The sequence below is a fragment of the Medicago sativa genome, chromosome 6, assembly GCF_051527215.1.
Source record: "Medicago sativa cultivar Bolivia chromosome 6, Bolivia_mono, whole genome shotgun sequence".
NCBI lineage: Eukaryota > Viridiplantae > Streptophyta > Magnoliopsida > Fabales > Fabaceae > Medicago > Medicago sativa.
The window spans coordinates 96,960,974-97,102,604 of record NC_140754.1 but is presented as its reverse complement, the minus strand read 5'-3'; the positions used below and the strand labels follow the sequence as shown (position 1 = coordinate 97,102,604).

General features: G+C 32.5%; 7 protein-coding genes, 6 long non-coding RNA genes and 2 pseudogenes across 24 annotated transcripts; 6 read left to right on the top strand and 9 right to left on the bottom strand.

The window, feature by feature from the left end:
* Positions 1-4,643: 4,643 nt before the first annotated feature.
* Positions 4,644-6,620, top strand: LOC146918658 (F-box/kelch-repeat protein At3g23880-like). Its single transcript, XM_085720277.1, has 2 exons — positions 4,644-5,997; positions 6,247-6,620. Exon 1 carries the CDS (start codon positions 4,787-4,789, stop codon positions 5,993-5,995), a length of 1,209 nt encoding a protein of 402 aa, XP_085576403.1. The 5' UTR covers positions 4,644-4,786; the 3' UTR covers positions 5,996-5,997; positions 6,247-6,620.
* Positions 6,621-17,095: 10,475 nt separating this feature from the next.
* LOC146918657 (uncharacterized) lies at positions 17,096-20,742 on the bottom strand. Of its 5 annotated transcripts, XM_085720276.1 has the most exons (7): positions 20,453-20,742; positions 20,176-20,311; positions 20,029-20,056; positions 19,842-19,924; positions 18,729-18,814; positions 17,976-18,142; positions 17,096-17,411 (listed from the first exon to the last, which is right to left on the bottom strand). In XM_085720276.1, the coding sequence occupies exons 2-6, from the start codon at positions 20,223-20,225 to the stop codon at positions 18,087-18,089; spliced, it is 303 nt and encodes a 100-aa protein (XP_085576402.1). In that variant the 5' UTR covers positions 20,226-20,311; positions 20,453-20,742; the 3' UTR covers positions 17,096-17,411; positions 17,976-18,086. The 5 variants fall into 5 exon arrangements, 2 of the variants coding, with proteins under 2 accessions (XP_085576402.1, XP_085576401.1); XR_015016329.1 differs by lacking the exon at positions 17,976-18,142 and having other exon boundaries at positions 19,853-19,924; positions 20,029-20,051; XM_085720275.1 differs by lacking the exon at positions 17,976-18,142.
* Positions 20,743-25,007: 4,265 nt separating this feature from the next.
* On the top strand, positions 25,008-25,552 carry LOC146918656 (uncharacterized). The gene is made up of 2 exons (XR_015016328.1): positions 25,008-25,196; positions 25,302-25,552. It is a non-coding gene; the product is annotated as an uncharacterized LOC146918656 (long non-coding RNA).
* Positions 25,553-29,824: 4,272 nt separating this feature from the next.
* On the bottom strand, positions 29,825-31,892 carry LOC146918655 (uncharacterized). Its single transcript, XR_015016327.1, has 2 exons — positions 31,761-31,892; positions 29,825-30,128 (listed from the first exon to the last, which is right to left on the bottom strand). It is a non-coding gene; the product is annotated as an uncharacterized LOC146918655 (long non-coding RNA).
* A 3,030-nt stretch (positions 31,893-34,922) lies between these two features.
* Positions 34,923-39,621, top strand: SNF7.1 (SNF7 family protein). Its single transcript, XM_085720273.1, has 7 exons — positions 34,923-35,205; positions 37,515-37,614; positions 37,721-37,806; positions 37,898-37,989; positions 38,099-38,213; positions 38,718-38,913; positions 39,342-39,621. Exons 1-6 carry the CDS (start codon positions 35,128-35,130, stop codon positions 38,907-38,909), a joined length of 663 nt encoding a protein of 220 aa, XP_085576399.1. The 5' UTR covers positions 34,923-35,127; the 3' UTR covers positions 38,910-38,913; positions 39,342-39,621.
* A 15,786-nt stretch (positions 39,622-55,407) lies between these two features.
* On the bottom strand, positions 55,408-56,817 carry LOC146918653 (hydroxycinnamoyl-CoA:piscidic acid hydroxycinnamoyltransferase pseudogene; annotated as a pseudogene).
* Positions 56,818-57,953: 1,136 nt separating this feature from the next.
* Positions 57,954-59,412, bottom strand: LOC146918652 (arabinogalactan protein 41-like). The gene is made up of 2 exons (XM_085720272.1): positions 59,226-59,412; positions 57,954-58,160 (listed from the first exon to the last, which is right to left on the bottom strand). Exons 1-2 carry the CDS (start codon positions 59,341-59,343, stop codon positions 58,087-58,089), a joined length of 192 nt encoding a protein of 63 aa, XP_085576398.1. The 5' UTR covers positions 59,344-59,412; the 3' UTR covers positions 57,954-58,086.
* A 1,970-nt stretch (positions 59,413-61,382) lies between these two features.
* On the bottom strand, positions 61,383-67,765 carry LOC146918651 (uncharacterized). 4 transcript variants are annotated; one of them, XR_015016326.1, is made up of 14 exons: positions 67,625-67,765; positions 67,334-67,414; positions 66,693-66,778; positions 66,549-66,607; positions 66,217-66,318; positions 66,080-66,122; positions 65,952-65,996; positions 65,509-65,800; positions 64,575-64,712; positions 64,108-64,192; positions 62,424-62,490; positions 62,229-62,318; positions 61,927-62,038; positions 61,383-61,820 (listed from the first exon to the last, which is right to left on the bottom strand). It is a non-coding gene; the product is annotated as an uncharacterized LOC146918651 (long non-coding RNA). The 4 variants fall into 4 exon arrangements; XR_015016324.1 differs by lacking the exon at positions 62,424-62,490 and having other exon boundaries at positions 66,693-66,833; XR_015016323.1 differs by lacking the exon at positions 62,424-62,490.
* A 9,333-nt stretch (positions 67,766-77,098) lies between these two features.
* LOC146918649 (uncharacterized) lies at positions 77,099-82,278 on the bottom strand. The gene is made up of 2 exons (XR_015016322.1): positions 82,229-82,278; positions 77,099-77,362 (listed from the first exon to the last, which is right to left on the bottom strand). It is a non-coding gene; the product is annotated as an uncharacterized LOC146918649 (long non-coding RNA).
* LOC146918650 (uncharacterized) lies at positions 77,400-80,992 on the top strand. The gene is made up of 4 exons (XR_015016321.1): positions 77,400-77,657; positions 77,908-77,951; positions 78,068-78,140; positions 80,589-80,992. It is a non-coding gene; the product is annotated as an uncharacterized LOC146918650 (long non-coding RNA).
* Positions 82,279-82,692: 414 nt separating the features above from the next.
* LOC146918648 (uncharacterized) lies at positions 82,693-85,587 on the bottom strand. 2 transcript variants are annotated; one of them, XR_015016317.1, is made up of 3 exons: positions 84,978-85,587; positions 83,732-83,818; positions 82,693-83,052 (listed from the first exon to the last, which is right to left on the bottom strand). It is a non-coding gene; the product is annotated as an uncharacterized LOC146918648 (long non-coding RNA). The 2 variants fall into 2 exon arrangements; XR_015016318.1 differs by lacking the exon at positions 84,978-85,587 and adding an exon at positions 83,917-84,014.
* Positions 85,588-106,857: 21,270 nt separating this feature from the next.
* Positions 106,858-110,703, top strand: LOC146918647 (NAP1-related protein 1-like). 2 transcript variants are annotated; one of them, XM_085720271.1, is made up of 10 exons: positions 106,858-107,111; positions 107,331-107,453; positions 107,539-107,589; positions 107,814-107,885; positions 107,979-108,092; positions 108,181-108,209; positions 108,283-108,343; positions 108,435-108,491; positions 109,223-109,348; positions 110,298-110,416. In XM_085720271.1, exons 1-10 carry the CDS (start codon positions 106,992-106,994, stop codon positions 110,301-110,303), a joined length of 759 nt encoding a protein of 252 aa, XP_085576397.1. In that variant the 5' UTR covers positions 106,858-106,991; the 3' UTR covers positions 110,304-110,416. The 2 variants fall into 2 exon arrangements, with proteins under 2 accessions (XP_085576397.1, XP_085576396.1); XM_085720270.1 differs by having other exon boundaries at positions 106,864-107,111; positions 109,985-110,703.
* A 6,480-nt stretch (positions 110,704-117,183) lies between these two features.
* Positions 117,184-121,819, bottom strand: ATMND1 (Mnd1 family protein). The gene is made up of 10 exons (XM_085720269.1): positions 121,679-121,819; positions 121,359-121,439; positions 119,675-119,791; positions 119,164-119,202; positions 118,918-119,025; positions 118,747-118,809; positions 118,606-118,657; positions 118,442-118,486; positions 118,211-118,290; positions 117,184-117,553 (listed from the first exon to the last, which is right to left on the bottom strand). Exons 1-10 carry the CDS (start codon positions 121,679-121,681, stop codon positions 117,485-117,487), a joined length of 657 nt encoding a protein of 218 aa, XP_085576395.1. The 5' UTR covers positions 121,682-121,819; the 3' UTR covers positions 117,184-117,484.
* A 3,440-nt stretch (positions 121,820-125,259) lies between these two features.
* LOC146918645 (putative LRR receptor-like serine/threonine-protein kinase At4g29180) lies at positions 125,260-139,153 on the top strand. Of its 3 annotated transcripts, XM_085720266.1 has the most exons (13): positions 132,439-132,476; positions 132,653-132,736; positions 133,684-134,715; positions 134,993-135,131; positions 135,240-135,311; positions 135,449-135,520; positions 135,613-135,693; positions 136,012-136,151; positions 136,272-136,495; positions 136,941-137,067; positions 137,184-137,246; positions 137,841-138,066; positions 138,607-139,153. In XM_085720266.1, exons 1-13 carry the CDS (start codon positions 132,455-132,457, stop codon positions 139,043-139,045), a joined length of 2,721 nt encoding a protein of 906 aa, XP_085576392.1. In that variant the 5' UTR covers positions 132,439-132,454; the 3' UTR covers positions 139,046-139,153. The 3 variants fall into 3 exon arrangements, with proteins under 3 accessions (XP_085576394.1, XP_085576392.1, XP_085576393.1); XM_085720268.1 differs by lacking the exons at positions 132,439-132,476; positions 132,653-132,736; positions 133,684-134,715 and adding exons at positions 125,260-125,430; positions 126,393-127,424; XM_085720267.1 differs by lacking the exon at positions 132,439-132,476 and having other exon boundaries at positions 132,523-132,736.
* A 46-nt stretch (positions 139,154-139,199) lies between these two features.
* On the bottom strand, positions 139,200-140,460 carry LOC146918644 (NAP1-related protein 1-like; annotated as a pseudogene).
* Between the last annotated feature and the right edge of the window lie 1,171 nt (positions 140,461-141,631).

The window sequence follows — 141,631 nt, the reverse complement described above, 5'->3', positions numbered from 1 at the left end:
GTTAAACTTTAAAGCCATGGAATTATTCAACATAGCATGTGGACACTGGATGAACTTTTGATTGTTATTTGCTATCATTCTTGGTTCTTCTTTTGATACATCATTCTAGGTTTTCTTTTGTTGATTTCTTCTGCAATCATGTTGCCTTAGCATTTCTGTTATCGGTTCTGCCGATTGGAAGTAGCTTTTGTACATCATTGTCCTTTGTTTTTTAGCATCAACAGTTTTGTATCGGATGTGCTGCTAGTGGCAGGATCAATTGTATTGGTATTGCTCTTAGTTGGTTGTCGTGGTATATATAGATAATAGATTGGCTTGCTTTTAGACTTCTGTATTTGTTCGCTTTATCATAGCCTTTACACTCCTTGCGACCCTCTTAAGAAATTTACCTTTTTTGACTCAACTAAATGTTTGAGAACATAAATTCTATGCAAGCTTTTTGAGATGGAGCTTTATAGTTTAAGTAGATGGAATTGCACTACTGGCCTTGTTTATTAAACAATAATGGTTTTGAAAAATAAAATAAAAGAATCTTGTAATAATGACTTAGAAGTTAACTTCTGCATTTCCATTTTGTCTCTCATCTAACTTTTTCCTAAGCATCAATAAACTAACGCTTACTTTTTTTATTATTGAAAAACCAATAACTTTGTTTGATTGAGAAGCTCATATAGGTTAGAAGTTAATTAAACTAGACCATGATAAATGAGGTTTTGATTTCTTACCTACCTTGAAAGTTGAAAGTGGTGCTACTCTACGTTGATAGGAAATAGTTTTTCTTCATAACCAGCAGTCTAGCACTAGCACAACAAATTAACGTGGACAAACTTTTTTTTTCCCCAGGTTTATGAAGAAAAAATTTGAGGAATCATATTTCCAGAATACTGCTTCGGATAGCGTAAACATAGTCTTTAAGATCTATAGGACTACTGCTCTTGATCATAAGGTTGTGAAGAAGGCATTCAAGCTTTGTTGACGAGACTGAGACGGAGGAATCTCTCTGAGGCTGGCTTGTTATAACCAATGAGTGGACCATATATGTTATATAAGAGGGATAAAATATTTTTACAATGGAAGAGGCGAGATCAGATTTTGGGTACTAGAAGTAAGGTATACTAAACATTAAATCGATTTGTTGATTTTATTTCATGTATAAATCTTGTTGGACTGAGTCGATGGAGAAAGGTCTTTCTATATAGTGATCTCCACATTCATCTTTAAAGGGAAAATTTGTTGCTATGAAGTTTCAAGATTTGATATCATGATTTGTGATTATGTTTTTATAGATTGAAAACCAGCAATGATGTGAAGTATTTCATATTTATTTGTGATTATTAGTAGTAAATTAGTAATGCTACTTTGCACATGAGTGTGCTCTTATTTGGTAAATTTACATTTCTCGTGAATTAGAGATAATCTTCTTCGAGAAGCATGTTCACCACCACATTGTGGACATTGGATTAATTCGTAAACATTTAAAAGCCAAACATTCAAAGCAGGACATGATTGAATAGTTTTTTTATTTTTTTTTTATAACTATTCTCTATATATTTGATTGTATTAATTTCAATGTATTTAGAATTGGGAAAACAACAAATATGTTGATAACTTTTTAATGTAATAGTCTAATAGAAGTAGATGCTAAAGAGCAACAATATCGGTAATGGAGGGTGTTTGGTGACAATGGTAGAGTCAAGAGTGTAAGAGTGCATGTTTGGATCCATAGTCAGTTGAAATAATCAAGGTGAGCTATAGTGGTTTTACAAATACTACACTTTAAGCTTCAACTTCAGTAAAATCACAATAAACATGCATATAATGTAATAGAAGAAGTAGATGGCTTCGAGGAGGAATAGTGATGGTGGAGGGTGCTAGATTATTATGTATAAAGCAACAATAACAACAATGATATATGATATTTTTGAAACGTGAAAGTTGCATACAAACTGTGATGTTTAGTCAGAATGACTTGCGAAAAACGACTTCTAGTTGCGTACAAATCCAATGAGAATGAGACGTGAACAAACCTGATGAGAGTGAAACCTGAACGTTTGATTTTTCGTGTTACCTGTGGCTGTGTTATGCTTATAGAGTTTGGTTTGAAAAATGACAAGGCTAGGTAGCAATCATACAAGATCATATGAAAGAAACATGGTCTTCCTACCTAAACTTTTGACGAGCAAGATAACCTCTGGAGATAAAAAATTGGAAATAATTTTTCTCAATGACTTTAAAATCTAAATAGGTAAATTTGTTTTTAAAATTTATGGCGGATGAGGTTATTAGTATGGGAGGAGGAACAATTGGAGGAGTGTAGTGTTTTGTTGTCTAACATTTTTTTGCAAGAAGGAGTGGAGGATAATTGAGATTGGAATTTAGATCTGGGTAAAGTTTACAAAGTAAGTAGAGTTTATCATATGTTGTCTTTTGTGGAGCAGGTTGAAGGTCCGGACATATATGGCATTGCTTGGAACAAAGCGACTCTTTTGAAGGTCTCTTTATTTGTTTGGCGGCTGTTACGAAACCACATACCAATGAAAGATGATTCACTTCTGCATGGTATTATACCATCTAATGTTATTCTTTGTTTGAGTGGTTGTGAGAATGAGGAAAACATTGATCATCGTTTGCGGGTTGTGTGTTTTATGGTATCATCTGGTCTGTCATTTACCATTGGTTAAATATTCATTCCGCATACAGGATCCATATATATGGTCATCTAATTCAATTTGGAAGCTTAGGAGGTGGTTATAGAAAAAAATTCGGCCTTCAATTTACTTGATTTGGATGACCGGTGTTTGGGTCATTTAGAAAGAAAGGAATCTTCGTATTTTTCACCAAAAAGAGTTGTTGTTGTTGTTACAACAAATACTCAATGAAGTAAAAAAAAAAAAACTTCTTTCTTTCTAATGGTTGAAATCTAATCACAACAATTTATGTTTTAATTTTCATTACCAGTGGACAAATCCACTTTAGTGTTCGAATCATGTTTTTTTTGAAGACATAAAAATGGAATATATTAACATCGGTAGTGAACCACCTAAGTACAAGATGTACTAAAGTGTCACCCCTGGAAACAGTCAGTCATACAATGAGGAGACAAAAGCAAAGGTCAATCGATACTCAAACATAATAAAGGGTCCGACCACCATCTTTGAGATACGTACATAAAAGTGGCCTTATTAGCTTTAAGCCACCAAAAGGAGTGAAATTTAACTTTTTCTACTAGCTGTTCAATGTTGGTTTGGATATTATTATGAAGTCTGTTGTTACGTTCATTCCAAACCAACCAGGCACAAAGTTTACCCATATAAGTTGAAGAAAGGATTGACGAGCATTCGAGTGAACTGTAGAGTGAGTAAACTGAATGAAATGGTCATCAATATTAAAGGGGTCAACACCTGACATTCCGATCCACGACCTACTATGATGCCACAATATACTGATCCAAGACCTGATATGATGCCACAATGTACCGAAAGTGGCACAATGAATAAGTGTTCGAATCATGTTACCTAACTAGTGTGCTAGTTTTATAACCTAACAAGTGTTTGTCCGTGCATTCCTTATGCAGATTGAGACCACCTCTTAATTTAATATATTTTATAAAAAAAAATTGTTTTCAAATTTGTAAGTATAGTTGGTTCATATTTTTTTGAATTTGCAAAACTTACAATCAAAATATTTCATTTGTAAACTTTTATTAATAGACCTATGAAATGATACTTATCAGTATTGTTGATCCAATTGCATTGGTAATTCAAATACATAAATATAGTTATATTTATTATGTTGTGTTTTTTTTTTTTGTGGTCGGGGTTTGAACTCCAGACTTTGCATGTATTATTCATTTTCCTTAACAATCGTGTTTATTCATTAATTCATTTTGTTTGGTAACAGATTTTCATTATATCAACATACTATTGTATTAATTCGAATCACTACCGATATCATCCTATGAAAATTGCTCTTTCATCATATGAAATTGGTCTCAAGCATCTAAATACCTTCAATACCCCCAAACAACATTTAATTGTTGTTCGCTTCTTAACAATTACTCCCTATGTTCTAAAATACATATAACATTTTTGCAATGTGGACTATTCATATGACTTACTTTGAATTAATCCATATTTTTAAATTAATATATAAACACAAATGTTAGTATCTAAGATGATATCTCATTTTGATTTCTTAAAAAAAAATGTTATTTGGGCTGTGTTTGATATCAACGAAAAGCTAGCTTATAGCTTCTTGAATTAGCTTATAAGCTTGTTGGATCAAAATATGTCGTGTTTGGTAACAAGTCTTTCTCACGAACTTATAGCTTTTTTTGAGAAGCTATTTCAAGTTGTTTTTAAACTTATAGCTGATAGCTTTTTATATTCTCTTCCAATTTTAATCTTATTAATTTTGTTTTATTATATTTTAATAAGAAAAAACTACCCATATTCATATGTAACTACCCACTTTTGGTGCAAAGCCACTTGCACGTTCCTACCATATATTTTCTTTGTCCTTTTTCCTTTTTTTAACTTGCTTTCAATTCATATAATATAATATATAGTTTTAAATAAAATCTACGACAAATAGTAAAACAATTTTAGTGAAATAAAAAATATTAATTGAATTCATAAAGAGCTCGACATAAAAACCGCAACACCCTCATTACTTATGGGTTAAATCAAGCGCATAGAGGTTATAAATACAACTCTTGGGAACCAATACAATAAAACCCTGATTACTACTTTTGCAAGTACACAAATCGATCCATAACCATAAGCCTATGATGACTCGGTCGCCGATGGTCCTCTTCGACGATCTCGTCGCCGAGGTACTTTCGTTTCTTCCCGTGAAATCTCTTCTTCAATTCAGGTGTGTGAGTAAATCTTGGAAAACCCTAATTTCCGATCCCTTTTTTGTGAAATTGCACCTCCAGAAATCACAATCACAAAAACGAAACTCTTCACTCTTCACACTATTCACGGGATTCACACTATTCACGGGGAAGGAACACTTAAATGACGATGAACTTGAAGAGGAATACAGTGTCGTTAGATACCCTATTGATCGTATATTCGAAAACCCTTCCTTCACTTGTTTTCACGATTCTCACTCTCATCATCTCAACATCAAAGAATTTCGAATAGGCTCTTTTATAGTTGGTTCCTGTAATGGATTGATTCTTTTGGCTGATGCAGATTTGAAGCACTGGCTTCGTGTTTGGAACCCTGCCACCAGGACTGTATCTGAAAATTTTGGGTATTCTGATGATGTAGATTTCCTCTATGCCTTTGTATGTGATAATTCAACCGGAACTTATAAAGTGGTGGCGTATTGTGATGGAGAGAGAACATCAGAGGTGAGAGTTCTCAATTTAGGTGATGATGTTTGGAGAAATGTAGACAGTTTTCCTTGTGCTTTGGACCTTCGCTCCCATGCGTATTTGAGTGACACTCTGAACTGGTTGGCTATTCACAACATTCACTCCGTTGAACAATTTATTATTGCTTCTCTTGATTTGAAGAACGAGACATACCATGAATACAAGGTGCCTCTTGGTTTTGCTGAAGTGCCGCCTAACACATCAGTTATTGCTGTGTTGAGGGGCTGCCTTTGTTTTTCTTATGCAAATAAGGAAACTGATTTTGTTATATGGCAGATGAAGGAATTTGGGGTTGAAGATTCTTGGACTCAATTGCTTAAAATTAGTTACCATGATCTTCTAATAGATTATGATGACTTTAGTGGTAGTTGTTTTCAATTGGTGCCATTATTTCTTTCTGAGGATGGTGATACCATTATACTTAAGAGCAATCGAGAATCTGAAATGATTCTCTATAATAGGAGAGATAACAGAACTAAGCAAACAAAGATTATTGCAAGTAGAACTATTGGCAATAATAGAACTAGCCGTTATTATGATGATGATGACGACGATATATATTTGGACGATGCCAAAGATTATGTCGAAAGCTTAGTTCCGATTTTTTGAAAGTAAGTTTCTCTAGCATCATTTATGTGTTTGAATCTATGTTCATCTGTATACGTTGTTTTATAATAATCATTTCTTTTGGATATTGTGCAGTAAACCACTGTTTTTTTGGTCATTAACTTTTTGACTTGAATCTGCAACTATTTTATTACATATTGTTTGTTTTTAGATGATTCATTCTGTCGTAGGTGTAAATAATTGGATCTCTTACTAATTTCTGTTTGTTTTTGGTATTTTTTCATGTAAAACAGCACCTTCAGAAGAAGGCACCAAAAGCCATAAAGGAGATCAGAAAGTTTGCTCAAAAAGCCATGGGCACTAACGATGTTAGAGTCGATATCAAGCATTGGGAAGAGTTATACTCTCTTGTCACCGTCGTTGAAATTCCTAAAGAAGAGCTAAACGGTTTGGGCACCAAGGTCATCGATGATGAAGATTGAGTTGTCTTATATATGTTGTGTTGAAGCCTGAAGAAACATATATTAGTTTTTTGCTTTCTTGAATTGAGTCTTGTCCTTAGATTTTTAAACTAGTAAATTTTGTTGAGACATGAGATGGTTTTATCTATCACCTGTTTGTGTTTCCTTTAACATGGTTGGTAAAAGAATTATTCATTTTGGCCTCATTTTGTCTAATCTTCTGCTTTCTTTGTGTTTGTTAGATTTGAATTCAATTATTATAGTCAAAAAACATAAATAATTCACTTGGTAGTAGACACCAATGCACTATAAACAGGACTCTGTTGGATTAAGTGAATCAAATGACAATTTTTTTTTTTTTTGCTTCAACTTAAAAACATTCATAACTACTCTTTAGATCTAATCCAAAACATTCACAACTCTTTAGTTCTAATCATGATGAATAAGATCTCTCCTCCATATGGGAAAGTGTATCTGTGGTTCTTGAACTCATCAACAGAAGCACAATTTCTTTGCATTTGATTGCGTAACAATAGCTTCTTTCTCATTAACAAGAAACCTCTGCATCTTCCTCATATAATTGTTTATAAGCTCTCTAATATATTAATCCACACGCTTTCCATTTCATTATACCACCTAATGTCCTTTGATATAATTGTTTGGGTATGTAACACTTAATATATTTCATTGTTGTATTTCGTATACTTTATTTCAATTGAGCTCGTTGCGGTATACAACTTGTTGAGGACACCCCAATCAATGGTGCATGGCATGCTTCCACACCTGCTTAGAAAATTTTCATTCAGTAAATAGAAGTTCGTATCCTCGGTGCTCAATAGAAAAAATGTATACTTGATCAATATGAATTTCCTTGAAGTAGATCTTGAGAGATTAGGATGTTTATCGAGTAACTTCATCCTAGTTCATAAGCAATTGTGAGTTTTTCATTCAGCAAGGTGATCTCAACAAAGAGAAAGGAATGGGAAACATCCTATCCTACTTGTATAATTTTAATAAGGCTAAACACATCTTTATGGTAAAAGCTGCACGCATTGCACTCCAAAGCAATAGGGTTCACGCATAGGAAGCGGTGAATTGCCATGCACATAAACATGATTGAAATTTTTTATTAGAAGCTTGTTCACTATAGAACTACTCAAGCGTTTCACTTTCATAGGTCTCGTGCTTGGGGGTTGTGTGACGTCATAAAGCTCAATAAACTCCAAACATTTGCTTAAGCAGTTCTTCCTTACATGGTTTGTGCGTGGGGTTGTGGCCCATTATAATTATAATTATTGGGAGCTTCTACGAAGAAGTCAGGCAAAGGATTTCATCAGTGCAGTCATGTGAATGGGCCAATCAGATTTCAAGTGATGACACGTCAGAAACCCTAATCATGTTCCAGTGCAGCGCGGTCTACGGTAAGGAAACTTTTAAATATTGCAATCTAGTCCCTATATATATTTTAATTATTTAATTAATAAAAGTTATTAAATTTATTTTCCTAAAAAAAAGTTATTAAATTTATTATATTGAATAATTAAAATGAATATTTAGTTTTAGAAATTTCCCTCCATCTTGTTTTTTGAATCTACCCTTGTCACAGAAATTAAACTTCATCTTCTTCACATCTTCTTCCTCAGAAATCACCATCTTCTTCATACCACGAAATCCAACGCCTTCATCATCCAGTCCTCTGTAATCATCATTTTCTTCGTCATCCAAAATGATTTAATGTTTTCAAAATCCATCATCTTCTTCGTATGGTTCACCTCCGTGTTTGATTCTTCTGTCGAATCGTTTTCTTCATCTGTGGTTCATTTTTTGTTCGTCGTCGTGGATTAGTTTGTTAGAAGTTGTTGCAGTTCGAAGTTGCTTGCTACCCCAAAAAAAGTCAAGGTGCTTCTTATTAGCAATTTTTTCGTTTTTGAATTTTGAATATTCTCAATTAGGGTTTCGATTTTTCCAATTCTGGAAAGTGAACTAGTGGATTAACGTGTTATGTGTTAATTGAAATTTCGATTATGAAGCAACTCTTGTGTACAAATTTTGATTTTTGGCAATTAGGGTTTCAATTTTCCCAATTCTGGAATGTGTTTTAAGCCTTAACGGTGCCATCACATGGGGTATGAAATTGGAATATTTGGGTTTCAATTTTCCCAATGCTGTTCTGGTACTTGGTGGATTAACGTTTTAAGTTTTAACTGTGGTTTCTATTTTCTAGCAATCCTGATTGGGTTTTTACCTGTTGTATGATGTTTTGTTCTTAAAGCTCATGTTGCTGATACCAAACGGAGAATTACGAAAGAAAGAAATTGTCAAAAGTAAAAGTATGTACTCAACTGGCATAATCTACTTTCATTCATTCACCAAGTAATTAAGAAGTATGCAACACTAAAAACTATGAGAAAAAAATGCATAAAGAAATTCAATATTCAAAATCAATATCAAATTAACAAAATCTATCAAAAAAGTTAACTTCAAGCCCCAAAACTGGTTCGTTTTTCTCCTTGAAATTGGTTGTCTATGGTTATAGTGCTGAACATTTTTCTTGCAACAATGACCTCAGTGAAGTAACTTTGAGTTCATTTAATTACTACATTTTCTATGTTGATTTTCCCTTGTTGTGGGGTTGTGTGGCGTCCAATGTTTGTCTAACAACTTCCTTTTCTCGGCATGATCCGTTGACAAGGTCCAATATGAGTAGCTTTCTTGCTTAACGCTCTGTGTGGTTATTAGTGCTATAAACAAAGAGCGTGAGTTGAGTACCTCATTGTCAAGTTATACTAATCTTTGACCAGTTATGATATCTTCAAGACTCACATGTTCTTCAGTATAATCTTTGAGCGTGAGTTGAGTACCTCATTGTCAAGTTATATTAATCTATGGTCTTTGATTCTTGACTGCTGATTAAAAAAACAACTTGTTGAAAGTCTATAGTTTATACTGGACTCAACTCGAAGTGGTGTTGGATTTAGAAATGAAAATCAACTCGAAGTCTATATTAATCTATAAGTGGTGTTGGATTTTTTTCCGATACTTTTTAATTGAAAATCATCAAGATTACAACTGAGCCTCCAAATTTTTGGTGTCATTAGAAATGATAAGGGCTTATACTGTATTTGCTATATTGTTGGTGTGTCATTGGAAAATATAAATATAGTTTGTTAATTACAAAATTAAAGTGTAAAATATTTATTCCTATAACTTTTATAAAAATCTCAATAATTTTTATCAAAATCAAAGGTTTGGGAACCAAGTTTTCCATTAAGATTGTTTATTTCTTCTACTTTGTGTTTGTGAGATTTTGTTGTATATGCCTCATGAATCACTTGGAGTAGACTACCTGGAGTCATGAAATAGAAACCCACCCTCCAACCTTCTTTGTTTCTTAAATAAATAGAAACTACACGCTTGCATAATCCACAACAAAACCATTCATTCACTCATTCTTTCTTTCTTTCTTATTCTTACATAAAACCACACCTTTCTTTTATTTGTCATCATCATCAATTAATTCACACAAACAAATTCATTAAGCATGAAATATTTCCTATTTTCCCTCTTGCTGTCTTTAGTTTCAACATTCATCATTACTTTCACACATGGTCAAGAAATAATTAATACTATACCACCTCAAGTAGGTTCATTGAATAGGAAAGATTTTCCAGAACGCTTTATCTTTGGCACAGCATCTTCTGCATAACAATATGAAGGTGCAGCAAGTGAAGGTGGAAGAGGACCAAGCATATGGGATACCTTCACTCATAGATATCCTCAAAAAATCACTGATGGAAACACTGGAGACGTTGCGGTTGACTCGTATCATCGATATAAGGAAGATGTTGGTATCATGAAGGATATGAACTTGGATGCATACAGATTTTCCATATCTTGGTCTAGAATACTCCCAAGTAAGTCAATTTTATACCAATGACATTGTTTGAAATTAAACTCGACCATTTGTTTCTCTTGTTAACCATTTTTTATTTTTCACTTCATTAAACTAATGTAGATGGAAAACTAAGTGAGGAATTAATCAAGAAGGAACGACTATTACAATAACCTCATCAATGAATTGGTGGCAAACGGTAAGAATTCAAACTTCATTTTCATTTATGCTTTACATTTTAGCATATTCTAATATAGCCATCTCAAGTCACAGGTTTACAACCATTTGTAACTCTTTTCATTGGGATCTTCCTCAAACTCTAGAAGTTTTCCCTTGTCACAAAGCGAATACAATGATACATGATCTTGCAACCTTCATATACTCCCTTGTCACAATTGTAGAAATTCCTAAGGAAGAAATCTAAGGGTTGGGAACCAAGTTTTCCATTACGATTGTTGGAAAAAGAATTACTCATTTTGGCCTCATTTTGTTTATTTCTTCTTCTTTATGTTTGTGAGATTTTGTTGTATATGTCTTGAAATCATGAGTCTGAAAATATTCAAGTTCTGCCTATCTCACGATGCGGAGGAAAGACTCGCGTAGCGGAGGCACAAACATGACTATTCTTGTGCCACCCTTCAGTGTTGGATTAGAAAGTGAAACTAGGCTTTTGTATATATATACACTCTAAACTAGAATAATCTGCGTATTTTCAATTTTATTATACCACTTAATTTACTTTGATATGCATCTTTTTTGGATGAATGACACTTAATATATCTCAACCAAATAGAATTGGGTCAATAGTGATGAATTTAGATTATTTTTGTTAGCTTATAACCACATTGTTGTACTTCATATACATCATCAAATTTTCACAAATGCATGAAGGTCCATAACCAAATAATCTTTAAATTACATGGGAAAATCTCCAACATTTTTCTATAGGGATGAACCAAAATTCGTCCAAATAGAAGGGGATGAACACCCTATTTTAATTGAACTCATTGCAGTATAAAACAATATTGTTAAGGAAGCACATTGTTGTACAAGCTTTCAAACCTGCTTAGAAAACGTGCATATAGAAACTAGAAGTACATAATCCTCAGGTGCTCAATAACAATAAAAAATATACTTGATCAATAGACAATTACATCTGCTTGGATCTGCCTGAAAGTAGACATGCACCACAATATTGAAGCTACAGGTTGTGTGTGTGTGTGAGTTTATAGTAGTGTTTGTCACTTTGTCTACTGGAAAATATAAAAGGCTGTGGGCTTCCACTTCGAATAATATTTTGGACGTTGTTATCCAAGAAACGCAAGATTACGGCCATTTGAATCTATTTCTAAACAATATCAATTATGTAATTTGAGAGGATCACAACTCATGGGTGGGATGAGAGAACAAAAATCATTTTTTGTGTTTTTACAAGTAAGTAATTGAGTTGTCCTATTTATTGTCAATACCTTTCATCAAATTTGGTGGATGCAGGAAAATTGATATTAATGTCTCTCTCAAAACTAAGTATTTTAATATTTTCATCTTTAATCCCTAATTTTCAACAGCAACATCTCCAACACTGGTTGTAACCTTCTCTGATTTAAAAGAATCAAATTCATTACCCCACTTATCTCGTAGCATCTAAATAAATATGTTTGAAATACCTATATAATTATGTAACCATTCAAGCAATAAATATAAGTAAATTATTCATCATATTATATCTATCTACATATTCATGAGTATTTCCATTGAATAAGGTTTGTGATGTTGATTAATCAAATTAACTAATCCCAACATCATTTTTGTATGATCGAGTGATTACGAATTCCTAAGGTTTTTAAATATTTCTATTGAACTTTTGGAGACTTAAAGGGCGATCAAATCATGGAAACATAGCTTTCTTAGATTGCATCAAGAAAGACATACAAGAAAGATTGCATTAAATTCTAGCTTCATTTCATTAACTATACGCTTTTAATTCATATTCATACAAGGCTATATGAATTTAGTTCATATTCATTTGGCTGAGTTTTCTTAACTTTTACAACTTGCAGCAATTTTTCATATGTTGGTGTTTGCACCACAATTTCAATCCATTTCTTCTATTTGGATTTGTCAATTTCCACCTTTTTTTTTTATAAATGCTCTTTAAATGAAAATGAAAATATCAAGATTACAACCGGGCCTCCTGCAAAATAATAAAAATTTATCGATGGATTAAAATGAGAGTTTAATTAGAAGGAAAAAAAAGCTCAAAAATTGATTATATGCCCTAACGATTCTTGATTGAATGTCACTGTAAGTGGTGTTGAATTTTTTTTTTTTTTTTTTATCAATGCTCTTTAAATGAAAATATCAAGATTACAACCTGACCCCCTCCAAAATAATAAAAATTTATAGATGGATTAAAATGAGAGTATAATTAGAAGGAAAAAAATGGAATAAAGATTGATAAAAAACATTATGTAGCCATGGAATAAAGATTGATAAAAAACATTATGTAGCCAAATGATAAAAAAATGGAATAAAGATTGATAAAAAACATTATGTAGCCAAATGATTCTTGAGAAATTAGTTTTTCCTCCAATCATAAAACATTATGTAGCCAAATGATGAATAAAGATTGATAAAAAAAAACATTATGTAGCCAAATGATAAAAAAAAATGGAATAAAGATTGATAAAAAACATTATGTAGCCAAATGATTCTTGAGAAATTAGTTTTTCCTCCAATGATCAATGATTCTTGAGAAATTAGTTTTCCCTCCAATCATAAAACATTATGTAGCCAAATGATGAATAAAGATTGATAAAAAAAATTATGTAGCCAAATGATAAAAAAATGGAATAAAGATTGATAAAAAAACATTATGTATATGTAGCCAAATCATAAAACGTTATGTAGCCAAATGATTCTTGAGAGATGAGATTCTTGAGAAATTAGTTTTTCCTCCAATCATTCAATAATCGATAAAAAACATTATGTATATGTAGCCAAATCATAAAACGTTATGTAGCCAAATGATTCTTGAGAGATGAGATTCTTGAGAAATTAGTTTTTCCTCCAATCATTCAATGAGCAAGGATGATAACTTGAGAAATTAGTTTTTCCTCCAATCATTCAATAATCGATAAAAAACATTATGTATATGTAGCCAAATCATAAAACGTTATGTAGCCAAATGATCGATAAAAAACATTATGTATATGTAGCCAAATCATAAAACGTTATGTAGCCAAATGATTCTTGAGAGATGAGATTCTTGAGAAATTAGTTTTTCCTCCAATCATTCAATGAGCAACTCATTCAATAATCATGTTAATCAATCCTAAATCATCATGTTAATCAATCCTAAATCCTCATGAATCATTTGGGATATAACATTTCAAACAAATGATGTTAACTAGTTGTATATAAACGCTTAAAACATGGCAGAAGCACTCCATGTGGGACAAAATTAAAGAAGTTTTCCCTTGTCACAACGCAGATACAATGATACATGCTCGCAACCTTTATATACTCCCTTCTCACATTCGTTGAAATTCCTAAGGGAGAACTCAATGGTTTGATAACCAAGGTCATAGATGATGAAGATTGATTTGCCATACATCTGTTTTGTTGAACCCTGGAGAAACATATCTTGCCTTTTGCTTTCTTCAATTGATTCTTGTGTTTAAATTGTTTAACTATTAATTCTGTTAAGACATATATGGGGTGGTTTTATATATCACCTGTTTTTGTGTTTCCATTAAAATTGTTGGAAAAAGAATAACTCATTTTGGCCTCATTTTGTTTATTTCTTCTTCTCTGTGTTTGTGAGATTTTGTTGTGTATGCCTTGAAATCATGAGTCTGAAAATATTCAAGTTCGGCCTATCTCACAATGCGGAGGAAAACCTCGCGATGCGGAGGCCCAAACATGACTATTCTGAGTACCACCCTCTAATGTTGGATTGTAAAGTGAAACTAGGCTTTTGTATACACTCTATACTAGAATAATCTGCGTATTTTCAATTTCATTATTCCACCTAATTTACTTTGATATACATGTTTTTAGGATGAATGACACTTAATATATCTCAGCCAAATAGAATTGGGTCAATAGTGACGAATTTAGATAACTTTCGTGAGCTTATCATCTCATTGAATTTAGAATTGGGTCAATAGGGATAAAAGGTGTTTACGCTCAGTCATTTAGACGAATTATGGTTTAGCTCATGTAAAAATATGAATAAAATTAAGTAGAAAAGGATTAAAAAAAATCAAAGTCAGCGTGCCACCTAATCAATTTTTCACAATCAGATGTATGAAGGTCCATAACTAAATAATCTTTAAATTACAATGGAAAATCTCCAACTTTTTTCTATCGGGATAAACCAAAATTCGTCCAAATAGAAGGGGATAAACACCCTATTTTAATTGAACTCATTGCAGTATAAAACAATATTGTTAAGGAAGCACCAATGTTGTACAAGCAATTTCAAACCTGCTTAGAAAATGTGCATATAGAAACTAGAAGTGCATATATAATCCTCAGGTGCTCAATAACAATATATATATATATATATATATATATATATATATATATATATATATATATATATATATCAATAGGAATTTCCTCGAACCAAGTTCATATAAACAATTACTCCCTCCGTCCCGGAATAACTGACCTATTTTCTAAAAAAAAGTGTCCCAAAATAACTGACCTATTTCAATTTTCAATACAACTTTCATCATTCCCAATACAATATAACACTAAATAATACTACTTTTATCATTCCCAATACAATATATTCCACTTTCCCCTTTATTTATACATTTTTCTTAATATGTGTGAAAAACAAAATTGTGTCAATTAAATTGGGACGGAGGTAGTACGAGTGTTTGGATCTTCCACTTTATGTGTGTGGGTTTGGCCCATTGTAACTATAATTATTAGGTTAGTCTTTATTATGTAAGACTCGTAATGCCACAACGAGGCCACCAATCCCTATTCTGAATAAATGATAATTTTACTTGGAGAAAGGAACAATCAACATGTGTAGAGAAAATGGAACGAATGTTACCATCAAAATTAGCACCTATGAGAATTGAATCTGACACCTTGAGAGAAGAAAAAAAAACGAAAGTTGTACACATAGTAAATAAAACTTGTAGAATCTTGAAAAAGTTGTACACATAGTAAATAAAAAAAATTAGCACCTATGATAATTGAATCTGACACCTTGAGAGAAGAAAAAAAAAACGAAAGTTGTACACATAGTAAATAAAAAAAAAACGAAAGTTGTACACATAGTAAATAAAACTTGAAGAATCTTGAAAAAGTTGTACACATAATAAATAAAAAAAATTAGCACCTATGAGAATTGAATCTGACACCTTGAGAGAAGAAAAAAAAAACGAAAGTTGTACACATAGTAAATAAAACTTGTAGAATCTTGAAAAAGTTGTACACATAGTAAATAAAACTTGTAGAATCTTGAAAAAGTTGTACACATATATAGTAAATAAAACTTGTAGAATCTTGAAAACTAAGACATTGAGTATGGCGAAAAACTTGTAGAATCTTGAAAACTAAGAAAATAAAACTTGTAGAATCTTGAAAACTAAAATAAAACTTGTAGAATCTTGAAAACTAAGACATTGAGTATGGCGAAAACTTGTAGAATCTTGAAAACTAAGACATTGATTATGGCGAATCTTGAAACTAAGACATTGAGTATGGCATAATTTCAATCAACCCCACATTTTTATCTTCCAAGATGCACATCCCTCTCGTTGAGTTTCAGATAAAGCCAAAGAAGTTTTCTCTTCACTCAAACCATGTGAATACAATGAATGATGCCTGCACATAGACTTAATTGCCTCTGGTTAGCCTTTTTTCAATACTCTTGCAACCTTTTTTATAGTTTATTGTCACCTCAATTCACCAATTTTCTATTATTTTTATTTGTATAATAATTACTACTTATCTTTTGTATAGCATTATCATAGTGTATATAGGTTAGGCTATACTTAAATCCAATGTGTATGTTAGGATAAACAATGGGATTGAAAAATTACGACAAGCTAGTGTGATTTTGCGAAGCTACAAGGTGTGACTTTTACCTAAATCACATTAATGTTATAGCTCATCCAATCATACACTATAAATAAAAGACAAAAATTGAAGTTAAAAGTAAATTTGATTTATCAATGCTTTCTCTGGTAATACACCATTCTTATTGAGCATGACGATTAGTTCTTGCATTGAAAAAACTAAATATCAAGGGTGTAAAATAAAAATAAAATAGAATAAGTTTAGGGTATACAGGTGCACAGTCTCACGTATGAGTTGGTTTGCCTACAACTAGTCGCCGTCCCGTGCGACCGTCCCGTGCTATCGCACGGGTAAATGATGAGATTCAGGTAGAGGCAACATATGGACTTTGTTTTAAATGAAATACTCCCTCCGGTCACTATTATAAGCAAAAATTGACTTTTTAGGTTCATTCAGTAAATGATGTATGTGGTCTATATATAGACTACATACATCATTTATTGAATGAATCTAAAAAGTGAACTTTTGCTTATAATAGTGACCGGAGGGAGTACATTCAATAAAAACAGCATTAAATATATATCAATTTCATTACAACATAAGAGTTTGAAACTTTAACCGTTTCAATTTCTACAATAGCATGTGATTACTAATCGGTGTAATACTAATTATTAAAATGTATTTCTACGGCTAACTGTACTATAAGTGGCTTTAGAATATGCTCATGAACTATACCAGACATTTAATAACAAAATATGTAATTACTCAGACTCATGTCCGGCTCTTAATTTTCACTTAAATGTCAATGAACCATTGGGTTAAACATAAACTGTTATGAATTCGGTTTGATTACAGCTAGAGGTTTAAAAAAGAAAATAGACATTGGTGATTAAATCTTTCATTGAAGTTTCCATGGGCATTCCAAACTTTACTCCTAAAAATGTGAATGTGCACTCCATAACATTGTAGCAGCTCAAATCGAAGATATCACTAATATACCTTGAATGGTTGACCTTAAATTTTTCAAGGACTAACAATTTCATGGCCACCAGAATACCTTGAATGAATGCAAAAAATTAGAAAAAGAAATATATGCCAAAATCATAAAACAAAAATTGCAAGCGAAAGAAAATTAGTGGTGTCACTTATAGTAACCAAATTCACCAAGTTAAAGTTGTGACACTTTCATGTGAAAGAATACATATACAACCAACATCTAGAAATTGCTGGAATGAGAGGATCGATGTAGTGATTTTTCTTGGAGGAAGTGAAGTAATCATGTGCAGAGAATTGTTACTGATGGATATTCTACAGTCACACAACTTGGTGTATTGCAAATACAAAATGAGATATTATAGAGTTTCATATCTATCTCTAAATCAAACTAAAGAAATCTAAATAAATTACTTCCAAAATCATAAACATAAGCATAGATTTAGACTTTGTTCTATAAATCAAAATCAATACTAAAGACGACTTTTACAACCTGTCTAAATAAATAAGTTTTAAATTTATAAGCAAGTTAAGAAATTAAAGGTAAAACAATGCTTCATAGTAGTTTGGTGAGGGATTGAATCATATTTTTGAACAGGAAAAATGTAAAACAAAAAACCAAACATACCATATTTAGTGCATAAATTGTAGTAGATATTCACATTGATCAAAATATAAGCAATTATGATACTGCTATATGTGCTTTTCTATCCATCCATTCACATTGGCCAGCCGTAATTTAGACAGCGATACATGAAGTCTGAACTGTTGTTTTACTCAAAATGGTGATTTCACCTAAATTGCGGCAACATAAGCATACATACTCATTGCCAAAAAAAAAAACCACAAACCGAATGATAACAGATTGCGCATAAGGTGTTGAAGTCTCTCTACTGTGTTGACACTATGGAAAGAAACTTGCAATTGAGCATTAGAAATTAAAACAAAACACTCAAGTATAGTAATCTTAAAACAGTTAATTTCGTATTTGGTCCATGTCATAGAGATTCGACAAAGTTTTACGTTGGCTGTCGAGGCCTAACACAACCCTCTCCATTTTACCCGGGCTTGGGACCGGCCTTGGCAGGATTAATCTTAAAACAGTTAAATGCTAATTAAATTGATTCAGAACTTTCCGTGCTCGAAAGCTATGTTCAACACAGTGATTAACACAAACAAAAGACGATAGTTCATAATGCCATACAGGAAAACACCATAAAGCTAAATACAAAACGCAACTCAAAAGTTCAACATAACGATTAAAAATCAGAACAAAACGAAAAGGCGACAGACTTAGACACCAATGATGTGATCTTAGACATAAGGCTGATTCAAATTTTAAAAATAAAACTGATAAAACTAAGAAGCAAACATTGCTTACAGTTGGTAATATCACAAAGTGGCGTTCTGTTACTTCCTTCAGCAGTATCTTCATGTAAACTAATGCACTCATTGCTTGATAATGGCCTACACATACAAAATTAGTTTGTTGATATAAAATCTGTAAATTGAACCCAAAGATGTAATATAGAATATTCTGAAATAGGCGGCATAGGTTCTTAGTTTGTAGATTTTTTTAACAGTAAATAATGAGATTCTTTAGCAGAAGTTTTTAAAGATGATAAAGGTGGCATTCATGCGCTATAAATAAGATATTTTTGTTTCATGGGATAACCTTGAGCCACTCAAAATACGCTCGGCATGCTAGTCTCTATTGTTAAGATAACCTTGAGGCATTCAAAATGATTTTGCAATGTAATCAAGCATCCTAATCATGATTTAGTACAGAACAAACATGGATATTCACTCTTTTACAAACTATCGATACCTGATAAAATCATAAACATTTGAAAGCATCAACAAAATACAAACATGAAATGCAAACTTCGTTATGTGTCCCACAAAGAGTTCATAATAAGATTTTATAGAATAATGGATATGTGTCCCACAAATAGTATAACAGAGTTATAAAAAGGCAGCCATGAGTGCATAAACAGACACAAAACAACTTATTATAAACATAAAGAGATTTACAGTGTGATATAAACATGTATGTTAGAAGGTTATTCCATAAAACAAAAACAAAAAAACAGATGAAACATTTTGTTAATTTTGCAGACCAACTGTATTTAATATTGATAGATTAAGAACAGAACAATGGTTATTTTGTGTATCTTCCAACACTGATGTATCAAAGCATGTAAAATGTTTTGTGTATCATCCAATATTTTTTCTGTCTTCGAGAGAGCGAAAGAGAAAGCATACTCTTTCATACACATTCATCAAGACTCTCAAGAAGCCAATACAAACAATTCAAAACACATCATTTTTCAGGACTTTCTAAATAAATAAATGAAAGTAAGCACAAAGGATAAGAAACTCAATGAAATTTCAAGAAAACAAAAGATAATTCACCAACATAAGGAACATGAAAATTTGATGTAAATCATTCTAGTTGATTTAATAACAATATCTTAAACACAAAATTAAGTACCAAATCATTACTTTGAAGCAAATAACATAGAGTAATAATTTCTTCTCTTTTACACTCAGCACCAAGCAGCAACCAAGAGAAACCTACAAAACAAACACAACAAAAAAAAAACCTTACAATGTTAATAACATAAAGCAAAGTTGCGTTAAAGTTGGAGAGTAATATATAAAAGGTTGGTTTAGAATACCTCAAAAGGAAAGATATGTGGATCTGACCTTGTTGAACCAAAATCATCAAACATGAAAAATTAAAATGAAAAACTCAATAAAATTCAATCCTCAAACAGTGAACAACAATAGCATAGCTGAAGCGAAAGAACAATGATAAAAAATACCCAATCAAAACTCTATTTCCCAAATTGATGGTAGAATTTTTTTGTATCATTCCATAGCCAATCAACGGAGATTGGTTGTTGAGATAAATTGTTGCCTCCCACTGCTTCGTCTTCTCTCGTGGATCTTCCACGTCGGCTTCTCAATCATAAAATGGAAAACGAAAAAGGCATCACAATTGAAACCGGGATTGGAATTGATTTTAGTTTCAGAATTGATTCAGAGTAAGATTAGTGAAGAAGAAGAAGAAGAAGAAGAAGAAGAAGAAGAAGAGCTGACCTGTAATTGCCGACGCGATGACTTGCGATGGAAAAGCATAATTGAGCAGAGTTGATGTTTGAAATTCAGCGAGGGAAGAAGCTTTGTTGATGAAGGGTGGTGAGGAACAGGACGATGGTGATGGTGATGGTGGTGATGGAAGGACGGTGGGCTGGTGGCGGTGGAGGAGAGGGTGGATGGTTTGAGAGGAGACTGAGAAAGAAGATAAAGAACCAGATGGTGAAGGAATGGAGGAGGAGGTTTGGCATGTGGAATTGTGATTTGAAATAGGAGACCCAAGTCACTTGTTTGAAAGTCAAATTGGTTCATCTTTCCTCTGCCAACTTATTGAAGAAAGTGAATCACATGGGGTTGTAATCATGACTCTTGATGTTAACGTGTAAAACCAGGGCTCTCATTTCAAATCTCCGCCATGACTGCCTTTTAAATGTGTATTTGGTTCAAGTTTCCTCTGTTCTGAAACCGTCCCTTTACTCCTATTGGCTAATTGTATTTTGCAGTTTTCAAACCAATTCACATTGCTGACCAAACACACACCAAGGGTTAAACAATCATTACCACAGTCAAAAACCCTAGGATTTTACCGCCAGGCATTAATTCAGTACAAAATGGAAGGAGCTTCATTAGGTTTTGGCTAGGGTTTATGTACAGAACTATTTTCCATTTATATATTAAGGATTACAACTTGATTAATTCAACTTGTACATTTTGTATTAAATATATAACTTTTTAATAAACAATTGTTATTTTTCAATAAAAACTTGCTACTTTTAGTTGCTTTAACATGTGCAATATTGCACATGTTAGACAAATCCTTATAATAATACTGTTTTTTTAAGAAGGATTATAATAACATTGTAAATCGACCTTCTCATAGGATCTATCTATTTGAATGTTGAAGACACTGTTGTTGCTATTAAATATTTTGTCAATTAAGCTGACACATGATATATATATATATATAGATGAAGACGAACAAAAGATAAATAAATTTCTTAATATGCACATTGTTGGTCTTTCAGCAGAGGATGATGAGACTATTGTTGAAATTCAGCAAATCCCTCCTGGATAAATTCGTGACTTTGATGTTGTTGCTCTGGCATTTCTTGGAAAGTCTATAGAGCAATGTTGACTTTCTCCAAAATGAAAAAAAATGAAATGTTTTGAGTGCACATGTGTTCAAAATATATGTTCGCGGTGTTTTCTTATTTAATCAACAAAGTGTTTGAAAGTATCCCTCTACAGAGCTGATGTTCATCGTCCACGACCTTCAGCATTCCAATAAACCTCTCAGGTTGCAAATATTATGCCCGAAAGAATCACATCCTAAAGTCACTTTGTTGTTTTATAGATTTAATTGACTAGCGAAAAAAACACAATTGAGGACTAAAATGACTAGCAAAAACACATTTGAGGACCAAAATGAACTAACTAAAAAGAGACTTGAGAACATGTTTGTAATTTCGATATGTTAAGGACTATAATAACGTCTCACATTCAGACACCAAAATAACTATTTACTCTAAAATATTTATTAAATATTAAATAAATCGGCTCAAAAAATTTAAGGAAAATGTTCATAAATAAAAAAATGTTATTAATAAATTAAAGGCTTATTTGATCCAATGGTCCCTCAAATAATTTCAAGTTTTCATTTTGGTCCCACAATTAATAAAACGTACATTTTGGTCCCTCACTTTTTCCTCCGTTTGCCAAATAAATCCCGTCCGTTAACTTTTAACTCTAAAATGTCTATGGTGGACCAACTTTAAAAGTGGTCTATCGTAGACCTTATTAATTTTGTTAATTTTAGCCGTTTGATCTTTGTTTTTTAAAGTTGACCGTTGGATCATGCAAATCTATTATATCTTACGGTGAATCATCGATACATAATTTTTTCTCATTTCTTTATCTTCTACCTTCATCTTCTTCACAATCTTTAACATCACAATCATCAATATTTATACAAAACCCAGAAAAATAAATTAAAACTTATAATTTTTTTCTACAACTTATTCTTCTCCAAAAATCATAAATATTCAATTTCAAAACCCATGAAAAAAAAAACTTTAATCTTCAACTCAAAACCCATAACAATTTTTGTAAGAGAAGAAGAACCATGCATCTTTCTGGAATTTTTTTTCATTCAAATGGTGGCTAACAAACTCTTTTGAAGCCAAATTGCTTTGTGTGTCACACCCAGCTTGATTGTTGGAAAGCTACGAAGTTGACCTTTCGAAGTCAAATTCCATCTCTCGCCCCTTTACTGAAATCTTGTGTTTTGTATTGATTTTTTACTGAACTATGTTATTCCATCTCTAGCCACCATTTAATTTCATTCATGAAGAACAAAGCCTCCCAGAGAACAAACCCAAGGCTAATCGAATCATAAACTCTTGAATCGAAATGCAGCAATGAACATGTGAAGTGACAATTGATCAAGAAATTGAATTATTTGTTGCATAAGAGGTTAATATTCGAATCAAAGATCTGTTGTTTCTACCATAAATTTGAAATCGCAGCTCCGAACCGACGAAATTGAAGCTCTGTGCTGATGAATGGCTCGGCGGCGGACGAGATCCCGACATGGGATATGCGGCAGAAAATGGACATGGTGGCGGGAGAGATTCCGATAGTGGATGCAAAGGAAAGGGACAAGCTGTTGGGGTATCCCGCGACGGCGACGGTGATGGTTATGGCTTCTTCCTGGGCTTGCGATAAAAGGTTGAAGGAGAAGGTGAGTGGCACAATGGTAATATGAATTATACGGTGAGGGAAATTTTGAATGTTTATTTTCCATGGGTTGATTTGATTATGCAAGGAAGCAACACAAAATCTGGGAGCTGCAAGTGTTTTGTGATGATTTTGGTTCAATTTCAATTTTTGGTTTTTCTGGATTTTTGATGAATGTCAACCATGAAGATGAAAATGATAGGAAGAAGATGAAGTTAGAAATTGAAAAAGATCAAAGGGTCCACTTTCTTTAAAAAAGATCAAACGGTTAAGATTAACAAAATTATAAGGTCTACGATGGACCTCTTTTAAAGTTGATCCACCATAGACATTTAGAGTTAAAAGTTAACAGACGGGATTTATTTGGCAAACGGAGGAAAAAGTGAGGGACCAAAAGGTACGTTTTATTAATTGTGGGACCAAAATGAAAACTTGAAATTATTTGAGGGACCATTAGATCAAATAAGCCTAAATTAAACAAGTCAAGTCCAAAGTTTACTATTTATTAACGAAAATTAAGCTCAAGCTTTTAGTTAGAGTATCACTTAAATATAAGATTCAAGTTTAAATCATTCACTTTTTACAAACTATACTCAAGCTTTAAATGTGATCTGCTCAAATAATCAAGGTTAGTTCATACATTGATGATTAATGCTTAATGTATGAAGCACAATCTCAAGGATTAATTAAGGACTGAAAAGGATGCATTTAGCCTCCCCACACCACTAACTTTATCATACAAAATTTTCTATGTAACATATGGTTCAAAGAGAAGAAAAAAATGCAGTGGAAAAGATAAGTAACAAATTTCAGAGCCTAAAGTTGATGAAGATGACATGTTCTCAACTTTTGAATTTCTTTGGCTATATGGAAGCATCATTTATGAAAATTCCAAAACAAGATGCTTGTTGAATGGAACTGTACCAATGTGGTCATCATCATTTCCCTCTGAAATTTGAAAAAGCAAATAATTTCACATAAAGTTCAGAGAATAAAACCATAGAAACTGATGATGATTTTGTATTGTAATTTAATGTATCAGTTTGAAATATAAATTTCCTTTCAAGTTAGTACGAAAACTAAGCACAAATAATATAGTTATGCTTCCATACAACTGTTGATGCTAATTCTGGATCACCACTTTAGTTCAACTGAATGAGACAAGTAATCATTATGATGTGACTTGTTAAAAAAACACTTAACCACAATCATTTTCAATCTGTCTGGGAGAAAATAACCATTATGATGTGACTTGTTAAATCATCTTCAAACTCACAAAACTAACTTACTTTACAAGGAACTGATTTTCTAAAAATTTAACTCAGATTCTGGAGATTGACAGGCATATATGGTGACATATGCCTTTCCTCCTATTCTAATACGTACACGCCATACAAAAGTCTGTCACGTACAAGTTTATAATATGTTTGTTCAAAAAACGTCACAAAACTCTTAAAAAATGGAAATGATGGAGGAGTTGTAAGCTCTTAAAAAAAGGACAAGGGAAGAAGCTGATGGAAGTGCGGAAAAATACAAAGCAAGGATATTATTATTATGAGCAATGTTCAAGCAGAACTCCCAAACTTGAATGAGAAGTTATCTAGTTGTTTGAAATTAAGGATTTGGATCTACAGAAGTGTTCCGTAAGGATAGAATTCACAAGATCTAAAGAAAGATACACAACAGAAAGTATGTACTAAAGCAGCAGAAGTTCCCATCCGGAGTGCTATATCTCCCATTTTTTTTAATAAAAAGATGCAAGCTAACAAAGGCTGGTAAAGTGATAGAGAAATCAAAAGCTTGAAATCAAAAGCTTCTTTGTATAGGCAATATTCCCAAACCTAAGAAATCAAAAGCTTCTTTGTCTGAAAATCAAGAATTGAGGGATGAACTTAAGAAAATGCGAGAAAGTCAAGAGAGGACAAATGTGTTTATGGCAAATATGATGTCAGCGATACAAAATCAATTATCTCAAGAAGATTTGAATGATATTTTACAAGCTACAAAACAGGTATATTATATAATTGATATTTTACTTTTCGAGTTCAGATTTCGAATATTATGATAACATGAATTAAGTAGAGTTTGTAACATATTTTATTTTTATTTTTAATAGGCCACAGATGGTGCTAGTACTCCAAACCAGATAAATTCTTCAAGTCAATGCAGTGATGAAGACGGAAGAGAGGAAAATTAGAAATTGTTTTTATCTTGGATATGTTTAGGCTTATCTAGTGTTTTTTTGATGTAGTATCTATTTTTGTGTTGGTTATTATATAAAATTGACATTATTTTTTTATTTTGAAATGTTTGTAAGACTTACTACTTTGATCATATAATTGAAATTTTCTTTGATGTTACCTTAAATTTTGTGTAGTGCAATAAAAAAGTATTGCAGAATATATTATTTTTTTGGTCTTTTGAAAATTTTATTATTATTAAAAAATATTTATATTAGGGTGAATTTTATTAAAAAAAAAAAACAGAGAACCTATAGCAACGGACAGATTGGTCCTATACCAACGGTTATGGAGGTTGAGTAAAGCTATTTAATAGGTGTAAAATGCCGTTGCTATAGCTTCGAAATCTATAGCATCAAGCTAATTTTCCGTTGGTATAAGCTATTGGGACGGCATTCTTGCCGTTGGTATAAGTATAGTATCCTAGACGGTAGCAGGTGGGCGTTGGTATAGGTTTTATGACCTATACCAACGGCTTTTGAGACCTTTACCAACGGTTTCTGCCGTTGCTAAATGGCAAGTTTCTTGTAGTGTATCTAATTAAATTCGAAGAAACTGTTGTTGCTATTAATATAGGGTTAATGGTGCTTTACACCCTGTAATATAGGTCATTTCCAGGTTTACCCCTTGTAAAATATTTTTTTTGATTTACCCCCAGTAAAAGTTTTTTTCCAGAATACCCCCCTAATAGGTCATACCAAAACCAAAATTTTTGTAAAAAATAAAAAAATCGTTTTTGTATGGCCTATTAGAGGGTATTCTGAAGAAGAAAAAAATTACAGGAGGTAAATCAAAAAAAATATTTTAATAATACGATTATAAATATTTTAATTAATTAATTTTATTATTTTAATTTTTTAATTAATTTTATAAATATTTTAATTATTAATTATTTTAATAATACGATTATAAATATTTATATATAAATATTTTAATTAATTTTATAAATATTTTATAAAATTTTATTATTTAAATTTTATTAAATATTTTATAATAATATGATGATAATAATTATTTTTATTAAATATTTTATAATAATATGATGATAATAATTATTAAATATTTTATAATAATTTATAATAATACGATGATATTTTATAATTTTATAATAATTTATAATAATACGATGATAATGATAATAATTATAATAATAATAAAATAATACATAATAAAATAATACGATGAATGATAAATCATCCTTAAATTTCATTAGATACAACTATTTTTTCATCTATATGGCTCACCTGTTGTAAATAAACACATAAAAACGAAGGAAGTGGTCGATGTGGGACCAAAATCAAGTGACTTCCATTTCCAAGATGCACATCCCTCTCGTTGAGGTTCAGGTAAAATGCCAAAGAAGATTGTGCCATGCCAATACATTATATATGCTACACATAGATTCAATTAGATACGGTTAGCATTTTTTCAATACTCTTGCAATAATAATTATTACTTATTCTTTTGTATCTTTTCTATACTTAACTTCAAGGTGTGTGTTTGTATAAACAACGGGATTGAAAAAAAAAATATTATGGCAAGCCACTATAATTTTGTGAAGCTACAATGTGTAGCTTTAGACAAAATCACATTAATGTCACCGATCCTGATGAACCAATATGTGTGTTTGGAAAAGTTGATGAAGATGACATGTTCTCAACTCATGTTATTGATCCTGATGAACCAATATCTAAAGAAAATGACAATTTTTGGGAATTGATTCATGTGTGGATGTATTTGCTCAACGACCGTCAGACCCGGAGAAGTTCGACAAATGCAAAATCAATGGTTCTTGTTGGAGCTCCAAGATCATCAGGTGATATCAAACATGTTCTGGATTGTCTTAGCAAGACCCAAAAGTGGCATTCATACCCTAGTGTGTCATGGACTATACTTCATTTTATAGCATTAATGAGAAGATTCAAAATTTACACACAGAAAGTACATGGTTAAAGCATCAAGGGAAAATCCAGAAATCTTGATTGATAAATGACTCAATCCTAGAAGCACTAAATCAAGATTGATGAATATCTGAAACAATATTCTTAATTATGTTGATAGTTTCCTAAAACATTTCATCAATCTTGATTTTGTGCTTCTAGGATTGTGGATATCATCAAATATCAAGATTCCATGGCTTTCCCTTAGTGTTTTAGCCATGTAATTTGTGTGAAAATTTTGTATCTTCCCTTATCTCTCGTTAATACAAAAAAATGAAGTATAGTCCATGACAAAAACACTAAGGTGTGAATGCCACTTTTGGATCTTGCTAAGACCATAGAAAACATGTTTGATACCACTCGAATGTCTTGGAACTCAAGGGAAGAACCATTGATTTTAGAGTAGTTGAGTCGAACCTCGTGTTTAACGGTTGTGGATCAAATACACCCACACAACACAGGAACCTTCCATTTTTTGAACTCTTTTCACCATGTGTAATGATTTTTTGAAATAAGTTCATTTACTTGTAATAAAAGAAATAAAAAGGTTTTTCCATCTCCAGGAGCATGTGATATAACGCATGCTCAGAATCAATTCCCAAATACTGTCATCTTATTTAGATATTGGTTCATCATGATCGGGAGCATGAGTTGAGAACATGCCTTTATCATCATCATCTTCGTCAACTTTTGGCTGAGTTTAGTTCCTCATCTTCTCCAGCGCCTTGTTTCTCCTCTTTGTGCCATTTGGGAAAATTAGCGAAGAAGACGGTATTGCATGATAAATGGGGGAAATCAATAAATGGAGGAAGGCTATAATATCGATGTTAAACTTTCTGAATCACAATACAGTTGGCTTTCATGCTAGAATCTGGCAACAATAAGGCATAAATAAGAGGACCAACAAACCAAGTATTCGTCTGGTGCATACAAAAATCACTTCGTTAACATCATGTTCACAAGAGAAATAGTAATCTAACTTATTTCTAATACTAATAACAATGTTAAGAAAAATTGCCAACCCTAATTCTACTACTCTTTGGCGACAAAGATGCTTTGTTGTTATTGGTCCACATGATTTTGTAACTCATCTATTTACTAAATATTTCCATTTACATATATTAATTCTTATATTTATTATGTAACTCACCATTTGAGCTTTGTAACTTTCCACTATCTATTCTTACATCTTTCAACTACATCTGGCTGTTTTTTTTGTACAATTTATTCATCTACAAGTAGTGCTAACTCATTCATTTAAAAAAATAAAAAAAATAAATAAACGGTCGGTTACATTCCTATTCTTATGTAAATAACAATTAATTATTGTTTGTACCAAAAAAAAACAATTAATTATTGTAACTCCTTTTATTTTTATACCATCAATATAGGATGTGTCCCTTTACATTCCTCCACGTTAAACCTAAAAAAATGTTAGGCTTTAAATCATCTTAATCTCTCATATTCCTTTTTTACTCATTATATGTTCCATTTGATCATTTTCCTCCTGATCTTTTGGCTTTACCACCAGGTTTGTTGTTGATGTCAATGACACAAAGTAAGCTATTTTCTACGTTTTTTTTAACCATGTTATTCAAGTGTTCTAATCTTATTGTATAATCTTTACTTTCACAGGCTGTGAGTAGTTAAAAACAAAGGTACGCATACCTTTCTGGATGATTTCTATAATATGCTAATTGATGAGAAGGTATTGGTTGTTCCTCTTAAATTGACCATATGGTTAGGTTATGTAATTATCTATACTTATCCTCTTTCATTTGTATTGCTCAGTTTATTCTCTTATATGAATATGATGTTGTTTAAGAAATTAAGAAATTAAGTGATGGTGTGACGACAAAAGAAAACAGCGGAATAAAATGACTGAGAATATATTGACTTTTTTTACATTCCTAATTTTAATTATATGACATAGGTAATTGAACAATTGTAGTTTTTTTTTTTTGGGAATTTTCAGGTTGAATCACATATTCTAATATAAAAAAGAAAGATGTCAAACCACATTTGATTATAAGTTAAGTTTTTGAATAACAAAGCCAGTCATAAGCATAGTTCATATGATCCGAGAGAAAGACAGAAAAATTGACTAAGTTGCCTCACGGTGGAGTGGCTGTCCGAGAATACATTAGTCATGCTATTATTGGCCATTGAACAATGCATTCATTATATGCAACTTCTTGCAAGCTTCATTTTTTCTCTATTGATGTTATGGTGTAACAAATTTGTGAAACTAATGTTTTAATTTGTCACAAGTGAATCTAAACTTATTTCACAAGACCGGTCCTAATATTTTTTTTCTTCAAGGGAGACTGGTCCTAATATATGTGACTATCTTTTATGTTTGGTCATGTATGTATTGGTAAAATATTTCTGAAACAACTATTATCGCAAAACTCAAACTAATTTTTTTTCTTGCAAGCTTCATTTTTTCTCTATTGATGTTAATAGGTAACTCCATGAAGTCCATCACATTTATTTTCATATATTATTTTTCAATGTAAATGACCCGTGCGGTAGCACGGGTAAACGGTCTAGTTAAATTTAATAGAGGTAAACCAGCCTTCTTGTTGAATGGAACAACTGTACCAATGTGCTCGTCATCATTTCCCTCTAAAATTTGAAAAAGCAATTAATTTCACATAAATTTTGGAGAACAAAACCATAGAAACTGATGAAAATGCAATTTGAATTTTACGTACGTGTTCATTATTAAAGTTACGTTGTCTCCTTTAAGAAGGATCCTCCCTGATCAAAACAATAACATCGAGTAAATAGTCAAAGACCCTCCCTCCCGGAAATTGCAAGGTTCATCAATTACCCCCCTGTAATTAACGAAACATCAATTACCCCCCCGAAATTGTTAAACATTAGTCAATTACCCCCCTCCGTTAATTTCCTCCATCCAACATGTTGATGTGGCAGTTAACTGCCCACGTGGCACTGCCACATGGTCAGAAAAGGCATGCCACGTCAAAGGAGGGTAATTGACTATATTTTTTAATTTGTTTTTTAAAAAAAATTAATTTTTTTTTTGAAAAAAATCTGATTTTTTTTTTCAAAACCAACATTTGTGCCACCCACGAACCTTGCAAATATCCCCCTGAAATTTAACATTAATGTGCAAATACCCCCTCAAATTTAAAATTTATGTAGCAAATACCCCATAAAATTTATAACTTATATGCTTATATCCTCTCCAAACTTAAAACTTATATGCAAATCACACCTTGAATCATAAAACTTTGATGGTAAATTAAAACTTATTCATAATCTATAATTTACTATATCTCTAATATAAAAAAAAAAATCACAACTTTAAAATAAAACTGACATGTGGATCATAACAGATCACCTATTAGGACTCTGGAGGCCAAGCACAACGTTTACTGTGCAATCTTTGGGGAGAAAGTGTGCATGAAGATTGAAGATGGTTCATGGAGCCCAATTGGGAGGGAATGGACACTCAACAAGTGGCCATAACTATGTTGTGGACACTCAACATGCTGATGAGGAATTATGTGTTGCTTAATAGTATGCTTTTAATTATAATTCTAAACTCTAATACATGATGAAAATGCAGCTCCTTTTATTTTGGCGGCTAGTAGGCTTTGTGGAAACAATAGCTGCTTGTTTCTCTAATGTGTAACAATAAAACAAACATGTTTGTTTTATTTTAAAGTTGTGATTTTTTTCTTTTTTATTGTAATTAGAGATATAGTAAATTATATATTATGAATAAGTTTTACTTTACCATCAAAGTTTTATGATTCAAGGTGTAACTTACATATAAGTTTTAACTTTGGAGAGAATATTTGCATATAAGTTATAAATTTCATGGGGTATTTGCTACATAAATTTTAAATTTAAGGGGATATTTGCACATTAATGTTAAATTTCAGGGGGATATTTGCAAGGTCCGTGTGGGTGGCAAAAATGTTGATTTTGAAAAGAAAAAAAATTAGATTTTTTTCAAAAAAAAATCAGTTTTTTTCAAAAAAAATCAGATTTTTTCAAAAAAAATAAAAAATCAGATTTTTTAAAAAAAAAAATCACATTTTTTTCAAAAAATTAAATTAAATTAAAAAATATAGTCAATTACCCCCCTCTGACGTGGCATGCCTTTTCTGACCATGTGGCAGTGCCACGTGGGTAGTTAACTGCCACATCAGCATGTTGGATGGAGGAAATTAACGGAGGGGGGTAATTGACTAACGTTTAACAATTCCAGGGGGGTAATTGATGTTTCGTTAACAACAGGGGGTAATTGATGAACCTTGCAATTTCGGGGGGTCTTTGGCTATTTACTCCAATAACATCATTCAGAAAATGCATTAATGGCAAAGAAAAATCAAATAAAATTTGAGAAATTTATCTTACCTAACGTCTTTTTGCTCTTTTTCTTCACGTGTACTTCTTCAGCGTCATCCAAAATCAAATTAATGTACTCATCAAAGCCCTGTTTAAAAAAATAACATAAATCACAAGATCCTTAATCATCTACGCATATATCAAAATTTCTAGCGAGGATGTATTGTCTACACTCTACACAAAAGCTCTAGATGGTCTGAATTGGAAATCGGCATTGATGGAGGATTTGCAAGCTCTTCAAAAAGGATCTTGGGAAGCAGCCGAATTACCAATAAAAAAGAAGTTGCAAATACTTGTTTACTATCAAATGCTCAGTTGATGTTAGTGCAGATAAATACAAAGCAAGGCTAGTAGCCAAGGGTTTTACACAAACCTGTGGAGAATTAATTGTCAAGAGAGAGATTTGCCTAAATTACATTTAAAAATAACTTAATTTGAGCCTGCTAACTTCAATAGTGAATTTTAACTAGCCTTTACATCAAACAGTAACAAAAAATTGCATTTCTTAATTTCTTAATGGGGACTAGGAAGGAAAGGGTTTTATGAACAATCAGCCAAAGCTAGCCAGATCATATTTTATAAACAATCAGCCAAATGAGAAAACGACAATACTAATTGTCTATGTGAATGATATTATTCTGAGCAATAATAACTAAGTTGAACTCCCAAGCTTGAATGAGAAGTAATTACGATGTTTGAAATTAAGGGTTGTATCTACTGAAATGTTGTCTAAGGATAGAATTCACAAGATCGAAAAAAACTATATATATAATCGATATCATAAACAAAAGAAAGTATGTACTAAAGCAGCAGAAATTATCATTAATTAAACCTAATAAAAAATGCAACCTCAAAGGTAATCAAGTGATAGATAGAGAAAGATATCAAAGACTGCAATACCTTAGTTGTTTACAGATTTTGATATATCGACGTGGGTCACCAAGAAGATGATTAATCTAGAGGGTTTATCGAGAAGTCAATACTAAAACAGATTGGCACGTGAAACTTGTGAGAAACGGAATGTGGTGGCTAGGAGCAGTGCTCGAGTAGAACTACCGTTTGAAGCATCATAAGACTTCTTCAGCCAATGTAGCGCTTCCATCCAACCAGTATTGTGCATTAAGAAAATATTCACACACTCTTGATCAATGTCATTAGTGGACGCATGGAACCAGACTCTAATACCATGTTAGAAATCAAAAGGTATCATGGTTACAACTTCCAAACCTCATTCACTATAGAGATATTGATACTCACTAGCTACGCTTCATATTAAACAACATAACGAATTGATTGAAAAGGATTGTAAGTATCTTTTTGACAAGAAAATGATGAAGTTGTAATCTACTTTGGTTAAATTTGGTGGATGCAGATAAATTGACACAACAGTGTATTTTTAAGATTTTCATTATTTAATGCCAAATTTCCAACAACGTCTTCTTTCAATTTTGGTAGCTGACGGAAAAAATCCAATTTTCAAGAAGAGGATAATTAATAAGACAACTATATTGACAAAAATGATGTAAATGTTTTATAAAAGTTTTCTTGAAAATATTGACAATTATATAAAAGTTTTATTTAACTTTTTTCTTTGCTAAGTTTTATTTAAGTAAAAAATAATAGTTTGGTTGCCAATTCCAAGTTGCAAAAGTCATTATTTGGTTGCCAATTTCACTTCTACTGATCCATGTTTCTTCTAATGCATTTAAGGGCCCGTTTGATGGTCAGGATAAGATAGAGGCAGAATATGATATAAAGCTGGATAGAGATAAGATATGATAAGAACATGATAAACATTAATCATATCATGTGTTTGATGCGCACATGATAACAAACATGATATCATTATAATTAAATGAAAAAATTGCTCTCATAATTAATTAAATATTATAAAAATGGAATGTTATTAATTATAATAGAAAATACATGCTATCATTATTTTAAAAATGACAATATTTTAAAAATGGCAGAATATCAGAATAATAAATAAGGAATGATCTTCTAATCCCATCAAGATAATTTCTAATTCAGCCTATACTCAGGATAGAAATTACAAAGGAAAGTCAGGATATGATAGAAAAATGGTTTATTTTATCATATCCCTTTGGTGCATCAAACATGAGATTTAAGCAGGATATGATTATTGTATCATATCTTGTCTCCCTATCCTGACCATCAAACGCGACCCTTAATACATTTAATCAATCATTTGTTTTGTTATTCTTGTTATGTTTCTCATTCCATTTTAAATTGAAGATAAAAAGAAGCGGCCATATAAGATGAACTAAGAGGATGAACCAGAAGATGAACTAAGAAGATGAACTAATACATTTTAAATCAATCATCTGTTTTGTTAATCAAATAAACCAGAAGTTGCAACAATTCATAAGAGAGAGAGTCAAAGACAAAATGACAACTAAGACGATGAAGATGAAGATGTTTTTGACTTGAGATAAATTTGCAAATAGTTTTGATGACATTTCACTCTATCCTCCAGATTTTGAATAATATCTCTCGTAGTGTTGAAGTTCTCTTTCACATATCTAACAACCACCAAAAGATGATTGAACTGAGCAATTCGTTTCATCATCACGTGTTTCTTTTCTTCTTCAAAAAGCTTCTCCACGTTCTTCCAAAGTCTTTCAACCTCATCAACTGCATTTACTAATACACATTTTCACTAATGCATTTGATTAGGTTAAATTAGACCAAATGTTATTTAAGTTATTTAATTATAATAAATTGGTCTTTTAAGTTTTTTTCGTATCACTTATGTCCTTTAAGTTAATTAATTGTAACAAGCTAGTTCTTTAAGAAATTTTCGTAACACTTATGTTCTTTAATTGAAACATTTAAGCCATGAAAATTTCATTTTTAAGATCTGAAATCCCCTAAACCATTAAAAAAAACTTAAAAACCAACTTATTACAATTAATTAATTTAAATGATACGAAAAAAATTTAAAACCAATTTATTACAATAAAATAACTTAAAAATTGAACATATGTTTTTTTAGCCGAATTTAGCATATTTGTATAACTAGTAATATTATTACAAAGACGGTTCGTTTTATTATTGATTTTTGTGATTGATCTTGAAGAAAATAAATGAAATGTAATAATGCGTGCCACGTGGAAATAAAGGCAGCACTTGCAACTTCCTTCAATCTTCGTCAATCTTCGCCTTGGAATCTTGTCCTAACCCAAACATCCATCATCGTCATCATCGGTTTTTCTACAACCTACCCAATCCAGATCGCCAGATCCCAACTTCTAATCTAATCTTTCTTTCACGATCCAAACCGATTCAATTTTCACCAACAACGATCCAAACAAAAAAAATATTCATTTCAATCGATCACAAATATTAATTAATCATGTTTACGAGAGTTTTCGGTAAACCTAAACAAGACACATCCAGCAATGCTCTTGCCACTTTAGACAAATTAAACGAGGTATTCTATTCTATTCTATATCTACTTTTTCTTCTTATTCTTCTTATCAATATGAATATCAATATGAATATTCATACCCCCCCTTTTTCTTATTTTATTTTAATTTTTTCTTTTTTATTACTTTCATATGCTATGTTGTTTGTGTCTATGCATATCTAAAATCAATCAATTCAATTATTTTACTTGATTTAGTTATAATTTTCTGTTTTGCAATTACTCCATGTTTGTTTGGATAAACTTAATTAAGTACTTATAAGTTAAAGAATAATCCTAGATCATATAAGGTTTTGTTTGGATAAACAACCAAGGGCCCGTTTCGATTGGCTTATTTTTGAGCTTGTGCAAATAAATCAGTTTTTATGTATTAATCATAAGCTTGTCAAGTTAGTTTATGAAGATATAATTTTCGTTAATGAGGACTTATGAATTAGCATAAAAGCCTATTTATTTGCATAAGCTTATGAATTAGCATAAAAGCCTATTTATTTGCATAAGCTAAAAAATGAGCCAATCTAAACGGGCCCTAATTATCTTTACTTGAATTAATTAAGTACTTATAGCATAATCCTTTACTCGCTCTAGTCTCAATTATAAGCAAAAATTCACTTTTTAGATTCATTTAATATCTAATGTATTTAGTTATAATTGAGACCAGAGGAAGTATCATATAAGGATTGGTTTGATGGCATAGACTTGGGACGTGAGAGTACACTCCTCTCTAGGTCTCAAGTTCAAATCCGCTTCAATTGAGCCCTCTATTAGTGGGTGGTGAGATTGGTCCCCTGGATTAGTCAGTCCTTAGGTCAGATACCGAGTTTTAAGAAGAAAAAAATTTCTAATGTATAAATTATTTCTATAACAAAAAGAAAAAAATAATCAAACTGATTTTATAAATTGTCCCGAAGAGTTATGGAAATGAGCTGAAGAGAGTTTAGGGACATGTCATAAATTTTTTTATAAGCTCTTGCAAACAGTCTCATAAGTCATACTCTCATATAAGTCGACCCAAACAGGCCAAGTATTTATGGATAAATGGTAAACTGTTTTTCATAAGGTACATGTAGAGTTTATGGAAATAAGTTGAACACAATTGATAGACATGTCATAAACTGTTTTCGTAGTTCTCTTTAATAAGGTATGTTTGGATTGACTTATTTGAGCTTATCAACTAACATAAGTTTTGTGAGACTGTTTGAGATAATTTATGAAAACAACTTATGACATGCTTATCATATAATGCCCTGTTTAGATAAACAATTTAATCAAGTGCTTATGTTTAAGTTATTTGTATAACTAGAGATAAAATAAAGTCAAACTGTTTCATAAGGTATTGCGTAGAGCTTATGGAAATGAGGTGCAATTGCAAATAGTTTAGGGACATGTTATAAGTTGTTTCTATAAACTCTTGCAAATGGTCTCATTAGTTGATAAGCTCGAATAAGTCAATCCAAGCAGGCCAAGGGTTTACTTATTTGTGTTTATCAACTGACATAAGTTTCGTGTGTGTTAGGGAGAACTTGTGAAAATATCTTATGACATGTACTTAGCTGTTTTCAGCATATTTTCATAAATTCTTTAAGCTGGAAATAAGCTCTTTATCCAAACAGGACTTATCACAAGTGTTTATTGCAGTAGATAAACTCAAATGAGTCAATCCAAAAGATCATTAATTGTTATTTTGCTGCATGATTATTGCTGAATAACTTCATGCCAACTTTAATTCCTATTATTACACTAAGCCTATGAACTGTGTATGAGTGCTGAATAATAATAAATAATAAGTAGATACATCAATTGCCCTATATCCCATTTAAGGCCATTTTGGATAAATAGCTTAATTAAGGACTTGTGATATAAAGATTTATCTATAAGCTATTTCTATAACAAAAGTTAAAATAAATTCAAATTGTTTTCATATAATATAACCTTAAATTGTTTTCATAAGCTATCCTGAAAAGTTTATGGGAATAAGCTGAAAACATAGCTTATGGACATGGCATGAGTTGTTTCGTAAGTTCTCCCAAACAGCCTCATGTGTGCTTATGCCAGTAGATAAGCTCAAACAAGACAATCCAGATAGACCCTTGAACTTTTTTCTTAATTCACACAAAATTACAGTAAAATACTCTTTAGTATCTATCTCTATATTATCAATTTATTAGAACATATTGGCAGAAAATATTTTTGTAATTCTTCTCACAGTCATAGCCTTGAACTGTTTATCTATTCGTTTTGAGCATTAATTTACAGATTGAGACTGAGAGAGTGTATTTCACAATTTGAATATTTTTCCCTTTGAAATTATACAGACACTAGAAATGCTTGAGAAAAAGGAAAATGTACTCCTTAAAAAGGCCACGGCAGAAGTTGAAAAAGCCAAAGAATACACCAAAAGAAAGAACAAAAAGGGTAGGTTGCTAGCTTAACTGAACTCCTCTACTTGTTCTTCAGAGTTTTCTGTAATTCTAATTTCACTTAATCCATGGAACGTGACTTGATTTTTTGTTTTACGCAGCGGCAATTCAATGTTTGAAGAGGAAGAGGTTATATGAACAACAAGTTGAGCAGCTTGGTAATTTCCAGTTGCGTATTCATGACCAGGTGTGAACACAGTTGTATTTAGTATTAGTTTAGACAATGGTTTAGAATATTAATCTTCTTTTGCGTCTTCTGGTGGTGGTTTTTGTAATAGATGATAATGTTAGAAGGTGCTAAAGCCACCACGGAAACGGTAGATGCGTTAAGAACAGGAGCAGCTACTATGAAGGCTATGCAGAAAGCAACGTATGTATTGCTATTATATACGATATATGATTCTAAGTCTTCAACAATCGAGCTGTTGATTATGATTTATGATTTATTTAATTGAGTTTGGTTCTGTTTCTTTCTACAGGAATATTGATGACGTCGACAAGACCATGGACGAGATAAATGAACAGACCGAGAACATGAAGCAGATTCAAGAAGCATTGTCGGCTCCAATTGGTGCAGCTGCTGATTTTGACGAGGTTATTCTCTCAAATGCTTATTTATTTATGTTGGTTGAAAACACAATGTTTGATTATTTGTACCTTTTGGTTGTGTATAGTGCTGTACAATACTCTCTCGGGACTCAATTATAAAGCAAAAAAAAAATATAATAAAAAATAATAAAAAAATACTAATTTCAGACAGATTACGAAAAATGGTTAACCTCATTTTTTTTACGTAATCAAAAAAAATACTCTCTTTTCTAAATACTCTCTTTTCACTTAATTTTGTTTTGGAACATAATTAATTGAATTAGTTAGATTTTGCCTATATTTTAAGTCCAGAGTAGTACTTATATACAAAACACTAATGCATGGACACCAATCATATTTTAAGAAAATGAAGTGATTGAATGTAACCACATGTATCGGCACTGTATTGCGTGTCGGACTCCGAACATGTGTTCAATCTGAAGTGTTGGTGGTGCTACATTGGTGGTAATGTATTTCCGTGTAGCATTCTGAATTTATTGTTCTTTACAGGACGAATTGGAAGCAGAACTTGAAGAATTGGAGAGTGCTGAGTTGGAAGAACAGCTTCTTCAGCCAGCAACTACAGCTCCTGCTCCCACAGTGCATGTCCCAGCTGGGAGGCAACCTGCACGCCCTGTTCCTGCAAAGCCGACTCCTGAGGAAGATGAATTGGCAGCTTTGCAGGCTGAGATGGCACTTTGAGCGGGTAACTTTTCTCGCCCGTGACACAACCAACAGATTTGTGTTATTTATCTATGCATTAGTTTCTTGCATTTGAACTGATGTTGCATTTGTATGTAAGTTAAATTATATGTTGATGTCAAATTTTCATGTTTTGTCGAAAAGCCAGAATTGTTTTAGATTGTTGTTCGGTTTTGCCACGACTGGCTTAGCTTTAGCCAGAATTTCGCTGGCCTTGTTATCTGTGACGATAAGTGTCTTTCACGACATATTGTAATTTGTAACCAATGACTGTGATGTGGAGAATTTTGCTTCTCTCATTCTGGCTTTGTATGTGTGAAATTATTGAACAGACGTGAAGATGTATATAAAAGCTGAAAAAGAAGTTGAACATATAAGTCCCCTTCAACACTTTCTACTTTCTCATTGATGTGTTGAACCGTTTTTTTCCAGGTGTGCGTATCGAATGTGGATTTATTTGGCTATCTGATACTTGTGTGGATATCTCAAGCATATGTTGATTTATAGGACATGCACTGCGCCTTAAAAAGTTATCTTTTGATAACAAGTATGTAAATGAAAAGTATGTTTCCTAAATCATTTTGAGTTAAATACTCATAACTCACAGTATATGACTACCACAGCAATACCAAATATGTGTGGACTACAAATTCATAAAACCATATGCATTACTTCATATTGGACCAATCCAATCAGAAAACTTCATTTTTCATGTTTTGGTGTTAAGTAAGAGAGAAAGACAAATGTGATGAGTGGAATTTATAATTTGGTATGATGATAACTATTAAACAGAAATAGCTTGTTACAAAGAAAACCGCCATTGTCGCTGCCTGAGGTTTGACCCGGAGCCACTAGGTTCTGATGTGCTGCTACTGGCAGATTTAACAGCAATTGATGTGAACTTAAATTTGCTTTCAATGTCATTATTAGAGTTTACTATGGCAAATGAAATTGGTAATGTTTTAGCTTCCTCAACTCTAACAAATTCTGAACATGTTTCATTTGGCCTCCTTTTTTTAACATTCTTTCCATGTAGTTTAGTTATACTACAAATAAGTAACGAACGTTGACATGCGGTAAGGATTTGGTTTGATGAGCTAATAACGTTTTCAACTGAGACCAAATCTTATCATCTTCAATCCTATATGCACTCTCTCGAGTCAGTTAATTCTCTGTTCAAGTTCCATTATGTTTATTTCAGATAAATAGATATCAGATAAATAGATATAGCTTTCATCTTGATTATCGGTTTCGCGGATTCTGTCACTTGGCTGCCTTGCTTCTTTGCTTTCATCTGCATCTTAAAATTCGTCTTTTGACGAAGCTGGAAAAAATTGGTTGAACAATTGCTTGCATTCATGGATTATGCCACCATACTACTTGTACTCTTCCAAGACAGACTTAAAAACTTCAACTGACAAAAAAAATCACTATTTCCTCAAAAAAAGAAAACTTATTTTATAAATATGAGATGATTAATATAATAAATAGTATTTTTTTTCAGACACGATAATAAACTATGATGATAATAACCGTACAGACTCAATAATCGGTGTCATATTCAGCACAAAACACATCAATGAAGTTAGAAATTTGGTAATTTATTTTCGGTTTGAATAAATTTTTGGTCCACAAAAATATTTCAAATTTTGCTTTTAGTTCCCCCAAAATAATTTAGTCGGTTATGGTCCCTAAATATTTTCCGTCACAAAAGAATGACAGTGTTTGAGGAGTTTCCATAAGGATGCATAGTTGTAATACTCTCTCGCACAATAAGTTTCCAAAAGAATGATCTTAAGAGCGTAACCCGTTTGACAATTTATGTCCTTTCCAAATAAAAAGTATTTTTAGTCTTTTTTGAGGTATATTGTCCCTTAGAAATTAAGAATGATCTTAAAATATTTCCCTTCAATATTTTGGAGAAGCAATATGTTAGAATGATGGTAGCACCATATTTGAGTGGTCACAATATCATAGAAGAGTGTTCACAATAACATAGTAAAGTAGTCAGTTGAGTGTTCATAATATTTTTTTTGATACAAGTTTAGCACCATATTTGAGGGTCATGGTACCAAAATATAGGTGTAATTCTAGAATGGATCCTACAATGCAAAACGACGTAGTTGTAGTTGAGTCACTTTATCTTGGAGGTGGTGTCATTGATAGTCTCCATGCATAATTTTTGGACAATGCGACAAAAAGACTTAAATAGAGCAACCTGACCGTGATTCTACCCAGTAATAACTTTGAAGGTGAGAAAAACACAAGAAGGGGGGTTGAATTGTGTTTTGAAAAATTCTTCGTTTCTCCTAAAAACTGAACACACTGATCAGAAGCTAAGTGAGACAGCTTCTGAAGTGATAATCAGAATCTAAATGCAGCGGAATAAAACAGAGAGAAAGAAGAAGAACGACACAAAGCAATTATACTGGTTCCTTCCACAATCCGGAAGTAGTCCAGTCCCCCTTGCACTTCCAAGGAGATTTCACTATGAGTAATATCTGATTACAAATGCTCAAGCACACAAGCAAGAGACTTCCTTTGCTCAAGCACACAAGCTAGAGACTTCATTTGCTCAAGAACACAATCAAGAGACTTCCTGCTCAAGCACAACTGCAAGAGACTTCCTAACTAAACAAAATTACACAGAAAATTGTTTAAGGTTGAACACTTGATATACAATCAGAGGTGCTCTCAATACAAATCAGATACAGACTCAATGGACTTAAGAATTTCTAAGATATGACTTTGAGACACAGAAATTCTAAGTGAATGCAGAACAATTTCAGCAGAGGTTTAGTACTTGTGAAAATCTTGTGAGTCTTTCGTTCAGCGTTCTTGCATTACCAAATCTTTAGGTCTTCACTCCTTTATATAGAGGTGTGAAAGAGACGTTGTGAAATTGCCAGCACACCAAAGAGTCGTTGTTGAAGCTTGATCTTTCACCAATGATCTTTTGCCTGATTTGGTTGTTGTCCTATGAAGAACCAATTTGAAATCCATTCCTTATCCAAAGGAACATATATGCAGGCGAGACCGTATTCTGGAGCTGTTTTCTTGTCTTGAAGCGTGGACACAAAACAGAGTAGTGGAGAACGTGGCTGTACAATTCGTACAATAGTACAATGTCAACGCTTTCGTCCAAATTGCAAGCACATGCCTTCAAACACCTTTGAAATGACCGTTGCAAAATTCCACTAATCCTTTGTTTGTGTTTTCGAATCCAATAGACAGCTTTTGCATTGATAATTCTTCAATTCTTGAATCTTTTGCAAATCCAGTTGAGATTCAGCTTCTGGTGAAATAGCTTCTGATGAGGCAGCTTCTGATGATGCAGCTTCTGATGATATGACTTCTGCAGCTTCTGATGATGCAGCTTCTGATGATATGACTTCTGGACTTCTTGTCTTCAGGAGCACTATTCTTACTTCAGAAGCGTCTTAACTTCAGGAGCACTATTTCTCTTCAGTAACAAGTTGCCTTCAGGAGCGTCCAAGCTTCAAATTTTTGTTGTTTCCTTTGCTCTTTATTTGCTCATTCAGAACCAATGATGATGTAACTTTATAATTATGGTCCTGTACACTTGAACAAATATTAGCTAGTCCAATTTACAATTTTTAATACCTTGTTATCATCAAAACTCTTTAAGGATCATTGTTAAACACATTTTGTTCCAACAATCTCCCCCTTTTTGATGATGACAAACAAAAGTATTTAAAATTGATCAATTGTTGTTAATCTAATTAACAAGTTGACTTTGGGGTTCTGAGGTTTGTAAGCTCAGAGTCTAAGGTTTGTAAGCTCAAACTCCCCCTGAGTCTGATAGTCTTTAAGGTGAGGTTTGTAAGCTCCCCCTAAGTTCTATCCAGGTTAATTAAATTCATTTTTCGCACAATAAAAATATCAGAGCTTTAAAAAAAAATTGAATCATTGAAAGAATTAACTTATAGATAAGAAGAATGGTTCAATTAATTTTACTTGAATTTTGATACTACTTCGTTCGTTCATAGCTTATACCAATAAGGTAAAAAAAATGATAGAAGTTTTTCAAAAAATTTCAAATGCCATTAATGTTAATGGGGCTCAGAGCCTTTAAATACTTGTCACATATACTCCCCCTTTTGTCATTATCAAAAAAAATGAGATAAAAATAAGCATAAAAGACAAAAAGATTTGAGAAAAACTCAAACATGAGAGAGTATACTAAGAAATTAACTAAATAAATCAGACCAAAGTATATGAACATGAATATCCAATTATCAGAAGCAGCTAAGCAGTCAGAATCATTTAAGCATTCAGAAGCATAGAAAAATAAAACAAGATGGTTTCAGAAGCAAGGACTAAGAATTTAAAATAAACAACAAACAAAAGATAACACTAAGGTGTGCAACTAAGGGTTGGTTTGTTGTTGTTTCTTCATCTTCTCCATTTCTTCAGTTTTTGTCTTCAACAGTTCTTCAAGGTATTGTTGCCTCTGGAGAAGAGCTTGTTCCCTTTCCTTAGCCTCTTGCTGCTGCTGTGCCATCTGTTTCTTCAGAAGCTTACACAACCTTGCTTCTCTGGTCAAGTAGTCCTTTTCTGAGAAGAAAGGCTGGTTTGCCAGGAGCAGTGTAGAACTTCTTACTCTGAGATTCTGCTTCAGACGCTCCATTAAATTCCTGACAGAAGCTTCCTTGCTTCTGATGCACTTAGCCTTTACATTTTCAATAAGCTCAGCTGCCCGGTTCTGAAGAGATGCCCAGGAGTCTTCATATGCGTTGGTGAGATCAATTGACCTTCTTTGATCCACCAGATTATGCATTTGACTAAGGATTGTGAGAAGCTCAGCATTAATATATCCAGATTCCAGGATGTTTGTGGGTGGTTGTTCAAGGGTTTCAAGATCAGAATCACTGATTTCCAGGTCTTGAACAGGGTTAGGAACTGGAATGGTAAAGTGTGTTTGTGTGTTTGAAGATGAGGGCTGGTCAGAAGCAATGTGTGCGATAGAGGTTGAGGCTTGAACATTGACTTGAGAGTTGTCAACATCCATGGGAGTTGGTTATGGGGAGTGTTCAATTTCAGTTGGTGGTTGTTGTGGTGAAGTTGATGTTTGAGTGTTGAGTTGGGGGTCAATGGTAGCTATTGGTGATTTTGGGGGTGTTGTGGGTTTATGTGATTCAGGTGTTTGTTGATGGGGGTTTTCTGAAACAACATTTTCAGAAGCAGCTGCTTCTGGAGTTGTTTCAGAGGCTTTTTATGAGGTAGACTCAACATTTTCTGGAGGAATCATGTTGAGAGGTTGAATGTTAAGGGGTTGAGGGTTAAGGCGAAAGATAGTATCAATGACTCTTTCTCTCTGCTCAGCCATTTCAGCCAACTTCTCATTAATTATGTGACCAACTGGTTCATAAGTAGTTGACTGAGAGGGCTTTTTGTTGGTTTTGGTTGATGTTGACTGGCTTTTTAATGGTTTTTGAAAAAGTTGGGCTAAGGGTATATCATCATCAGAGTCATCAAAATCTGATAATGGTGTGGATGCGGAATCTGATGATATATTAATTACCTTCTCTGGTTCAGGATCAGAATCCTCTTTAGCAGACTCACTGGTCATCAGCATCAGTTGCTTGGCTTCTGAAACTACAGACTCTTGTAGGTCAGCAGCAATTTCCAAGACTTTTTCAGCTGCTGCCTTCTTCCCTTGTAAGTCCTTTAACTCCAAATCAGAAACAGCTTGAGCTGTCATGGTGATATGAGGAAAATCCTTGGTCCTCCTCAAAGCTGGCTTCCTCTTCCTCTTTGGTATAGCTGGTTGTACAGGGGCAATACCAGAACTTAGGACTACACAAGAGTTGTTGTCTTCAGCTACTTCTTCAATTGATGGCATTGCAGAACCACCAATCTTAAGCTTGACAGAAGCAGGTCTTGCCTTCTTTGCAGATTCTTCAACCTTCAGATATTCTTCTTTGGTCATTTTCCTCTTAACACTCCCGCTTTTTGCCAGAGGCACAGTACCACCATACATTTCCTCAGGTACCTCATCCAACCTGATGACCTCTTTGGTTGCCACATAGTGTTCCTTGATGTACCTCATATGTACTTCAATAGGATCCTGTTTGCAGATGGGTGGAAAATCCCTCATAAGATCAGACACGACATGAGATTCACTTAGATCAGTTCTAAATTTGGTGACCTTGCTGATCAGCTTCATGTTCTTGAGAGTTTGAGCATTTATGAATGCTCCAGTTTTTGTATCCAGCATCTGATCTGTGTAGCCTTGAGCTCTGCTTAAACTGTCCAAGACACCTCCTTGATAGAATATCTCTGATAAGAGTCTTCCATAAGGAACCCATGGCCTTGGTTTATCCTGCAGCTGACTCTGTTTCAGACACTCTACCAAGTACTTGAACATGTATTTGGGCACATTTACCTTTTCCTTCTTGATGAGGTGCTGGAGAAAGACCTTCTGAGCCAAATTTGGTTTCTCATTATCACCACATGGAAACAAATCCTCATTCTGAATCTTCAGAAGCATTTTGGTTTCCATGTTTAATTCAGCATATTTCTTCTCCTTTTCAGAATTGTATATAACCAAGTTAGCTCTTTCCTTCCAAATGCGTTGTTCAGCAGCACTTGAAAGATCAATTCCAGAGTAATATCCAGACGCTTCAACCTTAAGAACAACTTCTATTTGCCATTGAGTAATTCTTACTGGAATACCGCAGATACTTGATCTGATTTCATCCTCAACAAACGGCGCAAGACCCATTTCTTCTCTTGTTTTCCCTTTTAATTCAGGATACATTAACACCATCTGACTTTCCTCAGCTAGGGATGCCGCTCTGTTGTAAAATTTTGCTCTTACCCAGAAGTGTCTAACCAGAGCTTCGTATGTTGGTCCATTCAACATTTTGAAGTAATGCATGAGTCCTTGCTCTTCAAAGTAGCTTCTGATCCAACACTTATGAAAACTCAGAGAATCAAAATCCACTGGATTCTCTATCTGAACTTGTAAATCCCATTCTTCCAATTTCATGTTTCTTCCTCTGTAGTCATATTCCGGGACCAATCGTGAAGTAGATACTGAATCTTCTTGTTGCGAACTTGATGATGCCATTTGATGATAGACGAAGATTTGAAGAAGATGAAGATTTTAGGGTTCTAAGGTTGAGAGAATGCGCTTACTTCGCAAGAGGTTTGAGAGCAAATGTGTTTGTTGTGAGTGAGTAGTGTGTGAATTGTCAAAGTGTTAAAAGTAAAACGATTGCAATTCAAATGAGACAAACAAACATAACATTAATGACAAAATTGGGGGCGCGTGAAAAGTACTTTCAAAGCTAAAATCATCATTGCCCTTTTTAGTTATACACCAACACATACAGGCCACGTAAGAAGTTCACAGAGTAACTACCAAGTTAGTGCGCCAGAAGTTACTTTTTAAAAGGTAACTTCCAACGTTTCCACTAATTCAACTATTCAGAAGCAACAAATCCAGCTTCTGACTTCAGATGCTGACGTCATCATCAGAAGCGAGTTTTCCTCAGAACCTCAATAAAGGGCTTCTGATGGACTACTGCTTCTGAACTAACTTCAGAACCTAAAATCCTATTCAGGAGCAAGCAAACATCTAATCAGACACGTAATGCATGTTCAAATTTTTCTTTATAAAATCAAATCTTTCAACAGTTAAAGGCTTAGTAAATATATCAGCCCATTGATTTTCAGTATCAATGAATTGTATACCTAAAATTCCTTTTTGAACATAATCTCTGATAAAATGGTGTTTGATTTCAATGTGCTTAGCTCTTGAATGCAAAATTGGATTTTTAGACAAACAAATAGCAGCAGTATTATCACAATAAATGGGAATACTGTTAGCAGTTATCTGATAATCTTCCAACTGATGTTTCATCCAAAGTAGTTGTGTACAACAACTTGCAGCTGAAATGTATTCTGCTTCTGCTGTAGACATAGCAATAGTTGTTTGTCTTTTGCTAGCCCAGGATATAAGATTATCACCCAGAAATTGACAATTGCCACTGGTTGACTTTCTTTCAATCCTATCACCAGCGTAATCAGCATCACAGAATCCAATTAGCTTATAATCTAAGGATTTCCTATAAAGGAGTCCAAGATTAGTTGTTCCTTTCAAATACCTGAAGATTCTCTTGACAGCAGTCATATGAGATTCTCTAGGATCTGATTGGAATCTTGCACACAAGCATACACTGAATAAAATATCTGGCCTAGATGCAGTGAGGTATAACAAAGAACCAATCATACCTCTATACAGCTTCTGATCCACTCTAGCTCCTTCATCTTCTTTGCTTAAGGTGCACGTAGGATGCATTGGAGTGTTCATCACTTTACAATCTTCAAGTTTGAACTTCTTCAGAAGCTCCTTTGTGTACTTTGATTGATGAACATAGACTCCATCTTTGCATTGATTGATTTGAATGCCAAGAAAGAACTTCAGTTCTCCCATCATGCTCATTTCAAATTCATCCTGCATTAACTCAGAAAATTCCTTGCAAAGAGATGCATTAGTAGAACCAAATATTATATCATCAACATATATTTGCACAACAAGAATATCCTTCCCAAGGGTCCTTCTGAAGAGTGTAGTATCAACCTGTCCTCTTTTAAAATCATTCTTGATTAAGAAATTACTTAGTCTATCATACCAAGCTCTGGGAGCTTGTTTCAAGCCATATAGTGATTTCTTCAGTTTAAAAACATGGTCAGGATATTTAATATCCTCAAATCCAGGAGGTTGCTTGACATACACTTCTTCTTCTATGACACCATTTAGAAATGCACTCTTGACATCCATTTGATATAATATTATGCCATGATTAACTGCATAGGAAAGAAGTAACCTGATTGCTTCCAATCTTACAACTGGAGCAAACGTTTCAGTGTAATCAATGCCTTCTTGTTGACTATACCCTTGTGCAACAAGCCTGGCTTTGTTTCTTGTTACTTCACCTTGCTCATTCAGCTTGTTTCTGAATACCCATTTTGTTCCAATAATGTTCTTGTGCTGAGGTTTGGGTACACATCATTTCTTTGAAATTGATTCAACTCTTCTTGCATAGCTAGGATCCATCCATCATCTGAAAGTGCTTCATCAACTGTTGTAGGTTCAATCATTGAGATTAGTCCGATCATTGACTCCACTTGTCTGAAATGTGATCTTGTTCTTCTTGGACTATCTTTGTTTCCAATGATTAGCTCCTCAGGATGTGAAGACTTGTGTTTGAATGTGTTTCTGGGAGGATCTGCTTGATGTGAGCCATCTTGTGCTTCATCAGAAGCAGTTTCATCTTGCGCTTCTGATGTGGGTTCAGCTTCTGGACTATCTTCAGACTCAGCTATCTGATCAGGTTCTGGAGTAGCTTCAGGAACCTGTATCTCTGCAAAACTTTCACCTTGCTTTGAAGTTTTATCTTCAAGCTCCTTGTCATCAAATTTAACGTGCATAGATTCTTCAACACAGTGTTTCTGAATTATACACTCTGTATGCCTTTGACCTTTCAGAGTAACCTAAAAAGATTCCTCTTTGGGCCTTGGCATCAAATTTCTTTATGTAGAGCTTGTTGTTCAGAATGTAACATGTACATCCAAATTGATGAAAGTAAGAGATATTGGGTTTTCTTCCTTTAAAGAGTTCATATGCTGTTTTCTCCAAAATAGGTCTGATATAGATCCTGTTTTGAACATAGCATGCTGTATTCACTGCTTCTGCCCAAAAATGTTTTGGTAAATTGTTTTCATGAATCATGGTTCTGGCCATTTCTTGTAAAGTTATATTCTTTCTCTCTACAACCCCATTTTGTTGTGGTGTTCTAGGAGAAGAGAATTCATGGAAAATTCCATGTTTTTCACAAAAAACTTCAAATGGCTCATTTTCAAATTCTCCACCATGATCACTTCTGACTTTCAAAATTTTTGATTCTTTTTCAGATTGAATTTGAGTGCAGAAGCTACTGAATACATCACACGCAACATCTTTACTCTTTATGAATTTCACCCAAGTCCATCTGCTGTAATCATCAACAATGACTAATCCATATTTACTTCCATATAAGGATGCAGTACTCACTGGTCCAAATAAATCAATATGGAGTAATTCTAAAGGTCTTGAGGTTGAAACAATGTCTTTGGTTTTAAAAGATGATTTCACAATTTTCCCTCTCTGACATGCACCACAGAGTGCATCTGAATGATAGTCAATGTCTGGTAGCCCTTTCACAAGTTGTAACTTACTAAGCTTAGAGATTAACCTCCAGTTAGCATGTCCCAACCTTCTGTGCCACATCCATTTCTTATCATTCACTGATAGTAGGCAAATCACCTTCTGATCAGCCAGTTCAGAAAAATTGATTTTATAGACATTGTCAACTCTCTTTCCTTTGAACACAATAGATTTGCCTTCCTTGTTGATTACTGTACAGTTGGGTTTTTCAAAAAGCACATCATAACCATTATCACAAAATTGACTAATGCTCAAAAGGTTATGTTCAAGACCATCTACCAACCATACATTATTAATTGAGGTAGAGGAATTACCAATAGTTCCTGTACCTATGATCTTGCCTGACTGGTTGCCTCCAAATTTCACATTTCCTCCCTCTTTCATTGTTAGGCTGAGGAACATAGACTTGTCTCCTGTCATGTGTCTTGAGCAACCGCTGTCTAGGTACCATGATCTTTGCTTTGGCACTGCTCTTAGACATACCTGCATCATTGACATTTTTAGATTTAGGTACCCATTGTTCTATGGGTCCTGGAAGGTTAGTACTTAAGGCTTTACTCTTCACTTCTTGTACCTTGTGCTGTGAGTTGGGTTGCTTCTGATTAACCATCACCTTAGGTTTTGGTACTTCAGAAGCAGTAACTGTCTTCTTCTGAAACTTAGACTTCAGAACCCCAGATTTTGGTTTCACCAGACTCTGAGGAATAGGTTCTGATCTTTTCAGGATCCTGACCTTTGAAGTCTTGAAATCAGATTTGATCATAGCCTTTGACTTAGAGTTCTTTGGCTTTGAAGTAATCTTAGCCTTAGGACTAGAAGCTTCAGGTTCTGATTGAACAACAGTTTCCAACTCAGCCCCTTCTGGTACAAAGAATGTTTTCAGAACTTCCTTGATGCATTCACAACAAGATTTTAGATTGGTTTTCTCAAGTTTCACTTCTGGAAAACCAATTCCTCTGTCATTGTTCTTGTAAATGCTATAAATCATAGAAGCTACTCTGCTTCTGTCAATGCCAGATATAATAAAATCTTCAAGAGCAATTTCATGGTTACTTAAAGGTTTTTCATTACACTTTTCTTGTAGCTTCTGACATAAGAACCTGAGCTGATCTTCATATGTTTTACACATGAAGTCAAAGCCCCTAAGTCCTTGTTCAGAAGCTTTCAGATCCAATAGAGTTGATTTTTGCTGTTGTACCAAATCAGCATATTTTTCTTTTAAATCCTTCAACTAATTGGTTCTTACTTCAAAATGTGTAAGAAGTTCTTTAAGAGACTCAACAAGTTCATCTCTGGGAATTTTGGAATATACCTCGTTTTCATATTCTGAGTCTGAATCTGATCCAGCTTCTGAAGTTGCTGTTGCTACCAACCCAACAGCTACCTTTGCATCTTCATCAGCTTCCTCTTTATCAGATCCAGATTCACTACCCAAATCATCCCAGGTTGCCATTAAACTCTGCTTAATCTGCTTCTTGAGTTTGCTTGGTTTGAATGTAGACCTCTTTGACTTGTCCTTTGACTTTTCTCTTTGAAGATCAGGGCATTCAGCAATGAAGTGTCCAGGCTTCTTACAGTTGAAGCATCCCTTCTGATCTTCTTTCTTTGAGCTTTTGGAGTTACCCCTTCTGGAGAGAAACTTTCTGTTCTTCTTGGCCAGATATTGAAGTCTGTTTGAGAGCATGGCCATTTCAGCAGCATCTGGTTCAGAATCTGAACTTGACTGTTCTTCCTCTTCAGATTCAACTACTTTGAGAGCTTTTGATGACTTGCCTTTGGATGGAAGAGCTATTGATTTACTCTTCTTAGTAGACTCATATTCATTAAGACTTAACTCATGAACTTTGAGAGAACTAACAAGATCTTCGACACTTAAAGTGTTTAAATCTTTAGCTTCCTCAATGGCAGTCACCTTTGGTCTCCATCTGGCAGGTAAGCTTCTGAGTATCTTGCTTACATGATCAGAAGCAACATAACTCTTCTTTAGAATCTGTAGCCCAGAAACTAAGGTTTGAAACCTTGAGTACATCTCCTCAATAGTTTCATCATCCTTCATCTTGAATAACTCATACTGATGTACAAGCAGGAGAGCCTTTGTTTCTTTGACCTTCTTGCTCCCTTCATAATTTGAACAGAGAGAAGCAAACATAGCTTTAGCAGTGGATTTGTCACTCATCTTCATATACTCTGCTTTGGGTATGGCAGTGACAAGAGCTCCTCTGATAATATGATGCTTCTTGTAAAGTTTCCTCAGTTCTGGAGTATGTTTCTTTCTATCCACAGCAGCTCCTTCTTCATCAAGGACTAAATCACCAACACCATCTTCCAGAATATCCCATAATTCTTCATCTAGGCTCATGATGTAACTGTAAAAGTTGGTCTTCCACCAAGAGAACTCTTCAGCATCTCCATTGAACTTTGGAACTTTTCCAACACTGGTTTTCTTACTATCACTGTAATCATGTGAGACATTTTTATAGCTAGTATCACTAGGACCAGTAGGAGGAGGAGTAGACATGTTTTTCTCAGATCTTTGACTGTTGCACGGTTAAGTGTTACACAACAGACCAAGGCTCTAGATACCAATTGAAGGTGAGAAAAACACAAGAAGGGGGGTTGAATTGTGTTTTGAAAAATTCTTCGTTTCTCCTAAAAACTGAACACACTGATCAGAAGCTAAGTGAGACAGCTTCTGAAGTGATAATCAGAATCTAAATGCAGCGGAATAAAACAGAGAGAGAGAAGAAGAACGACACAAAGCAATTATACTGGTTCCTTCCACAATCCGGAAGTAGTCCAGTCCCCCTTGCACTTCCAAGGAGATTTCACTATGAGTAATATCTGATTACAAATGCTCAAGCACACAAGCAAGAGACTTCCTTTGCTCAAGCACACAAGCTAGAGACTTCATTTGCTCAAGAACACAATCAAGAGACTTCCTGCTCAAGCACAACTGCAAGAGACTTCCTAACTAAACAAAATTACACAGAAAATTGTTTAAGGTTGAACACTTGATATACAATCAGAGGTGCTCTCAATACAAATCAGATACAGACTCAATGGACTTAAGAATTTCTAAGATATGACTTTGAGACACAGAAATTCTAAGTGAATGCAGAACAATTTCAGCAGAGGTTTGGTACTTGTGAAAATCTTGTGAGTCTTTCGTTCAGCGTTCTTGCATTACCAAATCTTTAGGTCTTCACTCCTTTATATAGAGGTGTGAAAGAGACGTTGTGAAATTGCCAGCACACCAAAGAGTCGTTGTTGAAGCTTGATCTTTCACCAATGATCTTTTGCCTGATTTAGTTGTTGTCCTATGAAGAACCAATTTGAAATCCATTCCTTATCCAAAGGAACATATATGCAGGCGAGACCGTATTCTGGAGCTGTTTTCTTGTCTTGAAGCGTGGACACAAAACAGAGTAGTGGAGAACGTGGCTGTACAATTCGTACAATAGTACAATGTCAACGCTTTCGTCCAAATTGCAAGCACATGCCTTCAAACACCTTTGAAATGACCGTTGCAAAATTCCACTAATCCTTTGTTTGTGTTTTCGAATCCAATAGACAGCTTTTGCATTGATAATTCTTCAATTCTTGAATCTTTTGCAAATCCAGTTGAGATTCAGCTTCTGGTGAAATAGCTTCTGATGAGGCAGCTTCTGATGATGCAGCTTCTGATGATATGACTTCTGCAGCTTCTGATGATGCAGCTTCTGATGATATGACTTCTGGACTTCTTGTCTTCAGGAGCACTATTCTTACTTCAGAAGCGTCTTAACTTCAGGAGCACTATTTCTCTTCAGTAACAAGTTGCCTTCAGGAGCGTCCAAGCTTCAAATTTTTGTTGTTTCCTTTGCTCTTTATTTGCTCATTCAGAACCAATGATGATGTAACTTTATAATTATGGTCCTGTACACTTGAACAAATATTAGCTAGTCCAATTTACAATTTTTAATACCTTGTTATCATCAAAACTCTTTAAGGTTCATTGTTAAACACATTTTGTTCCAACAAACTTCAGTGGCTGAAAATTATTTTTCAAAATAGATTTTGAAAATCCAAAATACAACAGTTTAGAAACCGGAAACAATATAGATTCATACAAGGATTAACATTGACATGCAAGATTCATTATAACCAAGACTTTCCTTAATTCATTGATCAAATTTGGAAAGGCTTTGTTGGGGAGTTCGGAGAACATGAGAAGGGAGGACTTTGAGGGTGAGAAATTTAGGGTGAAATAAAAGAAATCTTTCCCATTTTTTCTAAATAGTATTTTTTTAGAGAATTAATGTTTATGATTAATATACTTTTAATTTAGGGTTAATTATGTTTAAGGTCCCTACAAATAAGCAAGCTTTCAACATTCGTCCCTATTTAAATTTTATTAAATTTTTCATCCCCAACGTTTTTTTCCGTTTGTAAGTTTGGTCCTTGCCGTCAAACTGTGCTGACTAGGCTAACAGAACGCTGACCCAGACATGCCACATGGACATTTCAAGTGACATGGCTGCCATGTGGTAAATGACATCATATGTTTTTGGTCCCTATAAAATTGGGACATTTTAAGTTTAGTCCATACTTAATTTTAATAGTGTTTTTAGTCCATATTAAAAAATTATAAACTCAGTTTTAGTCCCTACTTGTTTAATTATGCTTAAACTTTTAAGATTTGAACAATTTTTTGCACAAGTTTTAAGAACATTACGAAAAGTTCATATGCAAAAAATTATCTCAAAATTTTATTTCTGCGTCTAGATTTTTGTTACTTTTATTTTGAACCTTTGTCTTTTAAAAAAATTCATATTGAATTTATTTCATGTTAAATAATTCTAAATTTTAGTAAACGAACCTTTTGTAATGTTCTAAACTTGTATCAAAAAAATCATTGAAAAATTTAAGAGTTTTTAGAAGACCGTCGCCGGCGTGAACGAGGTGGTGAAAAATCTAAACTCTCTCCTCCTACTCTTTTCACCACCTCGTTCACGCCAGCGACGCTCTTCTAACCTTCGTTTGCAAATTCATCTAAGACATCAATTTCAACAACTTAATCACAAGTCAACTTCAACACACAAAAACTCAACAATCTTCACCATTGAAAAATCCAGCAACAACCTTTTCGAGAGAGATGCGGAACCAGTCGATTTTTAAGGTTCGGATCGGGAAACAAAGAGTGGGAGCGAAGAAGATTGAAGAGAGCGAAGTAGTAACAAAGAGAAACAGTAACACAGATTTGGTTTTTTTTCTTCCCGTAAATTCAGGGAATGACCAGAAATATCTGTAGGGTGAAATATTTTATGGATCTGGAAGAATAAAAAGGAATGAAGGAGAGTGATAGGCTTTGACAAAAATTATGGGAAAATTTGTAACTATCCTTAAACTCTTAAATTTTTCAACGATTTTTTTGATACATGTTTAGAATATTACAAAAGGTTTGTTTACTAAAATTTAGAATTTTTTAACATGAAATAAATTAAATATGAATTTTTTTAAAAGACAAAAGTTCAAAATAAAAGTAACAAAAATCTGGACGCAGAAATAAAATTTTGAGATATTTTTTTGCAGATGAACTTTTCATAATGTTCTTAACACTTGTTCAAAAAATTGTTCAAAATCTTAAAAGTTTAAGCATAATTAAACAAATTTAGATTTAGTAGAGACTAAAACGGAGTGCATAATTTTTTTATATGGACTAAAAGCACTATTAAAATTAAGTAAGGACTAAACTTAAAAGACCCCAATTTTATAGGGACAAAAAACATATGATGTCATTTACCACATGGCAGCCATGTCAATTGAAATGTCCATGTGGCATGTCTGGGTCAGCATTCTGTTAGCCTAGTCAGCACAGTTTGACAGCAAGGACCAAACTTACAAACGGATAAAAACGCTGGGGATGAAAAATTTAATAAAATTTAAATAGGGACCAAGGTTAGAAACTCGCTTATTTGTAGGGACCTTAAACATAATTAACCCTTTAATTTAAGAATATCATAATAAACATAGATTGAATTTAAAATATACATGTAAACCCTCTAAAACCATCCGTCAATTCAATTGTTGAGTTCCCCCAAATTAATGAGATTTTGTATTACGAAGTTAAATAAATCCCCAAAGACCTCCACTCCAAAAGTCATATATTTCTTCCACTTATTCTTTCATTTTTTTTTCAAACTCGCAGCCTAAGAAAACACATTAGCTCTCTATATGATAAATTTTATTGAACAACAAAGTAAATTACATAATTACATATAACATTCAAAGCTTGCACACAAATCTTCTTCATCACAATCTTGCTGATGTGAACATTTCATATAAATCCCCATAGAAGAACTTCTTAAAAAGTTGCATCAGTTCAACTTGAAAATGCATACAAACTACAAGAGAACCATCCCCTTCAGGACTTAAAATAATGATTCCCCTATCATGTGAAGAAACATATCCAATACCAAAATACAAAGGCTTCCCCAACTCAAAATCGCTTTATATGGAACCATATGCATCCAACTTGTTAAAATAAAATTAGGATTCCCAAAAAATGTATCATTCATACCTCCACCTATAAATAATTTCCTTGCATCATCCAAATTCTCAAAACCCCTAATAACATCAATTTGTGACCTTATATACTCATTTGTTATCAACTCATTTGCTTCCCTTATCTTTTGTGCAACATAACTCAAAGGCTTTGATGTGATTTCTCCAATATACCCTCTTGCTGAAGTTTGAATCAAAGCATTCCCATAATAATTCCTAGGAAGATTTGGAATTATTCTATTTCTAATTTCAACATTGAACCTAACAACACTTTGTTGATTCTCTTCAAGCTTACGTGCCTTAGAAGCACTTTTCCATATATGCGCACTAATAGCTTCAAATCTACTATAAGGTCTCGACCCTTTTGGAATGTCACATTCATTAACCTTTTTCTTCAACTTTTCAACTTGCTCTAATGTGAGTTTCAACAATTCAGCTGTTGTTTTTTTCTTTCTTTCTTCACTTGTGTTTGATCTTCCTAGAATGAGCGGAAGCGGCTTCAACTCCGTGTTCGAAACGCGGTTCAATTGGGGTGTGTGAGAATTTGAGTAGTGTTCTATCTAAATAGGGTAATTCATTAGGCTCTAGGGTTTCACCTCTTGCAATTTTGGCCCATGAGTTGATAAAGTTAATGCAACCAGCACCATCTGACAAAACATGAGAATAACCAATTCCAATTGCAAACCCAAAGCTTTCATCTTTGCATGAGAACCATGTGACTTGTGCCACAAGCAATGGAATTTCTTCGATCGGTTGAGTATAATCGATTTTTGGAATAAGCTCTTTGGTGGATTCAGAAGGTGAAAAGTCACCGTAATCATTAACTGTGTTTGTGGTTTCAGCTTCAATTAAAATGGCTCCTTTTGCATTGAGATTCAATTCTCTTCGACCGCTTTTTGTGTAAGAATAACGACCAGCTACTGGATAGTAGTGAACTAGAATTTTGCTGAGTGAGTTCTTTAAGGTTTCTATGATTTTATTACTTTGCTTATGTTTTTGTTTGTATATATAGATCAATGGTGTGTGGCTTATACGAACCACTTGATCTGTATCTGAGAGCCATAAATGACCATTTAGGGTTGAATCATTTGGACTCACAATGTAAGAAGCTTGAATGGTTACCACAATAATTTAAATCAATAAAAGAGTGAGTGTTAGAAAGAGTGTTCAAAAGAGAGTGTTGCTAGCATTACTCGTTGTTATATTAATAAGAGTAGTGTTAGCAACACTCTCTCCAACACTCACTTTCTAATTGGCTTAAATCATAGTGGGTTTCACACTTTGGAAATGGATTCTACTTAAAGTGATGGGTCATACATTAGTTTTATTCAATAAAAAAATAAGTATTGAAGAGAGTGTTGAAAAGAGTGTGTCCCTAACATTCTTCTATCAATAAATATAGTGAGTCACACTACTCACTAAAACAGTATATCCTATTATTGATCTCCAGCAATAAGTTAATTAACCAACAAGCATAATTAATCTCCAATACATACATTTTAAAAAGAGAAATGTTAATAAGTACGCCTGGAACAGTTGTTAAGGAATTATAAAAGGAAATATTCATTTGGAAATTATGTTTTCTACTTTTTAAATAAGTGTTATTTTTAATAGAAAATTTAACTTTTCTCTGTACTTTTCATTTTAAACAAGACATTTTTAAAAAACTTTATTAAAATATTAGTCATTGATACAATTTGGACCGAGGACCCAAATTGCCTGCTCTTGATGATCCCCACAATCAAGTGACCAATCACATTGTAAATTCAACAAATCAGTCTCAACCATTCATTTTTCTTTTCCCAACGGTTAGGACTTAGGACTGTCCCTGATGGCAATTTCTTTACAATAAAAAATGTAGGAGAATTGAGTCTCAAATCTCATTAGGGTCGAAACATGCCTCAAGGTTCGCTCAGAGAACTTTGATAAAGGTGTTGATTACACACCAACATTAGTCGTTACTCGTTAGGTTCGTGACGCACACACCAACTTTCAAGAGATTCTCGCACTGACATTCTGTCTAATGTCATTTTTTACTAGAGGAATTCAAATCCCGTGTAATGAAATTGTCAAAAGCATAGAGTAAAAACAAGGTTTGCTATGACCAGCATGAACCCTGAAGTAGTCATGGCATTCAGCCATAGTTGACAATGTTTCTACAACTCATCACATTGAGTGTGGTGTGAGACTACTCACTAGAAAAATATTATTATTATTGATCAAACAACAAATAATTATAAACAAATAGAAAGAGAATAAAGGGATTATGAAAAGAATTTCATTAAAAGAATAGATTTGAAACAATAAGTACAAAAAGAGAGAAACTAAAAGAAAAGCATATTCTTCAATAGATGAATCACTCCAGCAATTGAGGTCTGCTCCATTGATTTTCAAAAATTAATGAATGATGTAAGTAAGAACCAAAGCCAACAACATAAGTATGCAGGCAATTCCTTGGTCCAATGTTGTCCCTGCAAATCAAATAACATCATAAATCATCATCCATAAAATTAACTTGTTCCCAACAAACCAAACTTTAATTTAAACCTACCCTTTAACTAATTACTATCATAAAAAAAATTAGAAATTAACTTGTTCCCAACAAACTCAATTTTAATTTAAACCTACCTATTAACTAATTATCATTCCTTCAAAAAAACTAATTATCATAAAAAATTGAAAGAGAAGACAATCATTTTGATACATGAATGTGTAATAGGCCGTCACTTTAGTCCATCAATATATCAAAATTTATTGACTAAATCGACGAACAAAAACACATTTGAGGACTAAATTGACCACCTAAAACAGATTCTTGAACCAAGATGAAATCTAAACAAACCAAATTAGGATTTAAACAAAGCAATGATTTAATCATCACCGAAGCATGGAAAAAAAATGAAAATTTACTTGTTCCAAACAAACCCAATTGAAATCTAAACACATCGATCATAAAATCATATCATCAAAGCAGGAAAAAAAAAGTTCAGAATTTACTTGTTCCCAATGAATCCAATTGAAATTTCAACAAACCCATCAATTAATTATCATAAAAAATTGAAAATTAACTTATTCCTAACAAATCCTCATGATTTCATTATCATCAAAGCAGGAAAAAAAATTGAAAATTTACCGTTCCCAACAAATCCACAAGATTTCATCATCATCTAAGTAGGAGAAAAAAATTGAAAATTTACTTGATCCCAACAAACTCAATTGCAATTTGATCACACCCATGATTTAATCATCATCAAATCAGAAGAAAAAATTTGCAAATTTACTTTGTTCCCAATAAACCCAATTGCAATTTGACCACACCATGATTTAACCATCATCAAAGCAAGAAAAAAATTGAAAATTTACTTGTTCTAAACAAACCCAATTGAAAATTAAACACACCCATTAATTATTTACTATGAAAAATTGAAAATTTAACTGTCCCAAACAAACCCAATTGAAATTTGATCACACCCATTAATCAATCAGCATCAAAATTCAAAAAAATAGAAAAATGGAGAGAGGAAAATGAATTGTACCATCACTGGTGGGAGCAGGAGCAGGAGCAGGGATCTGAGCATTGATTGAAGGAACAACAAAAGCCAAAGCAAGAGAGAAAATGCACATGAACAAAAGCTGAACTCTAAGAACTTCCATTGTTGTTGAAACAAAGCAAGGACAAACTCAAACTCAAACTCAAATTTGAAAGTGATGAAAGACAATGTTAATGTTAATGTTAGTGTTAGGGTTTTGATTTATAGTGAGAAAACAGAATGATTAGGTTTGAGAGAGAATCTCGGAAAAAAACAACATAAGCCAGAGTGGCTTTGAAGTAGGTTAGAGAATAAGGTGTTATGAGCCGTTGATGGAGGACACGTGTAGGGATGAGATTTATTGCACGTTATAAAGAACAGTAGTGAAATTTTTCCAACTATTGAATATGTTCTTTTCTTACTTGCCAGTCTGCCATATGATTGATTTGTCGAATATGTACAACCTGTATAATGTATGAATTTTTTTTTGAAAGCATTCTAGTTTGTAACGTTTGTTTGTTCAATTATAAGTTTGAATTTTGTTATTCACTAGTTACAAACCCGTGCTTCGCACGGGGGTTAGCTACTTTTTTGACAAAATATAATATCGGAATAATAGATTGCAAAATGACAGATAATTATAAACCATTATACAATATTTAGAGTACTCCTGCATTACGGATTATAAAATTAAATCTTCAAAACGTCTTATCACAAGTAACAAATGAAAATGTTTGATCCACCACCCTGCATTATGCAGAGTCAAACTAACCTCGTGGGTACCCACTATACGGGTACCCGTGTGTATTGAGGTATCCATGGGTACCCATGGAGTTTTGAATTTATATATTTTTTGGTACAAATAATGACTTTTTTTAATTACCAAAACACCTCAACTTTTAAACATCCATACATAATTCATTTAAAATTTCATAAATCATACATAATCCATAGAAAATTCATGTTTCTTATATAATCTATATGTTTTATGATGTAATTGAAATGAAAACAGTGAACTTAATAAGATGAATTAAAAAAAATTAAAATAAAAATAGGTTATTATTGAGGATTTTTAGGTTATTAATTAGCAAAGAATTGTGTTTAATATCAATGAATTAAATGCATAAGAATGTTTGGATTGTAGAGTATGGACTTACCCACTCTAGCATAGCACCCTTTTGATTCAAGGTTTTTCGAAACTCAAGGGTTGTCATTCCAGTTATAAGCTCTAATAAGAGAATGCCGAATCCAAACACATCAATTTTCTCAGATATATGATTGGTCAGTCGAGAGGTACTCTGGTGCAATATGTGTGTTGTGCACGGGTTAAATGTTGCGTTTTCGATAGACTTTGTTATATACGAATAATGAGCAAACCAAGAGGAATAGTTGTATTCAAAGGTATAGCGGCTTTTTTACAATCTAGCAAACTAAGGAAAAGAGTATAATAGGATTATTGCACACATATGAAGAACCCTCTCAAGAATTGGCTTATAATCACCAGACATGTCCCTGGTTGATCTTTGTGACTCTTGTCAATAAAAAAATCATGGAGTGTCCTCAAAATTCTTTGGCTGAGTTATTTTTATTAAAAAAAATAAAGGAAAAAATAGCATGAAATTGCCATAAACATTAAGGAATCAAACATTAAATGTGTGTGACAAAATGACTCAATATCTATGGCAACAAAATTGAATGTCACTTTCAATTTATAATAAAATTTATAATTGTCATAATGAACTGAATAGTGCATTGAGAATATGCAAAACCAATCAAAATCCTAGTGCTTGACCCTCCAAACAATCTAATTTGAATAAATTAGTTCGCACGGGTTGAATATCGCGTTTTTGAAATTTTTTGTTATATTTTTTAATCTACATTAAGATGAAAAGTTGTCAAATACACTTATTAATTAGATTTCAGCTCAAAGAGAAATAGTTGAACATACCTAGCAATCTTTCTACAAAAGTGTTTTTATTGAATCCTATGAACGTTTTTATTCCTGTGTTTATGATTAAAAGTGGTTAATTCTTACCTTTTGGAACAATGTTGATGCCATTGAGGTCGACTGTTTCATTCAATGAAGAAATGAGCTCATATAAACCCTTTAAACCTGTGAAGCTAGATCTTGCTCATAGCAAGAGGTTGTTTCATTCATAACAGTTGAGAAAGAAAAACAATAACAGCAACTTAAGCAAATAGAAGTAAACAACATCAAGTAACATCAAGGACAATACATGTCTTAATTCAGAAACATTGTTCACAGATGAGATAGTTAATGGACAACAGATGTGGAAAACATAGCCCAGGCACAACACACATGGAAAACATAAGCAGTTGCCAACATCGTGACCTAATCTTCGACTTTGTAGACCTGAACGTAGTGGCTGAAAGGTCCATCGAAAATTTGAAGTGGATTTTGTCGCCGCATATAAACTCATTTTCAGCACAAAAAGGTTCCCATCCTTGCTGAAGTGTTCCGTAAATGATGTCGTCATCCCTATGGAATCTGACCTCACATGCTTTTCTCGGATTGTTGAGTTTTCCACACAGAATCAGGTGATAAAATCATATTCTCAAAGGAAGTCCTTGAAATCTTGGCTAACAACCACAATATGGTAGACAATATACATATATTTGGTTAAAAGAAGTATTCAAATGATAGAATAAAAGTTTTGAGAATATTTAATAGTTTGAAGATGTGTACCATAAATCAAAGAAGCATTTCACTCGTTTTTATATTCACTTGGGAAAGATATTGATCCAACAATGTCACTGTTAGATAGTCTTTAAGGCTTCAAATCATATTTGAAGTGTACCTGTAAAATCCAAGAAATAAGCAGAGAAAAAGACTAATGATGTTGGATCTACAAAAGAAAATTATCAGCAAAAAAATGGATAAAGAGATCTTTTCACATCTTAAAGAGGGAAAAATACAGAACAATATATAAGGAAAGGACAAGGACAAAAGACAATACATATTAAGGATGAGGGAAATTAGTTATGTACCTTAATTAGCCAGTTGACCAATACACCCCGCATATGAGGAATAATCTCTGTCTGAATTGACATGTAATTTGATAGAGCTTGACTATGTGCCTGTGATCGGAAGTAATTTTTAAAAAACAAATATCAGTTAGAGAGCAAGGAAAAAATATAATATAAATTTGTATGTGGAAAACTAAAAGCTCGTGGTAGCATTACGATTATGCCAAAGAGGATGCGCCAAAATCATCGAAACCATGGCACAAGTAAGATTGCATCACAATTTCTGATAAGATAAAAAGGAAAAAAAAAATTTGAAGGAAGATAAATAAGCATCTAGTATCTAGTAATAACATATGAGATCAGAAGAGACACCAAACTAAAATGTGATTTATTCATGTTCACAATTTTGGGACCCTGATATAGGATTGTTGGATAAAAACGTAGACATTGACTATATTGACTGTAAGATATGATTGTCATGTATTGTGCATATTAATTATGATAATTCCTGCTAGATAGGGATGACTTCCCGGACCCCTTCCCGGACCCTGCATATACGGGAGCTCTAGGGCACTGGGTTGCCCTTATATATCATATCATTATCATATAGACATGGAATAAAGGGGTTTCTATTACTCTAAATGGAAAATAGATTCTATAATGTAGAATAACGTAAAAATAAGTTACTCTAATTTTTATTCCCAATTATGGCTCAAAAGAATCATTATTTTCAGTGGTGTTCTCTAAAAATCAATAGTTGAGGCATAAGATCATAATTATTTCTATTCTAATGTTTTGAATATTTTTCACTGTAACTTGTTGCATAGGACTTACCACAATGTAATACTATTATAACTCAAAATCATATTTACTTACTTTAAGAGCTAATTTCACTTTGACTGCAGACACAATTGTAAACACTAACCTTCTGACATTTATGTTGGTACACTTAATCATCTACTTTTTACTATATGAATGAATGAAAGAAAATCTAACATAATATCACAGATGTTTGAATCCAATTGAAAGAAAGTTAAGGAAATTAGAGCTGATACAATCCAGTTAACATCATAATCCTGATATCTGTCTCTCCGAATATAGCATGAAAGCAATGAGACTACAGAAATTACTTATGATGGAGTTCTATATTTCCAACTGGACTGAGAAAACAAAATGCACAGTTGTTTTTATCCGTGACTAAAATGGATCGACGGCGTATTTTTCATGATGTAAGCATATTGACTACAAATACAAAAACAGAAGAAATGAATAATAAATCTCAAAATGAGTTGCTGCAACATATCAGCTTCATCAAATAATGACTTCACTCATTCAGTTTTTCTTGAAGGAAAAAGAACCAAATCCACAGAAACAAATCTTAACATTTAATTAACAATACTAATTACTTGGTTAATAAGTCCAAAAATTAATTCTGTAATCAGGTTGTGTTTCACTTCAAAAATCAATTTTTACTCTATAAAGATTTCTGAGCTTACTATAGTATATATACATGATGAACTCAAAATTATTTTTTATTGTAACAATGATTCCCAAAAAAAGATATGATTTTCAAAATAAGAATGTTAATGTTAAGATCCTCTCAAATTTAAAAATCAAAGTGAGATCAAATATGGAAATTAGCACTTTAACATCCTCAGCTTGCAAAAGAAATACACAATCTCTCTGCCACCAAACTTTATTAGAGCATGAGGAGAAATATCCAACATAAAATTAGGCTGGAAAAAAGCGAATGTCAGGTTCTTATCAAACCTTAAACAAATGCATTTCATATGCATGTTATCAAAGCAAACATGTAATTTATTATTTTTTTGATACAATCCCTTCACTATTTTTTGTATTTGTTGCTCTAATGTAAAGAACGTTAAAAAGTGACTCTAACCTCTCAAGAACCATGGTTGCGATGTTTTCCTTCACCAATGGACCACCAAGACATAGTCTTGTTTCAAATGTATAGTCCACGGTTCCTGCACAAGGAAAAACAAATACAAAATTTAAACAAAACATGACAGTCCAAGAGACATAATCAAAGCTTAAAAGAAAATTAATCTTGTAGGTTTTAGTGTAAAAAAGGTTATTCATTATTCTCAGTAATGCATACTTGCCAAGCTTTCAACATACTTTTTTTATTCTAAATTTGTGGTTTTATTTCATGCAAAGAATAAATCATATGGAAGAGAAATGTAAGAGTGTAAAAAAACAGAAAATAGTTCAATCATGGTTTTCGCAAGTTTCGTCATTACTATTATCTCAGTTCCATTATTTAACTCTTTCGCAATGTGGAACAACACCTGTGGCTGCGATCATAATTCAAAACCATAACGGATCCCTAAACATGATTCAGCTTACCTTAATCTCATCCTCAAATGCCTTCTGCTGTCTTTCATGTTCCATTATGAGTTTATCTAATTCTATGTCTAGCCTTCTTGATAAGCTTTTTTAATTAAATACCTCCTTTAATTTTATCATGTTTTCCACCTTCATAGCCTTCAAGATGCACAAATATTGAACATAAGTAATGGTTAGTGGTCACAGGACACTATTTCATTTCTCATTCTATGTAATATCCTCATAAAATGAATTAGCAACAACATGGATTTAAATTTGAAATACAGAACAAAAGGTGAAGCTGACCAATGAAAAGAGCATTAGACATTTTGGTGGCTATAATAATCTCAAAAGTGGAGGGAGGAAAAAGTGGACTACTTGAATTTCGAACCCACCCTCTGTCCAAACATTATAAGTGGCAGAAGATCAATTAATAATTAGCAATGTATATACAGATCTTCACAGCAGTCAGCAAGGTGTGGCTAATGCTGTTTACATGACCTCAACTCAAACTCACCTTCCGTGAAAATATATATAAGCAATTTGAACTTAGGATTGTAAAAGCATTCATTTTTATTTAGGATATGTTTTCAAGACAAAAGGGGTGAATTAATGTTATAGCAGCACCTTGCAGTAAACCTAAGGATCTTCAAATCATGTTACCAAACCAAAATCAGTGAGAAAATGAGACTCAACATTAGAAGATTAAGACCAGTTGGATCAAGAGCAGGAAAAATTGATGACAGGTCCTACAATACAGAGTTGCACGGAGGCACATAAGCAATATCCAATAACAGGACAATTGGTGAAAAATAACTCATGTGTATTTGAGAAGTGAGAATTTGGTACCATTGGTTTAAATTTGGGATAGGTTTGAAGGTTAGAAAAAGGCTTTGTTGGTTCAATTGAAAACAAAAACGGGGAAATAAATCATGTTTTCTTTGTGTGAAATTACCTGAAAATCGTCTCTTGTTCATCCTTGCAATCAATTGGTCGGAGAATTGGTTGTCCAAGTACCATCTCACCAAAAATACAGTCCACAGACCACTCACAAGGGGCTGCCACCTGATCTGATGCGATTCAGCGATAACAAATGCTGCAGGAACAGCAGCTGAACTGTCATCAGCAGCAGACTGTTGCTGCAGACCGTGTGGTGCAGGCTACACATCCGTTCACAAACCATTAGCAAACTCCCACAAGCTCCATAATAACATAACCATGTGTTTTGCCCGCACAGTAGAGAGGTTCTGCAGAAGTGAAAAAATAGCCTTAGAGGATTTTTTTAAGAATTAAAATTATTTGTTATAAGTAAAAGGAAGTAAATTCACGCTACTAATAAAAAATGTTGCCAAGTTAGTGACGAAAAGATATCGCTCTATTTTTTCTGTCAAAAGCTACCTGCAGCTTAGCCTTAATGTCCAGCACCATAAGCCCCCTTTCAGCCTGAAACCACAAAGTTAATAATGTAAGGGGCCATTTGCATCAATTGACGCACAAGTAGCACTATCTTGGAAATGTTAACTTACAGCTCTCTCGAGTGGAATAAGATTTTCTGCTAAAGGATCCTTGCTGGTCAACACAGGGAAAAACGGTAAAATAGAGATAGAAACTACAAATAAATTCCAATCTGATAGGTAAAAAAGGATGGGGATATCAGTTAAACCTTGCAGCAGAACCCTTGAGCGTATTAACTTCCACTCCAAGTCGCGAAAAGACAAACCCGTAAACATCTCATAAAAAAGGGCAACTCGGTGCACTAAAGCTTCTGCATACGTAGGGCCCGGGAAGGGGTCCCACCAATAAACATCTCATAAACTCATAAAATCACACAACCAAATCGACCAAATATTTCTTTCAAATTCTGAAACTCAAGTAAATAACTAAAAGTCTTGTTTCATGCTAGAAACTCTTCTATCACAAACCAAAAATTACCAAACAAAGCATAAACAAAGGGTTGGTAAATAACAAAATTACATGACACTTAAAAATACCTACTTCTGCCCCCAACTTCAAAATCACATACAGACTTCAAATCTGGACCAACGTCAATGAAACTGGTACCAAAACGTCCGAAATTTCGTTAGCTGACCATAGCATTAAAAATTACTTGATTCCAAGTTACAGAGAGGAAGTTCTTACCGTTTTAGTGAAGTCCTGTCCCAAAACCCGTAACCAAAAATCCAGCAGAAATTACCAAACTTCAAATGCGTTTTCCGAATCCATTTCTAGCCAGAATCGTACAAAATTTATATCCGATTTGAAGGGAATTGAATGTACAGTCTAAATATCCACCAAACATTTTTCTGTCAGCTTTCTAAAACAGCTTATTTACCAGTTAAGCACTTTATTTATCTAAAACAGGATTACATGAAAGAATGCATTATAAAAAATCCTTTTTAAAATTCCAGCCACAATCCAAAACAAACAAAAAATACATAAATAAAAACATGCAAAGATGATACCTTCAAGAATCTATCTATCACAACTCATACTTCATCTGCTTTTTAAAACCACTCTTTTACCAATTAGATCGATTAAATTGGTCCCCTTTAAATCAGTTTCTGTTTTTATTCTTACCCTTTTGACTCTAAAATCTGAACTTTATACATGTTGCATTAACACTATCAATTATTTCCATCGATTAGCAAGGAATCTAAAATTGACTTATTAATAAAAATCACCCCTTGTTAATAACTAATTTCAATTTATCCCAATTTACTGATACATAAACATAAAAAAAAATTGGGGAAAAGATGAACAGAAAGAAAAGATTGCAATACCAAATTGAATCACAAAGAAGAATCAAAGCTCATCCAACAAATTTGCATGTATGAATTACATCTCCAATGAGACGGAACCATCTGCAAAAATTAACCAAAATAACAATAAATTAAACCAAAATCAACAAACAACAAACTAAAACCACAAAATCAAACCCTTAAAATCACAAAAACAACTTTTTGGAGACATGCATGCAATTAGATTGATTGAATAAAAATTAGAAAGTTGAAAAATTCAATTCTCTAAAATTATTGTTTGAATAAAAATGAAAACCCAAGGTGAAAATTTACCTTTGATGATGAAGAAAATGGAAGAAGCAACTGAGGAGCTTTTGAATAGCACACAACAAATCTCATCATTGTTCTTCCCTCTCTCTCCCGTTCCCTCTTCTCTCTGCCGTTCCCTCATCTTTCGTTCCCTCTTCTCTCTTCTATTTTCTCATCCTTTTCTTTCTCCCACAGAACAAAACAAAAACATATATATAGGTAGGGCACAACCAATTAATTAATTTACCATAATACCCCCAATAAGGGTAAAATGGTAAATTCAACGGACATGTATTTTTATATTTAGTTTAGTAGATTAGGATAATGGTATAGAATGCATAACACATTTACACACATTTAGAGATGACTGTCCTAGAAATCCTAGCTCAACTAATAAAAAATGTTGAAACTGTTAGGTCGTACGTCATGATTGAGATTCAAAATTTTGACACCTCCACTTCGTGTATGTGAGTTTAGATGGTTTTGTCATTTCGTCTATCAACCAAAAAAAAAACATTAAATACATTTTTTGTCTATCCATTTTAAACATGAAGTTTTGATCCCTTATTTTAAAAATTGGATTTTTGATCCACAAATTTTGATCCCTAATCTTATTTTTAGCTTACATGCATGAATATTCATTATGACTTAATAAGTGTTGCCACAAAATAAATGAGTAGGTTACATCAACAAAAATGATCTTAAAGTGGGATAAAAGATCAATTTTTTGAAGAAAAAAAAGGTAAAATAGGGGACAAGAAGCATATTTTTAAAATAGACACCAAAAACTTTACTCTTTTGTTTTTAAACTAAAATGACCAAAACCGAAATTTCAAATTTTTATATACATGACTTGGAAATTAAGCTTAAGGGTGGTTGGGCTAAGTGAAAAATAGTTAGAGATCTGAATTCAAACCCAAAAGAAAAAATAAGTATTAATCTAACAAACTAACTATTAATATTTGTTATTAAGAAAATGATATTTGTCACAATGACCAAAAAATTGCACATTGCTTAAGAATCGAGGTTAAGAAGACTAAATGGCACGTTGTCTTTGGGCATAGGTACCTGACACATCGAGTTGCATCATTGGGCTTTTGTCTTATCTCGTTAATTGGAGATAACATTGCACCAATGTCCACTAAAACTGGTGTTAAGTATTGTCTACTTTGAGTCTTATGTGAATCATCACAGTTATCTTATGTTTTGTTAGGTTGAAGAGTATGAATATTGTTTATAAATTATTTTAAGTCTAAAATTTTGAAATAATGAAACTTTTCGATGCATTGTAACACAACCCAAATTGGTTATCATTGAGACCACAACAATTTAAATTTATTTTTTCCCCATAAAATATTACTACCTAATACCTATATTTGAATTGGGGAGAATTACATGAATTTTTCATGAGTTTGAATTTTATGTCATTCTGAATATTGAAATTGAACACAAGATTACAAAATAAACTCAAAGAAATCTCTATTATGTCCTAGCTCTTGATTAATTTGAATTGAAGTTTAATACTAGTGATTTGTTGTTGTTGTTCGTTTTTTTAAAGCTCCCACCAAAGTCAATATTTGAACCGTTGCATTGGACGGCTATGGTTGGCTTGGTCTACATATGGTGGGGACAAATACAACTAATTCGTTACCTTGGACACACATCATAGCTAATACGTTTCGTTACATAATTAGTAGATATTGTCATTGTCAATGATTTTGAATGAAAGATAGGGACTTGACAATTTGTCTGAGGTATACAACTGTAGCCGTTTAAAGCTTTATACATCATGTTTGAGGGATCTTTTCGCTTTGGGCCTGTTTGGATTAGCTTATTTTAGAGCTTATATAAAACAGCTTATGTAAATAAATAAGTTTATGTATTATTTATAAGTTTTTAAGGTAGTTTATCAAAAAACAGTATATGAAGATACAATTTTCGTTAATGAGAGCTTATAAATTAAAATAAAAACTTATTTATTTACATAAGCTCAAACCAAACGGGGAAAAATTAAGTTTATTTTGAGCTTATGGAAAGCAATTTATACAAATAAATAAGTTTTTTTAATTATTCGTAAGTTTGTAAACATAGTTTATGAAAAAGGGTTTATAAACATACAATTTTCGTTAATAAAAACTTAAAAATTAACATAAAAGAATATTTATTTGCATAAACTCATAATAACCTTTATGTAAGCGGGCCTTAAGCACATATAGAATCTCGATTAGTTTTGAGGGAACAAAGTTCTTTTTATTTAATGAACACTTATATTTAAAGAGAGATAAAATAATAGTATTATTTGATTCTACGAATCTATCTTAAATGAAAAGGTCCATTAAATGAAAATGATCACAGCCCACTTTATGTAAATCATCGGTAATAATATTATTTTATGTCGATAATGTATTCGAAATCATAATGTTATAAAATCTATATTTTTACATACATAAATTATTCAATTAACTTTAAAAAAAAATAATGTTTTTAATTGGACGGAGTATTATTTTTATCAAGGTTGTATTACCTCTCAAATGGACAATTTTTTAAATCAAATCCAGATTCTTTTCATAAAGAAATGTGATCATCCTGTAAATTCTCTCAACACTATGTTGATTTTTTAAAAGGCTTTTATGTAAACTCATCTAAACTTTCTTGCACCAAAAAAAAAAAATAATGAACGCAGGCATCACTACCTATACTGTTTAACATAGTATCATCATGCTCCACAATTGACCACCTATTTCTTAACTAATCCTAAACAAACTACAAATGAGCAACTCCAAGGTAATAAACCACAAAAACTTTTGTTTTTCTTACCATAAAAAAGAGTCACTAAATCATGCTGCACAATCAGTAATACCTACCTTAGTCAAAATAGTAAGCAAATAAAGAGGCAGAAAAAGATAATCTTAGTATATACATATTTTCTTAACCTAATCCTGATTAAGACAGCAATAGAGAAAAATACAAGTCATTTCTCTACAAAGGAGGATGTCATTGGCAATACTCAAGTTTGCATTTTAGTTGTTAGCTAATAAGATGAATAAAAGGACATGAAATGTGGTAAATTGATGATACAACAAAGTTGTATCGAGTAAATAAGCATTTCGGTCCTCGAAATTGTAAAAGTTGGTCAATTTTATCTCTCAAATTTATACAATAGCAAATTAGTCTGTTAATAAGAATGTCAATCAATTTAGTCCTTCCATCGCAGTATTTCATTTTGTAACGTTGTGTAAACAGTGTGAAATCATATCATTCTAGTTGTTTGTAACGTTTGTTTGTTCAATTGAGTTTGAACTTTGTTATAAGCTAATTTTATAGACTAACCTTTCTAGAATGCATAATACACTTATTTTTTATATTTTTTTTTAATTTAGGAGTTTCAAATTTTCGTTCATATACATGACTTTCTAATTGAACTTAAGTATGTTTGTCAAGATACACCAATAAATCACACATTGATTAAGAATGAGGTTAAGAGGACTAAATGGTCTCACATCTTTGGCCATAGGTATGTGGTCCGTTGAGTCCTTTTGTTCCATCTTATTTGTTGGGGATAACCTTGCACCATGGTACACTAGGGGTCTTATGTTTCAACTTAAAACCCACAACATTATATTTCTGAGGTATTGTCTGTTTTGAGTCCTATGCGATTCATCACAATCATATCATTTTTAAAATACATTTCATTATGTTGAATAATATGAATGTTGTTGATAAATAATGCTTTTAAGTCTAAATTTTCAAATAATGCAAGATTTTTTGGTGTATCACAACACTGTCCAAGTTGATTATCATTGGGACCACATCAATTTAGACTATTTATTTACACCTCTAATGTTAATTTTGTCTTATAATAATATCGATAATATTTTTTTTATGGTCGAGTATTGATTATATTATACATATATATATAATTATAATTAATTTATGTCAAATAAATAAATAATTATAATTAATATATTATAATATTGTTTTTTACGTCACTGTCAAAAAATCTTGATAATCGTGGTTTGATTCTTTGATTTTTTTTATGTTAAATTAAAAATATTTAAAAATTCTATAATTGGTTATGTAATGTCACATCCAAACACTTCAATTTATGTAAATACTTTTTAGTGTATATATCCAAACATAAAGAGTTTATCGAGTATAAGAGCTTATGATGTAAGCTCTAAGGTTATAAGCCTAATGTTATAACAATCTATATAAGTTGTTTATCCCAACGGGACCTATGTTTATGTTTAAGTACACTTTTAGATTAGCCGTGAGATCAAAAGAATCGTAAATCATTATAAGTTTAATAAAAATTAAGCTTTAAAACTTCACACAACCTTCTTTTTATTAAAGAAAATAATAATAATTTCACAAAACCATGGTGTTACCGTTAATTTGTTGAACTCAAGGTCAAACTAAACATGCACCTTATATTACAAAAAAATTTATGTGTAAAACCTTATATTACAAAAAAATTTATGTGTAAAAAATTGTGTTACACTGTAATCAATTAAAAAGACTATACTTAACTCTAAAACCCTTTCACTAGAAACCATATAGTTAACAAAAAAAAAGTTGCATTGTTGGTTCCTTAACCTTCATCCTCTTCATCTGTATAATCAAAATAGAAACTCATAGATTCTATATAAATTTTTTTAGGATTCTTTAAAAGGAATTTTTTTCCTAACTCGTCTTAATTAAAATCTTTGACCCTCACTAGAGCCCCCAAAGTATCTCACAACTAAAACCCGCTACAAAACCAATCCTCAAATCAACAACCTAACATCTTTCTTTTAGAGGTACATGACATCTAGTGTTATTTCCTTTATTTTTTAATCAAAACTGGACGACCTTCCAAATAGATAACTCTTCAAATCAAATAGTTTGAAAGATATTTTCACTCTACTCGATGAAATTGAAAACACAGACAATTGTCGATCAAATATTGTGTTCTCTATTTACATTTTTCATATTTGTTTACGATAGAATCAAAGTTTTTTATCATCCTCAAATTATTTAGTTACTTATTCGCAAATGCACTTTGAATGGACAACCTATTTAGTAACTAATCTTGAACAAATTATAAATTCGCAGTTCAAAGGTAATAAAAATCATTGAATCATGCTTCACAAGCAGTAATACCTACCTTAATCGAACTAGTAAGCAAATAATGAGGCAGAAAAAGATAAATCATAATGTATACATATTCTCAAAACCCAATCCTGATTAAGACAACAATAGAGAAAAATGCAAGTCTCATTTCTCTACAAAAGAGGATGTCATTGGCAATGCTCACTCTCTGATTGTCTTTGTACTTGTCTAGCCATTCTCGACTAGCCCAAAATTTGATTGCTTGTCGATCTCGACTAACATGTTATTTATTTTTAACTCTAAACAAATGTCTTCCTTGCGTTGTATTATCGTTGGACTTAAGATGTGAGATGATTTTGAATGAAAGATAAGGACTTGACAATTTGTCTGAGGTATACAACTGTAGCCGTTTAAAGCTTTATACATCATGTTTGAGTGATCTTTTCGCTTTGGGCCTGTTTGGATTAGCTTATTTTAGAGCTTTTATAAAACAGCTTATACAAATAAATAAGTTTATGTATTATTTATAAGTTTTTAAGGTAGTTTATCAAAAAACAGTATATGAAGATACAATTTTCGTTAGTGGGAGCTTATAAAGTAAAATAAAAACTTATTTATTTACATAAACTCAAACCAAACAGGTCAAAATTAAGTTTATTTTGAGCTTACGGAAAGCTATTTATGCAAAAAAATAAGTTTTTTTTAATTATTCGTAAGTTTGTAAACATAGTTTATGAAAAAGGGTTTATAAACATACAATTTTCGTTAATAAAAACTTAAAAATTAACATAAAAGCATATTTATTTGCATAAATTCAAAATAAACTTTATGTAAACGGGCCTTAAGCACACATATAGAATCTCGATTAATTTTGAGGGAACAGAGTTCTTTTTATTTAATGAACATTTATATTTGAAGAGAGATAAAATAATAGTATTATTTGATTCTACGAATCTATCTTAAATGAAAAGGTCCATTAAATGAAAATGATCACAACCCACTTTATGTAACTCATCGGTAATAATATTATTTTATGTCGATAATGTATTCGAAATCATAATGTTATCAAATCTATATTTTTACATACATAAATTATTCAATTAACTTTAAAAAAAAATATAATGTTTTTAATTGGAGGGAGTATTATTTTTATCAAGGCTGTATTACCTCTCAAATGGACAATTTTTTAAATCAAATCCAGATTCTTTTCATAAAGAAGTGTGATCATCCTGTAAATTCTCTCAACACTATGTTGATTTTTTAAAAGGCTTTTATGTAAACTCATCTAAACTTTCTTGCACAAAAAAAAAATAATGAACGCAGGCATCACTACCTATACTGTTTAACATAGTATCATCATGTTCCACTATTGACCACCTACTAATCCTAAACAAACTACAAATGAGCAACACCAAGGTAATAAACCACAAAAACTTTTGTTTTTTTTACCATAAAAAAGTGTCACTAAATCATGCTGCACAATCAGTAATACCTACCTTAGTCAAAATAGTAAGCAAATAAAGAGGCAGAAAAAGATAATCTTAGTATATACATATTTTCTTAACCTAATCCTGATTATGACAGCAATAGAGAAAAATACAAGTCATTTCTCTACAAAGGAGGATGTCATTGGCAATACTCAAGTTTGCATTTTAGTTGTTAGCTAATAAGATTAATAAAAGGACATGAAATGTGGTAAATTGATGATACAACAAAGTTGTATCGAGTAAATAAGCATTTCGGTCCTCGAAATTGTAAAAGTTGGTCAATTTTATCTCTCAAATTTATACAATAGCAAATTAGTCTGTTGAAAAGAATGTCAATCAATTTAGTCCTTCCATCGCAGTATTTCATTTTGTAACGTTGTGTAAACAGTGTGAAATCATATCATTCTAGTTGTTTGTAACGTTTGTTTGTTCAATTGAGTTTGAACTTTGTTATAAGCTAATTTTATAGACTAACCTTTCTAGAATGCATAATACACTTATTTTTTATTTTTTTTTTAATTTAGGAGTTTCAAATTTTCATTCATATACATGACTTTTTAATTGAACTTAAGTGTGTTTGTCAAGATACACCAATAAATCACACATTGATTAAGAATGAGGTTAAGAGGACTAAATGGTCTCACATCTTTGGCCATAGGTATGTGGTCCGTTGAGTCCTTTTGTCCCATCTTGTTAGTTGGGGATAACCTTGCACCATGGTACACTAGGGGTGTTATGTTTCAACTTAAAACCCACAACATTATATTTCTGAGGTATTGTCTGTTTTGAGTCCTGTGTGATTCATCACAATCATATCATTTTTAAAATACATTTCATTATGTTGAATAATATGAATGTTGGTTATAAATAATGCTTTTAAGTCTAAATTTTTAAATAATGCAAGATTTTTTGGTGTATCACAACACTGTCCAAGTTGATTATCATTGGGACCACATCAATTTAGACTATTTATTTACACCTCTAATGTTAATTTTGTCTTATACGAATATCGATAATATTTTTTTATGGTCGAGTATTGATTATATTATACATATATATAATTATAATTAATTTATGTCAAATAAATAAATAAATAATTATATTTAATATTGTTTATAATATTGTTTATAATAAATAATTATAATTAGTATTGATTATAATATTGTTTTTTACATCACTGTCAAAAAATCTTGATAATCGTGGTTTGATTCTTTGATTTTATTTTTATGTTAAATTAAAAATATTTAAAATTTCTATAATTGTTTATGTAATGTCACATCCAAACACTTCAATTTATGTAAGTACTTTTTAGTGTATATATCTAAACATAAAGAGCTTATCGTGTATAAGAGCTTATGATGTAAGCTCTAACGTTATAAGCCCTAATGCTATAAACATCTATATAAGCTGTTTATCCAAACGGGACCTATGTTTATGTTTAAGTACACTTTTGGATTAGCCGTGAGATCAAAAGAATCGTAAATCATTATAAGTTTAACAAAAGTTAAGCTTTAAAACTTCACACAACCTTCTTTTTATTAAAGAAAATAATAATAATTTCACAAAACCATGGTGTTACTGTTAATTTGTTGAACTCAAGGTCAAACTAAACATGCACCTTATATTACAAAAAATTTTGTGTAAAAAATTGCGTTACACTGTAATCAAGTAAAAAGACTATACTTAACTCTAAAACCCTTTCACTAGAAACCATATGGTTAACAAAAAAAAAAAGTTGCATTGTTGGTTCCTTTACCTTCATCCTCTTCATCTGTATAATGAAAATAGAAACTCATAAATTCTATATAAAATTTTTTAGGATTCTTTAAAAGGAATTTTTTTCCTAACTCGTCTTAATTAAAATCTTTGACCCTCAATAGAATCCCTAAAGTATCTCACAACTTAAACCAGCTACAAAACCAATCCTCAAATCAACAACCTAACATCTTTCTTTTAGAGGTACATGACATCAAATAGTTAAAGTTTGAAAGATATTTTCACTCTACTCGATGAAATTGAAAAAACACACAATTGTCGATCAAATATTGTGTTCTTTATTTGCATTTTTCATATCTGTTTACGATAGAACCAAAGTTTTTTAACATCTACAAATTATTTAGCTACTGATTCGCAAATGTCCTTTGAAAGGACAACCTATTTAGTAACTAATCCTGAACAAATTTAAATTCGCAGTTCAAAGGTAATAAAAATCATTGAATCATGTTGCACAACCAGTAATACCTACCTTGGTCAAAATAGTAAGCAAATAATGAGGCAGAAAAAGATAAATCTTAATCCCGAGTAAGACAACAATAGAGAAAAATACAAGTCATTTCTCTATAAAAGAGGATGTCATTGGCAATGCTCACTCTCTTTGATTGTCTTTGTACTCGTCTAGCCATCCTTGACTAACCCAAAATTTGATTGCTTGTCAATCTCAACTAACATGTTATTTATTTTTAGGTGTAAACAAATGTCTTCCTTGCGTTGTATTATCGTTGGACTTAAGATGTTAGAGATGTGACGTAAACGGTAATTATTGTGCATGAACAGTATCATAAATGCGATGTCAAAGAGAAATGTAGATGTTGCAAATAGGGGTGGGCATCGGGCGGGTTCGGACGGGTTCGGGCCCAAACCCTCCACCCAGCCGAACCCGCGGGTGTATAGTACAGACCCAATTCTGCCCAAATATGAGAATCGGTTTGAACGGGTTCGGGTTACAGTGTTCGGGTAAAACGGGTTTGACATCTTACTGGGCCATTCAAAAATTCAGCCCAATAAATTTTGATGTGTTTTTTTTTTGTTTGTTATTTTTTCTATATTAAGCTAGTTTTTATGTTGGTTTAACTTTGTTCTTGTTAAAAAACTTATTTTAACATATTTTCCTTTTAAAATGGGTCTTATTTTGACGTGAATCTCAAAGGACTAATACAAATCATTGCTTAAAAAATATAAAAACTAATACAAACCATGCTTAATAATTTACAGACTTCTCAATCTCAAAGAAAATAAATACATTGACCTTTAAAATAATAATAGTAACACTGGATCTGGACAATTAAATACAAATACAATGTTCTCAAACTCCTTGATCTTCCACTGAATCAACCACATCGGCTCCTTGAGTTCTAGCAAATGTTTGGAACTCGAGGCAAAGGATCCACTACCACTTCCCATGTGTCTATACAAACAACATAAATAACACACCATTAGAATCATACTATATATAAAAGTTGCCCCAAGCCATCATTTTAGCCCTAATTAAACCTAAACCCTAGAGAATAAAATTCCTGTTTTAACCCTAACCTAAACCTTAATTACGAAACAGCTATAGTAACAAATGAAGAGAAAAAAAAGCCGCGAACAACAGAATAGAAACCAAATTATGAGAATAACCACATCTCTCTCTCTCTGTTATGCATGTTTTCTTCTCTCTCGCCCCCACTGCTCTCATATGCTTCTTCAATCGATCTCAGGTATCTTAGTTCATATACTCTTTCCTTTAATTAATCGATTCACTTTATTTTCGTGGTCGCACGCTACACTATATGGCTCGAATTTCATTTTTTGATTCTGTTTTCAGGGGTTTTGAGGGGATAAACATGATCTTTTGATAGTTTAGTAAAAATTTGATTTTGAGTTTGATTTTATATACCCAGAGACCTTTTTTTTCCTCATTTATTCTCTTCTGCTCATATCTAAATCACTCTTTTTTCTTTTGCCCAGATCTTCATTTATGACAAGTTACAAACTTAACTCCGAAGATACAGGTAATTCCATCACATTCTCCATGGTTCTTTTATTTTTGCTTTTGTCCCATTTCAGTTTATTTTTCATTTTTTGAACAATGAAATTAAACTTAATCTTATTCTTATTGTGTATGCAGAAATTTGTGCTTAAAGCGAACATATGGGATGGATGCAACCATAAAGTCAAGAAAATCTTGCAGAAAATTGATGGTATGCACCTATTAATATGATTTATTTACATCTTAAAAAACATATTATGCTTTCAATTGTTATTATCCGAAGTTAAACAAAACCAAACTGGAGTGTGCATCTGTTTCTTATATTGTAGGCTTTGTGAATCAGTTTTTCCACTTACTTTTGCCTCCCCCATCTGTTTGATATAATGCTTTTATGAACTGTCACCTATAATTTGGCTTATATTGTGATTTGTGTGTTTTGGCTGCAGTGATATAATGCTTTGATTTGTGTGTTTTGGAATCATGCCTCAGACAATCTCTAATATGTCCTTAGTTTGTTTATTGTTTGTTCTTTATAACTTCTCTCCACTGTTGAATCAACGTCGCCAAATGTTGTATCAAATTTGGCACTGATCTCATCCGTCAAGATTGTTGGAAAAACACTATAATTCTTTTATTCCTTCCTCTGTTTTTCTCTTTCGAAGTGCTCAAAGCGGCCGGCGGCGGCACCAATTGAAGGTTTATTGTTCCTTTCTTTTCTTCTAAAAAATTCTAAAAACTACATTTGGTGCTAATTTTTTTTTGACAGCATAATGTGGATGCACCGGTAAAAGAGGAATAAGACGTATATCAATGAAGAAAACAATTACTAAAAAGAGGTTTTATCAGTTGTTTCATAATTGTTTTTTAGCTTAGAACAACAATGATATGGGATGGTGCACTGCATTTTTGCGGTCTATTCTTTTGTTTCTAAAATATATTTAATAAGGTTGCTTCAAGTTGAGCCCTAAAGCTTATAGTTAGTAAAGGTTCAGATAGCATATATTAATTACTCAAAATATAAAAGAAAATGTTCATCAGTAAGGATTATAATAAGAATATGGGAAGGAGTTGAGTTTAGTTCAGGGTTTTGGAGCAACTACTGTTTGTTTGAGGGCTGATGCATTTTTGTACTTTTCTGTTTCGGCTGCAAGTTTGTTTCAATTCTTTTATCGTCTGCTTGGATTTGTTTTCCATCTGTGTTTGTGCTGCTGTAGTTTTGTTTTGCAGGGTTATCAATTCAGGTTCATTGTTGAGGCTGTTTTGTTGTCCTGCTGCAGTTTCGTTTGACATTGATTTTTTAGCCAATTCATTTTGTTTCTAAAATAAATTTATTAAGGTTGCTTCAAGTTGAGCCCTAAAGCTTATAGTTAGTAAAGGTTCCCTTAGCATATATTACTCAAAATATAAAAAGAAAATGTTCATAGTAAGGATTAGAGATTTCAAACTTGATTTTGAATTATTTTCCCAGTTATGCAAGCAAGTGACTTTGAAATGCATTTAGTATCACCTTGCTTCTCTCATATCTACTCTAATTATTTTATATGATATGTGTAGTGGCCTTCATCTTTTGTTTAGTCTATTCAATTAATCTCTTTTGTTATATTTTTTTTTTTAATTATTGAGTTTGTTTTATCTTTCCATATATCATATATATATATATGATGAACGCACATATCGTTAAGGGTTTAGAGGTCATTATGAAAGTGTGCGAATGTTGAATGAATGCCAAAAGGGTTTGGTTGTATATAGTCCCTTGCATATATAAAATATGTTTAGTATCCCTTTCGGTTGATAGCTTTTAATACTAATCAAGTTACCTTCTAAAAATTCTGAAATAAATATGGTTGAAGTGAAAGCAAAATTTCTTTGGTATCCCTTTTCTGGTTTAAGTGGAAACGTTAGTTTACTAATATTTTCATAGTTGAATGGCTGGGGCAAAATTCTGAAATAAATATGGTTGAAGTGAAAGCAAAATTTCTTTGGTATCCCTTTTGTGGTTGAAGTGGAAACGTTAGTTTACTAATATTTTCATACTTGAATGGCTGGGGCATATCACATATATTTCATACTTGAATGGCTGGGGCATATCACATATATTTTATATATCTGTTTTGGCATTTTATTGTTTCATCCCCCGTGATTTTGGCTTATAGTTACGTGTTTTTTCTTCAAAAAGTCTATGGTATGCATAGTTTGTTCCCTTTCAATGTGAGGGCAACCCTTTTTTCAGTTGATTCTTTAGTATGCCTTTTTAAGTTGATAGACTTTTATGCAACACTTTGATGTCCATGCGGTGTCCCTTTTAATTGTTTTGGTGGGAAAACATTCCTTGGCCTAACATGAGATGAGAGTATTATGAATTTGTTGTCGTTGGGCAAACGAATCTTATACATTTCTTTATGATTTGTTTGTCTTTGTTATATACTCAAGATTAAATATGGGTTCTGCCATGTAGTTTAATGATAGACTCACTTTTTTGTCAAATTCATCTTTGTGATCATAGTGATTTTGTATTAATTGTCATAATGTGGGCTGTGTGACCATAGTGCCTTTTAAAGGAAAATCTGGAGTAAGCTTGATTATGAGTTTGTATAGAGGGCTTGGTTTCTACTAATTGAGTTATTGAGGGAGTTTGTAACCTTTTGGTTTCATTGTGCAGTGAAGAAAAAATATGAAAAACATGAAGTTGTGCATGAAAGGTTGTTTTAAGTCATACGCTGGCACACTCTTGAATCCTTGCTGCAGTTATGCCTCTTGGTGTGTTGATAATGAAGTTGTGCAGCCTTCTTGAGCAATGCAACAACGGTTCTGTCATTTACTACTATTTCGGCTTGGTTTTGTACTTACTGATGTTTGAGTGATATGGCTGCTTAGTGTCACGTTGTAAAATTGATGTGGCATAGACATGTAATGATTATACTTTATTTGTTTTGTATTGTACCAATGTTTTTTTTTTTTTTTGATTTGGGGAGTGAGGAGTCTTTAATTGGTGTAGTCTTGACTGAATGGTGTTACTCTATTAGAGTTGTTTTGTATTGAAGACTTTGTACCCGTTTTTTAAAATATATCATCTATTAAAATAAAATGTGATCTTAATAGGCTTAATTAAATGAGCAAGCAATAATATGACAGAAATTTTTCTTTTTAGTATTTGAAAAATAAAGTAATGCTTCAAATTGTTAGATACTACCAAAAAAAAAATTGTTAGATTTTTTTTTTTGAAGTTTCAAATTGTTAGGTAAATACATGATAGTTTGCGTATTTAATACATGTATTTGAAGTATGTATTAAACTGGTAATCATTTTTCTTTATAGTGTTCCTTCAATACCGTGTCTTTTTTTTTTAAATGATACATATTAGCGGTTAGTTCTTACATTATTTTTTTTCTTCGTTCGGGTTTGAACGTAAAACATTCAACTACTTATTACTTAACTGAAATCAGTTGAGCTATGTAACCCCCAACTTCATTACACGTGTCTGATTAAAAATACTAATAATTTAAGATCTCAGACCCGTGCGTCGTGTGGGTTTGATGTGCATACTCATGAATTTTTGAACACGATTGTTGCTTCTGGAATTCCAAAAGGTTTACATTTCAAGGTTATCATTGACTCCATCAGACAAAAGAATCTCATTCAAGTTTCAACGAAGACAATTTCCATTGGTTGTTTCATTTGCTATGACTATGAATAAAAGTCAAGATAGTCGCTTAAACATGTTGGAGTCTATCTGCCTCAATCAATTTTCTCCCATGGGCAACTATACGTTGCCATGTCTAGAGTTACTAATAGGAAAGGCTTGAAGATATTGGTTCATGATGACGAGGGTGATGATACAAATGTAACATCAAATATGGTCTATAAAGAAATATACCAAAATGTACTTTAGTTGGTTCGTATTACAAAAAAACTTTGGATATCCTTATTAATGTGTTTTGTTATACTAATACTTTTATTTCAAATATGATGTGCTTGCTTTATTTATATTCTAACGTTTGTCAAGGATTACTTCACTATACATTGTCCAGTATTATTAGAGACCCGTGCGATAGCACGGGTCAAAAGTCTAGTAAGAAAGAAACAAAGAATCAACGAACTTAAAGGAAGAAGCTTCCATAGGCATTAAAAATCATAACAAAATATGCATCAAAGACATTCACATGAATATCATGTTAGTGACAAAATAAAAAACAAACCCATACACTGAATAAAGTTCAGATCTTGAAAAGTTTAACAAACAAATTCAATTGCTACTACTACAAAACCAAATAAAGTGTATATAGTAAGATAAATTAGTACCTTTCAGATCTAGACATGCAATATTTCATAATTTGAAGGAGTGAAAGTGAACTACACCATTTATCCTTTTTAACAACATTTGAAAAACGTTGCCAGAACTTCGAAAAGCGTTGCCTAAAAGAATAGGGGACGTTTTTCAGGGGTCTCCTATACGAGCGTTGCCTATTGTTTTAGGGGACGATTTTCTTGCTCTATGGGCACACTTTTTACAATCGTCGCCTAAACTACAGGGAATAGGGGACGTTTATCCAGTTCATCTAAGGCGACGTTTATTAGTTGTTGCCTCAGTGATAATATGAACAAGCAATTTAAGCGTTCCCATAGCGTATAGGCGACATTTAAAACCGTAGCAAAATGTAATTAATTTTAAAATAAAAAATATGCATTTGCAGTAGCTTCCCAACCATCCCAACCAACATATTTCACAATTTAGAACATCAACAAAACAATGAAGGAAGCATAACTCATTGTGAATATACCAACAATACTTTTTTATACCAAATAACCATTATAATATTACATTATCAATCATTACAATAATATTAAACCCAGTCAATTACCATGACAAGTTTTTCTCTTAAAACTCAACTTTCTATTATAATAAATTCTTGATCAATGGCGGAAGTAGTATTAAACTAAATCACACTGAAAAGAGGGACAATTGCTCACATGATTACACTTTTGGGTATTTCGAGATAGGCTAAGAATGGTAGGATGCCCACTAAACTTGAAAAGGTGTCTCCGATGAAAAGTTGGTGTTATAACAACTCTTGATTCTGGACTAGTATGGTAGTGATGTAGTTGCAGATGTATGCTAACCATGTCTGCAATAAATAACAATAATTCTCAACGGTGTTAGTGTTACTATATTAACAAGATTATTCCATACATCTATTCCATCAAGGTGAAGCCACAAGTTGAAGTCAACCTTTTTAAATCAACGAACATTCAACGAAGTTGAGCATGAATTCCATCAACTACACTTAGATGCAATGTAAATAATAATGGGCCCTTTTCACATGTCTTAAACTAACATACAGTATCATACTAAAAGATAAAAGTTCAATTCCTAAATGAAAACTAAACTAAGGTCACGAACCTTCATCCATAATTCAATCTCAAAAGGTTATAATTATTTATTGACTTCATTTAAAGATGTAAATTTAAATAACATAAGTCAGATAATACTAAAGAAAGAGGTTATAAATAAAAAATTTACTTCAAACTTAAGTATTCCAACAAGGTTGTTTGAAGCAAGTTTCTATTAAGGGAATAAAAGTGATCAAAGCAGACAATAGGTCTGGAGCTGAAACCCTCGACTGGAACGTCCTTAAACTCGTCGATAAATGGACTAACATACCACATTAACATTAGCAAAAACGCAAAAGAAATATAAAAAATTACATCACTACGTATCAAACAAAAGAAAATACATGGGAAGAATATTTACCAAGTATCCAATTCCAACAAAATTAACCAAAGATATAATATTGTTAGCACTACCTATCATTCTTGGAAGGACCAAATATATAATATTGTTAGCACCATCTATCATTCTTGGAAGGACCTCTGTTTAGGTTTGTCACACACCTACGACACATGAAAAATGTTTATGATTCAAATATTGGAGACAAATGGTAAAGAGAGAATAAGTGTAAAACAACAACAATAGATATATAATATTATACCACAACTTCAGAAAATCCCTTAATATTATATGTACTATCATTCTTAAAACTTAATAGTTTTGAGATTAATAACAATTCATCCATATTTTACTTATGTATCACATCATCCCATCTTCGGCATATATTTTTTATTTAATTTAATGGCGACTTACCATAATCCTTAGCGAGTACATCGAGTACATCCCAATCAAAAAAACGTCCTCTCTTTCAATTTTTCCATTCTACGGTGAAGCAAACAAATAATCATTCAATCACATATCTTTTTTTCTAGCTTCCTAGAAATCACAAGATATTTCCTCCCTATTTGACAAAAAAAAATGCAAGACATGAGATGAGTGATATCATCTCTTACTTCAACCTCAAAATCTAGTGGAAGGAAGTCACAAAGCAAGTAATTAATGGAAATAAACTTACTCAGGAATCAGGTATATGCCCCGTTTGTTTCAGTTTTTTCAAAAAAAAAATCTATTTTTTCCTTAAAAAAAATCATTTTTATCATTTTTAAATGTTTATTTAGGATTTTAAAAAAAATATATTTTGACTATAAAATGAAAAGCTAATAGAATTAGCTTTTTTCAAAATCTATCTTTTTCAAATACAAGGAAGTATCACTAGTTTTTGCGTAAACCAACACAAGTAGTTTCAAAATTTTTAAAAAAATCACAAAAAAATTATATTTTTGTAACACAATCTACTTTTTTAAGCTAAAAATGGCACCCATAATGGTTATTATTGTTAAAGGCAAAGCCAAAACATAAATAAGGTTTTGTGGGAAACCTTATTCATGAAAGCAAATTCCACATGGTTAATGGTTCTTGTGATCAAACCAAATTGTGAACATCAATATGGATAATCAACTCATAACACAATCAGGACAATTCACAAAACCAAGCAGTTAACAAACAAACAAACAATGAATCATAACACATAACAGATAAAAACTCAAAACACTAGATCAAAGCAATCCATATATTTCAAACAAATAAGCAATCATGAAAATATTCATAATCACACAATAGTTCGATTCCCAAAATACCCCTTAATGGTTAATCAGCCCCCACCTTAATACTTTACCGAATTTTCCCGCATAGCAACTACAAAACGCAGCCATCACTGCTTTGATTCCAAAATGTTTCCAAGTTTCCCCGTAGCCAATGATATCATAGTCACCAGAGAGAGAAAAACCGCACGAGCATATTAAGGCAATCCAACATCAAACAACAACAATAGAATCAAATCAGAACTAAACTAAACTTTAGCAATTAACAAGATGAATTGATTTAAAAACAATGAGATTCTCATATGTAAGGGAAAGAGGTGTTTCGGTTTTCAACAAAGAGTTTATCCTTTAGTTTAAATATGAACTAAGAGCAAGATAAAAGTTTAAACATCAAGAAAATGAACTTCTGTTATCTGAAACATCAATTTGATAAAAAAAAAACCTTAACATAGCATTCTTTAAAAAAAAATGAAACACAATCCTTCTAATTAGTAATTTACTAAAATCATCTCTATTCCACATCCGAATTTGACATATTTATTGTTCAATCAAAAACCTCATCCACATTTCTTAACAACAATTCAAAAGAATCTAATTCCAACATTATATTGATATAAACCTTAGTTTTCAATCATAAAATACGACTAACTAGTATTCTTATAACAACTTAATCTAATATATCCATTAAAGCCCTACAAGGAAGCTTAAAATCAACAATTTAACAAAGACAACATGTTTAATTTGGTGGCTTCTTCAAAAATCCAAAAATATATATAAGCCCTTAAAATTAATTTTAGAGAAGAGCAAGAAGATGGACCTCACCCAAATAAAGAAAAATGATCAAAAAGCTACAAATGAGTTTTCCGGCGTGGCTGCTAAGGTTTCCGGCGTGGCTACTATTCAAACAATTTTCTTGTCAAGAAAGATGATAAGGTATTGGAAAATATTTTATAATTGCTAAACTTAGAAAGCAACAATTGATAAACGTTGCCTATTGTTGTAACGTGGGGCATCACTCAAAAACTGTCCCCTAAAACACCTAAGGGGACGATTTCTGTTGTCGTCAGCCTAATGTTATTGTTACGGTCTAAAACTGTTCCCTATTATATTTTAGGGGACGATTATATGGTGTTGCAGAAACATAAAAGGCTAAGCATGTAAAACGTTGCCAGAAACTAGGCTTAGGCAACGATTTTTACTTGTTGCTTAAAAAAGTGTTGCCAGAAGCAATAAATGGTGTAGTAGGAGGAAGGATGAAGATCGATTGAAGTGGATTTCTTCCTCTTTGTTTGTGGGGTTTTATGTGTTAGGTAAGAGAGTGAGGTGAGAAAGAAAAAAAGATGAAGGTGGTCATTAGTGTTGTGGTGGTAGGAGGTGAGGAGGAGAGCGCTGCTAGGAGTGAATGTGAGACATGAGAAGAATGAGGGTTTCATGTTTTCTTGGGTATATATATGAACGCAAAACGACACAGTTTTTCTACGGGCGGGTTCGAGTACCCGCGGGTGAAGTTCCTCTCCCCGATTCTGCCCTTTGATACCCTTGTGTACCCGTATTTGTGACCCGTTTGACCCGCGGACCCGAATTAACCCACTCAGCTCGGGTTTTTTTTCTTCGGTTTTTTCCGAGTTGGGCCGGGTCACGGGTCCTTGTCCAGCCCTAGTTGCAAACCTTGTCTCGACTCTCAACTTGCAAATGGGAAAACTCATTTATTCATGTCGGTTTGACTGCTCAACTGGTAACCTAAATCCCTTCAACTAATTATTCATGTCGGTTTGACTACTCAACTGGTAACCTAAATCCCTTCAACTAATTAAGTGATAACACTTCCTAATCATTACTCCCTCCGTTTCAAAATGAGTGTCGTTTTAGTCAATTGCACACATATTAACGAATGGAATAAAATAGTCAAATGTCATAGCAATTTTACCAAATTATCCTAATCAACTATTGGTTTGTTCTTCATTAAAGAAAAAATAATACTTTGGAAGTAGTGTAACATAGTATTAATTGAAGGGCACAATTGAAAAGAAAAAGTTATTATTGCATTTAAAACTGAAAGTGACATTCATTTTGAAACAATTTTTTTTGGCTAAAACGACACTCATTTTGAAACGGAGGGAGTAGTGTTTTTCAATAAATAGTACACCATCCGGTCACTATTATAAGCAAAAATCAACATTCTAGGTTCATTCATTAAATGATGTATGTAGTCTTTATTATAGACTACATACATCATTTAATGAATGAACCTAGAATGTTGATTTTTGCTTATAATAGTGACCGGAGGAGGTAGTTTTTTGTTGAATCTTATGTTGCTATACTCTTGCTATTTACTCCCTCCGGTCCTTATTATAAGAAAAAGTTGACTTTTTAGGTTCATTGTGTAAGTGATGTATCTAGTCTATATTTATAACAAGATACATTAACAAGATACATTAATTATTATATGAACCAAAAAAGTCAATTGTTTCTTATAATAAGGACCGGATGGAGTATTTCTCTCATCTTCTTGCCTTTAATTCAACTTTTTTCTTGAATATACTCTTCTTTCCTTCTCGACATATTGAGTATTAACACCTTCTAGTTGTTGAGTATTGGCTCCCCATGGAAGTCATGTCAAGCAACTTCAGGACTTTTTTATAAGTTTCAAATTTACCTAATGTTACAAATATAATTTAAGTCTTTTATTGACTTATTTTGCAAGAAACCTAATGATAAACCACAATTTTATGTAAATATTAGATAACTAGATCATAGGTGATATTCCTTGTACTATTGCCTTTTTCCAATACATTTTTGTAGTATTTAAAGATCACGACTGAAGAGCCAAACAAAGAAATCAAAGAAGACCGAGTATATGAATTGCCTAGCAAGGTGGAGCATGGAGACTTGAAGATTTAAGCAATTAATGCAACATCTTCCTACTCTCATTTTTTTGTTGTAAATTACCTTGAATATGTGTAACTAAACTTCTCATTGTGTTGAGATCATTAGGTGTAGTTGGTTATGATTCTAATGCAAATACTTTATTTGACTGGTTTTATATTGATTTTTTCTTCATTGTCATGTTTCTATTTCCATACTTAATGTTTTTGTGACGTGCACTCCGAAATTGATCTTTTGATCTAGAAAGTTTTAGATATAGAATTTTTATCTAAGGGACATGGAACAAGAGCATTTGTAGATGATAGTTGTGAGAAATTGAGCTAGGTTTGTCATCACACACACCATCAGAACACAATGTTATTCTATAAATTAACTGAGTGAGCCATCATAAGTTAAAGGATAAAATAAGTCTATGTTATCTACAAGACATCGAGATGTATGATGAGCGGTATGTCAAGTTATAACTGAAATATTAGGAGGATATAATCGATCAAGGAATTTTGTTGTTATGAAAGAATAATCGATCAAGGATTTGTATTAGAGGATTAACCAGCGAAACTTAACCCCCAACATAGTTTTCTTAGCTGGATAATTTCACCACTTTCATTCTATTACTTGAATCAAACAACTTTTACAAACCCAAAACTTTAAATATTGAAAATAGTTGAACGGTTCAAATCTATCAAATCTTCGTGGATTGATAATCTATAAATATTTTAGTACTACAATTTAGCTTTATCAAATGACGTTGTTGTCGGGGACTTGCGTCAACTTTGAACATTGTAGTTGTTTTCAATCATTTTAAGTCATTCTATATATCTAGTTTTGTTTTTAATTTTTACCTAAAAACTAATCCTTCTACTCATGTTTGGTAGAGTTTGTTAGAGTGTATTTTACTCGAGGTAAGATTGTTGTAGTTAAACTCCTGTTCGATTTTGAAATTGAAAGAACTATCATGAATATCAACAGCAAAAATAAAACAAAGCAAAAGCTTGTAAAGCTTAGAGAACAAGATGAATCTTCATTTTAAACACTTCCAAATCAGTTTCTAAAAGAAACTATCTATATAAAGGTTGTATTATTCTTTCAAAAAAAAAAACAGAGGTTGTATTATTGTCCGTAAAAGAAAAGATGATCCAATGTCAATGCCAATTATAAAAAGAGTAAATATTCAATTCAGTTCCTCATAATTTTTTTTCTATTACTTTTTTCATTATATAAGTTTCTCGCGCATCCTATTTGAATACTAAAATCTGAAATATTTTAACGTGTTTTTGTGGTTTTTATGATGTATTTATGTCGTTCAGATTATATAATCTGAACTGTATAGAATGTGTGGGAAACTCATAAGATGAAAAAAGAATGAGTCAATTTTTTAGGCCAATTTAGTCAATGATAAAAAATAAATATAAATTAGTCCCTCTAATACAATAAGTTTGACACTAATTTGTCCTCATTATAAATGAACAAGTTTGAGTTTATTTATTTTTTTGTTAAATACTACATTGACTTGTGAGAAACTTGTAAAGAATAGAATTGATGCTTCACTCTTCTGAAAAATTAATAATATAGCATTTTGATTGGAATTAATTTAATTTCCCTATAATAAGGATACATTTGTTTAAGGATTTTTATATATATATATAAAAAAAACTAGCACAAAATCTTGTATCCTATTTATATTTTGTAATAGATATTACTGAAAAATAATGTGTATTCTTTTGTTTAATTTTATAAAAGATGCTAAAAAGAAATTTAAAAAGGAATTTATAAAAGATGCTAAAAAGATAATATTTAAGAAGGAAGAGACAAAGGCAGCAACAACGACACTCAAACAAATCTTTCTTTTGGAGTTTCCTACTAATTTATCTTTTTCAATTGCTTTTTGATTTTCCCATATTGAGCTCTAAACATCACATGCATTCTTTTGTTCACATTTTTTTTTTCTTCCTGCAAATCACCAGTCTTTAACCTAATTTTTTAGTATAAATATGAACAACAAAATCAAAGCAAAATATTTTCTTCCTCTCCATACACTATTCCACCATTATCTCAGCTAACATACACATTCATCTTCTATATCTTTTATCTACCCAACAACCATCTTTCATACAAAAAACCAAAACACACTTCAACACAAATTTTTAAGGAACCCACAACACAGCATCTAAACCACTTCCCCATAAACCCATTCAAATTCATCATCATTCTCCTTCCTTGCACAACTAGCTTCCGTGCTGCCATACGGGTGGCCATGTATTTACTCTTTCTCTTGATCTTTTCATTCATTTTCTTTCCCTTTCTCATTTTTTTTTTATATCTATGTGTTAGGTACATGTGTAGTGTAAGTGTAAGTGTGGTTTTTTTTTTTTTGTTTTTTCTTTCTTCTAATATAGTAACATTCACCGCAAAAAAGAAAAAGAAATAGTCGTCAGTTGGATTCAATGATAAATAATGTTTGTTGAGATAATGATAATCATGGTGGCATAAACAACTTATTTGGTATTTCCGTTTTCCATTTTAGCGGTGTAATCAGTAATCTCAACAAGGAGAAGGGACCTAAAGATTAGTATAATCAATCACAACCATTAATTACTACTCTCTTCGTTTCAAAATGAGTGTCACTTTAGCCAAAAAAAATTGTTTTAAAATGAATATCACTTTATATTTCCAATACAACTTTAATTTTTTTCTTCCAACTTTTCTCTCATACAATTTTCAATGCAACTTTAAGTTTGTCTTTTTCTTATAGAGTAAGGGTAGTTTAGTAAAAGTGTTATGTCTAATGATTATTTTATTTCATTCCTTAATATGTGCGTAATTGGCTAAAGCGACACTCATTTTGAAACGGAGAGAGGATTAAAATTAAGGGTCAATATTTGAAGTAAATTCAGTCTTTTCAAAAATATAGTAAAAAAACAAAATACATATTCATTTGAAGATCGAGCTACTATTGCATTTAATAATAAGGAGAAAATAAATATATTTAAAGTCAACATAAAACTACGCAATTAATTAGAGACAACCATTTATGAACGATGTCTTTGTAAAAAAAAAAAATCCGTTTTTGAACGATGTCACAAGGTACTTCTAACACCTTCTTTGCGTAGAATTGATTTTCGAACATAAAATAGGGTTGCAATTACCTTATTTTTTGTTTTAAAAAGACGTTTCAATCATTTTCCTTAGTTTGACATTGTTTTTGCGCTACCCTTGGATTTTATACCGTGACATAACATATATTTTAACTAAACAAATATCTCGAGATCCATATTAATTAATGGTAAAATAAAAAAAAATTATATCATAGGATAAATTCAAGACCACTTTGATCGATATATACAAATCTAAATGCTGGTATTTAATTACCCCATAGATTACTACTTTAATAAGATTTAAATGTGTTTTGACATAGAGTGTTACTTTGGATATATGACGACTTGAATCTGACACAATAATGAATCTCGTATTGTCATTGGTGTTGATCCACCATGGTCACTGTAATAAAATACTATAATATTTCAAACTTTTTACAACGTAATTAAGTCAAATAATTCTTTAATTATGGTGTAATGAATAAGATGCGTAGAGTTATTATTGGTGAATAAGAGGCGTATTATGTGAATCTTTTTTGGAAGAAAGTTTATGTCGTTGGTTGATCATTTTTACATTCTCTTACAATTTTCATTAATATATTGTAAAATGGCACAAAAATGAATGATCAACGACTTTAAATTTTTATTCCATAAAACATTTGTATGAAACGTGATACCAACGGTAATCTTGAGACACCTACTTTCTTTGTTACAATCAAGTAATTGTTTGACACTTAATTACCTTGTCACACGCTAGAGATATCTTAGTCTATTATTACTCTGGTCACGGTGGGATGACCAGATGATGACACATGATACATTTTGGGTCCGATTCAAGTCGTCCAATATCCATATTAGCATTTGTCTTATATTTTACATTTTAATCTTATTAAAATAGACTAGATTTGGGTAATGAAACTATAAAAAATATCAAAATTGTGTTAGAGGGTAGTTACATTAAAAGAAAACATCAAATCTTCATGGATATTATTCTTACTGAGTAAATAATAATTTATTAGAATTTTGGAATGTAGTAAAAAGAATATATTAATATTATAGACAGAATATTTGGTATGTCTCTGCATAGACGAAGACGAAGATCAGTATGTTAGAAACAGATTTATTTTATTCTGCTATCAAGTATGAGCAACGAATTTATCTTGTCAGGGACAAATGAATTTCACCTCCAATTAGAGACAGAAATTAGAATTTGTCTATGACGGTTTAGCGATGAAGAAATCAACCACGAAACAAATTTCGTTTCTACTTTCCGTCTCTAATTTGTTTAGTGGCAGAAATTTCAAGTTTTAAAGACAAAATTTGTCCTTGTAATTTCAAGTTTTCTAATAATGATTAGAATGAGATTGACAAAATCATGATAGACCATTATAAAAAGTTAAACTAGTCCACCGAAATTGGACCTTGAGAGAATTGAACTTCAAAACATTTTTATATGAAACCCACAACGCAACATCTAAACCGCTTCCCCATGAACCCATTCAAATTCATCATCATCATCATTCTCCTTCCTTGCACAATTAGCCGTCGTGCTGCCATACTGGTGGCCATGTATTTACGAGAGTAAACAACGTGACTAATATCGCAGATAGCTATGTTTTAGCTGATAAGATTAATAAAAAGACATTAAGTATGGTAAATTGATGATACAACAAAGTTGTATCGAGTAAATAAGTATTTTGGTCTTCGAAATTGTAAAGGTTGGTCAATTTTATCTCTCAAATCTACAAAGTAGCAAATTAGTTTGTTAAAAAGAATGTCAATCAATTTAGTCCCTCCATCACATTATCTCATTCATAAACATCGATCAAAACCAATGAAAGACATGCATATCGACTTCAATAATCTCTTGCAACATCAAGATATATAAGCATAAAATCTTTGAAAATGTAGTGTTAAATTTAGAAATAGGACTAAATCGAATGACGTTGTTCAATTTAAGGGACTAATTATTTTGCAAATTTGAAGGACTAAATTGATTGACGCTTCTTTAGTGCCTCACATTGCTCGACAAGTTGGGTATGCCGTTTCCCACTGCTTTGCAATTCAGAATCAAGTTTTTGATTCACATTCCTATGCTGCTCATCGTTTTAATATCGGGTTACAATAGAGGGCAATGGTAGTGAGCAGTGACCAACATTTGACTCCAGAAGTATACCTGAGAGGCAAATATAGAAGCAATTAATCAATTAGATGAAGAACCTCAACCTAACCATAAATTCTTAGCATTTTTGGTTTTGCTTTGGAACTTTCAAAAACTTTGGTTTTGCTTGTTGAAATTGTTTTATTTGATCTTATCTATTGATATAAGCACTGTGAAACTGCACGAGAGAGCTTATGGAAACAGTTTATGACATGTCCATAAGTTGTTTTTAGCTTATATCCATAATCTCTCTAGACTAGGTTATGAAAACAACTTATAGTTTATACGAAAACAATTTAACTTTATTTTATCTTTTATTATAGAAATAATTTATATATAATCACTCTAGGATAAACACTTATGCTGGAAGCAATTAATTAAGTTGTTTATCCAGACAGGGCCATAAAGTTATAACATGTAACAAGGAAAGACAAAACATGCACTCTACTAGCCATAACTTTGTAATTGAACTTTAGGGTGTTGTCTGTCAAGATACACCAATAAATCACACATTGATTAAGAATGAGGTTAAGAGGACTAAATGGTCTCTCATCTTTGGACATAGGTATGTGGTGCGTCGAGTCCTTTTGACCCATCTCGTTAGTTGGGGATAACCTTGCACCATCGCTCACTAGGAGTGTTATGTTTCTGAGGTATTGTCTGTTTTGAGTCTTGTGTGAGTCATCACAATCATATCATTTGTAAAAGACATTATGTTGAATAATATGAATGTTGTTTATAAATGATAAATCTAAATTTTGAAATAATGCAAGATTTTTCGGTATATCACAATCCTGTCCAAGTTGATTATCATTGGGACCACATCAATTTAAATTAGTATTTTATTTTAATTTAAATTAGTACTAATATAAATTAGTACTTCTTACATACAATTACATGAATTTTTCGAGAATTTGAATTTTATTTCATTCTGAATATTGAAAATGAACGTGAGATGACATAACAAACCGAAAGAAATCCTTGTTTTTATTTTTCTTTTTCTTTTAAAAGATCAAAGAAATCCTTGTTATGTCCTTGGTCTTGATTAATTTGAATTTAAATTCAGAAGCATAGCAGTTGAAAGTCGAGAACCAAATCCCATCATGTTTATGTTTAAGTACACTTTTGGATTAGCCGTGAGATTAAAAGAATCGTAAATCATTATAAGTTTAACAAAAGTTAAGCTTTAAAATTCACAATACCTTTTTTTTTTTAAATAATAATAATAATTTCACAAAATTACGATGTTACCGTTAATTTGTCGAACACAAGGTCAAACTAAACATGCACCAAATATTAAGATTCTTTTTTATTTGTAAAAAGACATGTTCATTGTACTCGAGTAAAATGACTATACTTATCTCATAGGTCGAACTCTAAATTACCAAGAGAACCCTTTCATTGAAAACCATATAGTTAACAAAAAAAAATGTTGCATTGTCATCTAATGTTGGTTCCTTAACCTTCATCCTCTTCATCTATATAATCAAATAGAAACTCATAAATTCAAAATACAAAATTTTAGGATTCTTTAAAAGACATTTTTTACTAACTCGTCTTAATTAACATCTTTGACCCTCAATAGGCCCCCAAAGTATTTCACAACTTAAGTCCGCTACAAAACCAATTATTAAATCAAAACGTAATTATTATTAGTTTAGTTGATAATTCAAGTTTAGATTAGTGATAATCATGATTAGTTGATTGATCATGTTTTGTTTTAGTTTGTTTTGAAGTTTGTTACAAGTTGGTTAGAAGTTTTATTGGTTCATTTGGTAGTGGTGCGACGAGGTGCAGCCTCCGCATCACCACACCTCTGGCGTCCCTCATTGATGAGTAAAACCGCAAGTGAACGGTTCTACCGAAGTAGTAAAAAGAGTATCGTTCCAACAGGGAGTTATGAATTCAATTAACTTTTAACAATGATTAGATTGAAAGTTTAAAAGGTAGAAAGTTGTATTTTTGTTTAATTAAAAGAAAATAACAATAATAAAATAAAAGTGCCTTGGGATTATTGGTTCGTCATAATGACAAATCCTTCAGAAAAAAAACCCTAAACCTAAACTTTATATTGGACCTACTTTCTAAAGACAAGTTTCTCTTAAGCGTATCAAAGCTTCTCTCGAAGTCATTGAGTGTGTTCCTCTAGAAACCACGCCTATTCTCATGGTTGATTGCTATTAGAATCTATGAATTGATATTTGTGATGATGAATTAACAAATACTAACCCTCCGCTGTCGCATTATGAGTTTGGTATTTGTTAATTCATTATAAAAACGGTGAAATTAGATTAGAAATTAGATTTATATAAAATTAGGGTTTATGGCTTGGTTTGATTAGGATTATGTCATTAGACTTATCCAACAATCCCAAGACAAGAAGAATCTACTCACTAACGTTCATTGTAGACATAGAAGAGAAGAAGAAGAAGAAGAAGAAGAACATAAAATAAAGGTGAACTTTTATTCAAAGAAACAATTGTCACTTATTATTTCCAAGAACAAAAGATGGTTTTACAAACTAGATGGTTGCTCTATTTATAGTCTAACATTGACTTGAGCCCCAAGAATTAAATCACTAAAGTGTTGCACAAGAAATCATGGGCTCTAGGTCAGAAATACTAAAATAGGCAGCTTGTCGAAGAAGCAAAAGGACAACATGGGGCGCGCCACATCTTATATTTTTGTACAAGATCTTCAAATTCTTTGCACAATATAGTTTTGCATGAGATCTTCATATTTTTGGCATGAATCCTTGCACAATATATTTTTGCATGAGATCTTCATATTTTTGGCATCAATAAGCTCCAATTCTCCTTTGTTTTGCTCCAAGACTAAAACTTTTGAATATTCGTTCCTGAAATATAATAACTTGCAATTGAAGTAAAATAGTTTTAGAAGGAAATAAAATCATATTAAATTTAATTAAAATAAACTTAAATATTAAATAAAAGACACTAATTAATGACTCATTATTGACTCATCAAACTCCCCCACACTTGAATCCTTGCTTGTCCTCAAGCGAAAGGCATAAACATAGCAGCATAAACATGATTAATCATATGACAATCACAATTAAAAACTTTTGTCTCCTCTAAGGCTTTATTTCAAATGTACACTAATCACAACTTCAAGTATTCCTTGTGAACCTATTCAACCCAACAACAAGTCCTAAGTGTGTGTGTGTATGTGTGTGTGTGTGTGTGTAGTCCAACCTTTTTCTTGCTCCTGTATAAGACAGATATTATAAGGAAACAGGTTCTAAATTCTAATCTTAGCACTAAACCAACCGAGAAAAGTCCTTTCTTCATTTCAGATAAGAGAGATGGGAATTAATTAGATTATTTTGACAATTTAAATGTCTTGGGGGACTGAAGATTGCTTGAGGGATACCATCTTCACGTAGGAAGTCAGTGAGGGGGTATCCTTTCCCCCTAGAGTCAATGATGCCCCCTAAGTAGTGTTGTAGAATTATAAGTTAAAAGACACCATCTTCACGTAGCAAGTCAGTGAGGGAGTATCCTTTTCCCCCCTAGAGTCAATGATGGCTCCTAATTATGCATTTGATTCTTTCCTCCTTTTAGAAGGGTTTATGGAAGCTACTTTTAGTTATTAGAGAAACACCACTTTCACGTACGAAGTCAGCGAGGGGGCATCCTTTCCTCCTAGATTCAGTAATGTCTCCTTTATAAATATATGGTTTAATTGTGTTTTACCCCCTGTAATATAGGTCATTTTCGGTTTTACACCCTGTAAAATATTTTTTTTGATTTACCCCCTATAAAATATTTTTGTTTTGATTTACCCCCTAATAGGTCATTCAAAAACCAGAATTTTTGTAGAAAAAAATGAAAAATTGGTTTTTGAATGACCTATTAGGGGGTAAATCAAAACAAAAATATTTTACGGGGGGGTAAATCATAAAAAATATTTTACAAGGTGTAAAACCGGAAATGACCTATATTACAGGGGGGTAAAACACTATTAACCTAAGATATATTTGCTTCCGCTCGACTTTGATTTATCTTTTTCTTTCCCACACAAACTTATACTACTTTTACTCTGAAGACTTTTAAGGGTTAATGTACCACTAAAATTCGAACGTGCTCCTTAAAATACCTATTCATACACTTGCTCAAGGGAAGCAACTTTGTGTTTTTCTCATTGGAGAATTTTCACCGTAAAAGAAGATGTGGGTATAGCAAGGACACTTAAAACACAAGAAATCATTTTCATGTACAAGGAACAACCAATTAAGAAGAGACAACAAAAATTTATGTCATAATTTATAATAAAAGCAAGCCGCTTAATCATGCCTTTTGCAATAAAACATAACAAAAGAATTAAAGTTCAAGGGAGTTTGGAAACACTACGACACTTTATAAGCCCCCTCCCCCCCCTCCGTTGTCGCATTATGAGGTTGGTATTTGTTAATTCATTATAAAAACGGTGAAATTAGATTAGAAAGTAGATTTATATAAAATTAGTGGCTTGGTTTGATTAGGATTATGTCATTAGACTTATCCAACAATCCCAAGACAAGATAAGAAGAGTCTACTCATTAACGTTCATTGTAGACATAGAAGAGAAGAAGAAGAAGAAGAAGAAGAAGAAGAACATAAAATAGAGGTGAACTTTTATTCAAAGAAACAATTGTCACTTATTATTTCCAAGAAAAAAAAAGATGGTTTTACAAACTAGATGGCTGCTCTATTTATAGTCTAACATTGACTTGAGCCCCAAGAATTAAATCACTAAAGTGTTGCACAAGAAACCATGGGCTCTAGGTCAGAAATACTAAAATAGGCAGCTTGTCGAAGAAGCAAAAGCAGCAAAAGGACAATATGGGGCGCGCCACATCTTATATTTTTGTACAAGATCTTCAAATTCTTTGCACAATATAGTTTTGCATGAGATCTTCATATTTTTGGCATGAATCCTTGCACAATATATTTTTGCATGAGATCTTCATATTTTTGGCATCAATAAGCTCCAATTCTCCTTTGTTTTGCTCCAAGACTAAAACTTTTGAATATTCGTTCCTGAAATATAATAACTTGCAATTGAAGTAAAATAGTTTTAGAAGGAAATAAAATCATATTAAATTTAATTAAAATAAACTTAAATATTAAATAAAAGACACTAATTAATGACTCATTATTGACTCATCAAACTCCCCCACACTTGAATCCTTGCTTGTCCTCAAGCGAAAGGCATAAACATAGCAGCATAAACATGATTAATCATATGACAATCACAATTAAAAACTTTTGTCTCCTCTAAGGCTTTATTTCAAATGTACACTAATCACAACTTCAACTATTCCTTGTGAACCTATTCAACCCAACAACAAGTCCTAAGTGTGTGTGTGTGTGTGTGTGTGTAGTCCAACCCTTTTCTTGCTCCTGTATAAGACAGATATTATAAGGAAACAGGTTCTAAATTCTAATCTTAGCACTAAACCAACCGAGAAAAGTCCTTTCTTCATTTCAGATAAGAGAGATGGGAATTAATTAGATTATTTTGACAATTTAAATGTCTTGGGGGACTGAAGATTGCTTGAGGGATACCATCTTCACGTAGGAAGTCAGTGAGGGGGTATCCTTTCCCCCTAGAGTCAATGATGCCCCCTAAGTAGTGTTGTAGAATTATAAGTTAAAAGACACCATCTTCACGTAGCAAATCAGTGAGGGAGTATCCTTTTCCCCCCTAGAGTCAATGATGGCTCCTAATTATGCATTTGATTCTTTCCTCCTTTTAGAAGGGTTTATGGAAGCTACTTTTAGTTATTAGAGAAACACCACTTTCACGTACGAAGTCAGCGAGGGGGCATCCTTTCCTCCTAGATTCAGTAATGTCTCCTTTATAAATATATGGTTTAATTGTGTTTTACCCCCTGTAATATAGGTCATTTTCGGTTTTACACCCTGTAAAATATTTTTTTTGATTTACCCCCTATAAAATATTTTTGTTTTGATTTACCCTCTAATAGGTCATTCAAAAACCAGAATTTTTGTAGAAAAAATGAAAAATTGGTTTTTGAATGACCTATTAGGGGGTAAATCAAAACAAAAATATTTTACGAGGGGGTAAATCATAAAAAATATTTTACAAGGTGTAAAACCGGAAATGACCTATATTACAGGGGGGTAAAACACTATTAACCTTAGATATATTTGCTTCCGCTCCACTTTGATTTATCTTTTTCTTTCCCACACAAACTTATACTACTTTTACTCTGAAGACTTTTAAGGGTTAATGTACCACTAAAATTCGAACGTGCTCCTTAAAATACCTATTCATACACTTGCTCAAGGGAAGCAACTTTGTGCATTGGAGAATTTTCACCATAAAAGAAGATGTGGGTATAGCAAGGACACTTAAAACACAAGAAATCATTTTCATGTACAAGGAACAACCAATTAAGAAGAGACAACAAAAATTTATGTCATAATTTATAATAAAAGCAAGCCGCTTAATCGTGCCTTTTGAAATAAAACATAACAAAAGAATTAAAGTTCAAGGGAGTTTGGAAACACTACGACACTTTATAAGCCCCCTCCCCCCCTCCGTTGTCGCATTATGAGGTTGGTATTTGTTAATTCATTATAAAAACGGCGAAATTAGATTAGAAAGTAGATTTATATAAAATTAGTGGCTTGGTTTGATTAGGATTATGTCATTAGACTTATCCAACAATCCCAAGACAAGACAAGAAGAGTCTACTCATTAACGTTCATTGTAGACATAGAAGAGAAGAAGAAGAAGAAGAAGAAGAAGAAGAAGAACATAAAATAGAGGTGAACTTTTATTCAAAGAAACAATTGTCACTTATTATTTCCAAGAAAAAAAAGATGGTTTTACAAACTAGATGGCTGCTCTATTTATAGTCTAACATTGACTTGAGCCCCAAGAATTAAATCACTAAAGTGTTGCACAAGAAACCATGGGCTCTAGGTCAGAAATACTAAAATAGGCAGCTTGTCGAAGAAGCAAAAGCAGCGAAAGGACAATATGGGGCGCGCCACATCTTATATTTTTGTACAAGATCTTCAAATTCTTTGCACAATATATTTTTGCATGAGATCTTCATATTTTTGGCATGAATCCTTGCACAATATATTTTTGGTATGAATAAGCTCCAATTTTCCTTTCTTTTGCTCCAAGACTAAATCTTTTGAATATTCGTTCCTAAAATATAATAACTTGCAATTGAAGTAAAATAGTTTTAGAAGGAAATAAAAACATATTAAATTTAATTAAAATAAACTTAAATATTAAATAGAAGACACTAATTAATGACTCATCATTGACTCATCACTCATCCTATTCGGTAATTCATTGTCTCAGATCAAACACTGTTCTAGTTCGGGCTTGCTGTGGTCGGTGGCGGCGTCGTCGCCGGTGACTTTGGAAGGTTTTAGCAACACAAATCGCAGTGGGTTTTCATAGTTTTTTCCTGATGGCTGTTTTTTGGGGGTTGATGGTTTGCTATTCGTGGTGGCTTTCGAGGAGGTTTTTGTGGGTGGTGGCAGTTTTCTTGGAGGTGTTAGTGGTGGTGGATGCGAATCCGGATCTGAATCCGTAACCATATCCGGATATGGATCTGCGTTGTTTTTTGAATTGTGACCAAGAGAGACGTTTCAGTCGGTGATGTCAGAGTGGTGGTGTTGTTAGTGTGCTATTGTTTTTGGTGAAGTTTCGAATGGAGGTGATGTAGGGAGTGGTGTTGCTGTCTTGGGTGATGTCCAAATGGTGGTGATGCAGTCTGCGTGTGGTGATCTTCAGATCTAGGGTTATGGTTTATTGAGTTGATGGTGATTTTGGTGGTTGTTGGTGATGGGTATCACAACTGGTGGTGTTTGGTGTTGAGTTGGGAGGCGAAATGTTAATTGTCTCTTTCTTGTGTGGTGGTGAGTTTGAGGGTGTGGCGATAACGATGATGAGGAGCTTGTGGGTTTTGATGTATCGGGGGTTTTGTGATTTTCTTCCTTGCGGTTGCTGAGTTTGCGCCGGTTAGAAAAACACAGGTTATCTGGTGTTTTTGTGTGGTGGTTGTTTCCTTTCGATCCAGATTTATGTGGAGGAGGTGATGGTGGTGATGTAGGCCACATTTTTGGTGGTGTGAGGAGGTGTCGATGGGTCTTCAACGTTGGGTTCGATCAGAACCTTCTCTTCTGGTTCGACTACTCTGTTTATCTGGTGGTTTGTCTATGTGGATCGATGGGGTTTCTACTGTGAAGGTGGATTTTGTTGTTGCGCTAGTTGTTGTTGCAAAGGTGGATTCGTTACGGTGTCATCGATTGTTGTTGTGGCGAAGGTGATTGTTGTTATTTTAATCGTTATAGTTTCCGGTTGTTTTTCAAAGGTTGTTGGTTGATGCGTTGGTTCTTGTCGTTGTTGTTTGGGGTTGTGTGCGAGCAGAATGCAGGTGTTGGAAGTTGTTTTGTGGCAGCTTGTGACGTTGGTTCAGGTTTTTTTTTTTTTTACTAGCAACATACCTGTACTAAGCACAGGGCCCGTGCTACGCACGGGATGAGCGTTGAAGTGCAAGTTATGCGTCGAAGCACATTTGCAATGTTATGTGCATTGAGAAATAAGAAACAAATTAACGATAAAGTTGACGTTAATGATAAAAACATCGAAATAATTTTTATTAAATATTATAGCATAATAGAATAAAAATATGTCAAAATATTAAATATAGTAAAGATCTCATGTTTTTTATTATAATACTACCAACTAACCTGTGATAAGCACGGGCCCGTGCTCCGCACGGGCTAATTCGAAGCGGGGGGTGTGCATCAAAGCACATTGCAATGTTATATGAATTGATAAGATAAGAAAAAACTAATGATAAAGTCAACGTTAATGATAAAAGAGAAAATTATTTTGACTTCCCTTGAGATTTTCTTAAATAACACAAACATCCCTTCTAATTTTTGAAACAGATCAATCTCCCTTCATTTTATCCATTTCAATCACTTTGTAAATATACAATTTAATCAATCATTTTGGTTTGTTTGTATCAGCTTTCTCTTTTCACAAATAAGTTAAATGAAGTGTTTTTCTCGCAATGGAGAAACAATAACAACATTTGTTTTTACCACCAAATAGAATCTAACATCGACAATTACAGAAGAGATCAAAAGAGAATATAGAAATGAGAAATATTTTGGTGGATAAATTGTGGTTGATCAATGAAAAGGAAATAATCTTCGATATATCCGTTTTATTACATTAGAGTTTAAAAATTAGGGTTAATTAAGTTTTTAGTCCCTATAAATATTTACAGTTTTGTTTTTAGTCCCTACAAAATAAAATCACACTTTTTAGTCCCTGTGACATTTTCCTTAAGCATTTTAGGGATCAAAAATGTTGATAGAAAATTTTTACAGGGACTAAAATGTTGATGGAAAAATTTTATAGGGACTAAAAATGCTGATGGAAAATTTTACAGGGACTAAAAAGTGCGATTTTATTTTGTAGGGACTAAAAACAAAATTCTGAATATTTATAGGGACTAAAAACTTAATTAACCCTAAAAATTAAACCACCTTGACCCAGGGACAATTAGTTGGGGAAAATTACCTACATGAAAATTGGAAAGAAAAATGGTCGAAAATTAAATGAGTTTCATACTTATATGAAGAAGTTAATTGCTCAAAATAAATGGAGTTAACAAAATTTAAACCATGTTATATTATAAGAAAGTGCTTGTCAATTTGATAAAAAAAAATGGGAGATTAGTATTTAGTTAAAAAAATATAGCGGGTGTTTGTGTTATTTAAGAAGATCTTAAGGGAGGTTAGTGTAATTATATGTAAAAATATTTAAAATAGTAAAGATTTCATTATTGATAAAATGTCGTTATGAGTCCTGAGGTTCCGTTTTCATATTTTTTGTGTTTCGCACCTGTATATGAGTTTGCTAGGTTGCGCCCGTGATTAGTGAATTTTTGTTAGGATAGATTTGGGTCTATCCACTTGGTCTGATTTATTATGTTGTATCCCCGTTTTGGGTTGTACCTGAGTCAACTCTAATGCCCTCAGACTCTTTATCTATTTCTTTTTATTTAATATAATTTTTCTTTTGACTAAGTATTTTTAGAAAATAAGCAATCTTGAAAATGTCTAATTTATTGAAAAATAGATATATGCCTTGAAATAAATATTTTGTAACTTTCTTGAAGTTATTTTTTTTTTTTTAAGAATGAAGTTTTGTTATTCTGTGATTATCAATCAGAAATTATTGAACGTTTTTTTTTATTTTCTTAATGAAAATATTTTTTCAATGTTTTGTTAGTATTGAAGTTAACTGTCTCAACCATATTTTGTAATTTTATTGATAAGTGAGATGTATTTATTAATGTTTTTTTATTAAAATTTATATTTATGAATATTTTTTTTTAGTCTAAATATGTAAACAATTGTCATTTTTTCATTGGATTACCTACAAAAGAAAAACTCATAGGAAGGTAGTTCTATTGCATCCTAAAAACTATAAAATCATAGGAAGTTAGTTATGTTGCATCGAATAGACTCAGTGTCAAATAAAAGCACATGAACACCATAAAAAAAAATTGGTACAATCACAAAACTTATTTTTAATAAATGTAAATTGAATATATGTTTTGCGTTGAATAAAATAAAAATATATTTTTGATATTGAATAAAAAGTTATATATATTTTGATATTCAATCATTTAGAGATTATTTTTGAAAAAGTTGAATCAGTTTTCTGTTTGTTTATCATAATAATAATCACTTCTTTGAAAAAAAATTGTTTGGATACAACTATATAAAATGGATTTTGTGTTACAAAATTATCTTCTTGTTTAAAGTTTTTTTTTTTTAGATTTATAGCAAACCCCGTAGGGCTTATTTGTCACGAATTAAAATAAAAATAATATTGACATTCAATAAAAAATGAAAATAATATTGACATTCAATAATTTAGTGATTTTTTTAAATTTTAATAAAAATATCATAATCTATTTTGTGTTTGTTTATGGTAATATAAAATCATTTTTAAAAAAATAATATACTGTAGTTTGTTTAAATACATCAATATAAGTCCTCGTGAACTTAGCTCGTAGGGACAATGCATAACATATGCAAGGTTTGGGGTTCAAACCCCGGCCACCACCAAAAAAAGATACATCAGTATAAAAGAAACTTTTTGTTGCAAAATCACATCAATCTTTTGAAATTTATGTTCTCTCTCAGCTAAATAGGTTCTTTTGTTACAAAAGACACAAAAAGATAAATATAAGTTGAGGTGTCAAAATTTTAAGATGTGGCAAAATTGTGTTTTTCCTTATCATTAACTTTCATAATTAGAGACAGATAATAGATTGTATTTGTTTTTTTTTAACTCTTTAGATATTTAAAAGTTGAATTATAAGAAAATTTGTTTTGATTGGGATTAAGATTAAGTTTGCTTTTTGATTAAGAGACCGTTTGTTATAGCTTTTTTAAGGAAAAAATCACTTTTTTTAAAAAAATAATCACTTTTAAGAGTATTGTATATGTTTGTTACAGATTTAAAAAAAAAATCAGAATCTAAAAATAATCTAAAAATAGCTTCAAATGAGAAGCTGCTAGGAGCAGCTTAAAATAAAATAGATTTTTTTTGGAGGAGAGAGAAAATATAATTTAAAAGATTGAACTAATTTTGTAACAAAAAAATCCCTTTTATATAGTTGTATCCAAACAAACTAGATTATTTGTTTAAAAAAAGTGATTTTTATTACAGTAAACAAACGCAAAATAGATTTTGATTTTTCATATAATCTCTAAAATATCATCTCTAAATTATTTTATATCAAAATCACTTTTATTTTAATCCGTAACAAACGGGCCCTAAGTTAGTGTGTTTTATTGAGTGAATTTGTTTTAATTTGTTTTTAAAAGAGAAAAAATAGGGGGAAGTTGAAACAAAAGACACAAAAGGATATAATTTTGATGACGTGTCATAAGATTAAAAAGGGGTAAGATTGTATTTTTGGTAGACATTAAGTATCATGATTACAGAATAGAAAATAGAAGATTGTAATTTTTTAAACTCTTTAGTTATTTAAAAGTTGAATTACAGGAAAATTTGTTTTGATTGGGATTAAGTTTAATTTTGTTTTTTCTTTAAAAAAGATTTAGTTAGTGTGTTTTATTGAGTGAGTTTGTTTTAATTTGTTTTTTAGAGAGAAAAAATAGGGGGAAGTTGAAGCAAAAGACACAAAAGGATATAATTTTGATGACGTGTCAAAAAATTAAGAAAGGGTAAGATTGTATTTTTGGTAGACATTAAGTTTTATAATTAGAGAATAGATTTGTTTTTTCTTTAAAAAAGATTTAGTTAGTGTGTTTTATTGAGTGAGTTTGTTTTAATTTGTTTTTTAGAGAGAAAAAATAGGGGAAAGTTGAAGCAAAAGACACAAAAGGATATAATTTTGATGACGTGTCAAAAAATTAAGAAAGGGTAAGATTGTATTTTTGGTAGACATTAAGTTTTATAATTAGAGAATAGAATAGATGTACGTTGACGTTGGGTCAGGGTTTTGGTATAATTTTGTTTTCCTTTGTATGTTGCTATCTACGACTCCTATTCTACATTCCTTGTGCTGGTTAGGATTCAGTGTGATTTTAATAAATTTCATTTTGGCTTCTTAAAAAAAAATATATCATTCAGCCCAAATAACTAACTCTTGTGGATATATTGTTCTTCTACGGTCTCTCAAAAAAAAAAAATATTGTTCTTCTACGGTTCCATATTTTCACTCTTTCTTTCTTCGATTTTCATTTGCACTTGCAGGTATTGATTTTGATTATGTTGATTCATCTTCTTTCTTTTTCAATTCAGTCTAGTTGTTAATTTTATTCATTCGAATCTTCTCTGATTTGGGGGTTAGGGACTTAATTTTCTTATTCAATGTTTTTTGTCCAGGGTTATCCTATTTTCACAATCTCCGGTTAATTTTAAAAAACTGAGACTAGTTACGTTAGCAATCAAAATGAAAATAATGGTGTGTGAAAAGTAGAAATTGTTTGTGAAACTCTTTATTCAATTACTTCTCCTTATATATATTGTCTCTCTAGGGTTGCATGACAGTTTTCATTCATAATCTCTCTTTCAATAGTATTTTCATAATCTTTCCTTCACTCTCAAAGTATCTTTGTATTTTCATTCTTCTTTCTTTTGTCAAAATTCTGGTTGATCATTATTTATTTCTCTTTCGGTTATATATACACACATTTGTTCTTCTAGGGTTGCATATTTTCATTATTTTCTCTCTTTCTCTGATTTTCATTCTTGCAGGTATGTATGTATTTTGATTTTGATTCATATTCGTTCTCTTTCTTTTTCAATTCTAGTTGTTAATTTTATTCATTCGAATCTTCTCTGATTTGGGGGTTAGGGTTTTAATTTTCTTATTCAATGTTTTTTGTCCAGGGTTATCCCATTTTCATTCTTCTTCTTCTTCTTTCTTTTTCCAATTCTGGTTGATTTGAATATGTATTTTTGATTGATTGCTCCAAAAATTCATTCCAATCTTTTCTGAATTTGGAGGTTAGGGTTTAAACCTTACGAATGGGGGATTTTCTCAAAAATAAGGAGGAAAGGCATGTACAAGTTAAAACTTTTTTTTTTTAAATGGATTTTTATGGGTAATAGACAAACAAAAATAACTTCAGATTTTTTTTTTAAATCTCTAGATTCTTTTAATACAAAATCTATTTTTTTTTAAGCTGAAACACCCATAAGAGATTGTGCCCTTTATTTTAATGATCAAAATTCAATTATTCCTCACATTTGTTTTAACTAAAAAAATCACTCTTTTTAACTCACATTTCCTTTTCCATTATTCTTTTATATAATATAATTTAAGTCACCTTTTTTTATTGTTATTCCAACCACGACAAACCGAAGAGAAAGAATGATGATCCAAAGTGAAAAAAGATTAGCTCTGGTTTGCAGTAAGTTCCAAACAAATTCTAAATTCGAAATTGAAGAGGTAGTTGCTTATGTCTTCCAAATCCAAAATGACATAGAAAAGGTATTTTTCCATTATTTATCTTTTTTACTGATTTGTTAATCTTTCAATGTTCTCGTCCTATTTAAAACAACACCTATTTCTTGTAACAAAAAAAAAAACACCTATTTCTGCTTTCTGTATATAATGTTATGTTATGTTAGTTATAACTTATCTTTTGTGCTTACATCGATTGAATATGTTTGGTAAAACTTGTGGTAACACCCAATGTTATGATTGTAGGACATAGAAGAAAAATGGGTTTTACTTTTGAGATCAGAACAGGATTTCGATGAGAAAAGGAAACCAATTTGTGATGCACGTAGAGATGTTATAAAATCAATTCCTTCTTTCTGGAAAAATGTTGTGAGTTTCATTTAGGTTATGCATTTTTGTTGGCTGCATGCTTTGAAATTATTAAATTGTGATGTCTTTTTAATTCTTTGTGTAGTTTCTAAATCATCCTAGACTTGGAGGGTTTGTGACCACTTTCGATGAAAAGGTATGACTTCATCATAAAAGTCATTTTAAATCCTAATTGAATACACCCCTCGATTCGTATTGTTGGTATTTATTATATTTTATTCGAAGCTAAATTAATAACTCTTCCAATATAGTTCAAATAAAAACTTCCAGTTCCCGACTATATCATTCAATGTTGTTCCTTTAGTCATATATATCTGATGAATAATAATTCAAGTATTCTAATAACGCTTTATTTGATAGATATTTGAAAACCTAATTTCTCTCGAGGTTGGAAAACATCAAGAGGGCAAAGACGGCTATTCAATCTTATTTGTGAGTTTATTACTCTCTTTTTATGTGCATAATTATTTATAAATAATATTTTACTAAAATTATTAATAGTAGCTAAAAATATTTTTTATTCAGGAATTTCGGCGAAATGATTATATTAAAAATGAAAAGATTGCAAAGAATTTTGCTGTCTATGAAAGGGGAACAATTATCACTGTCTCAAACAAGAAAATCGAGTGGGAAACAGCGGTAAACTCATATAAACTAGTATTTATGAGTAATTGTTGAACAATGACTACTACAAAATTGCCTCTCTAACACGAACTTGTATTGACAGTATGTTGAGGAATGGGAACGTGAGAATAGGTTAGTACCTATTGTATCTAATTTATTGTCAAATGGAATAAATAATTAATTATAGTGTCTTTTGTGTCAGCAGTTTCTTTTCCTGGTTTGATGATATAGAGCCACTACATGTTTTGGGTAAAGTTAGGGATCAGGTATGTGTATTAAGCTTTTTGTTTATATGATTTGTATCACATTTTTATCTATCTATCGACCCATCGTTGATGAACCTTCTTTAAATTGTAGTATGCTGATATCATCAAATATGAGTTATGGAAAGATCCTGGACATTATTATTACATTGTAAGTCAACTTTTACAATTAAGTGATAATTATTGTGTTGTCAAATAGTCTCTATAACACATCGATTATTTGTTTTGTTTTGCGATATGCTCCTTAGTACAAAGTGTTGTCAGCTAAATAAAAGCTACATTAGTTTTTATTTTTATTTTTTTTTGCAATCAACAACACTACCTTAATACCTTGAGCTAGTTTTTGGGGTTTATTTAGGCCTAATACCTTGAGCTAGTTTTTGGGGTTTATTTAGGCCTAATTTTCAAAATTCTAACACCTTTTCAAAATCTATCTTTAGACTTGGGTTGACTAGCACTTGATTGATATTGAGTCCGCTCAATTATGATAGACGTCATGATTTATAAGTCTCCACAGTTTTAGTTTTGAATTTTGTTATTTGTACTCATCATCTATGAGTCATATTATATTTGTTGGATGACTAGTAAAATGAGATATAAATTTAATTCATTTAATTATTCTACTATATAGAAACTTTAAAATAATACGTGGTAGTATTGCAAATAGTTGTGATCATATTCATGTTCTAAGGAAACAGAACATATATTTACATAGTAAATAAACTGTTCAACTGCTCTCAAGTCTACAACTTTTAGATCTTTTCTATTTTTTGAGACATTTTTGTGGTTTTTACTTTAGTGGTTAATGTTTTGAAATGAACAGTATAGATTCTATGGTCGTGTTGTTTTGAAATAAACTGTGAAAAAATTACTCAATGGCAGGAAAAGGGGCAGGAAAAGGACGTCTCTTCTCCGATAATGGATACTGACTTGCCTCTAGTGGAAGCATCTAAAGAAGGCAAAGAGGCTGAAGAAACGATGAAGCAAATTCAAGATCGAATTGATGAGGTATCATAGTTCTTTTTTCTTTTTTGGAGATATTTTTGTGGTTTCTACTTTAGTGATTTATGTTTACTTCGTCACAGTCCTATTTATTTGAAATAAAAATTTCATAAATCTCCTTGCCTGAAATGTTTTTACACGTAATGGCGGGTTTTTGGTCGTAAACAACAAGATTTTAAACCGCAATTATTTCCGTTTTTTTACAACAAAAGAAATCATGTAACAAATAGACTTTGTTTGGGATTTTGGAGGTGAAGGGCTTTTGGGGTGGGAAATAAAAAAAAAAAAAGGAAGAAATTTTTCACATTAATTTTTTTAGACTATGTTAAATAATTGCTTATCATTATTATATTTTTAATTTTATGAATATTATTACAACATTGATTGAATATATGAAGAATTCATATAAATCCTCTAATGTCCTTCAATACAATAACTGAGTTCCCCAAATTACGGGGAGTTTATATTCACTCACAAACCCCAAGACCCAATGCAAATAAATAAAAAAATTGGCCTCTTGTTTGTGTCGTGTGAGGGTTGTATTATTTATATTTAATTTACGTCGTCGTCGTTGTTGTTGTTGTTGTTGTGTGAGGGTTTTATTATTTTTATTTAATTTAATTGTGATTGTTATGGTTTTAGATTTATAAGCAAGAGAGAATTGCAATAGAAACTATTGAGGGGGATTTCATTCAGAAACTTAAAATGAGGTGTGATGCGCGCAATAAACTATTGCAGCAATTGCCTCAATTCTGGTATAAGGCGTTTATGGCACATCCTGTCCTTTCTAGCCTCTTGAATGTCACGGATGAAACGGTCTTTAGGGAGTCCCTCGTTTCTATTGAAGTTGAGTACAAATCAGTTGCTAAACTAGGCTACTCAATCATATTTAATTTTGAGGAAAATGAATATTTTTACAATAAACACCTTGATAAGGATTTTACCATATATGAAGGAGTAACAACTGCGGTTAAATCTACTGTTATAGAATGGAAAAAGGGTGAACCGGTTCCCAACAAGAGTGAGAAGGACAAGAATAATAAGCAACCTTTAACTGCCCATAGTTTCTTTAATTGGTTCTGCACCTCGTCTAAAAAGGAAGAGTTGAAGAGAGATCAAGTTGCAGGTGTTATTGTAAACATGTGGATTGATCCCATTAAATATCTACATAAGGATTTGGATGACACTGAAGATGAGGATGATGAAGTGAAAAGAAGAAGGATGAAGAAGTGAGTAAAGGAAGTTTGCCCTATCAGAGTAGTGTATCAGTCCTTAATCAATGTACTTTTATTGTTTCGAGGATTAAGATTCTTATATTTAATTGCCTTAACTAATGCATTGTAGTGCGTATTCCATGTTGATGTGACTTAGCTGGAAGATTAATGCTAACAACACTCTTTTTTGAACACTCTTTCTAATACCCACTCTCTTATTGGTTTAAATCGCTGTGGGTCTACACTTTGAAAATTGAACCCACACAAAGTGGTGGGACATACATTGATTTCATCCAATAAAAGAGTGAGTGCTAGAGAGATAAGTATGTAGGGTAATATTTAAAGCATAACTCAGATGACAAAAATTAGCCGCTCGTTACAATAAAAGGGTAATCAAAAGAGAATTCGAAGTTGGCGACCTCGTTCTTCGCCGAAAGTAATAACCAAATTTATAAATGTTAAGATTCGTAAAAATTTGAAATATCTTCTCTCACTTTTCTTTGACAGAACCAAAACAAAAACACATCAATTAAATTTTCGTTCATAGAAACACAATTTGCATAAACTATAAACGGATTAAACACTCGATTAGGTTAGTTTTTGTATTGAATCAAAATAATTCATTATTTATGCCATTTAATCGGTTGAAAAATGAAAGAATTGAGTAAAACTGAAGTTTCAGGTATTGAAGTAAGCGATTCAAACGAAAGAGTTCAAATTTGTGATGAAAAAAACATTAAGCAATAAAATCTAAACACGCGTTACGAAATAATCGATTTGTAGTTCTATGAAAGAGAGAGAGAGAGAGAGAGAGAGAGAGAGAGAGAGAGAGAGAGAGAGAGAGAGAGAGAGAGAGAGAGAGAGAGAGTGTGTGTGTGTAATACCCACCCTAAACGTATCTAGAAAGTTTAGCGTGTGTATTAGTTTAATACTGGATACATTAAAATTTACAACAATAAAACTTCGAATAAATATCTTATACAACAATATGTGTTCGTACAATGATAATACAACTCAACTTTTCTAAAGTACCCGCTACAGGATGATATGGATCTTACGTACGAACACTTGCTGAAACATCCATTCGGCTTCTAGCTTGCCATCCAAATTGTTTATCTGAAACAAATAAGGATTGGGATGAGACATAATGTCTCAGTGAGTTCTATCTAATCCTAGGCTATAGGTAACCTCAGGGGAAACCTGCGGTCACCACATGTCTACAATACAACCTGTCGGTTGATTATACGTGTGTGGGGACTTGCATACTTAAACGGTCGTGCATACTAGGGCCTTCATTAGATTCTTCTTACCTTGTTATAGGTTTCACTTCTTATACGTGTCATGGCGGTCAAAGGGAATCTAAAACCGCATTGCCAAGAATACGCTATACGTATCGAGACCTAAGCATAACATAATCATGACACGATTCTAAACCGAACGATTAGAGGAAACCTAAGATCATCATTGGCATAACTTTCTCTAATTGCTCTAAGCATACATACGTTGTGTCTAATAACATATCTTATCTTGCTATCATACTAGTTCTTGACGTTCTACGTCAATGCTCTACTAGTTCTTGACGATCTACGTCAAGGCTCTATGACAAAACATAAATATGTCTAATAAATATGCATAGTCAGATTCATTCATCAGGTTAGCGTGTAACAAACAAACACTATCTGAGTTCATTTTACGGAGAGCCCCGGGGTGGAGTAAACCTGAGCACAATCCCTATCTAACCGATGGAAACCTATCTAAGGTATAACCAACGGCACTCATGCAGTGACGCGTGGCTCCCTTACGGCTAAACCATTCCCCTTGGAGAACCCCTTGTGTCCAACCTAGTGTGGATCACAAGAGACACGACCACTACATCTTTCTTACTAAGTGACATGCGGGTTCCTTACGGCTAACCCCGTTCCCATCATGAGAACCCCTTGTATCCAACCTTGGAAGGAGTACAAGAGACATGGCACCTTTAACTTTAAAGTCTTAGTATATGCATGCATGAAAATTACATCTATATATGCTATCTCTTTTACCTCGGATCCTTAAGCGATCCACTAGAGGTAAACTATATGTTTGCTTAACTTGCTATGTGAAGAGATATCTAATCAATTCACGTCTTGCCATACTCGTATGGTCGTTCTAGCTCCTATGCGAAGATAATACTCTATATCACTTCGCGTCTTAACAAGCATATTGCTAATGCATAGTACTCTATTTCTTTACATGTTATTCTAGTTCTTGAAAAGCTATGTCAAGGCTCCACTTTCATTCCCTTTCTTAGTGCTTACTACCCGAATAAATCAGCTTAAACTCTCTTGCGCTTTTCTTGATGTTCATGCTAAGATTGCCATTATTCTTGATTTAAGGATCATTTGATGTTATGTGCATTGCCTAGATGTTGTTTTGGGGTTACAAAGTTATAAAACGTTGAAAGGAAGGCTTCGGAATGCACCACCGACCCTACAAAGAGCCAACAAGCCAAAAAGCATGCTGGCAAGTCAGAGGGTTTCGCTATTAGCGACCCTGGAGCGGTTTTCTTCTGGCAAATTTCGCTATTAGCGAAATTATTTCGCTAATAGCGAGTTTCTTCGGGTCTGTGGTGCTGATTTTGTAATTTTGACCCAAAACTCGTCAAATTCGATCCTGCAATGCACCATAAACATCCATCAACTTATAGAGGCATAAATAAACATATTTCATGGCAATCTAACACATAATCAACAAGAATTGCTTTGGGGTACTAAAATTCTCTGTATGCCTAAACTAACATAAATCTTGTTTTCTTGCTAAAATTGCACAACCCAAAGGAAGGTCAAACTATCTAAGAACTCACCTAAACAAGTTTCTTGCATTTCCTCAAGCTTCAAGCTCAAACCCTAACTTCCACTTCATTCTTGATCCATAGCTTTCCAACCAAACCATGCCTAATCCATTCTTCCACTTGTTCCTTGCTTGCTAAGCCACCAATTGCATGAACTTGGAAGCTTTAATGGTACATGATTGAGGGAAAGGGGGCGATGGTTTAGAGAGAAGGGAGAGCAAAACTCTTTTCTCTAACCTAGAGAGAGAAAGAAGATGGAAAAATGAGATATTTTAGGCCATAACCATATAAATATCCTTTTGTGTGCAATTACCAATATGCCCTTGTCTTAAACGTGTTTAATACGACACTGATACATAACTCGTATTAAGCTGACATCTCATAATAAATATTTCCGTCAAACTTTCTTTCCGTAACATTAATCCTATGGCACGATCGACTGGTAATATTCTGATACTGACAGGCGTGATATTACAAAGAGAGAGAGAGAGTACCATTGCGACGGAGGAGTGAGTGGTGCAGAAGATTCCAGAAGATTTGTAGTTTAGTTTTATGCTTTTAGCGGGAAAATGATTTTGGTCTTGATTACTTTCCCTTTTTTTAATCTCTTTTGGACTTTTGGTTTATCCTTCAATTTTAATTTGAGAAGTTGTTTTCATTTGTTAACCCTCCGATTTCTAGGTAAGAGAACTCTTGCGGGTCAAGATCGAACCGCAGACTTTGACAGTAAAACTTGTATTTAATAAATAAATCATGGCCCTTTGGAAGGATGTTTTGAATTCCAAGTATGGTAATTGTGTGGGCGTTTTGTTGGAAGGAGGGTATAGTGGGGGGATGAGATTGACCTCTTCTTGGTGGAAGGATATTGTTAAACTAGGTGATTTTGGTGAGCTAAATTGGTTTAACTCGGGAGTGGAGCGGTGTGTTGGTAATGGGCTCACTTCTTGTTTTTGGAATGATGCGTGGATAGGAAATCGAAGTTTTCGGACTAAATATCCAAGGCTTTATTCTATCTCCGAGCAAAAGGAAGCTATGGTGGGTGAGGTGGGTGTGCGGTCGGAATTTGGAACGGATTGAAATTTCACTTGGAGAAGACATCTCTTTATGTGGGAAGAAGAGGTGTTCTTGAGCCTTAAGGAGGATTTGGAAGGTGTGAGGTTGTCAAATGAGGTTGATTTGTGGAAGTGGAAATTTGATGATTCCGGGTTTTTTACGGTGAATTCGGCCTATAAAAGGGTGGATAGTCTTGTCTCTAGTGAGGTGTTGTGGAGGGAGGAGGATAAAGGGGTTTTTGAGTGGTTGTGGAAGTGTCCCGCACCTTCTAAGGTGGTGGCCTTTGCTTGGAGATCTTTCCTTAATCGGATCCCTACAAAACTTAATCTTGCTTTGAGGAATGTCCTAGGGCCGGAGGTGCAACCTTTGTGCGGTTTGTGTAATAGAACTATGGAATCCACCCTTCATCTTTTTCTCCATTGTGATGTGGCTAGAGCGGTTTGGTTGAAGTTAATGTGGTGGTTAGAGTGTTTGTTCATCATGCCTCCAAATCTTTTTGTCCATTGGGAGTGTTGGCTTGATGGGGAAAGGGACATCAAGGTCAAAAAGGGTAAGGGGATTATTTGGCTAGCTACCATTTGGGTGTTATGGAATACTCGGAATGACAAAGTTTTTAACGATGTAAATGTAGAGGTGGAGGTTATTGTTGAAGAGGTGAGAGTGTTGTCTTGGAAGTGGGCGATGTATAAGATGTGTATGCCGGTTTGTCAATTCTTTGAGTGGTGTTGGAATCCGATTTGGTGTCTTAAACGGTCCCAGCCTCGCATTTAATCGCTGCCAGTGGAGCTGCTGTCTTTGGTTTTGGCCTGCTGAGTTTTTCCAGCTGTGTTCTTTGGGTTGGTTAGCAGATTTTGGTATCAGCATTAGTGCAGCTTCAGCTGAGTTTTTTGGCCTGCGCTGCTGTGTTACGGCTGCTGCTTGTTGTGACACCGAGCCTGGTGAGTTGGTTAGCTGGGCTGTGTTGTTAGGCCTCTTAGGCGTTTGTGCAGCATTGGTGTAGTCTTTTTTGGTGTGTTTTTCTTGGGTGTTTCCTGCTCATAGGTGCTGCTCTTGTGTTGTGATTTAGGCTTGGGGTTGACGCAGGGGTATGCATGTGGTTGCTCATTTGTATATGCCTGCGTCAATTTTCTTTTGTTCCTTTTTTTGGGTGGTTTTTAAGGGGTTTTTGTTCGAGCCACGTTCTTATGGCAACCGATTTCCCCTTCTGTATTTTTTTTCCCACCCGAGCTTATTAGTGCTTCTCGCACGGGCTCGTTGGTTAATAATATTTTGCCAATTCAAAAAAAAAAAAATCATGATAACAAATATTTTAAGGACACTTATTAACATTTTCCTTAATTAATTAAGGGTTGGATTTTTCCCGATTTCGAAAAATGAGTGTGTGGCAAGTAATGGCTCCGAACTCATTTTGTTTATATCAAATTTACATCTCTATCTCTTTTATATTTATATGAAAGACGTGAAACAATTTGAGTATTTCAAAAAATTCAAAAATGAAATTGATTGATAAATTCAATAACAAATAAACAATATTCACTCATTTGTATTTTTAAGGTGAGTCTTAAACATGTCATTTCCTCTACTTTTTTCCATTAAAAAAATCAAATTGTTGAAACATCATAATTTTGACTTTTTTTTACATTTTTTCTAGATTATAAAATTGCGGTCAAAGTTCATGCAAAGATACGGTGTGTTGGGATATCCAAACCCTGTCGGGTATAGTTCTAAGATTCTATATTTCACCCCGTGGAAATTGAGGACGGGTTTGGGGACGGGAAACAAAACCCCTTCCCGTCCTGCCTTGTTGCCATGCCTATTGATTTCTATAGATAGAGTCAAGTAATCTAACGTTCACTTGAGATGTAAATAAAATATGATCAAGAATTGTTCATCAATCAGATATCGAACTTGAATTCTCTCAAATGATTTAGAATTTGACACTCTAAAATTAGTAAAGTGAGAAGATATTTTCTTTCTATGCATAAATAAATATTTAGAGAAGATTCATTTGAAGTGGGCAATTTAGTCCCGTTCGATATGTGAAATTATTTTCTATTTTTATTTTGTAATTATTTTGTAATTTTAAAGCTCTAAAGACTATATTCGAACCGTTGACTTGGTCTACATATGGTGGGGTAAGATAAGGACTTGGCAGTTTACCTGATCTAGTACAATTTTAGCCGTTTAAAATTGAGAACCAAATTGCCATAAATAACAAGAACTATTGTGAATTAAATTGCCATAAATAACAAGAACTATTGTGAATTAAATTTTATGTATTACTAGGTAAAATCCTTTGTGTGGTCTTTTATCTTATCTTATTCTAACAAGTTAACTTTTTTTTTTTTAAAAAAAAACGTGTACTTGGTTATTATTTTCTAACCAACTAGTTAAAAAGTGCTTACATGGTTATTTTGTTTTTGATTTGGCAAGTCTAAATCAGGTGTGGTTGGTTATATGAAAACCATGAAGAAGCCAAGTTTTAAGAATAGAAAGAGCTAAAGTGTGAGAGAATGAAACGAAGAGGATGTTTGATCTTATGAGGAGCACATTTTGAAAATGTGTGCTTATTTTCCCATCAAGACAAGAACAAAGTTTGAAATATATTTTCTCCACGATTAAATTTAAAATATAGACACAGTTGTCCATCAAATATGTTTCTCTATTTACATTTTTCATATTTGGTTACGTTTGAACCAATTCTTGTTATAACAGCTACATATTACTTAGCAGTTCCAAAGTAATAAACCACAAACTTTTGTTTTTCTTACCATAAAAAAAAATTCACAGAATCATGCTGTACAGCCAGTAATACCTACCTTAATCAAATAGTAAGTAAGCAAATAAAAATGCAGAAAAGATCATCTTAATATATACATATTCTCAATACCTAATCCAGATTAAGACAGCAAGAGAGAAAAATACAAGGCATTTCTCTACAAAAGAGGATTTCAATGGCAATATTCAAGTTAACATTTTCGGTTTCAGTGTTTGAGAGAAGCACAGCAACAAGGGGATTGGGTATTCTGACAGACCAAGCAATATTTAATCAGCTACTGCTTTGGATGGAAGAGGTGCCATCTCCAAATAGTCAAATTCATCTGTTATACCAATCTGCATGGTGAGAAACATGATTGACATAAGAAACAATGACATACGAGAATAGATAATTTGACTGATATCACAGATAGCTATGCTTTGGGTGATAATATTAATAAAAGGACATGTAATGTGGTAATATTGATAATATAACCAAGTTGTATCAAGTGAATAAGCATTTTGGTCCTCAAAATTGTAAAGGTCGGTAAATTTAATCCCTCAAATTTATCGAATAGCAAATTCGTGCCTTAAATTAAAGAGTCTCAGTCAATTTAGTCCGTCCGTCAAAATATCTCATTCATAAACATCTATCAAAACCAATGAAAGACATGCATACCGACTTCAATAGTCACCACCGGCATCATTAAAATAAGCATAAAATCTTTAAAAATGAATGTAGTGTTATATTTTGAAATAGGACTAATCGACCGATGTTCAATTTAAAGGACTAAACTATTATTTCGCAAATTTCAAGAACTAAATTGATCAATGCTTACAATTTGAAGGACTAAAATACTGATTTACTCAAGTTATATCATTCCATTAAAGGTCATTCACAAAATATATATCATTCCATTGATGTAACTATGTCAGAACCAAAATAAGCCTAATAACTAGTTATGAACTACACACGGGGATTGCAGATTGAGGCATTAAACTGAAACGACTAACCTCCTGGTACATGTTTTGAAGTTGTTCCTTAGCCTGAGGGAAGTTATTTGAACACCATTGCTTCAGAGAGAAAATATTATCTGCACCATTTTTAATCCACATAAAAAAGATAAGAATATGTATCACCATCATATAGTATGAAAATGACAAATTTCATAATGACACTCCACTCTCCCTTCCTAGACACAATACAGGGAACAAGATGAACAATGAAAACGTAGAAAATAGAACCTGTCCATCTGTTAGCTGCTGTATGAGCAACTTCAATTGCTTCCTCTGCCAAAATTAATACCAATACATCAGTGTCACGATTCCCAATGACAGTATTCAGACAAAAATTCTAAATCATCAAATAACTATACAGATAAAATGGAGGAAAAGAAACATTTCTTAACTCATTGCTTCAAAGGCAGCAGGATCATTATCTCTATATTTTTCTAACTCATTCTGCAAATAGCAAATATTATTTGAATGTTACAAAACTCACAATAAAGGTCATACATAATGCATTACTAACAAGTCATTAGTAAACCAACCTTCAACTCATTATGCTTCAGCTGAATGGCTTTTAAATCTGCTAGGGCCGCTTCTCGTTCATCCTAGAAAAAAAATGCAATGTTAGGATATATGATGAATGATGACCAGCCATTTGATTCCTCAAAAAGCAGGGAAAATTGGCATCTGGTAGAGGAGGCATTATAACTCACAGATTCCTCACGCCCCTTCTTTAGTGCCTCACATTGCTCGACAAGTTGGGCATGCCGTGTACCACTGTTTTGCAGTTCAGAATCAAGTTTTTGATGTACATTCCGAAGCTGCACATCGTGTTTGCAATGATGTAATTAGGTTACATTGGGATACAATAGAGGGCAAGGGTAGTTAGCAGTGACCAACGTATCAACCTAAAGATGGTACACTAACAAAATTTAGCAGCGTTTCCAATAGAAGTTCACCTGATTTCCAGCGCAGCTAGGAAGACTCCAGAAGTATACCTGAGAGGCAAACATAGGAGCAATGATCAATTAGAGGACAAAACTCAACCAGAAAATCTTAGCATTTTTCGTTTTGCATTGGTCCTATTTAAATTGGTTTATTTGAGCTTATCTACTAGCATAAACACTTGCGATATTGTTTGGAAAAGCTTATGACCCGTCCATAAGTGGTTTGCAGCTTATATCAACAAGCTCATTATAAAACAACTTATAGTTTATAAGAAAACAGTTAGACTTTATTTTATCTCTTATTATAGAAATAACTTAGACATAATCACTAATACAACAAACACTTATGCTATAAGTGATTAAGTTGTTCATTCATCCAAACAAGGCCAAAAGTCATAACATGTAACATGGAAAAACAAAACAAGCACTCTACTAGTAATCTCATAATAAACTTAAACAATCCAGACAGAGAGAATAATACAAGAACTATAAACAAGCATCAGCGGCTGAGATCTTAACTTACCGAAGTACCTATCTTATCTTTTGAAACAAGGTCATCATCCACCAAACTTTGGACAACATCTTTAACAGACTGACTAATCACACCCTTCTTGGGGCCCATCTTCTCAAGCTCCTTAAGCTGAAAATCAGCAAAACAACAATAGCAACAACAAAGTCATATAAATCAGCTAATAAAGCATACAAAAATTTAGGCTTTGTTCGGTAGAAACTAGCGGATTGAATTGGCAGTATGTAGTAAAACTAGCAATTGAGCTAGTAGATAGAAATGAATTGACATGAAGGTTTTTTTAATTAATATTTATATTTTTTCAATCAAGACTAATAAGGATAAAATTGATGGAAAAAATAATAAGCTATGAGCTCAAACACGGCATTTTGATAAGGGCCTGTTTGAATTGCTTATTTGAGCTTATCTAGTGACATAAGTTTTATAAGACTTGTGAAAACAGCTTATGACATTTATCATAAGTTTTTGTTTAGCTTATTTTCATAACTTCTCCAAGATAGCTTATGAAAACACCTTATAACATATACAAAAACAGTTTTATTTATTTATTTCTATAGAAATAGCTTAAGGGCCTGTTTAGATAAACATCTTATTTGCAGCTTATAGCACAAGTGCTTATCATGATATGCGCTTATGTATAAGGTTGCATAGGTTATATTTATAGAAAAGGATATAATGACGTTAAATTCTTTTTGTATAGGCTCTAAATTGGCCTTATAAGCTAGATTGAAGAACTTATGAAAATAAGTTTGAAAAAACATGAAAATTGTCATAAGCTGTTTTCATAAATTATCCCAAACAGTCTCACAAAACCTATGTCAGTTGATAAGCTCAAATAAGCCAATCCAAACAGGTCCTAAGTCAGCTTATACATGATAAGCGCTTGTGCTATAAGCTGCATACAAGTTGTTTATCCAAACATAGCAACTAGCTTGTAAAAACAAATGCTATAAGCTCGTAAGAAAAACAGTTACTAAACAGGTATATTTTGGTGATATGACTTTATAAGCTATAATCTATCCCCCATAAACTCAAAATTTAACCTCAACAATCAGAACCTTAACTAAACAAAAACAACATTCATCTAAAAAGTAATAACATAATTTATAAATGTTGATTATGAAATAACAAAAAACAACATTCCTCTAAATAGTCTCAACCTCTATATCACTAACACTTCTGATAGAAGCCGTGGTCGGTGTTCGGTGTCCGACACCGACACACATTAACACATGCGATTAAATTCTTTTTGTATATGCTTATGTCATTTTTTAAATTTATTATTGATGTTAACGTGTCAGTGTTATATCCTGTGTTAGTGTCTGCGTCGGTGCATCATAGCCTTAACTAAACAAAAACAACACTAAACATATCTTTTCATGTCATTTCATATTTAAAACCTAGTTCAACTATTAATTTTGCCAAACACTACAAATTCAATCATATAGCTAACTTATCAGTTATCCATTGATTTTTAACGAACACAACCATAATTTACATAAAAAAAAATTATAAGTTATAAGCTCAAAACGCAAACACGTTACTTAATCTAGCTTATTAAACAACACTATAAGCTCCAAATTTAACCTCACCAAACAGGATCCTAACTAAACAAAAACAACATTAATCTAAAAAGTAATAACAAAATTTATGAACATTGATAATGGAAGTAACTAACCAGAAAGAAATCTTGTGATTCGTAAAAGATCTGAAGCATCTTCTCTCGCTTCTCTTCCAACGAAAGTCCTCTTTTCTTCGACTGAATCAAAACAAAAACACATCAATCAAATTTCAATTCATAGAAACGCAATTTACAGAATCCATAAACCGATTCGGATCTCGATTAAGCTAATTTCTGTAGAGAATCCAAATAATGAGTTAAAGCGATTTAATCGGTTGAAAATGAAAAGTGTGAAGTATTGAAGTTAGCGATTCAAAGGAGAGAGTTGAAAATCGAAACGCGCGTTAAAAATGATCGGAAGAGAAGAAGAAGGTTACCATTGCGGCGGCGACGGCGGTGGTGGAAGATTCTAGAAACGCGGTTCCCTGCTTTTAGCGGGAAAATGGTTTTGATGAGTTTTTGCAATACTGAAGTGGTTGAAGATATTTTTTTCCATCTTTTTATATTGAGCAAAACGACACCGTAGTCCGTAGTGAACAATATCTTCTTTTTTTTTTTTAAAAAAAAAAAAACTTATTTTCTTACAGAAGTGAATTTTTAAACCAAAAAAAGATCAATTTCACTGCTTTGTTAACAAAAAATGGTGTGTTAAACACTTTTGGAATCTATGTATTGTAATTTTGAAAATGTTTTGGATTTTTGTGATTAATGAAATAATTAAAGTGGTTAATGAAATTTAAGTTTCAAAAGTAGTTAACAAGGTCTATACATTTTGTTGGTTAATGCAACCGTAAGATTAGTTAATTATACAAATTAAATTTTGTGGTGCAGAAATGCTCCTCTATAATAAATAGAAATTAAAAAAAATGGTAAAAAAACATTGTCTATAGTGTTTGGTGTCCTATTTTGTGTTGGCATGATTCTTAGTGTTTACTAGTTACTTATTTTAGAGTATTCAAATCAATAAATTTACATATAAAGGATTGAGAATCCGATGTTGTAATCTTAAGAGGTCATGCTACATGAAAATTATGGGTGAGTTCCCATCAAGCAACAACAACAGTGTGTTACCCTAAAGACACCGTCACTTTATTTCGCTAAAGATCCTTGGTGTAAGGCTTTAGAGCTTATATTAGAAGAGCAAAAGCCCCGATGTCGGGGGCTAAGGGGTGACAACGGTTCTGTTTGGTAAAAATAGCGGATATCTGATAAGCTAGCTGATAGCTTATATCTTATAGCTGATGATTGAAAGCTGATAGTTTATAGCTGATGACTGATGACTTATAGCTGATAAGTTAATTGGAGTGTTTGGTAAAATTAGCTATTCAATTAGCTGATAAGTGTAAAATGACATAAAAAGACATTCTTAATTTATAACAAAATTAGCATCCATTAATATTTAAGTATTTAAAATTTGTTAATTTAAATTATTAATTTAATATATCTTTATTTTATATTTTAGTATTTATTTTCATTTCAGTATACTTTGTAAAAAAAATAAATATAATGATAAAATATAACAAAAAAGTAAATTATATAGACGTAAAAAATAACAATAAAACTATTTGTAAAAAAAAAAAACAATTAAACTAGACGTGAGTCTTTCTGGAAAAAAAATAAAACTAAATGCGAGCAAGTTTAATATAATGGGCACAGTTTATGTGCAAAGAATTTAACCGAACAAAAAAAAAATTACGTCCTTCGAAAAAAAACTAACGTAATTATATACAATTAAATGTCCTTAGAAAAATTTAAAATGAAATTTAACAGTAAAAACGAATATTTTTAAAATAAAAAAAAATCTTTCATTTGTGAGCATTTAAAACATAGATATTTTATTTAAAACTATAGGGGTAGAATTGGTTTTTAGAGAAAATAGCAAGGGTAAAGATGGAAGAAATATAAGCTCAAACGCTACTTGAAATAGCTTCTGAAAAATAGTTTATAAGCTCGTGAAATAAGCTATAAGCTCGTGGTAAAAGACCATTACCAAATAGAGCTTTTTTTGTCAAACGAGCTTATAAGCTATAAGCTATTTTAGTGGGCTTACCAAACAGACCCTAACTATTTGTTTACACGATAGTGATATTCTTTGGTTCTCTTTTCATCTTCGGATTTCTAAATGGTTTCAACTTAATCCATTTGTGATTAAATAATAGCTTTAGGTACTTTGTTTTTTTGTCGAGAAGCTCTAGGTACTATTTTAAACTCACTTTTTTCTTTTTCTTGTTGAGAAACCAATCTCGACCAACTTGATTATAAACAAATGAATTCTACGTAATATAAAGGTCCCATTAATTTATTATGTTCAATTACCATGGTTGGTGGCTTAGTCCGTTCACCGTGCAAGGTATAGGCTAATAGTTATTTCTTTTCTTGTTTTTTACTTGTACAATTTCATCTTTTAAATACTATTTCGACTTTGTTGTCTTTCCTCAGCACACCTTGTGCTAGGAAGACACTTTGATTTGGTAATATATTCTATTTTAGCTTCTTAAAAAAAAATCCAGTAGTTTTATACAGGGCCGTATCTGAGGCAGGGCGAAGAGGGCGACCGTCCTAGGCCCCAAAATATAAACACGAAAATTGGGCCCCAAATTTTTATTTTAGGGGTTTATTAGGCCATATATATATATATATATATATATATATATATATATATATATATATATATATATATATTAGTTATGACCCAAATTTTACGTTTGTCCTAGGCCACAAAAATCTCAGAAACGGCCCTGGTTTTATGTAATCTTTAATAATTTCATTTTCATCATCGTTAATGCTATCTATTTATTCGCTAATTAATATTTAAAATCATAATGCACAATCCATGACATACACTAGAGCCACTTCAGCTAGTATTTTAGTATCATTTTATTCATGGACAAATAATTGAAGCCTTTTTCGTGTTTGGCTTCTTATACTTTGTCTTCACATTTAATTTAATGAAATCAAACCATTGTTTCAAACTTCGAATCACCTTTGTGTACCACACGTTAAACATTTTCCTTCTTATATTTGTAAAACCATTTCTTCTTCTTTTTGGTTGTAACAAAAAAGAAAATTATTTTTTTTGAGAAAAAAAAAGATATATTACGAGTTGTTTTACAAAATTGTCCTTAATAAATGTTATGAGAAAAATAATTTTTTTTGGATAAAATAACTGTTAAAAAAGGTTTAAGAAAAATAAATTAAAGAATTGAAAGAAGAGAGAAATAAATAGTTAAGAGTATAATTGAAATAGTAACACTAATGTCTCATTGTATTGGAAAACGACTTATAATTTGAGGCAATTTTTTTCTCAAAGCAACTAATAATTTGGGACGGAAGGAGTATTTAGTTATTAAAAATTTTCAAATGATTAAAATGTAGCAATAGTAAATTTTTTAGGGAAATGTTAAAAAGTGCATCTAGGACATTGGTTAAGAGGATAAATACAAATATTGCATTGGAAAACATTGAAAAGTGATTAATTTGACTTTTTGAAAGTTAAAATATTACTCCATCAATTTCTAAATATAAGCAAATTTGACTTTTTAGGTTCATTCAATTAATGATGTATTTGATCCATAATATGAACCACACACATCATTAATTGAATGAACCTAAAAAATCAAATTTACTTATATTAAAAACGGAAGGAGTACTACTATTTTTAGTTTTTTTAACAAGTGTCGTTAAAGAACTTAACAAATGTTCTTAAAACATTTTTGTTAGCATAATCTAATCTTTTTAAGTAAGATCCTTATCATTTATTGTGGTCGTACCTGACACTAAATTCACAACAAAAAGGATATCCATAGTTTTTATGACATAATAACTCATTTGACTATTCCCCTAAAAACACTCATTTGACTATTGACTAAAAGACCAACCGCACCCAAACATGTTGATTGTGTACATGCACTTAGAAATCCTTCAATTATTAAATTACTTTCATAGTGCTCGGTAGGTTGTTTCTTCTTCCCTAAAAAAATGGTAGGTTGTTTCTTCCCTAACATCATTATAGAATTTCACAAGGCTCCTCTTATTCTTGGTCCAGTGATGACAAATTCAATTGGATTCATTCTGCTTCTCGTTTTTTGGTTTGGTGTTACAGTTTTAGTTCATGCACAACAACAAACAGGTTAGCATTTTCCATCAGCTTCTACAAGAGAATCTTTAATTATTTTCTACATTATTTATTCATGATTATGATGATATAGGAGTATTTTCTTTAAGTTCATATTTGTTTTGACGGTGTTTTAGATAAAATCATGGAGTCACTCTGATTTTACCAAAAGTCACGGTTTTATGCTTCAAAAAAATTTGTTGACATCATGATTTTGTCAACCTCATCGTAATTTAAAACATAGACATATGCAACGTTTAATATCATGGAATCTTGTAAAGAGTACTCTAACCGTCTCACAATAGGTGTCACTTTTGAGTTTTACACGATTATTAAGTAAATTATCAGTAGTGTTGATTTTAATGCTAAAATATACATCATTTATTAAAACACCCTTATTAATTATAGTTAGTAAATGATTAGTTAGATTATTGAAATGTAATAAATAAGGATATGTTAATGGAAAATAATAATAAACGTTGTATTTGTATTATAAAATGGACAAATAATTTGAGTCAAAGAAAAATAGTAAAGAGGACACCTATTATAAGATGGAGGGAGTAATTTTTTAGTATCATGGTTTCAAGCAATTCTTATCTCAGTTTTACTTATGATACTCTTTTGGGTAAATAGCTTGATTAATATCAAATCTCATAAATTTATCTGGGCAATGCTTATCCATAAGTTGTTTTAAAAAATTTATTGAAAAAGAGGAAAACAACTACGATTTAGCACCGACACTTCAAATTGAAAGTGTCTACAATGTCCAACACGTGTTTAGCAGCACCCACGTAACACCAACATGACACCGACACATGTGATTACATTCAAACTTTTTCATTTTTCAAAATTATTATCGACCCATGTAATCGATTTGTATGTCATGTTTGATGTCTATGTCTGTGTTGATGCTTCATACTTTTATGTGGTAACATTCAATCATTTTCATTTCTCAATATAATTTGCTTTCTATTCAGGCTTCATAAGCATTGATTGTGGTGGTCCAGAAAATTTTGAGTACACAGATGAGGACACTAAAATAAAATACGTCACAGATGGATCTTTCATACAAACAGGACTTAACAAAAACATTTCTTCTGACTATGCATACCCAAAAAATCCTAATCTACCATATCCACTCTCAGATCTCAGAAGTTTTCCTCATGGAAACCGGAACTGTTACCGATTAATTGCCGGAACAAAAGGCAGTTTACATTTAATAAGAGCTTCTTTCTTGTATGGAAACTATGACGGCAAAAACAAACTGCCTGAATTTGATCTCTATGTTGGTGTAAATTTCTGGTCATCAGTGAAATTTAAGAATGCTTCAGAACAAGTTGCATTGGAAATAATTAGCATGGCAACATCAGAAGAAACAAATGTTTGCCTTGTGAATAAAGGAAAAGGAATTCCTTTTATCTCAGCATTGGAACTTAGACCACTTGATAACTCTATTTATAAAACTGAGTTTGGTGATTCTGCTTCATTGTTACTTTTCAAAAGATGGGACATTGGTTCATTTAATGGAAGTGGTAGATATCAAGACGATGTTTACGATAGAATTTGGTTACCGCTGAATTCCTCGTCATGGAAATCTATAAGCACTTCTTCAAAAATTGATGTTAGTGGAGATGGCTATAAACCACCATTTGAAGTTATTAGGAATGCTGCTACACCAAGGAATGAGAATGATAGTTTGGAATTTTCTTGGATTTCAGACGATCCAAATTTGAAATTCAATGTCTACTTGTACTTTGCAGAAGTGGAGAAACTTAACAAAACTCAATTGAGAGAATTCAACGTATCTTGGAATGGTTCTCCTTTGTTTAAATCAATAATACCAAGATACTTGCAAGCAATCACTGTGTTTAATTCGAAGTCGTTGGTCGCAAATGAACATCGAATTTCAATACGAAAAACCGAAGATTCAACGCTTCCACCTATACTTAATGCAGTGGAGATTTATGTAGTAAGACAGCTTGATGCACTTCCAACATCTGAAGAAGATGGTAAGACATGTTGTAACATCTAGAAGGAGCAACTCTTCTATGGACACAAACCTAAATGAAAAACATTTGGGCACACACAATCAGAAAAATTTAATAGAGAATTAAATTAGTCACATCATCTTTTACTTTTATCTTTTAATTTTTCTCATCCATGTGTGTGTACCTAAGTACTATTTATTTGTGTTTGTAACCAACCAAGACTTTCTCTCTAGAAAGATGTATGATACTAGAGTCCAAGATAAACTAAATAAATAGAATTGTGAGTCCCAAGCAGCAGCAGGAATAGCAAAATACGTATGATACTACGATGTATTTGTGTTTGTGACCAGGATAAGCAGCAGCAGCAGGATAAGCAGCAGCAGCACGAATCGTGAATTGTGTTTGTGACCAACTCAGACATTCTCTCTAGAAAGATGTATGATACTAGAGTCCAAGATACACCAAATACGTAAATGTAATCAAAGCGTACAACATAAAATAACTTCTAATCTATGACCATGACTGTGATCCGGTACTGAAAAAACTCTACATTGAATTGTTGACGAGTAGTTCAGACATACTTATCATTTTTAGATCTTTAATACACCAATTACATAAATACAATCAAAGTAGGGCCTAACTATCATTTATATGTAGGGCCTAACTGTCATTCATATGCAATTACTTATCTATAACTTGCCATGATGTTGCGTTTGATGTAAATAAATTATAAGATTTACTTTTCCCACTCTATGGCCTTCTCCCGCGCCCTATGCAAATTACCAACATGCCCTCCGGATTATATAATCCGGAACATCTATGCGTATTCCAGATTATGTAATCCGGACAATTGCGACGTATAAAAGGAACTTCACCCCCCATTTTTACAGTTTTACAGTTTCACTTTCAAAACTCTCTTTCTCTCTCTACATTATCCCAAAATCTGTAAACCACATATCTACACCAAATTTGGAGTTTTCTTGCTTAAGAGGACCACATTTCAACCCTTTTCAAACATCATGGAAGGTAAGTTCGATTTCTGTACACATGCATGGTTAATTAATTTGATTTTTTTTGGAATTCTGGTCGGGTGCTATCCGGATTTCGTTTTCCGGAACTGATTGTTGCTGTTTGGATTTTGAAATCCGGACAAACCCAGAATGCTTTTTTTGCTTCTGTTTTGTGCTGTTTGATTGTGATGTTTGATTACCCTAATTTGAATGTTACAAAAGGTTCAACATCTAATACCCAACGCGTAAGGGAGGCAGGGCATGCTTCCCATAGGAGAGAGCGTTCTCGACGGCTGCAGGAGGAAGGTGGTGTTCCTCCGAGGCGTCGGGGTGGTAGAGGACGCCGTACTGATGTAGAGCCTGATGTCGAGCATCAGCCGGAGCAGCAACAATATATGGACATGGAGCAGGAGCAGGCTGATGTGGAATTGCAGAATATGGAGGAGCAGGAGCTGCAGGGTATGGACGAGGAAATGGAAGATGCCGAGCCACAACGAAGGCGAAAGAAGAAGGTGGTGGACCCTGAGCAGATGGATACATCGAGTGGTTTTACTAGGTGTCTCATCCACGCATGATTCTTCCACACATGCCGGTACCAGTGCCGAGGCCACCAGTGCGTGAGCTCCTTAATGCGCGAGCTGCTCAAGATGATGACTTGCGTGCTTACAGCTTAGCGGAATGATGACCCGCATCAAAGACCACATCTATGCTGTGATGAGAAGCGGTTTGGAGCCGAAAGAGACTGAGGAATGGCAGCATTTGGAGGATGCGTTGAGAGAGGTGCATGATAGGAAAGTTTACCGTCGTTGGGGAGCTACTGAGGGTGGCAGGGATGCCAGAGGTGGCAGAGGTGGTGGCAGGGGTGGTGGCAGAGGTGGCGGTGGTACGGGTGTAGTTATTAGGGGCTGATAGTATTGTATTTTATGTTTATGTTTGAACATTTTGAATGCTTTTGAATTATGTAAAACTTGGATAATTTTTAATGTTATGTAATCATGGATAATTTTTAATATTATTTGATTAATGTTTTGTTCGAAAATTATGTTGTGTTGATGATTTTAATGTTATAAGTTGGATTTACTGTTAGAACATGTCACTGACATGATATGTCTGTTTGGAAGCAAGCAAAATGCGCCAAAACAGAGGCTCAGCCAAAACAGATGGCTTCTGCCTCTGTACTGATGCAATCCGGATTATATAATTCGGACAGGTTTAGAATATTCCGGATTATATAATCCGGTCCTCTCAAAAAAGATTATATAATCCGGAACCATCGTTCACCACCCCCTTTTGTTGACTTTCAACGGGGTGATTTACACGTTTCATATTATATAATCCGGAATAATCTAACTCTTTCGGATTATATAATCCGAAACAATATTTTCATAATTGGCATCATCATCCATCAAGGTGGATGAAGTGCCAAAATACACGAATAAATCCGGAATTAATATTCCAGAGTAGGTTCGGATTATATAATCCGGACTAGGGGTATTTTAAAAAAAAAATAGGGCGCGCGAGGATAGTGATAGGGTGGGAAAAGTAATACTCATAAATTATCTCAACACATGTAGGGCCAAATTGTCATTCATATGCAGGCACTCAAACGTGTTCTGATGTCTCAAACATACATTGGCAAATGGGTTACATTTGACTCGCACAAAAATAGTAGTTTAATTGCCTTTTGCGAGGCAGACTGGGGAGGTGACACAAATGATAGAAAATTTATAGGAGTTTACATTGTCTTTCTTAGTCCCAATTCCATATCATGGTCATGCAAGAAACAATCTACAGTTGCACGCTATCAACTGAGGGTGAGTATCATGCCATTGGCTCCACCACTACAAATTTTTTTTTGGTTGAAACAACTCTTACTAGAACTTGACATTCACACATCAAAACTGCCAATCATATATTTTTTTTAATAATATTGGTGCAAATTATTTGTGAGCGAATCCTATTTTCCATATGCATATGAACAACCTAGCTATCGACTACCATTTTGTCTATGATTTTGTTGCTAAAAACGAACTTCAAGTCTCCCATGCACCATTGAGTCACCAGCTTGTGGATTTGCTTATCAAGCCACTCTCATGATCCCGTCGTCAATTCCTAACCGACAAGATTGAGTCGTCGACCCCTTCCCCGTCTTGCCATAGGGGTGTTTGCGATGCAGTTTAATTCAGTTTTGAGGATAAAAAATTTCATAACTACAAGATGAAAAAACATGTGGGTTGATTTGTTTCGATTGGTTTTTAAAAAGAAAACCAAACCAAAACAAACCAATACAGGTTGAATTGGTTTGGATGATGCGGTTTTTCGCGAGACAAAAAATAATATTAGTGTTAATGTCTCAGTACACATGCACTGTTCCAATAAACTTGTAATTCAACAACAACAAAAAAATCCAAATTGCGTTTCTTAGACTTGTAACTCTATTTGATAGAGGGTACAAGCTAAGAACATTGGATGTTTTAATATTGAATGGTTAATTCTGACTTTTTACCGGATGCATCCGTTTAAAGCTTCAGAAAATTGATGCCATGTTGAAATAATAACAACCAAATAATTTTATCGTGGAGGGAAAACAAGAACTAGGTCATACATGAATAGCCCCTAAAAAAAGTCATATATGAATAAATTAACATAAATGAATGGTAAGTCATAATGGTGAGATAATTCATCACCAAACTTTTACTTTGTACTCCTTGAGGGACAAGAAAAGAAAATATAACTTTAATGGTTTCAACTCTATATCCATTTGTGATTAAATAATAGCTCTAGGTACCTATTTTTGGTCAAGGAGCTCTAGCATCTAGGTACCATTCTAAACCCACTTTTTTTTAGGAACTATTCTAAACCCACTTGAATATAAACAAATGAATTCTACGTAATATAAAGGTCCCATTAATCCAGTTGTTTTACGTTATCTTTAATAATTTCATTTTCATCATCGTTAATGATACCTATTCATTCGCTAATTAAGATTTAAATCATAATTACGTGACATGGTGTGCAATGCATGACATAGACTAGAGCCACTCACCTAGTATTTTATCATTTTATACTTTGTCTTCATAGACAAATAATTGAAGCCTTTTTCGTATTTGGCTTCTTATAGTCTTCACATTTAATTTAATGAAATCAAACCCTTGTTTCAAACTTTGAAATCATCACCTTTGTACACCACATGTTTCTTATTTTTAATTTTCTGAGTTGGCGAGTCACTAATGATATTAAATATTTGAAGACTTCCAAGATACATTCCGTACAATTGTTTTCTTCATTTACTATTTTTAATAATTTAAAGGGTTAATAGGTCATTTTCATTTTCCTAGTAAATATTTGTTTGGATTCTGTCTTTGAAATTTGAAGATTTTTGGTTTTGTACCTTCATAAATTTTGACCGTACAAAATTGATGATATGGTATGAGTTAAACCGAAATTTGCTCAAATTAATAAGGGGTAAACAAAAATTTGCTCAAATTACAGGGGGTAAACCAGAATTTTCTCAAATTACAGGGAGCTAAATTTGTCATGAAAGTCCAAAACCAAACAATCTTCAAATAACAAGGACATAATCCCAAAAATAAAAATTTACAGGGAAAACCAGAAATAACCTATATTACAGGTGAGTAAAGCAGTAAAAACATTTCATTAAAAGATATTATTCCATTCTTATTATGTTTTTTTTTTCTATATTTTTCCCTAAGAAATAACATTCATTATTATATTAGCAAAAATAAAAACTCTATTATTTTCTCCTAAAAAAAACTTTTTTATTTTAAATGTTATTTGACGAGACTTTTAAATGAACAATATTTAGTTATTACAATGTTTTAAATGATTAAAATACAACAATATTAAATCTTTTGAGTAAGAATTTATCATCCATTACGATCATACCCGACTCTAAAATATCTCTTCACACCAAAAAGGATATCCATAGTTTTTATTACATAATAACTCATTTGACTATTCCTTGAGATGTTGCTTGCACTTAAAAAACATTGCAAATTACTTTCATAGTGCCATTTTTCTATGCGACAATTTGATGTGTTAGGTAGGTGGTTTTCCATCAAAACTGTATATTTGACTATTCTGCTTTTAGATTCTTGTTTTCATGAATTACTAGGTTGTTTCTTCTACCAAACAAAAATGTTTTCAGCATGCATATCAAGTTTGTAACGTTATAGGTTATTATAGAATTTCACAAGGTTCCTCTTATTCTTGGTCCAGTGATGACAAATTCAAGTGGATTCATTCTATTTCTTGTGTTATGTTTTGATGTTACAGTTTTAGTTCATGCACAGCAACAAACAGGTTAGTATTTTCAATTAGCTTCTGTATATTAGTTAGTCTTTATTTTTCTACAGCATTATTCATTCATAATCATGATGATATAGAATATTTTCTGGAAGTTCATATTTAATTTGGTGGTGAGTTCGATGAAATCATGATGAGTCATCCAGATTTTGGCAAAGCGTGCGAGTTTCAACAAAAAACGTGATTTTGTCAAGCTCACAGTGATTCCAAAAATTGACATATGCACTGTTTATTGAAGAAGATGAAAACACGTAGGATGTAGTAACACCAACACTTTAGATTGAAAACATGTTTGTTGTCGGACATGTGTCTGGTTTTCAACAGACCGACACCATGTCAAATGTCAATATCCAATACTGACAGACACACATGGTTACATTGAATCACTTTTATTTTCTCAAATTATTACCAACATCGACTTATCAGTGTACCATGCCTGATGTCTATGCTTGTGTTAGTGCTTCATAGGCTACTTACGCGTTACAAGTTGTTTTTAAAGATATCCAAACAATAGTACAAGTACTGTTTTCATGAGTTAAGGCTAAATTAACTCTTCAAAACACTCCCTTAATGTAAACCAATCATAAGTTTGTAGGATTGGCTAATCTAATAAACTTCTATAGGGAATGCTTATCCATAAGTTATTTTGTGAAATTTATTGAAAAATATGAAAATAGCTTCAATGTAGTACCGATATTTCAGATTGAAAGTGTGTCTGGTGTCCAACACGTGTCTGACATCAGCCGATACCAACATGACACTGACACTGACACATGTGGTTACATTTAATAATTTTCACTTTTCACTTTATTATAGGTGTGATTGACTTGTCAGTGTTGTCTGTCATGTATGGTGTCTATGTGTGTGTCAGTGCTTCATAGTACTAACATGCGGTTACATTCAATCATTTTCATTGCTGAATCTACTTTGTCATTCTGTTTTAGGCTTCATAAGCATTGATTGTGGTGGTCCAGCAAATTTTGAGTACACAGATGATGTAACTAAAATAAAATACGGCACAGATGGATCTTACATACAAACAGGACTTAACGGAAACATTTCTTCTGACTATGCATATCCAAAAAATCCTATTCTACCATTACCACTCTCAGATCTCAGAAGTTTTCCTAACGGAAACCGAAATTGTTACCGATTAATTGCCGGAAGAAAAGGCAGTTTACATTTAATAAGAGCTTCTTTCTTGTATGGAAACTACGATGGCCAAAACAAACTGCCTGAATTTGATCTCTATGTTGGTGTAAATTTCTGGTCAACGGTTAAATTTAAGAATGCTTCAGAAGAAGTTATGTTGGAAATAATCAGCATGGCAACATCAGAAGAAACAGATGTTTGTCTTGTGAATAAAGGAAAAGGAATTCCTTTCATCTCAGCATTGGAACTTAGACCAGTTGATAGTTCTATATATATAACCGAGTTCGGTGATTCTGCTTCATTGTTACTTTTCAAAAGATGGGACATTGGTTCAGTTAATGGAAGTGGTAGATATGAAGACGATGTTTACGATAGAATTTGGTTACCTTTGAATTCCTCTTCATGGAAATCTATAAGCACTTCTTTGAAAATTGATGTTAGTGGAGATGGCTATAAAGCACCATTTGAAGTTATTAGCAATGCTGCTACACCAAGGAATGTGAATGATAGTTTGGAATTTTCTTGGATTTCAGATGATCCAAATTTGAAGTTCAATGTTTACTTCTACTTTGCTGAATTTGAGAAACTTAACAAAACTCAGTCGAGAAAATTCACTGTAGATTGGAACGGTTCTCCTTTGATTAAATCAATAATACCAAAATACTTGCAATCAACTATCGTGTTTAATTCAAAGACGTTGGTTGCAAATGAACATCGAATTTCGATACGAAAAACTGAAGACTCAACGCTTCCACCTATTCTTAATGCAGTGGAGATTTATGTAGTAAGACAACATGATGCACTTCCAACATCTGAAGAAGATGGTAGGACATGTTTTCTCTGCTAAAATTTCGTATGCAATTACACTGCTTACCCTACTGAATAATTGTAGCACCGACGTTTTAGATTGATGGTGTGTCTGGTGCCTGATACAGGCCCATTTGGTACATTCAATCATTTCTATTTTTTAAAATATATCGGTGCCTGCGTTTTAGTGTACGTGTCGGTGCCTTTGGTACAGTATTACTTGCAAATGTTTTCACTTTGACTTTGACCGATTATATTATACCTTTAAGTGAATGGAATTATATTTAATCACAGCTGAAGCTATAAGGAGTGTAAAAGATAGTTATAGAGTTCAAAGAAATTGGGTTGGTGATCCATGTGAACCAAAGAACTACACTTGGGAGGGCATAAAATGCAACTCCAGCACTTCACTTCCTCCAAGAATTGTATCACTGTGAGTGTTCTAATATCCCTTTTCCTTTGTTGAATGAAGATGTGTTGTATCTCTTTAGATTATGAATTTGTATCATGATATTTATAAGGAAATATTTTCTTTTTATAGGAATCTGAGCAGAAGTAGTCTGAGTGGAACCATAGCTCCTGACATTGCCAGTTTGTCTTTCTTGGAAACTTTGTGAGTACATATCTAAAATATTTGGAGTACATATATTGTCATCAGGGCCGTTCTTAAGAAATTGGAGGTCCGGGTCTCATAATGAAAATAGGCCCTTAGTAAAATAAAATTAATATCGCAACATTATTTTGACTCAGGGATTTATGCAACAATAGCTTAACTGGATCAATACCTCAGTTTTTGGAAGAATTGAAATCCCTTAAATATTTGTAAGTATTTTTTATGATGGTCACGAACTATAGACATTTTATACAAGATAAATTGTTAATGGCTAATGCAAGATAAATCAAATTATCTGTAGGAATTTAAGGGGCAACCAACTTTCAGGTTTTGTCTCTACCACTCTCATAGAGAGATCAAGGAATGGATTACTTACTTTGAGGTATGACTTTCTGTAATAGAAGATCATGATATTCTTAATGCAAGTCAAGTTAGTTTTATGTGCTATAAAACATTAACACAAACATGGACATCAGACACGACACTGACACATTGACACCAGAAATAATTTGGAAGCATTTAACAATTGAATGTAACCACATGTGGCATTGTCACATCGGACAGTGCTATATAGTTAATTTATCTAGAGTTATGGAAAAGAAAGCCAAAGTGCAAGTAAAGCATATCAAGGTGTGTAGAAGTGTCATCAAACATTTTTATGTGTAAATATGACCAGACTATTGTTTTAACATTTTTATAGGGTGGATGATAAAAACCTTTCAAATGCAAGTAACAAAAACAAGGTAATTGTTCCTATTGTTGCATCAATATCATCCGTTTTAGTTCTATTGGTCATTGCCATTCTTTATTGGAAGCTTAGAAGAAGAAATGAACCATCAGGTAAGTCTTGCTTTTAGCCAAAATTAATTTTGTAGAATTAGTTCATTCAAAATCAATTTTTGTTAGCGTAGAACAAAAGATAGACACCCTTAAACTCATGGTATTTGTTTTTGATTTAAGAGGATGAGATGCATATGATCAACAAAGTAGTAGGAACAGTAGTATCAAAGAAGTTGCAATACACTTATGCTGAGGTGTTGGACATCACCAGCAACTTGGAAATGGTCATTGGAAGGGGAGGATTTGGAAGTGTTTACAGTGGTCAGATGAAAGATGGAAATAAAGTTGCAGTAAAAATGCTTTCTGCATCTTCAGCTCAAGGGCCAAAGGAATTTCAAACTGAGGTAATTAGTGTTGGACACACTATACATGCAATGATAACTCTAGTCAATATTAGAAGAGTTTAGTTATTTTGATACACAACTTGGACTGTAAATTCCGACAACAACTAGATGATTAACATGATGCAATTATGCGGTTAATGAATAAATGTGGTTGATGGATATCATGGACACAATTTGGATGGTTAATGGATATCATGTATATTTGAACATCTGAAAAATCATGGTTAATGACATTCAAATTTGTAGTTAATTATGATAAGTGGATGGATGATGAGTTTCAGCACCTTGTCGTCATTTTCATGAACTATCCACTGAACATAATCGCATATTTCAACTAAATCAACCATTCAAATTGTTGTCAAATTTATTGTCAAGTATTTGCGACAAAATATCATTCTTTTTATATCAGAAACATCAATATCAAACAATAGAAAATGTCTTGCAGGCTGAACTTTTGATGACAGTTCATCACAAAAATTTGGTATCCTTCATTGGCTATTGTGATGAAGGTGACAAGATGGCACTGATATATGAGTATATGGCTAATGGAAACCTAAAAGAAAATCTCTCAGGTAGGCCCTTCCATGATTTAGATCATTGTACTTAATTTACTTAGTGTATTCTTTTTGACATCTCTTAATATTTGATAAAAGAAAGCATATTTCAATGTGATTTAATATGATTGCAGAAAAAAGTTCACGTTGCTTGAGTTGGGAAAGAAGACTTCAAATAGCAATTGATGCTGCAGAGGGTCAGTATATCTCCATTTTTTTTAGGATTTTTCTACTTTTTTTATCGTAGAAAAAAGTTCGAGTAAACCACCAAATTAGTCCATGTCTCAAATTTGTCATTGACTCAATTAATATTTCAAAATAGTGTCTCTCTCTCTTTGTCAAAAGTTTCTCAATTAAGTCCCTCGTCATGTGACAAAAACATCGAGACAGTGATCGAATTGAGAATCTTTTGACAATATTTCAAAATAGTCGTTGTCTTTGTCGAAAGTTTCTCAATTAAGTGCCTCGTAATGTGATAAAAACAGAGAGACAGGGATCTAATTGAGAAACTATTGACAAAGACATGGAATATTTTGAAATATTAATAGAGTCAGGGACTAATTTGAGAGTGGCTTACAAAGACAGGAACCAAATTGGTGGTTTACTCAAAAAAGTTCACATTGCTCTGCAATCAAAGACGTACACACAATTGGCCCAACTTCGTTACCAAACAACGCGTGTTTCTCTGTTAGTGTGACTAATAACTAGTTGCATTATATATGCATGAATCTTTTTGTGCAACTATTGTAATTTTTAATGATGTTTTGATGAATGATGTGTTTGGATTGAAGGATTGGACTACCTGCACCATGGATGCAAGCCACCCATAATACACAGAGATGTAAAATCAGCCAACATTCTTCTAAATGAAGACTTAGAAGCTAAATTAGCAGATTTTGGACTCTCTAAGGTGTTTAAAAATAGTGATATCCAAAATGCAGATTCTACATTGATTCATGTTGATGTTAGTGGCGAAAAATCTGCAATCATGGGGACAATGGGATACCTTGATCCAGAGTGAGTCCTAATCCAATTGATTTGTTTTACATTCTGGCATGTCAGCATCACAATCACAAGAAACCAATTCAGTTCAAAAAGTTACATTTCAACTTATGGTAAAACTCGTTTTGGTTCAGCTTGAAAACAGTAAATCGATGAACTGAAACTTTATACCACCAGTTTGGTTCGGTTTAGGAAGAACCATTAATAGTTCTTTTTCTATTTTACCAGTATTGAACAATGAAGGAAATGAAGAAAAGAGAAGAAAGGAAGAGTCTAAATTGTCCTCATAGCAAAGTAGATAACTTGCAATGTAAGAAACAAGCTTAGAGGACAATTTAGACTTTTCCTTTCATCTCTTTTCTTCATTTCATTCATTGTTCAATAACCAGACTGTTAAAACGGTTTAGTTCAATTTTCTTCCAAAAACGAACCATAAGTCCTACACGTCGTAAGCTATTTTCATAAACATATCAGCACATGAAAACCATATAAAAATAGAGTTTCATCTTTTCATGGATTCGTCAAGTGAATCTAACTACATTGTCGTTTATACAGGTACTACAAATTACAGACATTGAATGAAAAAAGTGACATCTATAGCTATGGAATTGTTCTATTGGAATTAATCACAGGTCTCCCTGCAGTGATTAAAGGCAAGCCATCAAAACACATACTTGAGTTTGTAAGACCACGACTTAATAAGGACGACTTGAGTAAAGTTATCGATCCAAGACTCCAAGGAAAATTTGATGTAAATTCCGGACGGAAAGTTTTAGGATTAGCAATTGCATGTACTGCATCAACCTCAATTCAGAGACCAACAATGAGTGTTGTGTTAGCTGAGCTGAAACAATGTGTTCAACGGGAGTCTCATAGCGACAGGGACAGGGAAATATTCGTGCCACCAAGAAATATCTACAGTGAATTTTATAGTTCATCTGATGCATTTAACTCCGTAGATAGTGAATCTATGACATATCCTGTCGCTAGGTAATAGTGTACATTGAGACACTAAGAAGTATTCATTTCAATTTGTAAATCTTAATGAAACCATAAGATGATAAAGATACTTTACTATAAATTTATTTAATTTGATTAAAAATAATTCTCATGTTTAGAACTTTTGCAAGAAAATCAAATTGTACCTTTTACTCTCCACTATTGATATTCCTGCTCATCGTCGCTATAAACTTGATAACCTTATCTTCTTCATCTTCATTCTCATCTGCTTCCACAAGGTGCTTTAATGGATCAATACAAAATTTATTCTTAATAAGATCTGCAAGCTGATCACCATACTTCAATTTATTTTTCTCTTTTCTGCTATGAAACCAATTAAAGAAACTCAAATCATACGAACTCTGCTCATGTGCGCGCCCATCATTCCATTTCGGACGAGCTACGATGGGCATACTTTTTCCCTCTTTGCATTGAATAGTTGTAGCCTTAACCTCTTCTAGTTTTCCTTTATGGAAGGTAAGAGACTTAACAATGGATGGATTATGAAAATATAGATTGTCATTAAAGTTAAAGGTGATCGAATAGCCTGTACTCATCAAATATCTTTAACTTCAATAGACCTGAGGTACAGGTACTCATCAAATATCTCGCGATCCTTGCTGTTTAATTGCTTAGCAAGGATTGGATTGGACGTACAAGTATGGAACCAAATTTCGGAATAGATTTGAGAAGTTTCCCGTGCTCATCATACACGACTTTCATTTTCTCGCTGTATTTCTGCGCTGTTCGCAGAATTGTAGCTCTCGCATTCTTATCAATCTAAAATCATAATTATCAAATTTTTGTTAAGTTAAATAAAAATGATAAAACACTCTAAAAACACTCATCACATAACCCATAAACAAGAGTCAATATTTTTTTTTTTATTTTACGTGAGTTGGGTCTTAGGGTTCACCAAAATCAAAGAGAGTGGCTATCATTACACTTGATTACAAAAAAGGGATGCGCTAATATGTACCTTAAGAGAATTGTTTAAGGAATCTATTAAAGAAAATCGTGTTTTGAAAATACAAGTCACACAATTGGCATAGTCATAAATACATGATTTTCTTTGCAAAAGTTACTTCTTTTGTGGACACACACACACACACACATATATAAAAGGTGAATTTTATAGTTCATCTAATGCATTTAACTCCATAGAGAGTGAATCCATGACATATCATGTCCTTCTCATTGTGAAATGAATAATTCGTAAATATATCTCACTTTAACATAAGCTACATTATAACCTTGAAAGACCTCTAAAGTGTGTAGATAGTATGATCTTGATTGTCTGTTTAGAATATCTTCAAGTACAAAGCAAGGTGCATTCACATGACGACTGAAGTGGGCAAATGTTGTGGTTGAGAGCATGACCAATCTTCTCCAAGTCTGTCTCACTTGCATGGTAGCGGTAAATTAGTCAAACATGTAAATGAAATGGATGATGATCTGAGCAACCTCTTAGGAAATGTTTGTTCTTTGAAAAATTTGTCCAAATTTAAAATTTAAGTTGTTTTGTTACTTGAGGGCATGCAATAGTTTAAGTTTAGGGGTGTGATGACAAATCATTTTATGTTATTTTCAATATGTTTTTTTAGTCATTTTAATAGAAAATTGAGTCAATAAAGAGGAGTTTTAGAGAAGCTGCTCTTGGTTTAAGGGACATTTTATAATATTTTCATATCAAGTCATGTAATTGTATTTCTTCCCTAAACCAAACAATTCATAGGTGTTTTTGTTGTATTCTATTAAAAATCATGCAATTTTACAAAGACACCTCATGAAGAAGGGGAAGATATGAAATGAATATTCATGAGGTGTGCAAGAAATTACAAGTTCATGGAATTTCGTCCCAAGTCCTTAAACCAATTCGGAAGAAGAAAACATTAAAAAAGACGAAGAAAAGGCAAAAACATACTAGGAGCTGAGCCACAAGCCCCGGGTATTCCGCCATGCGTCCTAGGTGTGAAAAACATAGAACAAAATCTACGCTTCTAGCACTCACGTGTGGCGTGTGTCCCTACGCATGGGACACGTGCGAGGCCGAGAAAAACAACTGAATGTCTTTTTTTCTTTGCGGGTGTGGGGCAAACAACCCAATTTTTCAACCCAAACCCATCTGAAAAGTTGCCTATAAATACAAGAACTCTCATTAAAAAATTCTCATTCAAAACTTGACGGTTCAAGAGAATGCAAGCAGCATCAACAAAGTAGTTTTCCTCAAAATTTGTCTTTAGTTACCATGAGTAACTAAACACCTATTGATTAGAGTTCTAAGATAAACATCTATTTGTTTGTTGGATTTAATTATTTCTTTCAGTTATGTTTTAAGATCTATTTAATTTTTGTATGCAAAAGGCTCAACGCTTTCACAAATCCTTGGGAGTGTGACATACCTAGAAGATGAGATTGAACATAGAAATAGGCTGCAGAGATATTTCAGATCTAATTTATGAATGTTACATATAAACTTTATTCTTTTCCCTTAGTAAGATAAAGTTAAGCCTATCCATTTAATCTATAAGGGACAATTAAGGGTATGTGGCGAACTTTTAAAATTCATAGGCTCAATTAA

What these genes read in the sequence shown, in the direction of transcription:
- LOC146918658 (XM_085720277.1), top strand. Translation starts at nt 4,787, where the DNA reads ATGATGACTCGGTCGCCGATGGTCCTCTTCGACGATCTCGTCGCCGAG.
- LOC146918657 (XM_085720275.1), bottom strand. Translation starts at nt 20,225, where the DNA reads ATGATACAAAAAAATTCTACCATCAATTTGGGAAATAGAGTTTTGATT. An exon ending in GGAAATAGAGTTTTGATTGG is followed by an intron (nt 20,057 to 20,175) that starts GTATTTTTTATC and finishes TGGTTCAACAAG; the next exon opens with GTCAGATCCACATATCTTTC. An exon ending in CACATATCTTTCCTTTTGAG is followed by an intron (nt 19,925 to 20,028) that starts GTATTCTAAACC and finishes TTTGTTTTGTAG; the next exon opens with GTTTCTCTTGGTTGCTGCTT.
- SNF7.1 (XM_085720273.1), top strand. Translation starts at nt 35,128, where the DNA reads ATGTTTACGAGAGTTTTCGGTAAACCTAAACAAGACACATCCAGCAAT. An exon ending in CTTTAGACAAATTAAACGAG is followed by an intron (nt 35,206 to 37,514) that starts GTATTCTATTCT and finishes GAAATTATACAG; the next exon opens with ACACTAGAAATGCTTGAGAA. An exon ending in CAAAAGAAAGAACAAAAAGG is followed by an intron (nt 37,615 to 37,720) that starts GTAGGTTGCTAG and finishes TGTTTTACGCAG; the next exon opens with CGGCAATTCAATGTTTGAAG.
- LOC146918652 (XM_085720272.1), bottom strand. Translation starts at nt 59,343, where the DNA reads ATGGAAGTTCTTAGAGTTCAGCTTTTGTTCATGTGCATTTTCTCTCTT. An exon ending in TCCTGCTCCCACCAGTGATG is followed by an intron (nt 58,161 to 59,225) that starts GTACAATTCATT and finishes TTTGATTTGCAG; the next exon opens with GGACAACATTGGACCAAGGA.
- LOC146918647 (XM_085720270.1), top strand. Translation starts at nt 106,992, where the DNA reads ATGATGATCCAAAGTGAAAAAAGATTAGCTCTGGTTTGCAGTAAGTTC. An exon ending in TCCAAAATGACATAGAAAAG is followed by an intron (nt 107,112 to 107,330) that starts GTATTTTTCCAT and finishes TTATGATTGTAG; the next exon opens with GACATAGAAGAAAAATGGGT. An exon ending in TGGGTAAAGTTAGGGATCAG is followed by an intron (nt 108,344 to 108,434) that starts GTATGTGTATTA and finishes TTTAAATTGTAG; the next exon opens with TATGCTGATATCATCAAATA.
- ATMND1 (XM_085720269.1), bottom strand. An exon ending in TGCTGCCTTTGAAGCAATGA is followed by an intron (nt 118,487 to 118,605) that starts GTTAAGAAATGT and finishes TAATTTTGGCAG; the next exon opens with AGGAAGCAATTGAAGTTGCT. An exon ending in AGCAGCTAACAGATGGACAG is followed by an intron (nt 118,291 to 118,441) that starts GTTCTATTTTCT and finishes AAAATGGTGCAG; the next exon opens with ATAATATTTTCTCTCTGAAG.
- LOC146918645 (XM_085720268.1), top strand. Translation starts at nt 125,280, where the DNA reads ATGGTAGGTTGTTTCTTCCCTAACATCATTATAGAATTTCACAAGGCT. An exon ending in TCATGCACAACAACAAACAG is followed by an intron (nt 125,431 to 126,392) that starts GTTAGCATTTTC and finishes CTTTCTATTCAG; the next exon opens with GCTTCATAAGCATTGATTGT. An exon ending in CCTCCAAGAATTGTATCACT is followed by an intron (nt 135,132 to 135,239) that starts GTGAGTGTTCTA and finishes TTCTTTTTATAG; the next exon opens with GAATCTGAGCAGAAGTAGTC.